Source organism: Cricetulus griseus (assembly GCF_003668045.3).
Source record: "Cricetulus griseus strain 17A/GY chromosome 1 unlocalized genomic scaffold, alternate assembly CriGri-PICRH-1.0 chr1_0, whole genome shotgun sequence".
Taxonomy (NCBI): domain Eukaryota; kingdom Metazoa; phylum Chordata; class Mammalia; order Rodentia; family Cricetidae; genus Cricetulus; species Cricetulus griseus.
In genome coordinates this window covers 152,003,652-152,126,853 of record NW_023276806.1, presented here as the reverse complement: position 1 = coordinate 152,126,853, position 123,202 = coordinate 152,003,652, and the positions used below count along the sequence as shown (strand labels likewise).

General features: G+C 42.8%; 1 protein-coding gene across 5 annotated transcripts; it reads right to left on the bottom strand.

Annotated features, from left to right (window-relative positions):
- Positions 1–5,700: 5,700 nt before the first annotated feature.
- On the bottom strand, positions 5,701–111,743 carry LOC113830657 (solute carrier family 41 member 2). Of its 5 annotated transcripts, none has more exons than XM_027392522.2 (11): positions 111,609–111,743; positions 85,369–86,083; positions 83,433–83,540; positions 76,969–77,040; positions 74,214–74,358; positions 72,306–72,452; positions 56,739–56,886; positions 54,736–54,815; positions 28,667–28,798; positions 27,081–27,229; positions 5,701–8,972 (listed from the first exon to the last, which is right to left on the bottom strand). In XM_027392522.2, the coding sequence occupies exons 2-11, from the start codon at positions 85,918–85,920 to the stop codon at positions 8,787–8,789; spliced, it is 1,719 nt and encodes a 572-aa protein (XP_027248323.1). In that variant the 5' UTR covers positions 85,921–86,083; positions 111,609–111,743; the 3' UTR covers positions 5,701–8,786. The 5 variants fall into 5 exon arrangements, with proteins under 5 accessions (XP_027248323.1, XP_027248324.1, XP_027248326.1 ...); XM_027392523.2 differs by lacking the exon at positions 111,609–111,743 and adding an exon at positions 109,619–109,776; XM_027392525.2 differs by lacking the exon at positions 111,609–111,743 and adding an exon at positions 109,092–109,273.
- Positions 111,744–123,202: the final 11,459 nt, after the last annotated feature.

Sequence of the window (123,202 nt, the reverse complement as noted above, 5' to 3'; positions counted from 1 at the left end):
AGATCACACCCAATGACACTTCCTCCAGCAAGTTTCTACCTCCTAAAGGTTCCACCCCCCCACCACAGCACCACCATCTGGGGACCAAGTGTTGAAGTGCATGAGCCTGTGGGGGACGTTCCTCATCCACCCCACCAAGAATGCCTCACTCCAGTTTCTGTGAAAAGTCTCTGGGCTGAAAGCTAGGTGGCACGCCACTTCTGGGACATACACTTCCTATATATAGTGTCTGTGACATCTTAAAACACCTACCTATAATCCTATAATAAGCCTGCCTTCTGAACCTCACCTTTCTGCAGCCAGTGAATTTCATTCTTTGAATTCACAAGAACCCAGAGACTACTAGCTCAGAGTGGCTTTGGTGGCCACTGATTTTCTGAGACCCCAGACCTCTCAAGCTATAGCCCACCCGAGGTCTTGTTAGTCTCAAGGATATCCACCTTCCTGAATCAATTGTTTGTTGGTGTCTTAGGGTTCCTATTGCTATGAAAAGGCACCATGACCATGGCAACTCTTATAAAGGAAAAGCATTTAATTATGGGGACTTACATTTCCAGAAGTTTAAGCCATAATCATTGTGGTGCAACATGGTGGCGTGCAGGCAGATATGATACTGGAGAAGGAGCTGAGAGTTCTGCATCTTGACTTTCAGGTAAGAGGAAGTGGTCTGAGACACTGGGTGTGGTTTGAGCACATATGAGACCTCAAAGCCCACCCCCACAGTGACACACTTCCTTCAGCAAGGCCACACCCACTCCAACAAAGCTATACCTCCTATAGTGCTACTCTTTTTGGGAGCCATTTTCTTTCAAACCAGCACAATTGGGAAGTAGCTGGATGATTTTAATAATATGCAGGGGGCTTTGAGGGTGATTTAACTTCAACAGTGGCATTCATAACAATCTTTTGGAAATGCTAGAAAACACCTCAGAGAAACAGGCTATCTTCATCCAAAAGGGCTGAGGCCAAAGATACATAAGGCTTGGGATGGCTACCCATGGGGAAGCCATCCTCATTATGCACTGTAGATAAAATATGCTGGCTGCCAAGATAGACTTCTACTGAGAAATCATAAAAGGTAAACTGAAGTCACTGGTCTATAGCCCACCTGCTCTGTCTGCATGGGCATGCTAAGCAAATACTGTGACAGGAAACAGTAGGAGGGGCTGGAGAGATGGCTGGGGGGGTTGGGGGAGGCTAATGGCACTAGCCATTCTTGCTGAGGACCCAGCTCAATCCCCAACACCCACATCAGGAAGTTCACACCTACCTATAAAGTGAGGTCCAGATGATCTAATGCCCTCTTCTGCCATCTGTGGGTAGCCACACACATGTGAACATATGCACAGATACACATAAACAAAAATACATCTTTAAAAAAGGAAAATGGAGATTGCCCTTTCAGATACACAAAGAGAAGAAATATGGACACCCCAGGGCAGCAGTGGGGTCCCCACTCCTGTGATCGGCACCCACATTTTAACAGAGCCTCCCAACTGCAAAGCAAACAACAGATCACCTTCTCTTGAGCCACACGTGTGTCTTGGGCATACTTAGGAAAACTGCTCGCCTGTGGCAAACAGTACATGGCTGTATCTGTGTTGAAGGTCAGTGTTATGGACAATAGAGGAAGGATGTGACACAATTGCAGTCCTACGCAGAACCCCACTGGGTGAGCCACTGCCCAGATCACACTCAGTCTTCCTGAAAGCCTTTGCAATCTGGTTCTTTCCACCTTAAATTCTAGGCCACTGGGGGTTTTAAGGTTTGACTCCTTCAAAGACAGACTAATGCTCAAAGTCGTATATGAGATGGCTTGTTTCCTGAACACCTTCAGTGTCTGGCATCCCCTACTCTATTGATTCTGTCATTGTCTGAAATGATGGACTATTCATTTTGAGGTGTGTGTGTGTGTGTGTGTGTGTGTGTGTGTGTGTGTGTGTGCATTCTCGAGCATGTTTTTTCAAGTTCCATTCTGCATGAGTTCGTCTCTGATGACCTGCACCTCCTAGAACGATGCCTAGCACAACACAGATGCTTCTTAAACAGCTGTTGACTTGAGTCAATAGGAGAGATGGCTTTGAATATTTGTCAAATTAGAGTAAATTTAAAGACTTGGGTGGGAGCTTCATTCAGAGATGGAAAAACACAAATCCAGAATGGGAGCTGCATTCATTTGGCCATGTTGTTATATGCAGGAAAGCAAGGGACGAGAAAGTGCAAGGAAAAAAAGAAGATGGCACAACAAGAGAGGTGTAGCCCAGAAGCCAGGGAACTGAGGAAAATGAAAGGCTGAAGGCTGTGGGATGCTAACAGAGAGGTGGAGGCAGGAGGTCCTGCCCTGCAGATGACTGCCAGGAAAAGAGGAGAGCAGAAGGGTTGGTGAGGGTGAACAGAGGCTGTGCTATCTAAGGAGGCCTATGAACATCATAGAGCAAAGAGATACATTCAGTTTGTCATATCCAGTGAGGTCCCACACACAGACTCCATCAGTAGATGGAGGGGACAACCCCCCCCCCACACACACACACAGTACACACACAATTCTAGAAAGTTCCCAAATACAAAACTTGACTTCCAAGTGCTGTGCAGAACCCACAATGACCAAGTGGATCAATGTACCAAGTCCAATGAGTATCCTAAAGATGATTAAAAATACACAGGAGGTTGGGCTGGGCCGCCCACACTTGGACTCCCAGCTACTCTGGAGGCAGAAGCAGGATTGTCAAGGCCAAGGATGGAAACCCTGTCTCAAAGTCAACACACCGTGATATCAACCACATGGGAAGATGTTCAGAGGTCATATGCAAACACTGCCATTTGGATGAGGACTTGGGATAGAGAAATGCATGCATGCTTGAGTGACTACATACATGTACACACACTGTATACACACACACACACACACACACACACACACACACACACACACACACACGTCCTAATCGCTAAACAAAACAAAGTATTTTCATCCCTAATGTTTGAATATAATAATTAAATACTAATTTGAATTGAAGGACCTATTGGCCAGAAGAAAAAAAAAAAAACTATTAAGTAAGGTGTTGGGTCCTCTGGAGCTTTAACAACAGGTGGTTGTGAGCCACCATAGGGATTCTGGGAACTGAACCCAGTCTTCTGCTAAGGCAGCCAGTGTTCTGCACCACTGAGCCTCTCTCCAGTTCCAGTTCAGCTTATTTTCCAGTGGAAAATGTTCAAGTTGAATATCAATAATGTGTATGCTCAGATCATGAGACCAGGGGCCCAATGTTTGAAATAATACTCTGTTGTTTAAAAATTGCCTTTAAAATCAAATGTTCTTTCATTGCTGGATGTGGTGGTACTTTTCTGTAATTGCAGCACTTGGGAAGTAGAGACCAGGTGAGTTGGAGGCCAGCCTGATCTACAAAGAGTTTCAGGAAAGCCTGGTGTGTGGCTCCAGGAAAACACTTAAGTAATACGCGTGCAGAGTTTCAGATCCAAAAGAATCTGAAGAACTACACACAGACAAGTGGTTTTTTTGTTTGTTTGTTTTTGTTTTGTTTTCTTTTGGTGCTGTGTGCCCTCTCTCTCTTAGTTTCCTCTGTGGTGACTTCTTAGGCTGATTTTTTTTTCCCTCTGTTGTTTCACTCAGCCCTACACAATGGGAGACTACTTTCTGTCCACCCCAAGCTCTTCAGCTCCCCAGTAAACCTGCACAGCAGTTTGCAAACACATTTCTCACCCTTTTGCCTCCAGCTGTTTCCCTTTGCTGTTAACAGGCCTCGAAGATATAGGTCACTGTATGTTTGGGAATATTCAGCTAGGTATGTTCGAGGGACCTCTAGGACATGGGGGCTTCTGAGTAAATATTCTTTGCAGGAACCCTGTCCTTCTACACAACCTGAAATTCTTTGAGCTCATGTGGAGTGGTTTATCCCTGAAACTGCAATGAAACTGGCGGGGGGGGCTACATGAGGGAGGAGCAGTGAACCCACCAAACTAGACCACTCTGTGGGCGGAGAAGGAAACATTTATTCAAACTGTCAAGGCTACCTCTCAAGGGTCAGAGGGAAGAGAAACGTGGGAGGCCTGGCAGTTGCCAGGCTTATGTTGGGGCAGGCTGTGGGCGAGTTATCTGGGACAGCCTGTGGGAGTCTTGTGTGAGCTAATAGAGAACTAGACTCCTTTCTGGAGACAGGGTGTGGGCTGCAGGTGGCCGATAAGAAAGCAATGCCTTTCCTGGCAAACAGAAACCCCTTTACAAAGTTTCTGAGGAATGCTGATTTGAAGTAGCAGTCTGTTTACCTGTCAGTTCAGCCTGACCAGAGCCCAGACTGCAACCCAGTGGCACTGCCTTTTGGGGGCTAGAGAGGGCCTCCTTTGAACCTAAGAAGAGGCACTTTTTGCATTGGAGTTTTGTCCACTGAGTGCTGGTGAAGATTCAGTGTCCAGGGACCACATTTTGTGTGTTTTCCTCATTGCCAAGTGTGTCATTTCTGGCTAACCTCCTGTTTTCCAACAAGACAGAAAGGATTCATCATTGTTGCTCTGTATACTGACTCAGCTCTTCAGAACCAGCTTGGTTGAAAACAAGTGGGTTTTTTGTTTTCTTTTTTTTTGCCTTGAGCATGTCCTTAAGACCATTCAAAACATCCAGCACCCATTGCCCTTATAAATCCTGGCTTCTGATGAGTCAGATGATAAAGATAAACAGACTGCACAGAGTAAGTCTGAGGATATGCGTGGCCATGCACTTGGGCTAACTTATGTTGATTTAAACTTATCATTTGGGCTTTGACAGCATACATGTGGAATGACCATCTTCTAGCCATGTCTCCTGAACATCTGGGCTGAGTCCTGCATTCCTAACTTGTGATTGCTGGCCCAGTGGACTGTGTCTCCACCTTTCACACTGTCACTGGTGTTGGTTGAATGGTGAAGACACCAGAACAGAATGGAAAGTGTGGTCACATGTACTCCGTGAAATCCATTCCTAGCCTGGCTCAGCTTTCTTAGGGCTAACCTCAGGGGTTGGAGAGCAGGCTCAGCAGTCACGTGTGTTTCCAGGTTTTCCAAGATGACCTGAGTTCAATTCCCAGCCCTAGTATCAGGTGGTTCACAATTAGCTTACTCCAGGGATCCAGTGCCCTTTTTGTTCTCTATGGACTCTGGCACACACATCAAAAAAAAAAAAAAAAAAAACTGATCAGAGAAAATATACCCATACCACCCAGGCAGAGGGGGGGGAGGGAGGGAGAGAAAGAGAGAGATACAGACAGACAGACAGCATGAGGTCTGTTCAGTCAGAGCCAGGCCCTGTCTAGGAGGGACTGATGGATCCAGGGCTCTGTGTGGGATGACAATGGATGTAAGGCAGGAACAGTGGCCTGGAGGTGTGGCTGTCACCAAAGTGCATTCCATAAACACAGGGAGGGAAGGGGCAGACCACCTGGACCCTTCTGGGGGATTTCTAGACATGTTCCACATTCTGTAGCTGACAGAGTAATTAAAAAAGAAACCATGATACCGGGCGGTGGTGGCACATGCCTTTAATCCCAGCACTTGGGAGGCAAAGGCAGGTGGATCTCTGTGAGTTCAAGACCAGCCTGGTCTACAAGAGCTAGTTACAGGACAGCCTCCAAAGCCACAGGGAAACCCTGTCTCAAAAAAAAAAAAAAAAAGAAAGAAAAGAAAAGAAAAGAAACCACGACAGCACAAGGAAACGCTTCTCACATATTATTTATTTTGACTTGGGTTTACACAATTCCAAGGTGCCAGAGCCCACTGTCAGTGGGTAAACTATACCTTCAACATAGGGACAGAAGGTCCGCCCCAGCACTGGGAGACTTTTAAAAGACTCATTTGGCTACATCCTGGACAGTTTATGGTGTGAGGTTTTCTGATGTCTCCACAAGATATGCCACCATGTGTTTCTTATTTTAGTAGCTTCTAAGAAACTTTGGAAATTTCAAAAGAAGGTGGATGGTCGAGAATAAAAAAATATGATTTATTTAGCTGTGTGTATAATGTGCCTGGTAAATTAGAGGGAAAAGTGTGTTTGGAAAGTAGGGGTTTGAGTGGTATAAAAATACTGTTCGTTTACCTAAGACCGATAGTAAAATTTATGGGTAAATAAAACTTACATACTTACAAGAAGACTTTCAAAGATCTGCAGTTGTTCTTAAAGAGATGCATATCCCTTTACAATGCACTTAGGCCAAGGCTACTTTTGCCCATTACATTTGTCTGAATATTTTGCTGTTCTGACAAAGGCTGAGCATCAATTGCTAATACCTTCCTGTGGCACAGTGGGTCTAGGAGGACCGTCAGTGCCTAGAGGCTGTAGGAAATGAGGTGTCACCAGGCAGTGGTGGCACATGCCTTTAATCCCAGCACTGGGGACAGTAGGGGCAGGGGCAGCAGAGGCAGGAGGATCTCTGTGAGTTTAAGGACAGTCTGGGATACAAAATGAATTTCAGGACAGCCATTGCTACAAAGAGAAACCCTGTCTCGGGAAACAAAAACAACATCAACAAGAAAAGAAATGAGGCATTGTTATTTAGTCTAAAGTCTTCATTATAAAATGGAAAATATTTTATAAGGTAAAATAGTCATTATTTCATTTACAGTCTCTCTGACCTAAGGAAGAGGAACAGCTCAGAGTTGGTTGTGCTGACCACCAAGATACCTTAGGTGGAGGTGTCGCCGATAGCAATCTGGAAGTCTAGTAACACTGGACTGGACTTCCTCTCAGGTAACTAACTAGGTGGGTATTCTTTGTGCGGTGGGGGGGGGGGCACAGATGTATGTAACAAATTACACTGGTCTAGAACAGTCTGGCCACTTTGCAGCCATGCAATCTTAAAAATGTCACTCCTCTCATCCCCATGTTCCCAGCTATAAAATACAGCAGGAGTCTCCACGGCAAAACAATGCTGTCAGTGTGCGTTGCAATGTGTAGCACAGCAGCCTGACACTAACACTGGCCAGCGCTAACACTGGGCTTACTCTGCATTTTTCTGTGAGTTAAAGAAAATGAAACCCAGTGGCTAAGGCAGGTAGATCTCAAGTTTAAGCCTAGCCTGGGATATAAAGCAAAACTGTCTCAAAACAAAAGAACATACAGCCCAAATGCAAAACCCAAATTCACAAATACTTTATAATAAAATGAAAGGTATTATTAATTTTTTAAAACATAAAATAATCTTTGCGACTAAATATTCACCAACGTAAACTTTATGCTTATTTTGTCAGAATGGTCGCTCTGTGACATTGTATCTCTTTAAAGGAGAGATCCCACAATTAGTTCACACTATGCCTTCAAAGCTTGATTATAAGGCAGGAGAACTGAATGAAGGTTAAAAATAAGCAAAAATATATAACTCTAAACCACAGCCTCCGTAAAGACTTTAATAAGAATACTTCCTCAGTACATTTACAAACCATCTGCTAATTACACAACACAAACACGCTGACAATCAATGCCATGTGCATTTTATTCCCTCAGCAGGTTAAATTATTAAATATTTAATTGTCTTCAAAGATTGCACTCAAGTTTTCCTAAGGGCTAAGTAATCTAAAAAGTGCTTCCTAGTGAACAGGCAGGTGCTAGTCTGTGCGTAGGATACTGGCAGAGTTTCAGAAAAATATTTGAGAAATACAGCTAAGCATACTGGATGGTCCCTGTAGATGAAGCCCATGATGAGATGCTAACTGAGGTAAGCCACAACTTCTCCTTTGGAGGGAAACTGACAGGTAGGCTGCCATACAGAGCAACAGGGTCACCTGCTCTTCCCAAATCCCAGGCGTTATATTAAATGGTGCTTATTTTAGACGAAGAAAACACTATGTCTGTGACTATCTGTCTCTCTGTGTCTTTTTCTCTGGTCTCTGTCTCTCTTCACACACACACATACTCCCATGTGCACACACATATTTACACATGAACACACACACACACACACACACACACACACACACACAACATTTTGTGCTCACAAATGCAGCTCACAACTGATCTTCTGCTTTGATGATGACTATTCTCTAAATCAGATCTACATTTTTCAACACAAATGAGCAAAATGGTCCAGTGCTTTTAGATTCAGGAGGAAGGAACCAAAGAAGGGGGTACGAGCTGAAGGTCTGCTGGGACAACATGGTAAACCCTTCTCTGAAGATGAAAAAAACTACTTAAAGGGTTACCTGTTGAGAACTGAAATTAAACGGACACTGGCACAGAGAAGTTTTAGACAAGAGTAAGTCAGTGAGCGTGTCATCATGCTCAGCAGAGTGAACCAAGTCAGTCTAGGAATAAGTGGTTGGCAACCTTAGCGCCCATGGAAGAGGGCATAATTAATACCCAGGGAAGCCTGGCTGGTACCTTTCATGTCACAGCATTCTTTGTAGTGTGACACAATGGCAAGACAAAGAAGGCTAAAGCTCCCTTGCCTCTAACCTTGCATTATAACCTAATAATAAAGCATATTTCTGCTAGGTCTGTGGTTTCAAAATTATCATTGTAAACATCCTAGATTCTTTCCTAATTAATTTTAGAGTGTATCTAAAATTTAGAGCTTGTATCTATGTCTGTGTCAAATTATTTATTCTACAAAAAGCAGCACATATACCATTCATTGTGATTTCAACACATATTCCTTAAAAATATATTAAGGCCATTTATGGAGTCAGGGTGAACCGCAGACTACCCTGGCACAAGCCACAAGCCAGATAAAGAGCTTTGGGGAAGGGCAGCAGTGGCTGCCTTGTGTTCTCCTCCTGGGTGACCCCACAACAGCTTCTAGGATCCATTAGTCCCCAACATCTCCATCACGGTCTCCAATAAGCCAGAGGAAATGGAAACTTAAGGCCAGGAGAGCTGTCCCAAGCAAGTCACCCAGCGCCGTCAGGTAGGGGATGGAGAAACTGTCTGGGTCCTTCCCTTTCCTCCAGAAGCGGTGGACCATCCAGTCAGCAATCCACAGCAAGGTGAACACCTGCAAGAGAATACCAGAGGTGACCACTGTCGCCTGCATCTCCCCACCCTACCATGGCCACAAGTCTGAAGTGCTTCTTTCTGGAAGAAGAACATAAGTCCAGGTCAAGAACCATGCTTGAGAAGAGGCAGCTAGTTAACAGGAATGTAATCTTTCCATGACAAAAGCAGCATGGGTTCCTGAGATGCTGACAGCACCCCACCTTTCACATGCAGCATCTCATCTTCATCCAGCTGTGGCTTGTGGTGCTCTTCTCTGGAAAACACATATAGTACCAATCTCTACCTTGGCTTATAAATGGCCAAGTGCTATCATTCTAGCTCTGACCCCTTTACCAGGAAGGAGGGGGCTTGTCCAAATCAGAGAGACAGGTACTAAAGACAAGATCCTAGGGGTGAAAGCCAGAAGCCCTGGACTTCTGCCAGAGACCAGCTATGAACCCTGCTGCCCCCTGCATGAGGCTGATGTTTCCTATTACTTCCCTGGCCAAGCTTGCCTGGCAGTCACATAAAGCTAGGTCAGACACTCTGTTTGGGATGTGTAGGAAGCAGAGAATATTAGAATCTTGAGCTTATGTGCTGTAAGATTTGGAATTTGGCTTGTAATTTCAACACTTGAGAGACAAGGAAGGACTGCTATGAGTTCATAGGTCATGGAGTGAGTTCAAGGCCTGGTCTATGGCCCCAAAGAAATGAGGGAAAGACCCCCCTTTTCTGCCCACTGACACCAGCACCAACAGCCACACAGCAGGACCCATGGACAAGCTCCTTTGTGTTCCAAAGCCTTCAAAGCCAGGGCCTTAAACCACCTGTGCTCATCTGACCTAGCCGACCCTGTGTCTCCAGAACCATGACATCCATGTCCTACAGAAACCTGGGAGTCCTGGGGAAGATCTCCTTTGTAGAAATCCTGTGGCTACTGATGTCAAGCTTTGGTCTTCCCTGCACTTGCCCTGAAGATCCAAAGACAGTCCTCTCCACATTCCACTGTCACCAAGACTGAAGCAGCAGCTGCCGTCAAAGTGTCATTGCAGCCAGAAGATGCCTCTGGACATTCACCTCCACTACAAGATCACACAACTTTCTTAAGGCTGCAAAGGTACTCACTGTCATGCTGGCATCAATTAGAGGGAGAAACGCACCAAGACCATGCTGTTGGGGTCTTTGTGACCGATCTTGAACACCCAAGCTAACTGGCATCCTCTGTCCTATCTAAACACAAACACCCTTTCCTACAAAAGGTCCTTTGCAAGATCAGAAGAGAGACGCATACACCAGCTGCACAGACACCAACCACGGTATAAGGAATTCAAAGGAAACAAGAAACCTGCAAAAGAGAACACAGTTCTCTAGAAATGATCTCAGATGGAAGGAAACCTCTGAGGTGCTAAGAAGAACTCAAAATAGCATTCCTAACAAAACCCAGTTCAAGAGGCTAGAGATCACAATATAAAGAAATGAGAAAACAACTCAGAATGAAAATTCAGAAAAGACAGAAAAACAAAAAACAAAACAAAAAACCCAGCTGGAACCTCTTAGAACTGAAAACCTCAATCAATGAGATGAAAAACAAAAGAGAAGACTTCCACAACAAACCAATGCAAGTGGGACTTTTAGAACTAACTAGTTAGAAAGACAGAGCGAGTGAGTGAGCACATTTAAGGCATATGGGAGACTGTTGGCAAACAAATACTTGCATCGTGGTAATTCTAGAAAGTAAAGGGAAAAAGTATTAAATCCCACTTTGCAGGCTGGTGAAATAGCTCAGTGGGGACAGTGGCACTGCAAGCCTGACCACTGAGTTCAATCCTGGGAACCCAGGCAAAGGATGGAGGAGAACCAATGCTACAAAGCTGTCCTCTGACTTCACACACACTGTAGCATGTGCACACCCTCTCCCATCAAACAGACACACACACAGTGATGATAGTAATAATAACCCACTTCATGGAGTAATAGCTGAAAATGCCCCCCAGTTTTTCAAGGGATGCAGGTATACGGACTCAGGATGCTCAAAAGTCTCTAATTAGAGTCAACCAAAATAGACTATCACCAAGGGCTTTGTAGTAAAAATATCAACGATACAATGCAAAGATAAAAATCTTCAAAATAGGAAGAACTGTCAATCACATTATAAGCGAAGGTCCACAGACTGAGAGCAGATGCTTGCAGCAGAGGTCTTAGAGGAAAGCTGACAGGCCAAATGAGATGTGCGAGAATGGAGGCTGAGACAGTACAGCCAAAATAATAAAGAAAAATATGCCCTGCCAAGTGAAAATGCTATACCCAGCACAAGCATCCTTCCAAATCTGAAGAAATGAAGTCAGAGAAGCAGAATCTGAGGAACCTCAGCACTCCTAGATTAGCCATGCAAGAAATACTTAAGAATCTGTCATGAAATGCACATTACAAAATTTGCTAGAAGAGAAACTTAACCTCATCATAATAGAAAACTACTAAGTCATAAAGAAAAAGTCATGTAAAGTGAGCAGCGCACAATTAGTGAAACAATAAAATGGGTTCATAATTATTAACAATAGCCTTTCATTTAATGCATTAAGTTCAATGAAAATAAACAGATTGGCTAAATATTAAAAAAGAAAGCAAGACCCCCTTATATGTTGCTTACAAGAAAACTCACAGGAGGTTAGAAACCACAAAAGACACACAAATGGGAACCAATATGGGACAGGAGTAGCTATCCCCACCAGACACAGCAGACCTTAAAGGAATAGCCAATGAGACAAAGAATGTCATCAGGAAAGGAAGAATTGATTCAACACAAAGACATAGAAACTGCAAATATACACACACCCTCCACGTGACCCCCCCCAAATGCATAAAGCAAATACTAGATATAAGGGCGAGACTTGATACCAGTAACAATGGGGACTCTAACACCCCACTTTCTTCAATGAACAGACAGGATAGAAAACCAACAAAGAAACACTGGGGTTGGATAAGACAGCAAATGCTGAGCCACATGCATGGACTGTGTCGCTCAACAGCAGCACACAGCATGTTCTGCTCATCAGCGTATATGTCTCCCAAGACACATCATACGGTAGACCAAAAATCAAGTTCCAATGAATTTTAAAAGTTGAAATGATGTTGTATATTTTCTCAGACAACAATGGAATACAATCACAAATCAACAAGTGAGGTCAAAGCAAGCGCGCGCACACACACACACACACACACACACACACACACACACACACACAAAGTGAGCAACATCTTCTAGATGACACTGGATGACTGAAGAAATTAAAAGTGAAAATTTAAAGAAATCCAGGAAACAATGGAAAGACTTCTGTTAATTAATCAACATCACATAAAAATTTCTTAGGAGAAAAAAGGTCACAAATGGAGGTTTATGAAGCCCTGGTCTAAAACAAGCATTGGCAATGACAGCTCCTAAGCCAAATTCAACCTGTCACCTACTTCTGTAAATAAGGTTTTACTGAAACACAACTCCACTCATTCCTTTACTTATCTCCTGCTTAGTCTACTTTTAAATCCTTACATTTTATTATTCCTGGGATTCACTTGGAAAAACTGTGGCAGAGAGGTTGAAACAGCTATGCAGTTGTCACAGAGAAGAAGCAACCCACAGAGCTTCAGGAATTCAGTGTCTGGCAATTTACAGAAAAGGATGTGGACCTATCCAGAAGAACATGACATAGCCTAGCGTTCGGGAGGCTGAGGCAAGAGAACCATGAGTGCAAGGCTATATAGAAAGACCCTGTATCAAATGCTACCTCTCTCAAAAAAAGGAAAGAAAACCCAGCAGTGGTGGTGCACACCTTTAATCCCAGCACTCGGGAGGCAGAGGCAGGTAGATCTCCATGAGTTCGAGGCCAGCCTGGTCTATGAGAAAGTTCTAGGACAGGCTCCAAAGCTAGACAGAGAAACCCTGTCTCAAAAAACCAAAAGAAATGAATAAAAAGAAAAACTTTATAAGGAAATATAAGAGTATCATCCTGATCTTGATTTGGCAGTGAACTCATAAATAAAACATATATTAAATGAATAACTTACTAAGTTGCAATGAATACTTCTGTAGTTCAATATATGAAAATCTTGCCCCAGGCTTGTAAAATCCCTGCCCCTCATTTAACTAACAAAGAATTAGTGTTAGGAATATTTTGAGAGATCATTGAGAATTTCTGCAGTTCATAAGAAAAATAATCCAATGAGGGAGAAAAGAAATGCAAGAGTCAATATATAAGATGTCTGGCCACACTAATGACAAGGGACACAAATCATTTTGGTTTTTCCCATGAGATGAGCAGGAAATGGAATACAGGGTTTTAATTTGTGTATTCCATTTCATGCTCATCCCATGGAAAAAAATCAAATGTAAACCACAATACAAGCAAACATTGTCGTTTAAATGGCCTGTAATGGGACCATGTGGCATTCAAAGAGGTCCACCACACACGAACTGATTTAATTCTCAGACCATTTCTATAACACAGTGTGGGGTGTTATCCTTCTTTGGCATGGGAGAGAACTAAAGCAGACAGAGTATAAGAAAACTGCCCAAGATCACTAGCTCAAAGGTTACTGCTGGGAAACCAGGGGCCACTGCCCACATTCATGTTTTACACTCACTGCCAGCTGAGTGTAAAACATCTGTCACATGGAAGAAAACGAATCTTTATTAAACATAATATGTCCATGGAACATGTCCACTGCACAGGAGAAATCAAGATGAAAACCACTGCCAAGGTGATCAGGGAGGCCCCTGAGGAGGACCTGCATAGGCAGGAGGGTCTCTGTGAGTTCAAGGCCAACCTGGTCTAAAGACCGAGTGCCATGTCAGCCAAGGCTGTTACACAGAGAAACCCTCTCAAAATATAAAGCAAAAAATTGAGGGTGATAAGGACTGTTTTGTGTTTATCTAAAGGTGTGTTTTTTTCCTGGTAAGATACAAACACCCAGCTTACAGGTTGAGTAAGACTCAGACTCATACAGTGATAAAGCCCAAGTTCTTTGGCAGTGCTGCCTTTCTTCCCAGGGCTCAACCTGGCTCACTCTCCTGGACAACAATCTGGATGCACTGATATGCAGATTCCACACAGAAACAATGGTTTGTTTTTTCTCATTTCCTGAACCACCAGAGTAGAAGGACAAACTCTTCACTGCTAAAGAACAGGCTTTTAGGATCTCAGGTCCCCAGGTGTTCCCAAAGGATCAAGAGCAAAAAGCTTAGGATATGTATGGAAGGCCAGAAAAATTCCTACAGAAGAGTTTGAGAGGTGAGCAAGAATCCTCACCACACCACTCGTGTTCTAAATGCCAAGAGTAGAACGTGACGAGAATGGCCACATGAAGTCTCAGGCCACACAAGTGAAAATCAGATAGAATCTAAAGTGAATGAGAAAGAACAGGGCTCGACAGCACTGCCTCAAGAGCATTATTAGGTTGAATGTAAATAGCAACAGAAAATTCTGAACAGTATTAACACTTTAATATAGCTTCCAAATGTTAAAAGTAACGGTATTAGTCGGGTGGTGGTGGCGCACGCCTTTAATCCCAGCACTCGGGAGGCAGAAGCAGGTGGATCTCTTTGAGTTCAAGACCAGCCAGGTCTACAAGAGCTAGTTCCAGGTCAGCCTCCAAAGCCACAGAGAAACCCTGTCTCGAAAAAACCAAAAAAAAAAAAAAAAAAAAAAAAAAAAGTAACGGTATTCATACAGGCCAGGCACAGCAAGGACAATGACAAGTTATGGTTCTGAAGAGCACTAGAGAGGAATGCAATGGGATAGAGCAAGTGGTGTGTGGGTGGCACTTAAGTGTGTATTTTTATTTATCGTATTGAAATACTTGCTTCCCATAACTTAAGGGTTGCTAAAGCTGAGTAATAAATGTGTGGTTATCTATTTCTTACAAGCCCCTGCAGCCGAGATAGTGGGAACCCACTGGCAGGGCTGCAAAAGCCCTTACTAAAAGGCATCTGGGACAAGAAGTCTGCAGTCTGCAGAACCCTGGAAGTAGCAAGCACTAAGGTGAAGGCAGACAAGTATGTTAAAGAGGCCCCGCGATGGATAACTGCTGCTGTCCACAAATGAAAATCCCAAGTCTCCCTTGCCCTAGCCTCTAAAATGAGCCATTGTCACCTACCCCATGGGGCTGGCTGTGGCACGGAATAAGATGCTATGTGGGGCTACACCACTGCCTAGTTCCACAAACACTTGCACTGTCAGTACCAACAGCTCAAAACCCACAGCTCTTATTTAACAGGGAAACCACACAAATGAGCAATCACTGGTTACTAACACCAGTGAGTGCTGTGATTATTTCACCCCTGAGCCTCTCTAAAATGGACATACTTGCCTTTATAGTGTGTCCCGGTATAAACTACAAAGGAAGGAGCCTGCTGTCATACATGTGACACACAACAGACTCTCTCCATGTCCTTTGAGTTTTCTCTTCCACATTCTTACGTCATTGACTCTATACAATAGGCCACAGAATCAACTTCTTACATGATTTCTTTTTAAAGATGTTATAATGACTTAATGTTCAAATAGGGTTGAATGTTTAAAACTTAACTTGTAAGGTTATCAAAATACATTAGTGTTTTCTTTGATCTCTGGGTATAAATTATGAAAATCATGGTATCGGAGTCTTCTTATTGCAACATGGTTTGCCTGAAAGTAAAATCATTGATTAAGGAACAAATGCTTTCCACATCAGATTCCAAACCAAGGGTACACTGTGTTTAACACTGCCTTCTCTCGATGAAATATGCATAACTTCTCTGGGTAAATATGCCTTCTGAAAAGGCAACTTTGTAGCCCTGGTTAATTATGCAAGTTAGAAGCGTACTGTCTGGAATTTAAATAAATACGTAAGCACAAGAATATATATTTGCTTTGGACACTATTGACTTTCTAGGGCAGCCCCTCCTTTGAGCTCAGATCAACATTAGAATGCATTAGCATTTCTTTAAGGCTGTGACTGCCAACAGCAGCCTTGTGCATTGTGTGAAGAAAGATGATTGGAATATGACACAGATACACCTCAGAAATAGAAATGAGGACAGTTCTTCCTAACAGAGCTTTGCAAAGGTTGAATTCATGCCCCTGTGAAACAGCCTCTTCTAGTTCAGCCTCCACGCTGGAAACCACTGCTGAAATCTAGTATTTAATGTCTAGGAGTAATCCAGGATTAACATTCAGCAGGAATTAAGTCTATTGATATTCAGGTAAAATGTCATTCTCATCTGAGTTGTTTTGTGAAGTTTGGAGGTCCTTTGCTGAGGATTATGGTGGGAATTATCACAGAGACAGTTTCTCCAAGTGACTTGTCTGGTCAGACAGCAATAGAGAATGAGGTCCAACCGAGACTGTGAAACTCCAGAGGCTACACTGTTCCCCCCTTCCATCCCGGCTCTGCTTAACAGAGAATGATGGCAGCTAGGAAAAGAAAGGTTTCTTCCTATAGAAGACCACACAACCAGACCCGAGACTGAACAGACACCCCCTCCCAAATAAGAGACATGAGGCCTGACTTTTTAGCAGCATTGCAAACAACTCAATCATTAAGAACAATTCCAAATGATGAGCAGACTTTAGAAAGCAATGTCTTTTTAAATGCATCACTGAGCTGACAAAAAAACTCAGAGGTCTCACAGGGAGAGGGACACAGGCATGCTGAGGTTGCAGGCCCCTCAGGAGAAAGTCCCTCAACAGCCTTGAGCAGGCTGCTTCACTGGGCACAAACCACAGCCAGCCATAGGTGATCTCTCCAGCGGCACCAAGGAGTCCGAAGCTTTTATTTTTGTTTTTTATGAAGGAAAGGGTTTATTAGGCTTACACTTCCATATCATTGTTCATCATTGAAGGAAGTCAGGACAGGAACTCAAAGGTCAGGAAGCTGGAGGCAGGAGCTGATACAGAGGCCAAAGATGAATGTAGGATGAATTGTAGGGGTGCTGCTTATAGGCTTGCTCCTCACAGCTTGCTCAGTCTGCTTTTCATTTACTTACCTCTGTATATCTATGTATCTATTCATTTATTTTTGGCAGTAGCAAGGAGCACAGTGAACAGAAGGTAAAAACAAAGTCTTCCTGGGTGGGGCATATAAATAGAAGATTTGAGGACTAAACCACTGTGTAAAAAGTAAACCTGTCCTCAAGAAGAGGAGGGAAATTTGACTACATGGAGAGAAAAAAAAATTACCCCTAAGAAAAATCCCTAACCACAAATGGTCTTTCAAGGAACTGCATCCAGCAACATATGACCCACATGGCCTGATTATCCTCAAACTGAATATTTTAAAAGGTTCTCAGGTTGACAGTGCTTTAAGGCCATCAAAAAAAGCAAATAAAAATCCTTTCTGAAGGTTGGAGAGATGACTCAGTGGGTGAAGCACGTTCCAAGCAGTGATGAGTACCTGAGTTCAGTCCCCAGAACCCACACAAGGCAAGCTACAGTCCCATTGCTCCTACAGTGACAGGAGACAGAGACAAACTGTGGCAAACAAGGTGGAAGGTGAGGACCTTCTGACCCACACATGCATCATGGCACACATGTGTGTGTGTCTGTATTCACATACATGAAGCAATGACCCTTTCATACTGAGTTCACTCTTGATGACCTATATGGTGGAAGGAGAAGACTCTTGCAAGCAAGTACTCTCTGATACACACACAGACAGACAGACACACACACCCCATACAGATACATAAAGAAGTGTAATTATAAAATTTTAAAGGGAATATGTAAATCAAACTGCAAAAGATCCAAGCTACACTAGATAGATGGTGATTTCTGGTACTCTGCAGCCATTCTTGGCCCTGCTACAGTCCTTCTTAGTTTCCAAGCGACAAGGCTATAAACATGCCCCTTGGGCTCCCAAGCATCAGCAGACAGTCAAACTGTGCCATGCTGCACTCATACAAGGTTTTGAAAGTGTGAGAGGAGGAAGCTTTTGCTTCTCCTGTGGAAGTTCAGTGCAATGGAGACTAGGGCAGGCCTGAGTTCTGAAGAGCTGGCCAGACTCCACATTCTTCCTCCATTCACCAAGTGCAAGACCTGGAAACAGCTGATATGACAATGTAGTTTAGGACACAATTTGAAAGCCAGAGGCAGCGCCCTTCCCTTCACATTGACCTTCCCTCTTCCCACCTGCTAAGATGGAATAATGATTTCCAACATGGTGATTCCCATCCACCTCCATCCCCCTCCTCCTCCATCCCCCTCCTCCTCCATCCCCCTCCTCTTCCTCCATCCCCCTCCTCCTCCTCCATCCCCCTCCTCTTCCTCCATCCCCCTCCTCCTCCATCCCCCTCCTCCTCTCCATCCCCTCCTCTTCCTCCATCCCCCTCCTCCTCCTCCATCCCCCTCCTCTTCCTCCATCCCCCTCCTCCTCCTCCATCCCCCTCCTCCTCCTCCTCCTCCATCCCCCTCCTCCTCCATCCCCCTCCTCCTCCATCCCCACCCTCCTCCATCCCCACCCTCCTCCATTCCCATGCACATACTTCTCAGAAAAGTCACACAGGCATATTCCTGTGAAGAGTGTGAGAGCAAAGGACAAAAGCCCACAAGCAACCCAGGTGCTCACACATTTAACATTTTAAATACACGTGGCCTTTATTCAAAGACTACACAGACATCTTCTTAAGTTAAATAACCTAGGAAATGCTATTTCCCTCTTGACTGTTGGTTTAGTTTCAACTAGGGAGGGCAGGATGTCCTGAGTATAATTGTTTTCAAGCCAGGTATCAGTACATGCCTATGATCCCCCAATCCCCACACTCTCGAGGTAGAAGCAGGAAGACCAGGAGTTCAAGGTCATAATCAGCTACACAAGTCAACCTTGGCCACATGAAACCATATCTCAAAATAACAACAAAATCCTCAACATTAATTTCGTTTTTTTTTTTTTTTGTTTTGCTTTGTTTTTCAACGCAGGGTTTCTCTGTGTAGCCCTGGCTGTCCTGGAACTCACTCTGTAGACCAGGCTGGCCTCAAATTCACAGAGATCCTCCTGCCTCTGCTTCCTGAGTGCTGGGATTAAAGGTGTGTGCCACCACCACCTAGTGTCAAAACTTTTAATAAAATATATATATATATTATTTTTTTCTTTGTGTTATGTTTATTCTGAAAAATATGACTGTTAGACAATTCAAAATACTTCTAAATATGCATGTATTCTGGAGAAAGGTAATGCCATTTTCTTTCATATGACTACAATTCCCTGTGTGCATTTAAAACTTGACTTGGCAGACTGAGGGCACAGCTCAATGGGACAGCATGTCTTACTGCACTTGGGGCCTAGAGTGCAAATCCCTGGCACCAAGAGAAAACAAAACTAAGCCAAACCTTATTTTGAAAAGTAACCCATAATATTAAAAAAGTTCTTGAGGAGTCCATGACACAAAAGTACATAAAGATTTCTGCTCAAAAACCAACCCACAATAACAAACCTCAGATTCAACAGTCATGAGCTTAAGGCTCAGTGAAAGAACAGTGAGTCAGGGCTGGAGATGGCCCAGCAGTCAAGAGCACTGGCTGCTCTTCCAGAGAACCTGGGTTCAAGTCCCAGCCTCCACACGGCAGTTTGCAACAGCTGTAACGCCAGTCCATGGATATCTCATGTCCTCTTCTAGCCCTTGAGGGCATCACACACATGGTGCACATGCAAGAAGGCAAAAAATACTTGGTGTGGGATAATCTTTTTGTGCACTGTGAAGATGTGCTGCTCTTATTGGTTTAATAAAGAGCTAAACGGCCAATAGCTAGGGGGGAAGAGGTTAGGCGGGACTTGCAGAAAGGAGGAGAACACTGGGACGAAGAAGGGTGGAGTCGCCAGGATATGGGGGAAGAAGGAAGATGAACATGCTGTGCTACAGAAAGGTAATGAGCCATGTGGAAGCATGCAGATTAGAAATATGGATTAATTTATGTTGTAAGAACTAGTTAGTAATGACTGAGCATTTATAATTAATAGTAAGTCTCTGTGTGGTTAGTTGGGAGCTGGCTGGAAAGACAAAATTCCACCTATAAATACTCATACACATAAAATTAAAAATTAAATAGAGTAAATGTATTATGTAATAGTCACACAAGGACTTCATACAACATGTAACAGTAAAACAGCTACACATGTGAGAGACTCTCAGAGACAATGCTGAGCTACAGAAAAATTAAAAGTCACACTCAGTGCGACTCAGTTCAGAAGATGCCGAAGTGAGAGATCCAAGTATACACAGCACAGCCATGAGGAGAAGCATGCTCAAGAGCTCTGCAATACAGTATCAAAAATATAGAAACAGGGATCACAGCGGATAGCGAAAGATACAGGCGCAGCCACACATGGTGGTTTATGCTGTAATCCTTGTGCTCTGGAAGCTGAGGCAGGACTGCAAAATTAAACCCAGCCTGGACTACACAGGCAGACACTATCTCAAAAACAGTACAACAGAGATAACAGAATTAGGAATTTCTATGATGGAAGGGAAAAGCTGAAAACTTTTTCTTAGTAGTATGGGGAGGACATAAAGGAAGAAGTGGAAATAACTAAGAAGTCTGAACCTGAGAAAACAGATCCTCGAGCTTAGCAGAAGGACCTCAAGCATTTGGAGACAGAACGAGGAGAGAAGCAGAAGCTGGTTTACTGGACAAAGGGAAGAGACACTAATTTATCTAATTAGCATTCTGGAAATGCAAGTTAGGCATTGGGGCAGCTCTGAGAAGTTGGCAGGTATGAAACCCTGACATCACCAGCTTGGATCTTGAGGAAGCTTTCTTCCTCTCTCCTCTCCTCTCTTTCTCTCTCTCTCTCTCTCTCTCTCTCTCTCTCTCTCTCTCTCTCTCTCTCTCTCTCTCTCTCACACACACACACACACACACACACACACACACACACACACACACACACACACACACACACGTCACTGGGGTATGCAGATCTACCTGCTGCTGGTGGAGGCTCACACACATCACAGGGGTGTGCAGGTCTACCTGCTGCTGGTGGAGAGAATTGGCCCATTTTCAGCCACTGTAAAGAGTAGCTAAGGACTGCTTTAAGTTCCTCTTTCCAGCTGGGCAGTGGTGGCACACCCCTTTACTCCCAGAACTCCAGTCAGCAGCAGGCGGATCTCTGTAAGTTTGAGGCCAGCCAGGTCTACAGGGAGAGTTCCAGAATAGCCAGAATTACACAGAGAAACTGTCTTGAAAAACCAAAAAAACTGGTTCATCAACAAACTCCACTGAACATGTTCTGGAAACTACCAACCAATGGCAGTCCTAGTTTCTAAAGTAGCCACCTGGGAATTAATTTTTTCCAAGAATCACACAGTAAGAGACAACTAGACACTCTCATCACCAAACTTCCATGAACAATATCCAGCCACTTGGGCTCTTGAATGTCCACTGGTTTCTGATGCTACGATTTTCCAGCACTGAATGTAAGCCAGACAGATCTCTCTCTCAGCTTGGATACCCTACAGTTTCCCTATAGTAGAAAATAAACTGTCTTTTTAGCTCCAATTCCAGGTGACTGTTTCATCGTCCTTTGACACCTGTTTGCTTTATGTTTGCCTCTCCACGTACGCCAGAGGGCCCTGAACTCTGACCTCCTCTGCCTTAGCTTTTCAAGTGCAGATTACAGGCCAGCACCACTATGCCCAGTTGCTCTCCTGCTTTATAACACTGCACTTTGGCACAGCTGAGATCTTTTTGTGTGACTTCCCTCAAAGTTAAATGTGACATTCCAGCTGCACCCAGAGTACAGACGATAGGGCCCTAGGCAGAGCACCTGGGGAAAGCAGGCCCAGCATCTCTCTGATTCTGCTTCACTTTGACGGGGCCTGACAAGACTGAGGAGGGGCCCTTTCCCCAGTGCCTCCCTAATGAGGGATCCAGAGTGCTGCTCCTCTGTGAGCATCCACCAAAGCACTACTGAGAAACATGCCCTGAGGAAAACACCTGGATGTTAAGGTCCTTCACCTTAGCTACCAGAACCGCAGCCTGGTGCCACTCAAGTACCACAGTGTTCCAGAAACACAATGTGACACTCCTAAAAGGAGATCTCAACAATTCACTGGCTTTCTATTATTTCTAAAGCAGACCTTGTTACAACTAGAAAAGTTAGGACTACAGGTCCCTACTGTCACGACATTCTCTTTTTCTTCACATGACCTTTCAATCCGAGCTGTCTTGATTGACAGAAGCCAACCAAGAGACAGAGGAGAACAGCCACACACCTGTCACACCAGAGCCAGCAGGTGCAGGCAAGAGCAAGAGGGTCAGGAGTTCAAGACCAACCTCAGCTACAAACCAAGCTCAAGGAGAGCCTGGTCTACGTAAGACTCTATCTCAAAAAAACAAAAAACAAAAAAACACCAAAGAGATTCTCTTCAAATGAAATCTGACAGATTTCAATCCCAAGGAACAAGCAGCTATGGTGAATGTGGGGGAGAGTAAAACCGAGTGGACTGACACAACCCCCTAGCTGCTTGGCTCTTTCCTTTAAGTGCCAGCTAGAGTACAAGCTATGGCCCCATTATTTAATTAGAGGCCCAACTATTACAGTTACCAAGCAAGAAGGATGAAGTATGCACATTTTGTGCATTAAGACGGCAAGACTCCCCAGAATTAACAACTTCCAGAGACTAAGCTAATTACCTCGCTTTGTGGGTGGCTGCCTCGAGGTTCTAGAGTGGTGGTGCCGTCACCACATGGCTTCATGCTCCACGATTTAGAGGAGTCACTCCACGCATGCAGTGGAGTTGCAGAATGGTGTGAGGGACTTGGTGCTAGTCCCAGGGGCCCTGACCTCTACTGCTACTCAATGTGACTTGTCACTCCAATACTCTGTAGCTTCCGATGGTGAAATAAAGGAGACCTGAGAACTAAGATACTGCCACTGTTCCTAAGAAGTGTGAGGAGGCCACTGTCCATGTTACCACACCTCACCACAGCTCTTACTCTGACCCACTAGTGTTGTGGGCATGCTCACATTAAATCATACATTTCAGCAATCACAAACTTTTATTGCTTATAAAAAAATCAAGTAATTAGCCAACATCCTGATATTAAGTCCTATTATGAAAGAGATTCATCTGGTCGTGTAAGGTAGGTACAGGATTTGTAGAGAATAATATTTTTATTTAGAATATGAATCTGTTGGGAAATAAAAGATAGCATAATTTGTGTGTAACTATAAAATCCAAATCTAGGATGTAGTAATAACAAAATTCAAAGCAATTTGTCTTTTAAATTTTGTTAATGGGAAGCATATACATGTTGCTAAGACAAATATTATATTTGCTGATAATAACTCATTTCTTACCAGCTACAACATTTCTTTAAACAACATCCAAGTATTTTCTAAGAATGAAAGTCAGACACAGACACACCACACACATATACCACATATACACACATCATACACACATCACATACACACACCACACACACTCACACACACCACACATACACCCACACCACATATACACACCCAATACCACATACATACAAAAAAATTACTTCTATTTTCTTCAGCTTACAGAGAAGGATGCAGGGCTCCATAGTGAACAGTGGTGGACACAATAGACGCATCCTTGAGCCCAGAAGAGAGCCATGCACAGGCGCCTACTCTAGAAAGGGCTGGTCAGACCAGATCTATGCACTTCCCCATGACTGAGGACAGCGGCAAACATGACAGTGCCTGGAGCATCAGACCACAAGTCTGATGCTTGGATTCACTGTTCTAGGGGCTTAAGAGCCACCCTGTCATCAAATCAAATGAAGATTTAGTGAAGGAATAAAAAAATAAAAAGTAACAGTGGCTTAATAAAATTGGAAGACTAGAGCATTACAGACAGAGACTTCTGTAAGGATCTGGCTGTTTGAGAACCTATCCCAGGCTCCCTAGTGGGTGTTTAGTGCCTTTCCACCCAGGCTTACTCTACCCTAAGACCTCACTTCACCCCTCCACCTCGGAGTCTGTATTCCACTTTCCTTTTCTGGCACAGTTCTGTCCTTTCTCACTCTATTAATTCAACAATCTAGAATCCTACATAATGCAGCTCTCTCAAAGAAAGTATCTGAGCATACTTATTAAATAGGGCACTAATATGTTTATTATTGAGCAATAGTGAAGATAATAAGATACACTTTAAGCGCACCCAGAAGACATAAGTTTTTTCCCCTACTTTATTTTTTTTAATTAGAAACAAGATTGTTTTACATGTCAATCCCAGTTCCTACTCCCTCCCCTCCTCCCTTACCACCCACCCACCAACTAAAACCCTACCTATCACATATCCTTTCTGCTCCCCAGGGAGGGTGAGGGCGTCCATAGAGGGTCACCAGAGTCTATCATATCCTTTGGGATAGGGCCTATGCCCACCCCTGTGTGTCTTGGTTCAGAGGTGTCCCTGTATGTGGATTGGGCTCCCAAAGTCCACACCTATGATAGGGATAAGTACTGAACTACTACAGGAGATCCTATAGATTTCTGAGGTCTTCTCACTGAAACCCACGTTTCTGGGTTCTGGATCAGTCCCATGCTGGTATCCCAGTTATCAAAGACATAAGTTTCAATTTTTAGTTCTATACACACTGGATTGTCCGGCACTTTGAAAATTACTGCTTCATAGCAAAGAACCAATCTCCCATAACACTGAGACTTCAGGGCGTGGCGTGTGAAAGCAGTATAGTGCTCAGCACACAGCAGACACTCCATCTGCTTCCTCTGCCTGGAACGCTCTCTATCCACCTTCCCTAGCCTCAGTCCTCCAAGTCAAGTCCCCCGAAGGCCAAATTCAAACTCCACCCTAGGCTTTATTTTCATCTGCTTCTGGAGTCTATGGATCCCTGCTGGAGGAGGCACCAAGGCTATGGTTAAAACCAGAAGCCAGAGGTGAGAAGGTGGGACAGCTAGAAACACCAAGACTGGGTCTATGGAGAGATGCCCAAGTCAAAAAAGAAAGAATTATTAATGCCAAGCAAAATAATACACCAAGAAATACAGCCAGAGCAAACCATCTGCCTTACAATAAAAACATTCAAATAGTCTTTCCTAGTCAGTCATCTGTCATGGTGGATGGATGAAAGGCCCAAGCTAACATGGAGTTAGCTCGTTAAACAACTTCAATAAAGCCTCTTGCTGTTTGCATCAAAAAAAAAAACATTCAAATAGGCTTAGTTGTACACTGATAATTCATATTTTAAAAGTTGTGGTATAAGTTATATGGGAAATATGAAACATTATAATGGCTCCAAAGCCCTCACTTTTTTCTTTTTTTCATGTTACTTTAAAACTTACAAATAATGAGAAAAAAAAGCTAAAATATTTCAAAGTGATGGTCTCTGACAGATCCAGGAAAGTAAAATATTTTAGTACTACTTAATTTTTAAAATGTATACATTTATTATAGTGGCATACCTTTAAATGTTTTCATTGGCATATATTAATTAAACATAATAATGAGTTACATTATGGTATTTTCTTACACAGACATCCCATCCATTACCCTCTCTCTTGCCCTGCTCTACTTCTCCTTCCTTTCCCCAGCCAGGACCACTTCTGCTTTCATCTTGCCTGTGTGTGTGTGTGTGTGTGTGTGTGTGTGTGTGTGTGTGTGTGTATACATGAGAGTGTATGTGAGTGCAAATGTGTGTGTGTGTGTTTATGTGTGTTGGTGTAGCTGTGAGAACTAGTGAGTTTCATTAGAATTGTTTACAAGAGCACAGGAAAGGGTTTGTTCATATAAAAGAAAATTTCTTTTTGTTGTTGTTTTTGTTTGTTTTGAGATGAGGTTTCTCTGTGGAGCTTTGTAGACCAGGCTGGCCTCAAACTCACAAAGATCTGCCTGCTTCTGCCTTCCAAGTGCTGGAATCAAAGGCATATACCACCACCACCCAGCCCAGCCCCCCAAAAAAATTCTAAAATTTTAAAATAAAAAGCCTTCTAGACAACACAGAATGAGGAGTTGAAATCTAAAAAGGAAACAGATGACAAAACAGAACTTTAAAAAAAAAAAAGTTTGATGCAAGTTTAGTAACCATAAAGATTCCATGAAGTGCTAAACATGGAGATCACTACTGTAGCCTAGTACTCACGGGCAAAGACCATCGGATCACTATTTGAGGCCAGTCTGGATTACATATCAAAGGAAAAAAGAAAATTCATTACAAAATAACATTTAAAGAAGTTTCTCCCAGAATTGAAGAATATGAACTTTTGAACTGATGGAGTCAAATAGAAGAGACAGCAGGGTATATCGGCACATATATACCCTGCTGCTACCAGCATGCAACAAGAGAAAGGACAGTAAGTAAAAATCAGCTCATACAGCAAGAGTCACATCGTGAGGGAAAGATAGCTCAGGGGGTGAAGCGCTTGCCCGCAAGTGTGAAGACCTGGGTTTGCACCTGCAGAACCCACATAAAGCCAGCTGCAGACATGCACATCTGGAACCCAGCACCCCCACAGCAGACAGGAGGCACAGACTGGGGAGCCTCTAGAAGCTCACAGACAGTTCGCTGTGGCACACAGACGCTTTTTCAAACAGGGTAGAAGGCAAGTACCGACACCCATGGCTGTTCTCGGACTGCCACACACACTCGTAACACACATGTACCTGCACTGATTCACATAAACACGTATGAACGCAAACAGATAAAAAACAAGTTCACACAACAGATTCAGGAATCGATGGTACCTATTCTCACTGGCAATATGAACAGCTATAAGGCAGTAAAGCACACCTTCAAAATTCCAAGAGAAAAGTATCAGTCTCTATTAATATAAAAGGTAGGGTAAGACACTAGGCAGAGCCCAGAAATGTGCTTCCTTTCCCCACTTCAAGAATCTATTGGAAGATGTGTCAAAGAGAGCAAGATAATCTACAAAGAATGCTGGGAAACCCAGGCAATCCAAAGGTTCTTAGTACCATAAGTGGTACTTACTGGTAGTACCAGTGGGCTTACTGGTTTTAGATCAAGTCAATGCAAAGGCCTCAGCTGACTTCTGAAATGGTGACTATGCTGTGTACTGGAGAAGTTCTGAAGTGGTCACTATGCTGTGTACTGGAGAAGTCCAGCACTCTGCGCAGAAGAGATTTTAGGTTTGTCCCTCTCACCTGTAGCACAGCAGCAAGCAGATACACAACAACGAAGACAACAGTCAGAGAGGTGTGGCCGCTCTTCATCAGGTGAATTGTGTAGAGGAAGATCAGGTGGCCCGGAACCACTAGGAGCAAGAGAACCTGGGCAGACTTATTGTTCACTCCTGTGGCAGGAAACACAAATGACATTAAAAATCACATTTGCAGGTTACAGCTGGGGATGTGGCTCGGCAGAAGGTCAGCTCTGGGGAAGGTTGCTTGTCTAGCACTCACAAGGTTCAACCCCCAGCACTGGTGGGAAAATAGAGTGAACCTATAAAGTGGGCATGGTAATCCATGTCACTGAGTCAGAGAACAACCCTGGATGTCTGTAACCCCAGCACTGCGGAAGCTGAGGTAGCAGCACCTTGAGTTCAAGCCCCCGAACACCCCCAGACAGACAATGAGACTGTATCTCAGAAAAATAAAATGGCAAATTGAAGGTAACTTTCTCATTACTATAGCTCACAGAGTCTCATCTACTTAACTGCTAAGAATAAAGTTCGGTTATTTACAATTCACTTAATTCTTGGGAATTCCCCTAGTAGGTGTAATTGTAAAATCAAGTAAAAAATGGCTGTATAAAAACTGTCTTGAGCTGGGCAGGGGTGGCACTCACCTTTACTCCCAGCACTTGGGAGGCAGAAGCAGGCAAATCTGTGAGCTCAAGGCCAGCCTGGTCTACAGAGTAAGTTCCAGGACAGCCAGGACTACACAGAGAAACCCTGTCTCAGGGAAACAAAACAAAACAAACCTTGTTTTGAAGAACATTAGTGTCATAAAAACAGGAAGGAAATGGAATGTCAAATTTGAGTCTTCTTTTATTGTTCCATCACTGATATTACAAGGAGGGACTTGAGATGCTCAGTGGTTAAGAGCACTGATTGCTCTTCCAGAGGACCAGGGTTCACAACCTTCTACACCTCCAGTTCCATGGGACCTGATGTCCTCCTGCAGCCTCCGAGAGCACTGGGCATACAAGTGGTGCACAGACACACAGGCCAACACCCATGCATATGAAATAACATAATAATAACTGCAGATTTTCGTAGCCACATATCCGTTCATTTAAGTTATATATTGTTCTCCGTCACTGGGTTGTCTCCTAATGTCCTGTTTCAGAGCAAATATCCACATTTTAAAGAGTCAAAAAGCAGTAGTACTGGAAGAAATGTCCACTGTCCCTAAGTCACTGGTGCTTTATGGTTCCTCTTTCTTTTCTTTTCACTTTTTTTGTTTTTTGAGACAGGGTTTCTCTATGTAGCCCTGGCTGTCCTGGAACTAGCTCCACAGACCAGCCTGGCCTCAAACTCAGAGATCTGCCTGTCTTTGCCTCCCAAGTGCTGGAGAAAAAGCTTAGCTGTTAAAGGCTAGACTGACAACCAACAGAGACACGAATACAAAGTGCAAATGCCACAAGGACACACACAGACTTAGGGACACAGAGGCCTTTGTTCCCTGAGATTAGCTCAGCACAACATTCACAAAATATTGATTCAACAAATTTTGTCTGCCCAGATCTCAGCAGAGAGCAGTTCTTGGCAAAACCCACACACACTTACCTGAACCAAAGAATGTCCTAAACGGGTAGGAACAACCTTTGGGTTCATCCGGCAGTTCTCCAGGGATGCTATGCAAATGGAGGTAGGTAGAGATCCTGCTAGCCTGAATGGCCACCAAATTGCCACCGATACCTGAGACATTGGGAAAACAACCAGGTTACCTTTCACTTAAACAATGTCATCAATCCCACCACAGCAAGTCCCTTCCCATCACATTTTCAGTCAATGAGACAAACTTTTCCTGAAATGATGGTTTCTTTAAATGTTCAAAGACATAACCCAAAAATCATTATTATAAAAAAAAAACACCTTCATTATTTTCAAATCTGATTAGCTGTCTGATGTGAAAGTAGACTTGAATGGGTAATTTTTAAAAATCATTCTTGCAATCACTTCACAAAACTAGGTAACATGATATTCATGTTTGTCACCTTAATGAGAGAAAAATAAGCTAGATTTATTCAAATTGACAGGCGTGATACTTTCTCAGCACATTAAAGAAAATGAATTAGGAGCTGAATAAAATTACTCAGCAAAGTCCCGTTTTCAACCTACAAACAGCTTCTCTGTGACTGAGAGGCAGTAGAGTTAATGCTGAGGTAGGAATGAATTCCAAGGTGACAAGGACACTGGAATTCTCTGTCCACTTGAAGTCAGTGAGGGAGAGACAAGAGCCACAAGAGCAAATGAGAAGCAAGCAAATGCAAATTCCCAGATCTTACAGCCCGCATGTGGGCCAGCACAGTCATTAGCAGGGACTCCATATTCGCTGGCTGGTGACCTTCCCAAAGTGTCCAAAAGGCGCTTCTGAGACAGAACAAGGAGGGTCTGAGAACAAATAGCCAAGCTCAGGGGACCATCTTAAGCAATCCTCTCATATAAAGACAGGCCACCTGTGAAGGGGAGGAAGGGCTCTTTGCCTGGTCCCAGGCAGAGCACTGTTGCCACAGGAGGAAGAAATGAGCAACAGCTGGCAGCTGCTGGAAGCTCTTCCGCTTAAGACCAGCCTGGAGGTTTGATTGCCAACAGAGGAGGAGGAGAGAGAAAAACAGTGAGTCAGCCTCGCCTCTCAGGGCCAGGTGTAGGGACTGTGGAGATGAGGTATGGTAAGGGAACTCTAGCCTGCAACAGCAGGAGGGAAAGATCAGCATGCTGCCACAAAGGAAAAGCAAGAACTTCACGCCATCCACACGCAGCCACACCAAGAACAGGGTAGCAGGAGCCCACTGATGAAGAAAAGCGAATCAAGAATACCGAAGGAACCACAGTACAAGGACTGTCCTAACCTCACACAACAAGCAAAGAGCTGCTCATTTTTAAGCACAAGTAGTATTTACCTCAGTTCCCAGTGGTCTTTTATATTCAATGCCAAGCATTTAATAAAACTATAGGGTGTTGAAGTAATAATTGTTATTGGTCTCTATTATTTGCGGTTTGAGACAGGCTCTCTTGTAGTACAGGCTGGCCCTGAGCTTGCTGCGACCTTGAACTCCTGGTCTACCTCCCAAATGCTGGCATTACAGGCATCAGCTACTATGCCCAGATCCAGGTACTGAAATTATTTGACAAGGATTCTAAAATAACTATGGTTGACACAGTAAAGAATACATCAAGGAAAGTGTATAACACACAGTAAAAGAAGAAACACAGAGGAGTTACAATATGAAAAAATATATGTCAGATACACATGATGCTAAAGAAAAAGGAAGGAGCAGTATCAGTGTCTAGGGAAGCAAAACAGCTGAGAAAAGTACTGAAAATACTTTGCCACTCAACACCACCAGACACACTTTCCAAAGTACCCACAGCCAGCTGCTCACAGACACTACAGACTACAGGACAAGTCTCTGAGTTTGAAATGACTGAAACATCTCCGGGCACAGGAAATAGACATCTGCGATTCCCCTGCCCAAATATTTCAAAAGTAAACGGTACAATTCTAAATAAACTACAGGTCAAAGAAGAGACCACAAGAGAATGGGAAAGCAATCAATTTAATAAAAATAGAACATAGAATAGGCAGTGGTGGCCCATACCTTTAATCCCAGCACTCATGAGGCAGAGACAGGTGGTTCTCTGTGAGTTCGAGGCCAGCCTGGTCTACAGAGTGAGTTCCATGACAGACTCTAAAGCTATAGAGAAACCCTGTCTGGAAAAGAAAAAATAGGACACACTGAACTACACGAGAGGCATACAGAGCAATCCTTTGAAACTGGGGCACTGCTTCTACTTATATAGAAGAAATGTCTTATATCAGTAATGTCGAGTTCACATCTTTAAAACTTTAAAAGTTGTACTAAAACAGAGAGGAAAAAAGAAAGAGGACTCAGAAGAGCACAGCTGAGTAAGAGAGAAAACACAACAAAGAAGTAGACCAGAAGCTTCATCTCTGAATGAATGAACAAAAGAGGAGACCCATATTTCAACACCCAGATCGAAAGAGAGCAAGTGCAGTGGCTCATGCCTGTAATCCCAGTGCAGAGACAGAGGAGCTTGGGAAACACTGTAAGTTCTATGCCAGCCTTACTCAGCTACAGGGTAAGACTCTGCCTCAGAATAAACAATAAGCTGCAGAGGCGGCTCTTAAGAGTGCATACTGTTCTTGCAGTGGGGGAGTGGGCGGGCGGGGTGGGGTGGGGGCATACAGGTGGTCTAAAACCTCCAATAACACCAGCTCCAGGGGATCAGTGTCTACACTGCACTCCTGTGAATAACTGCCCCCCAGATATACATAGCTATACATTAGAAAATAAAGCAGCCCAATATATAAACACAGGACAATGAACAGAATTCACCACCATTCTAGTGAACGAAAAAGATACTGCAGGAATATCATTAATAACTTCCATTCTAAACTATTAGCAAATCAAATCCAGCAAAATACTCAATCTGTGAAACATCACAACCAAATTGGGCTTATCCAAGGAATGAAAAACTAATTTAACATCTGGAAGGAAATTAATATAGTTCATTAACAAGTAGATGGAGGGGGAATGTAACATGATTATAAGAATACATGGGGAAAAAACAATACAACTCAATAGTCATGAGTAAAAGCTATAACCCAATACACATACAAGCTTGGTGTGTACTACAGGGTGGAGCATGAAAATGACTTCTTAGCCATGTGAGCTGTTGAGGTGTAAGACAACAATGAAATCTGGTCCTGACTCTCATACAAAACACAAAACACAATTCCAGGTGAATTAAAACTGCTAAGCTGCAGAAGGCTGGTGAGGCGGTGAGTGCTGAGAATCAGCTGGATGGGCCCTGGGTTCAGAAGCCTTCCACCTCCCAGCAACAGCTGGGCACCACTGATTCTGAGCCTCACCAGAACTGGCCTCTTGACAGGCTTCTTAATTGCATGGGCCATTTTCTCTAGTGCTGTGGGATAATCAATCATTTTGTACACTGTGAAGATGTGTCTCTGCTAAGGCACCTTCTGATTGGTTTAATAAAGAGCTGAGTGGCCAATAGCTAGGCAGGAGCGGATAGGCAGGACTTCTGACTTCCAGGGAGAGAGAGGAAATCTGGGAGGAATCTGAGGCAAGGAGCAAGTCAGACATGTGGTACTGAGGAGAGGTAACAAGCCACATGGCACAATGTAGATTAATATATAAACAGGTTAGTTTAAGTTATAAAGCTAGTTGGGAACAAGCCTAAGCTAAGACCAAGCTTTCCTACTTAATAAGAAGTCTCCTTGTCATTATTTGAGAGCTGGTGATCCAAAGAAAGTCTGACTACACCCCTCTTTCTCACTCACTCTTCATCCACTCTCTTTCACACTCTCTCCTTCTCTTCCTCCCTGCCCCTTTCTCCTCATCCCTTCCCACTCCCACTCTTTGGAGAATACTGACTAATACATGTGGAAATTGTTTAACAACTGTAAAACACAAAGGGCAAGTTTATAAAATTTAAAACTTTATCTCACCAGAAAACACTTTAGGCAAAGAGGAAGAACAAGCCAACGAGTGGAGAAAACCTGCAACATCAGTAACTTTCAACAGAAAAAAAGGACAAGGGACTTAGCAGATAGCTAAGCAGATAGCTAACCAAAGAGGTTAAGCCAGGGGCTGGAGAGAGAGCACAGAGGGTAAGAGAGCTCGCCTCACAAACTTAAGGACCTGAGCTCTAATCCCAACATCCGTGTAAGCACTGGGCATATGCCAGTCACCATATGCTGTGGGAACTTGGTGACAGGAGGTTCATTGGGGCTTGCTGGCCACCTGCAGAGCTCCAGGTTCAGTAAGAGACACCATCTCAACGGGAAAAGGTGGACAGTGATAGAGCAGAATGCCTGACATTCTCCTGTGGTCTTTGCACACACATGTGGACATCATCACCACACACATCACACATGAACATATACACATACTTTCACACATATGCACAAAGTTAGCTGAAACTTCTGGTAAACAGGAGAGACCCAAGCTCATTGGGCTTCAAAGAAATACAAAACAGAAGCAAAGTAAGCACTTTACACCCAGCCAGACAGGCAGAAAAATGAATTTCTGGCACATAAACAGATGCTAACAACACAGAGCTCAACATTCTGACACAAAGCTATCAGGTATGTAAAATTGGGTTGGAGGTGTAGCTCAGTGGTAGAGAACTCAGTAAGAGCAGAGGACCTCAGATCCCCAACACACCCACAAAAGTCTTAATTTGTTAGAGTCCCTAAGCAAAATCTCTGGAACTATGTAATAAAGGGATGTGCATGTCCTGCCCTACAACTGAGCCATTTCACTTTTCCAGACTTAAAAAAAAAAAAGGCTGGCATATGTGTACCAACTGGAAGGATGATCTCAGAAAGAAACATGAAATAAAAAGAACTGGAAAGCCTCTCTTTTTAAAAGTGCTTTTTATGAATGCGCATCTTTTGGGTATATGCCTAAGAGTAGAATTGCTGGATCTTGTGGTAGACTTGATTCCCATTTTCCTGAGGAACCACCATACTGATTTCCAAAGTGGCTGTATAAGCTGGCACTCCCACCAGCAGTGAAAGAGTGTTCCCCTTTGTCCACATCCTCTCCAGTATAAGCTATCATTGGACTTTTGATTTTAGCCATTCTGACAGGAGTAAGGTGACATTTCAGAGTTGTTTTGATTTGCATTTCCCTGATGGCTAAGGATGTTGAGCACTTTCTTATGTGTCTTTCAGCCATTTTAGATTCCTCCATTGAGAGTTCTATATTTAGTTCTGTACCCTACTTTTTAATTGGATTAGTTGGTATTTTGGTGACTAGCTTCTTGAGTTCTTTGTATATTTTGGAGGGTTGATGTGGAGTTGGTGAAGATCTTTTCCCATTCTGTGGGCTGCCATTTTGTTTTGTTGACTGTGTCCTTTGCTTAACAAAAGCTTCTTAGTTTCAGGAGGTCCCATTTATTAATTGTTGATCTCAGTGTCTATGCTACTGGTGTTATGTTCAGGAAGTGAACTCCAATACCAATTCGTTCAGGGTGGCTGGATTTATTTGAGGTCTTTGATCCATTTGGACTTAAGTTTTGTGCATGGCAATAGATAAGGATCTATCTGCAGTCTTCTACATGTCAGCATCCAGTTATGCCAGCACCATTTGTTGAAGATGCTTTCTTTTTTCCATTATATAACTTTAGCTTCTTTGTCAAAAATCAGATGTTCTTAGGTGTTTCGGTTAATGTCAGGGTTTTCAGTTCAATCCATTGGTGTACTTGTCTATTTTTGTGCCAATACCAAGCTGTTTTCATTACTATAGCTCTATAATAGAGATGAAGTTAGGGATGGTGATGCCTCCAGAAGTTCCTTTATTGCACAGGGTTTTTTTTGGCTATCCTGGGATTTTTGTTTCTCCATATAAAGTTGAGAATTGTTCTCTCAAGGTCTGTGAAGAATTGTGCTGGGATTTTAATGGGGATTGCTTTTGGCAAGATTGCCATTTTTACTATGTTGATCCCACTATCCAAGAGCATGGGAGATCTTTCCATTTACTGGTATCTTCTTTAATTTCTTTCTTTAAAGACTCAAAGTTCTTGCTATACAGGTCTTTCACTTGTTTGGTCAGAATTACCCCAAGGTATTTTATGTTGTTTGTGGCATTATGAAGGGTGATGTTTCTCTGATTTTGTTCTCAGCCCATTTATCATCTGTATGTAGTAGGTTGTTGTGATTTCTTTTCTTTTTTTTTTTTTTTTTTTTTTTTTTTTTTTTTTTTTTTGTGAGACAGGGTTTCCCTGTGGCTTTTGGAGGTTGTCCTGGATCTAGCTCTTGTAGACCAGGCTGGTCTTGAACTCACAGAGATCCGCCTGCCTCTGCCCCCCGAGTGCTGGGATTAAAGACGTGCGCCACCAACACCCGGCTATCTGTATGTAGTAGGGCTAATGATTTTTTTTAGTTAATCTTGTATCCTGCCACTTTGCTGAAGGTGTTTATCACCTGTAGGAGTTCCCTGGTAGAGTTTTTCCGGGTCACTTATGTAAACTATCATATCATCTGCAAATAGTGAAAATTTGACTTCTTCTTTCCCTATTTGTATCCCCTTGATCTCCTTTTGTTGTCTAATTGCTCTAGCTAGAACTTCAAGTACAATATTGAAGAGGTATGGAGAGAGTGGGCAGCCTTGTCTTGTTCCTGATTTTAGAGGAATTGCCTTGAGTTTCTGTCCATTTAGTTTGATGCTGGCTGTTGGTTTACTGTATATTGCTTTTATTATGTTTAGGTATGTTCCTGTTATTCCTGATCTCTCCAAGACCTTTATCATGAAGGGCTGTTGGATTATATCAAAGGTTTTTTCAACATCTAGTCAGATGATCATGTGATTTTTCTTTCTCAGTTTATTTATATGGTGGATTACATTGATGGATTTTTGTGTGTTGAGCCATCCCTGCATCCCTGGCATGAAGCCTGCTTGATCATGGTGGGTGATTTTTCTAATGTGTTCTTAGATTCGATTTGCCAATATTTTGTTGAGTATTTTTTCATCAATGTTCATGAGGGATATTGTCTGTAGTTTTCTTTCTTAGTTGTGTCTTTGTGTGGTACCCTTCTGCTTCTATTGTGTGAAACACTTTCAGGAGAATTGGTATTAGCTGTTCTTTGAATTTCTGGTAGAATTCTGAATTGAAGCCAGCTGGCCCTGGGCTTTTTTTTTTTTTTTTTTTTTTTGGTTGGAAGACTTTTGATGACTGCTTCTATTTCATTAGGGGTTGTAGGTCTATTTAAATTGCTTATCTGTTCTTCATTTCATTTTGGTAAGTGATAGCTATCCAGCAAATTGTCCATTTCCTTTAGATGTTCGAATTTTGAGGAGTACAGGTTTTCAAAGTATGAACTGATGATTCTCTGGATTTCCTTAGTGTCTGTTGTTATGTCCCCCTTTTCATTTCTGATTCTGTTAATTTGCATGTTTGTTCTCTGCCATTTGGTAAGTTTAGATAAAAGTTTGTCTATCTTGTTGATTTTCTCAAAGAACCAACTCTTTGTTACATTGATTCTTTGTATTGTTTTCCTAGTTTGTTCAATCATGTTCATAGCAGCATTATTTGTAATAGCCAGAATCTGGAAGCAACCTAGATGTCCCTCAACTGAAGAATGGATACAGAAAATGTGATACATTTACACAATGGAGCACTACTCATTGGGAAAAAAACAATGGAATCTTGAAATCTGCAGGAAAATGGATGGAACTAGAAGAAACCATCCTGAGTGAGGAAACCCAGTCACAAAAAGACAAAAATGGTATGCACTCACTCATATATGGATTTTAGACATAAAGCAAAGGAAGTTACCACCCTACAATCTACACCATCAGAGAAGCTAGGAAACAAAGAGGACCCTAAGAGAGACATACATGGTCCCCTGGAGAAGGGGAAAGGGACAAGGTCTCCTGAACTAATTGGGAACATGGGGGGAGGGGATAAGGAGCTAGGAGAAAGAGAAGGGGAGAAGAGGAGAAGAGGAGGGAGGGAGAAGGACATGAGGGAGCAGGAAGATCTAGTCAGGGAAGAACAGAGAAGAGTAAGAAAAGAGATACCATAATAGAGGGGGCCATTATAGGTTTAAAGAGAATTCTGGCACTGGGGAAATGTCCAGAGAGCTACAAGTTTGACCCCAACTAACAATCTAAGCAATAGTCAAGAAGCTGCCTTAAATGCCCTTCTCCGAAAATGAGATTGATGACTACCTTATATGGCATCCAAGAGCCTTTATCCAGTAGCTGATGGAAGCAGAAGCAGACACCCACAGCTAAAACACTGAGCTGAACTCTGGAATACAGTTGCAGAGAGGGAGGAGTGATGAGCAAAGGGGTGAAGACCAGGCTGGAAAAACCCACAGAAACAGCTGACCTGAACAAGGGGTTGCTCATGGCCCCCAGACTGATAGCTGGGAAGCCAGCATAGGACTGTTCCAGACCCCCTGAGCAAAGATGTCAGTTTGGAGGTCTGGTTAATTTATAGGGCCTCTGGTAGTGGATCAGTATTTATCCCTACTGCACGAATGGACTTTGCTAGCCCAATCCACATACAGGGATACTCTCTCAGCCTAGACACACTGGGGAGGGCCTAGGCCCTGCTCCAAATGGTATGACAGACTCTGAAGATTCCCTCATGGAAGGCTTCACCCTCCCTGGGGAGCAGAAAAGGGTTGGGATAGGGAAGGGGGGGCCAGGGGAGGAGAGGAGGGAGAAGGAACTGGGATTGACATGTAAAAGAAGCTTGTTTCTTTTTTTAAAGAGTGCTTTTCAAAGATTTAGTATTTTATGTGTATGTGTATAAGCCTGAGCGTGTGCATATGCACCACGTGCAGGCAAATGTCATGTACCACAAGCATGCAGCTGTTCCCTGCAACTGGAGTACAAGCAGTTGTGAGCGGCCATGTGGGTGCTGGGAGCTGAACTTGAACTCAGTTCCTCTGAAAGAACAGCAAATGCTCTTAACATCTGAGCCATCTCTCTAGGCTTGGAAATCTTTTTTAATGCAGAAGAATGCTTTTGCTTTAAACACTAGAGCTGAGTGTGTTGAGACACTCTTGAGACTAGGGTGGGAAGATTACCAGAGTCAAAACCAACCTGGTCAGTGTGCGCTGGGCCCATTTCAACCAATAAATAGGAGCATAGACCATAGAGGTTGTTCACACTAGTGGATTACCATGTGATGTTAGGATACGCACTGTAATGTTTAACTGTATTTATCTTCTTAAATATTTATCATATTGTCATCAAATACTAAAATCATAAACATTAAAAGCGACTTTTCCTAGCTTTGTGAAATACAAGTTACTTGTAATCCTCTCTACACAACAGCACAGCAGGGCTTCCAAATCTAGCAGGGATTTAGTGTATCCCCCATCCCCTCCTGGGCTCCCCTGGCTTCTGGTGACCACTATTCTACAGTCACATTCTAGGACTGTATCATGTGGTCTTTGGTGGCCCTTACCGATCATACTACTTCATGTTCACACCAACAGAATACATGGGTCTTCCCACAGCCTCACCACTGGTTTTCTTTTGTCTCTCTGACATACTGGAGTGACATTCTGGGTCCCTGTGGTTTTAATTTGTATATCTTTAATGGTGTTGCTGGCCATGTGCACATCTTTTAAGTACTGTATTTCATTCTGGTGCTAGAACTGGAATGATAATATGAATTCATCGGGGCTCCACCTGAATAGGAGTGAACACTGATTAATGATAGGGTTACACTCTGTTGAACTCATTGTTAGATATCTTCTTACATAACTAACTACACAGACTAAGGCTGATGTACAAACTAATATTGTCATCATATAGGAGGGTCAATTATTGGCCAAAGTGTCATTCTGCAATGTGTGACTATTAAGGAGTTTTTTGGATGCAAAGAGTAAAAACCATTCCAATAGGATGTCTGAACTGGGCGCTAAGAGCCAGCAGCTTTGGTGAGGTCCTCTGCTGTGGACTGTCACTATGGCGGCCTGAATGAGAAGGGCCTCCCACAGGATCAATGTTTGAATGATGGTAGCAGACTCACCCTCTGAGACTGTAAGCAAGTCCCCAGGCAAATGCTTTCTTTTTGAGTTGCCTTGGTCATGTTGCTTTGTCATAATGGCAGAAGTAACTAGGACATGCACCTGGTGTGGTAGTGTACACCTGGAATTATAGCACTCGGGAGGCTAAGGCAAAAGCATTTTGAGCTTGGCTATATAGCAAGGTCCTATGTCAGACTAAAACAATAAACATGATAATTTAAAATGTAGCTCAGAGAAGTGGAGACATGACCCAGTGGGTTAGGGCTTGCACTGTCCTTCTAAGGATCTGAGTTCAATTCCCAGCATGATATCAGGCTCCAGGGGTTCTGATACCTCCAGCTTCCAAGTGCACGTACACTCACATGCAAATACTGCCCCATACACATACAATTAAAAATAAAATAAATTTGAAAAACAAAGAAAATGTCATTTAGGACTGGTGAGATGGCTCAGCTCACACATACCACCCACATACACACACACCACACACATACACACACCATACATACATACTACATACACACACACCACACACACATACCATACACACACCACCAAAGATACCACACACATACACACCACACACAAAACACATACACACACCATACACACACACACACCATATACACACAAAACACATGCTCACACCATATACACACACACTACAAACATACACATACCACACACACAACAAACCCACCACACATACATACACACACACCACATACACACAAAACACATGCACACAAACTACATATACACACCACACACACACATCACACACAACCACATACACAACACACACAACACATACAAACATCACACATACCACACACACACCACACATACCACACAACATACCATAAACACCACATACATACACCACACACTACACTACAAACACCAAATACCACATACATATCACGCACCACACACACACCACACACACACATATACCCCACAGAAAGCACATACACCACACACACCACAACAACAATACTAAATATAAAAACAAATTAATTCAGTTTATCATAAAATATAAAAAATGTACTTTACCATGTTCTGGGCACTCTTCAAAGGAAACAAATTTCTTTAACTTTTTGCATAAAGGCCACATGGCCAGACAGAGTCACTGAAAACACATGAATGCAGAGCCTTGTTTCCTGCAGATTTCCACCCCAGCTCCAGCACAAGGGCCTGAACACTGCCCCAACACTGTCAAGATTTCAGTGACTGTAATCCTTCTGCCACTTCCTTTTTCTAATGTGAAAATAAGGACAATCCTTTCAAAGATATTGAAATAATTAAATAATATACATATGAAGACATTCCACACAATTATGAACACAATGATATATGTTAATTACTACATCAATAATAAGCAATTTATATAAATAGCGTGTTTCTGACTCCCAGTGTTTCCTATTGTAGGTCCTTCCTTTAGCATGATGTAGAATCCATCAGTCAGAAGCCAACAAGGGACTGTACTGCTTTTCAATTCATTTGGTGTCTTATTTTAAGTTTTAGACACTGTGCTGGGTAGTTTTACGTCACCATAAGATCAGGCTGTAAGAAAGCTTGTAGGGCATTTTCTCAATTAGTGATCAATGGGAACCCCAGCCCACTGTGGGTTCTATAAGAAAACAAGCTGAACAAGCCATGGGAAGCAAGCCAGTAAGCAGCACCCCTCCACGGCCTCTGCAACAACTCCTGACTCCAAGTTCCTGCCCTATCTGAGTTCCTGTCCTGACTTCTTTCAGTGATGAAAGTGTAAGCTGGAATAAACCCTTTCCTCCCCAAGTTGCCTTGGTCATGGTGTTATCACAACAACAACAACAAAACCCCTAAGACAGACACAAACTTACTGTGTACTTCTGGCTGACCTGGAACTATTTCAAGTGGCCTCAAACTCAGAGATCCACCTGCCTCTGCCTTCTGAGTGCTGGAACTAACAGCATGCACCACCATGCCCAATCTGGTATCCATACCAACTTAAAATGACTTCTGTTTGCTTGTTGAGTTTCTCCTGTGCTTGCGTGCGTGCGTGCGTGCGTGCGTGCGTGCGTGCGTGCGTGCGTGCGTGCGTGTCTGTGTGTATACACTGTGTGCCACAATGCACATGTGGAGAACAAGAAAGAACCTGTTTGAGAAAGGGTCTCTTTCTTGTCACTGTTTTGTAACTGAGTACCCTAGGCTTGCAAGCTTCCAGGAATTCTCTTGTCTCTGCTATAGGAGAGCCAAGAACACAGGTACATACTATAGGGACACTCTGTGGTGGTGCCCTGCTTGTATATGGGTTCGGGGATAAGTCAAATTCAGGTCTTCAGTGTGGCACCCACTGAGCTATAACCCAGCCTCTGCATAATGACTATTCTAATTGACACTAATAACAACTATGGCTTTAATTCTGGAGTTTTCTAGTCAGAGCTCATTTTTGCAGTCTACAATGAGAGCAGAACACCCCACAACTAACATGAATGTACATGCACTAACACACAAACACAAAGCCAGTAATTCCTTCTCCTGAGTGAATTAATGCATCCCAGGAGCTGAAAGAGGGAGAGCTTTTGCCTACAGAATGGAATCACTGTCACAGAGATTCTGGGGAAGCACAAAGGAAGAAGCTGATTAAAATAGGGCCTTGTGATCACCAACGGACTTTGGCTCACAGCTTCTCAAAATGCAGCAGAATCCTACAGTAAGAATGGACTTGACACTAAGCGAAAGACCACAGATAATCCCAACAGCAACTACTTGTGCAGAATGCATACACCGCAGTGTGTTTTCCTCCTCCTCACTGGGGGACTCTCGGGGTAATGTTCCATCTGGTGTTTTATTAGACAGGGATGCTTCGGTGCAGATATAGACATCATGCGCTATGAGGCTTGAGCCACTCTACCATAGCTGAGAGTTTCCTGAGACTGTGTTATTAATAATCACTTGTAGCTCTCTCTGAGAGCCACAGATGACTTGGTAGAACTCTCTAGAAGCACCATTTATCACTCCCGTGCTACAATATGAGTGCTAAGTTATCTCAAAGCCTTCCACAGTGACTTTAGAAACACACTAATGCCACTTCTCTAGATGAAGAGAAAACAATGTTACAAGTGAAGAGACTAGTAAGTAGCAGCCCTTCACAGTCTTGTCAGGGTCGCTGGTTATATCCTTTAATTACTGCAAAATTATTACCTTGGAATAGCTTTCTCTGATGTCAAAGAATGCCTTCTTGATACTGTTTGCCACACTGTTGCTTTTAAGAATTTGTTATTAACACAGCTTTTGAATTATTTAAATTCTACAGACACTAATTGCATTATTAAGGGGAGCAGAAAGCATCTAAAGATAGTCTCCTATAAATTAAAATCATCAGTAGAAACAGTCTGTCAGTATACTAAAGAGTTAGTGAGACTCCTCAGTATCTGCAGGAGCTAATTTTAGGCATATCATGCTAGAAAAAGCTCATTAATAGTAAAAATACCTGATGCTAAGAAGGGATTATCAGCAGGTTCACCTCAGGAGTCCCTTAAAACTCTGTTCCCAGTAAAGGTTTCACGTTCACATCACAGATTGCTTCAGATTCTATCCAGAATTTTTTTTTTTAACACATCTTCAATGGAACCCAATACAAAAGTTCATTTCCTTAAAAGGCAAATTATGCTTCTAATTTGCCTGGCAAGTGACCCAGCACCTTCCATATGAACTATGTGTTTCAGCCCTCCACACACCCCTGCAAGATCACCCTCCAACCAGGACTCCCCATCAGTGCTCATTTGCAGTTTCAAGAGATGCACAGGAAAGACATGCCTCTTTTTCATATATTCCAAGTGCAGGCAAAACCCCTTCCATCTGGATAAGGGCAGGTACATTTAACTCTCATGCCCTGTCCACCTTCATTTACTATTTTCCTATGAGTACACTGTGCATAAGTTGACTAATAACTGACCAAGTCACTCTCTTTATTTTCCACCCTAGCTCATGCATTTTCTAACGAGGGCAGAAGTAGTTTCAAGCATAGAGAAGAAATACTATATTCCTTCAATGTATAATATATATATATATATGTATGTATGTATGTATATATATTCTCTATATATGTGTAATATAACCACATGATAGATATAAAAAAGATATGTGTAATGTTTATTTATATAGCCATCTTTAGGGGAAATCATTTTAAATGGCTCATTCAGAAAGTGGTAATAATAATAATAATAATAATATATATATATTTTTTTTTTTTAAAAAAACACTGCCCTGGATTAGAACTTCCACCCAGCATGTATAAATGAGTTACAGGTAATTGAGATGACCCTCTAAATCCTTAGAATGGCCACAAGTGGCTCCTCAACCTAGAGTATCATCCTATCATCCGAACATTATGGCTTTCTTCTTTATGCACCATGACACGAAAAGGCTGAGAAACATTGTCCTGGGTGGAATCTTTCTACTTGACTTGGGACAAGTGAGGCTGTCTGTAGGGAGACACCCTAGCCCCGCCCAATAGTCCTGGGACAGGTACCAGGTGGACCCAGGACTTGCCCATAAGGGCGTGGTGAAGGAAAGCCGGGGTGACGTAAGGGAGCTTCTTAAGGGGCTGCACGTGGGGACCCGGGTCCCTTTTTGTTCTGGCCGCGCTTGCTGGGTTCTATAACCTAGCTCTGGCCTGTGTTTTGCCCTGGTGTCTTCTTGAATAAAGAGACTTTAATCGTAATAGCTGTCCCTCTCCTTAATCTCCCTCCCACCCCTTATCCCTGCCTCCACCAGATTCTTACCAGACTCCCTTGTTCTAGTAAGGTATGACCGGTCTGTCTTTCCCTCCTCATTATTTCCATCCCTCATGCAGTCCCAATCTGCCCTCCATCATTTCTTTGCCCACTTGCTAACAACTGCTCATCTCAGATAAAGGGCCTCTTTTAGACTTCCATCCTCATCCTCTATCCACCATCAACAATATAATAATAATAATAATAATAATAATAATAATAATAATACAGGTGCTGCTTCCAAGGTTTTAAATACTCTAATATTTAATAAATAAAAACACACTTACAGAGAAGCAGAATTTGAGTCCATTCTGGTCTACAAATCATGTTCCAGACAGCCACAGAGAAATACTGTCTCACTCCTGCCCTGAAAAACCCCCACTCATCAGCAAATGTGGACTCTAAAGACTCACACAATAAACACGCCTGTGCTCCTTACTCTCCCCTGCAGCATCCCTGCCTTCTCCCCCTGCAGACCTTCCTTCCCTGTCACTGCCTCCCACACTTCCACATTTTTTCTGTTTTTCTTAAGCTGTGGATTCCTAAACAGCACATGGCTTAGTTTTTGATGCTTATGGACTTTCTTGGAAGGAGACACCACCGTATGTTACATTCCCAGGATTCACCTGTGCTCCCATCACCCTCACTATTAATAATACTCCACTAAAACACACCACCTCCATTGACTTAGCCTGCTACCAACCGAGCTGTATTCCTACATGACTTCTTCATCCCCAAATAAATGGCTGCTCCCTTTCTACTAAGGATGGATACCTAGTTCTACTCTTTCTTCTTTTTTAATCTCTCTCTCTCTCTCTCTCTCTCTCTCTCTCTCTCTCTCTCTCTCTCTCTCTCTCTCTCTGTGTGTGTGTGTGTGTGTGTGTGTGTGTGTGGTATGGTGAAGGTCAGGGGACAGCTTGCAGGAGCTTGGTGGAAAGTGCCATTCCTCACCAAGCCAGGCCCTCAACTACTTCTTCTGCCCGCAAATTCACTTTGAATCTTTAACTCTCATTTAACATCTGAAGACGCAGTTCCTAAATATTTCCATATAAAGAATTTGGGGAGTAGAACATGCAGAAGAGCTGAGAAGTTAATATTAAGCCAATTTCTCTAGTTATAAGCAGGAGAACTTATTAAGGAGAAAAAGACGTGTTGCTATCATTGCCAGAACTATTATATAAATGGAAGGAACTATTTTTCTACTTTTGCCTCCTCAAATGTACCTTAACAGTTCCCTCTAACATCAATGAATTTGTTTTATGATCTAAGCTGTGTTATTTAACATGATGATTTCCTCTGATTCAGTGACATGTAGTCTGCAGCAAAATGAATTTTTTTCCTTAACTCATACATTTATTCATTCAACAATTGCCAAACCTCAACACCATGGCATTATTCAGAATCACAGAAAACAGGAACTATTATGCAGCATGAACACATGTTTCAGTGCAATTGCTAAAAGCATAGCAGGGAAGCACAAAAAGAGAGCAAACATCTCTAAGCACACAGCTTGCAGTGCTGCTGCGGTGGTGTCTGGATGGATGGTCAGCGTGCTGCAGACACACAGAGGACAATGAGAGCAAGTGCAAAGGCATGGTGGGAAAGGTGGTGGAAAAGGTGGCGGACCTGGCTGAGAAAGCACAAGCAACTCAACAAGGGGAGACTTCAGTGTGGGCAGGGAGGTGGGGTGACCCTGGGGGGCAGAATTTAGGGTAGACTGGACCCAGTGTGGTAGGATAAATAACTGATGCTTTATTCTCCAGGAAACAGAAAAGGAACTCTGTTCTTTGAGCAATGGGCACAATCTGGTTTGTTAGGTAAATAACTGTTGTTGTTGTTGTTGTTGTTATTATTATTATTATTATTATTTTGTTTGTGCGACAGATACATGCCATGGCATGCCCATAAAAGTCAGAGGACAACTTGCAAGAGCCAGTTCTCTCCTTCCATGTGAACCCTGGGAGATTGAACTCAATCTTGGTGGTGAGTGCCTTAACTCCACTTTTTGATAACCAATGAACAGCAGTATAAACTGAGTGAGTGAAGGACCAGAGAAGTAATTTATGGAGATCTATTCAGGAAAAATAATGTCCAAATGTAGGGATTAAAAAAGGCTGATCATGCTTCTCCAACAGCCTTCCATGCTCACTCCATTCCTTTGTCACACCTGCCAACACTGAGGCACCTTTCCCCTGGAAACCCACTGACTGGCCTTGCCAGCCAGGGGATCACACAGGTGATCCATGTTACTTCCCATCCTCCAACTCCACAGTGCCAGCTCGGGAGCAGACTACCTGCTGCAGCCTCTCTTCTTTGCCTGGGCCCCAGCAGATCTTCTACAGCCTTCCTGCCTCACCCCATCCCTTTGTCTCAGCCACCAACAACTGAAGCACTCTCTCCCTGGAAAGCAGCTGGCCATGCCAGCCTGGGAACCAGGTAGGCGATCTTCACCTCTCCTTTCCATCCTCCAATTCCAATTCCTCCCTCTCATGCACAGCCCTGTTGCAGAACTCCTGCAAAGGCCTGACTTTCCTCTCTTCCTCCATCCTATGGCAGACCCAGCTCTGTGGACCCTCTCAGATCTGTGCCCTTCTAGCCATCACCATACCTTCCTGTCAGCTCCCCAATACCTAGAAACAAGTTCTACCTGGGTTCCCCAGTAGCCACACCTGGCAAGGATTCAGAAGCATGCCGACCAGGCAATCCACAACCTAAGATCCAAAAAGGGTAACAGACGCCAAGGAACAGAAAACCCACCATAAAAAGACAAGACCAGGTATCAGCACCAAGAATTACAATCAAGCACAAGACAAGGGCTTTAAAATAGCCATTATGGATATGCTCAAGGACCTTATAGAGGACATGAATAAATACAGTGAAGTCAATGAAAATGCAAACAAAAAGAGAACTGAAAATAGTTCAAGATATGGAAGCAGAAACAGAATCTCTAAGGAAAGCCAAAACTGAGGTAAAACTGGAATTAAAAAAATTCTGGAAGTCAAATAGGAACCTCAGAGGCAAAGCCTCACCAACAGAATGCAAGACCCATAGCAGAGAATCTCAGGCTTTGAAGACAAAATAGAAGACGAATATCTGTTACGGAAAATGTTAAATATTTAGAAATCCAGGCATAAAATATCCAGGAAATCTGGGACACTATTACAAGACCAAATTTAAGAATAATATGAAGGAACAGAAGAAGAAACCCAGGCACAGAAAATATTTTCAACAAAAATAATAGAAGGAATTTCCCATAACTTAAAGAAGAAATTTCCCTAACTATCAAAAGTACAAAAAGCATATAGAACACCAATATAGACTGGAGCAGAAAAGAAAGTCCCCATAACACATAATAAACACTAAACAGACAAAACAAAAGAAGAATATTCAAAGCTACAAGAGAAAAGGGCCAAGTAACATATTAAGGCAGACCTATTAGAATAAAGCCTGACTTTTCTATGGAGATGCTAAAGCCAGAAGTGCCTGGATATATGTTCTGCAAATTTTATGAAACCACAGACACCAGTCCAGGCTAATGTACCCAGGAAGACTGTCAATTACCATAGGTGGAAAAAGCAATACATTCCCCAATAAAACCAAATTTAAGTAATATCTATCTATAAATCAAGCTCTACATAAAGCACTAGAGGGAAAACTAGAGGGATAAGGATATTAATCATACCCAAGAAAACAGCAGGAATAAATAATCTCAGACCAGCAAATCAAAAGGGAGGCCATACAAGATAACAATATGATATTATTCATATCAATGAACAACAAACACTGCTCATTGGTGATTCTCAACATCAATGGTCTTGATTTCCTAACAAAAAGACATAAACTAAGCCAGGCGATGGTGGCACACACCTTTAATCCCAGCACTCAGGAGGCTGAGAAATTAGGGAAATAACACCCTTCATAATAGTCTCAAAAATATATAATACTGTGGAATAAGTCTAACCAAACAAGAGGAAGACCTGAATGATAACAACTTTAAGACATTTAAGAAAGAAATTGAAGAAGATATCAGAAGATGGGAAGACCTCCCAAGCTCATGGATCAGTAGGATTAACAGAGTAAAAACAGCCATTTTTTGAAAAGCAACCTACAGATTCAACACAATCCCAAAATTCCAACACAATTCTTCACAGAACTTGAAAGGACAATTCTCAGCTACATTATGTAAACACAAACACACACGCACACACGCACACGCACACACACACACACACACACACACACACACACACACACACACACACACACACCAAAAACAAAACAAAACAAAAACAGGATACCTAAACAATAAGAACTGCTGGAGGTATCACCAACATCTCCTACCTCAAATTCTACTATGGAGCTATAGTCATAAAAACAGTATTGTACTGGTATAAGACAGATCAATGGCTCCAAACTGAAGACCCAGACATAAATTTACACATCTATAGACACCTCATTTTTTTAATAAAGAAGCCAGAAATAAACACTGGGGGAAAAAAAGTATCTTCAACAAATGGTACTGATCAAACTGGATGGCTATATGGAGAACGATACAAATAAATCAATACTTACCATCTTGCACAAAACTCAACTTTAGATGGCTCAACATAAGTCCAAATACACTGAATCTTACATTTTTGGTTGTGAGCCTAGCCTCTAATGGCTGAGCTATCCCGCCAGCCCTACATTGAATCTCATGAAAAAGAAAGTGGGAATTAGACTTGAATTCATTGGCACAGGAAAATACTTTCTGAACAGAACACCAATAGCACAGGCACTAAGAACAACAATTAAAAATCGGGACCTCAAGAAACTGAAAAGCTTCTGTGTGATAAAAGGCACAGTCATTTGGATAAAGTGGCAGGCTACAAAATGGGGAAGAGATTTTTACTGGCTACACATTCAGTAGAGGGCTAATATCTAAAATATATAAAGTACTAAAAAAAACTAGACATAAAAAAAACCAAACACATTTTAAAAATGGAGTGCAGATCTAAACAAAAGTATCCTCAAATGGCTGAGAGGCACGTAAAGGACTATTCACTATCATTAATCATCAGGGAAACACAATCAAAACTACTCTGAGATTTCATCTTATCCCAGTCAGAATGGCCAAGATCAATAAAACAAATGACAGCTCATGCTGGCGAGGATGTGGAGTAAAGGGGATTCTCACCCATTGCTGGTGGGACTACAAACTTGTCCAGTCACTGTGGAAATCAGTGTGGCAGTTCCTCAGGAACCTGGGGATAAGTCTACCTCAAGATCCAGCCATACCACTCCTGGCCATATAACCAAATGACTATACATCCTACCACAGAAGCACTTGCTCATTGCTGCTGTATTCACGATAGACAGAAATCAGAAACAGCCTACATGTCTGTCAATAGATGAATGGATAAAGAAAATGTGGCACATTTATACAATGAAATATTACTCAGCTTTTTAAAAACTGAAATCATGAAATTCACAGGTAAATGGATAGAGCTAGAAAAATTATCTCAAGTGAGGTAACCCAGACCCAAAAAGACAAGTATGTTATATATGCATTTATATGTGGATGTTAGCTGTTCAGTTTCAATAAGCAGGCTATTAGAATCCACATAAACACAGAAGTTAGGTTTAGAGTAAGGAGCTAGCAGGGAGGGTTGAACCACCCTAGAAAGGGGACATAGAAAAGATAAATTATGGATGGGGGACTGGAATGAGAGGATCAAAGGGGAAGAAGGGAGTACGGGGAAATACAGGGAAGGACAGCTGAAGCCAAGGGCCATTAGAGGGATCATATGGAAACCTAATATAGTAGAAGCCTCCTAAAATATATACATACATGAAAGCATTCTAAATGGAATCATCAAATAACAGGGAGATGGAGCCCTAACTGGACATCTCTCATCATCAAATGAAGCCTCCAGTTCAGGGAATAGGTTATATCTAATCTAGTTGTTGGCCAAAAGGAACCCATGGGAACTCTGAAACAACCCAGGCTATTGTCAAGGCTATTGGTTGCTCTCTACAAACTGACAGTGAGGCCCTATTGCTGAAGACAACACCATACAACTCATTGAACAAAAGTCAATGCTGGTGCCTACCTAGGGCCCTCACTCCTACTGACTGGTCTTCATAGCCCTGGAAGGTACTCTGCATACCAGAGTAAAAGGTGAACACCAACCCAGCTACAAAACCTCAGTCTACAATGGGACCTGCCTACAAGATGAGCTGAACCAATAGCAGCACAAAGCTTGTGGGAGTAACTAACCGGTATCTGACTAGACTTAAGCTGTCCTAGGTGGAATATTGGTAGATAATCATACCACTTAATAGATGCATGAAGTACACAAGGAGGGCTTAAGAGTTCCTTAGGATCTTTGGGTCTTCCATGTGAAAATAGCAACTTACAGTATGATTCTGAGACAGGCATGGTGGATTACATCTGTAATCCCAGAAGAATGACAAATTTAAAGCCAGCCTGAGCTACAAATTAAGACTATCAGAAAAAAAGGTACAGATCTGGAAATGAACATATAAGTCATGACTGAAGTGCTAACATCCTGTGACTAGAGAGGGGACCCCAGACTCGTCTGCTCTCAGAGTCAAAGCAGGGGGGTTCCCATCCCAGAGCTTCCAAGTCAATCTCAAGAATCTGTGTTTCTAACAGTCCCTGGCAGCACTGACAGCCAGGGGACTATAGCTGGAAAAGTCTCTGAACCAGACAATATTATTAATAAAAAATGAAGATAGAGAATTGAGGATGACCATAGATACAGTTTTGAAGAATATATACACTTACATAGCAGGTAGAAAGCAGGAGACACAAATTTTTTCAGAGGATGAAATGAGGATTGGGAAAGAGCACATCAAACATTGAAAACAAGCAATGGACAAAGAAATTAGATCATCGGGGGAAACGTGATTAGTATCCAATACTTAGCACATTTGTAGGAAGAAAACAGAAGAGAGGACGGCACAGGCGATAGGAGAAACACTGAAGTAATTGATAGAGATGGAGCAAGGTTCACATGGCTGATGAAATGGTATCCAGGCTGACAGTAGATAAAAAAAAAAAAAATCAGGTTTTTCTCTGATACAGGTGAAAGAACTTCAAACAGGCATCATTAAAGATGAAAACAGAAAAGAGAATGGAAAGAGGAATACACTGGGTGGGACTGTGCCTAAAACCTGTGTGTTCTCTTCAGGTTTGCCCTGAAAGAAACTCTGACAGGAACTTCTTCAAACACATGGAGAACACATGACAGTCAGATGGAAGTAGGCATGTGTACAAAGGAAAGAACTAGAAATGCCAGTCCGTGTAAGAAAATACAGAAAATACCATTTTATTATGCTTAATATTTTTAAAAATAACTATTTAAAGCATAAATAATAATGTACTATAGGGTTTAGAACAAAGAAAAGTATGGCAGAAGCCAAGAGGGTTTACTGATACAAGTCTCTGATCCTATACACAAAATGGTATATTATTATTTAAAAATAGGTTGTGGGGTGCCCCAAAACAATACAGGTTACTGCTAGTTTTCTTGATTAACTATTAGCCCTTGATACTAAGACCTTCTTGCTGAAGACACCATTATGCACTGGGGACAGAACTTGGAGAAATCAAGTTGGTACTAACCCCAGAAGCTTTCTCCCTGCAGGCTAGTTTCATAATACTGGAAGGTGTTATGTGGGCTGCTTGACTGGGAGAAGTCAGCAACAGTCTTACCCAGCTGTGAATTTTGTGAAATGTAATAAAGACTGGCATAAGCAAGATATGCCCACAGGTGCAACAGTGGCGCAGATGCTATGAGGGTAACCAATCACCTTCTGATTGGATTTAAGGCCCTGGTACTATAAACCTTGGCAAGAATCCATGTGTAGGGAGCTTACAGGCCCCAAGGGTGAACCTATCACTTTATCATGCTAAAAGGACATAGTATTGCACTGCCCTCTCATTACATTTGTATCTCTCTACTCATAGATTATTAGGACCTCCAGACATGGGCAGTAGTTAATGCAGAAACTCACAACTAGTCAAAGTACAGAGTATAAATGTCAGTGGAATACTCAGCCACGAGTGGGACATCCATATCACACCCTTTCCCCAAGGCTTAGGAACCACTTTGGAAGAGTGGCCAGGAAGAGTCCAAGAATCAAAGGTCCAGGGGGATCACACCAAAACAAAGTCTTCTGAACCTGGCAGACTGCTACACTCATGAACTCACAGTAGCTGTGGTTGTCTGAGTAAGATCTACACAACATTCTTGCATAGAGTGGGAGGGGGTTCATGAGCCTCTACCCCTAACTGAGGAGTTATGGACAGTAACATTTTCTGGAATAGGTAAAATCAGTTTACTTTAAGGGTGTTGTGGTTTTTTGAAAGAAAATGGCCCCCAAAGGGAGTAGCTCTTGTAGGAGGTGTGTCTTTATTAGAGTAAGTATGGTCTTGTTGGAGGAAGTGTGTTCCTTGGGAGGCAGGATTTGAGGTCTCATATACTCAAGCCATGCCCAGTGAGACAGACCACTTCCTGTTGCCTACAAGTCAAGATGTAGGAATCTCAGCTCTGTCTCTAGCACCATGTCTGCCTGCATAACACCATGTTGCACCAAGATGATTATGGACTAAATCTCTGAAAATATAAGCCACATCAATTAAATGTTTTTCCTTAATAAGAGTTGCCATGGTCATGGTGTCTCTTCACAGCAATAGAAACCCTAACAAACACAGTGTTGTTCCTGGTAAACTGACAATGTTCCAGTGGATGCCCTGTACCCTAACACAAACTAGAAGTAATATGTTGTTAAAGGGGGAAAAAAAAAAACCAAAGAGGACATGAAGGTTGGAGGCTAGGAATGTGGAAGGGATCTGAGAATAGTTAGGGAGAAGAGAGGGAATTGTTTTAAATGCAATTTAATTCTAAAAACTGTATCTATTTGAGAATATGGAATCTTCAGTAACATTGCTTCTACAGGGTGGAATTTAACATAAGGTTTGCCTATGGACATACCGAAAGGGATTTAACAGCATGAAGTCACAGAACAGACCCCCAAGGAGAGCCTGTCATGGCAGTCTAAATCAGTTCCCTGTATACGGTGAAGCAACCCAAAGAGTCGCAAAAGTATTGCCAATAAAGGGATTTTCATCTAAGTTCCCTGTAATGTTATTCAGTACAGGTCACTCAAATAACACTGTAAGCTGAAGACTGAGAGAGCAGAAACAGTGGAAAGAAAGACATAACTATTCTGGTAGTGAGGGTTAGAATCTCAGTCAGGACAGTGCATGAATCTAGAAAGCATGGTAATAGTTGGGCGCCTCGGATAGGATCCCTGAGTCCGACAGAATCAAGGGTTTTGAAAGACACTGTCATTAAGATTTGATGTGGCGCACAGGAGAAACCCACCCAGAAGTTCATCTTCTAATTGAAAGGATACAAACAAAGCTTATGGAAGAACAACTTGAAACCCAAACAGAAATAAAAGCCTCGAAGGTTAACAGGAGACCAAACAGAAAATACACCTGCAGGTTCTGTTTGCAGCTGTGACAATTAAAAAGAAGTTCCCATTTGTCCTGTGGTAAGCCCTAGCAAGGGATAAATAAGTCCTGATGTCCTGTGTTTCCACTTGTAATTAAGAGTAAGCTCCTGTTTCTTAGGACTGGTGTAAACTGCTTGCAAGTCCGTCCACTTGATACACCATCCTTGCCTTGGTTCCTTCCCACCTCACTGTATCCTAACGTGTAACGGCCAACCTTCCCACCCCTGTAAACAAACACCTCATCTCTCCTGTAAGCAGGACTTCTAGAGGCCAGCAGGAGCTGCTCTCTCAAATCTTGACTTAGGAAGGCAGTCAGCTGGCCAGGTCTGGGTGCATTAGTTGGGCAATGGTGGACATGGTCTTTTTTCCTTGTGAACATCAGTTTTAACACTAGCATCTTAGTGACAATTACACTGAGCAGGCAATAACTCAGGAAAGTACTTCATTATTCAGACAGATGGTCTCAGTGTAACAACCTCAGACTGCAGTGGAGAGACATGCCATTGTATATACAAATCAACAATGTTCACCTCAAAGAGGAGAACCAGGAAGAGTCAGATGGTTCCCTGATTTTAAGGGTGGCTGACAGAAGGGGAATGGTGGTACCAGACTGCTGGGAGACAGGTTAGTAAGGGAAATGTCTTTGACATTATAAAGGTAGACAAAAATTACAATGTTCAGTAGAAATTTTAGATCTAAAATTAGACTTCTGCAGAACATGTCATTGTATATATTTTTATGTAAATAAAGTTAACTCTCTCTCTCTCTCTCTCTCTCTCTCTCTCTGTGTGTGTGTGTGTGTGTGTGTGTGTGTGTGTGTGTGTGTGTGTGTGTGTTTTACAGGCTTTTTCTGTAACAGTCCTGGCTGTCCTGGAACTCACTCTGTAGACCAGGCTGGCCTTGAACTCAGAGATCTGCCTGCCTTTGCCTCCTGAGTACCACAATGCCTAGCCATAGAAAGTTAATTCTTAAAAAAAGAAAGGAAAAATAATATATTCTAAATGTATGATATGCCAAAAGAATTACTTTTTAGTTATGTCAATCTAAGCTATACTAAAGTCCAATGATCACCAGTAGAGATGGATTAAATTGTTTTGTTAAGTGTAATTCAATGGGTTTCCTCACACATTTGGAAGACTGCTACTCATTATGGAGACCAGCTTGTCCTCAATTACATCTAAATTCTATGTGTCAGCCTCTTGAATATGCAGTCTTTCAGTCCTATAGTCTACTATACAACAGACAGAATTCCTTTAATATTCACAGAGATTTAGTACCATATTTAAATATATAGTGAAATTTTTGTAGACAAAAATCTCATCATATACACACATATTTAGAATTGTTTACTAATAAAGCTTGAAAAGAAAAAAGTGTAATTCAAACAAAATCATATTATTTTAACATACTTTAATGTATGTATTATACAATATAAGGATTATAATTTTCATTTTATAGGCAAGAAAATTATGAGGCAGGGTTTTCAGGTGTCAGAGGAATAGCAGAATAGAGAATGGAGTGAATTTAGGTAATAGTCAAATCTGGCTAATTCTGTTTCTTCTAAGATAACCAACAAAAGCAAATATAAGAACAGCAGGTGCACCAGAAAGGGAAAGGACAACTCAGAGGCAAAATACTGTATTTTGTCACGTCAGTTTTATAAGTCATGTGTGCCTGTCAACCAACATGTAACAAAAATGACTGAGAAACAGCTCTTTTCCAAAAAGTGTTCTATGTGCTGAGACCAGGGTGGGTACCTGAGAGTGATGTCATCACGAAGCAGTACCTTCAAGTCTTACCATTGATAACTGGCGTGTAAACGACAATCCCAACCAAGTTTGGGTCAGATACAGTTGTATCCAGAATAAGGCCCCCAATGCTGAAAGAAAGAAAACCACATATTAGGATAGAAGAGAATCTCAAGTTCTTCTGACATTCAGACATCCCCACCTTGTATACTACAATGTTTACACAACTTAAAAATCATGCAAAAAGAAGAGCATTCAAAGTAGAAATAAATGTTAACAGTAATAAGCTGGAAATAAAATTGTCATGGGGCAGGAGAGGCGTTCAGTGGGTGAGGATCTGGCTATGATGGGGGCAGGAGAGGCGTCCAGATGTAGGAAGGGGATCCTGTGGTCTCTGCAGTGGGAGGCAGACACAGAAGGATCTCAGGGCCCACTAGCCATGCTGACAAGCCAATCAGTGATCTCCAGGTTCAGTGAGTGCCTGTCTCCAAAACTAAGATAAGAAACAAACAGGGTACAATAGAAGAAGATACTCTGAACATGGTGTTGACCTCTGGCCTCCACAGGTGCATACCTGGGCACATACCAGCATACATGCAGACTACACACACTAAGTAATAAATACCATAACCATCAGGTAAAATGTGTGTACATTAGTTTTTGTCTATTTTTTTTGTCCTCTCCCTTTGGGGAACAAGGTCTTGCTATATAGCCCAAGATGGTCCCGAACTTACAGCAATCCTCCTGCCTCAGCCTACCAAGTGCTGGGATTATAGGTATGTGTCATAATATACTTAAGGTAACTGCACGAAACCATCAAGAAGGATCTATAATGCATTGTTAACTATTTTAAGGCCTTAAAACAGTGAGACTAATGGTCCCTTCATTTTCATTTTGTTTTGTTTGAGACAGGGTCTCACTATATAGCCTAGGCTGGCCTGGAGTTTGCTGATAGACCATACTAGCCTCAACCTCCTAGAAATCCACTTGCAAAGCAGTGTCTTTTCATCTTTAAAGCAAGCAGGCATTAAAGGGGTGGTTTCTACTGTGCTAAAACTAGATGGATCACAAGTGTATTACCACAGAGAACTGTAGCAACAGAAAGAGCTGGGCTTGAGAAGTCTGGGAAGTAAGATGGCTATTTTAATACAACACAGTGGCAAGCGATACACTCAGTATCTCCATGGAACCTGGAGAGTTGTTTAGGCCTTTATTAACTGTTTGCCTTCAGTCTGTGGTTTATTTACTATCAGACACTGCCAGTCCCAACACCCATAGAAACCTGTTGCCTAAATCTCCCAGGAAATGCAATCTACTTTTGCAAAATGATCCACATGCTGTCATAGGATGGACAGACCAAACAGCAGACCAAAAGCTCTGGCGGCATCTGACAGTCTTCCGTAGCCCATTCCCAGATCTTCTTTGCCCTAAGAGTTGCTTTCCACTGTAGCCTCTGTTGCTAAGTAGCATGCAAAAATGCTATTTCTCACTTTTAGTTTTAGACCTGTATTTAGTGAGTGCTATGTAAATGCATCTCAGAGCTTCCACAAATGCCTTCTCTCTATATCTGCCAATCTATGCTGAGCCCTTCTCGATACATCTAACCCATGAAGTTACCATCAATCAATCCCACGGCTGTTTTTCTAATTCTTAGAGAGATCTTTCCTTATGATAACTATCCTCCTACACTCTGGAGAGCTGGTCTCAGGAACAGAGGCACAGCTGCCATCCTCCACCTCCTCTTAAGGGCTTTCCATGCTAATTTTGATCTTTGTATTATAAATCCAAAGAATGCACAAGACTCTTAGTTTACCATGTTTTATAGGACATGCCTACTCTCTCCTAGATTCCCTTTTTCATCAAATGTGGACTGAGCGAACATCTTTCCATTGCAACAGAAAGGTAACAGTGTTATTCTGGGTTGCTAATATTCCATTTTGCAGCCCTGTTAGGATTCATCTAACTGATGCCCCACCACTAGTCAAGAAACTTGTTTAGTACATACATACCCACACAGAACATGCTCGCTCTCCCTCCCCCACCCCAACACTCACCTGCTGATGACCATGGCTGTTATGACGGGCTCCCAGCCTGAGTGGAGCACTGTCCTGGTAGCAGGATGTTTGGCAGCTATTATAATCCAAATAGGTGTCAAAGCCAAGAAAAAGGCACAAACTAATGGAGAAATGTAATAATATGTCTCTAGAATAAAGAAAAAGAGACATTTTAACCCTTCTTCTTTCCAACAGAAAATCTAAACTATCAAAAGAAACATTTTTACCAGATTTATTATCAAGTATTGTTGAGTGTGTTACATTTTCTATATACCCAAAATTTAGAACTACAAATAAAATTCAATGCCAAGTATGGTGGTCCATTCCCCTCACCCAGCAATCAGGAGGCTGGAGCTTGGAAACCACAAGTTTAAGGGCAGCCTGTGCTACACAGATGTTCTTTTTAAATATCAGTTAGTGGGGGCTGTAGAGATGGCTCAGAAGTTAAGAGCACTAGCTGGTCTTCCAGAGGTGCTGAGTTCAATTCCTAGCAACCACATAATGGCTCACAACCATCTGTAGTGACATCTGGTGCCCTCTTCTGGCCTGCAGGCATACATAATAAATAAGTAAATCTCTTTTAAAAATGCATCAATTAATGTAACTGAAGAAAAATATTAATTTCCCAAACATTTATTTTGAGACAACAATGCAGCCCACACAAGAAAAGCAAGGACACCATGATGGACATCAAGCAGCAGTGGAGTCACCACCCTGACAGTTGCCTAGACCTTGCTCTCTGTGGCATATGTCTGGGTCACAGTTGTTTGTCCCACCTCTGTTTCCCAGCTCATTACTGAGGGCAGGCTTGGCTGCACAGCATTTCAGACATGCTTCATGCCATTTCTAAACAAAGTTTAACATGAGTTCTCAGAAATGGCTCAAAAGTAGGGGTGTGTGTGTGTGGGTGTGAACTATCTTCTAACACCACACAAAAGACGCTGCAAGATCAGAGACAAAAGGAGAAATGAACCCTCAAGTTGCCTCCACTTTCTTACTAAGCCTCAGAGAGTGAGGCTGGGTGACATGAATTCACAGGACAGAGCAGTAGAGGAAACTAGCTGAGGAAGGGCTTGGGAAGCAACTGGCAAGCAAGTGCGCAGAGTGAACTACATTCGCGCATGAGCACACAAGGCGAACTGCTTTCTCATGGACAGCCAACTGAGGAAAGCCTAACAGCCCTCCCGGGCCTGCAGACACAAAATCAGGAAAAAATCCAACAGCAGAGGAGCGGCCCCTTGAACACAGAGCAGAAATCCGAGAAAGACCCATCTGAGTAGAGGACACAGGCCTTGGGACAAGGTCTGCTCCACACTTCCCCAACGGAACTTCCAAGCAGGCCTCACACTGCTTAGGCTAAACCGCAGTTAACCACCCACAAATAAAGTCCAACACTGTGTACGGAAACAGAACAACGGGACCCAGAACAGCCGTGTGCTCACGGTGCCAGCAGCCAACCACACAAATATTTGATAGCATGACAATCTCTGAGATAATCTTACTTTAGGTCACTTTTCTCACATTTTTTTTTCAAGTACCTAAAGTGGTTTTTACAAGCCTAGTCAATTAATATATAAATAAGGTTACTTGCTTGGTGTGGTGGTGCACACACAATCACAAGTTCAAGGCCAGACTAGGCACAAAAGGACAACACAAAAGAAAGCATACAGTAGGATGGCAAGAAGGCTCAGAGTCCAGACACCTGAATTTGATCCTGAACTAACTGGCGATGAGAGAATGCACTCCTGAAAATTATCCAATGACTTCCACATAAGCAATGTGGCACACACACACACACACACACACACACACACACACACACACACACACACACACACACACAATTTTTTTAAAAAAAGGAAAATAAAAGGGCTGGAGAAATGGCTCAGTGGTTAAGAGCACTGATCTTCCAGAGAATGGAGGTTTAATTTCCAGCAACCACATGGTGGCTCACAACCATCTGAAACTCCAGTTATAGAGGATCAGATTCCCTCTTCTAGCCTCCATGGGCACGTCACACATGGCATCCTCAGCTCTCCCAGTCAACTCTAGGTCAAATTTTGCCTCCAGTTTTAATGACTTGTCATCAGGGTTCTCAGGTGTATGATAAAATTAAAGTCATATTCTGATGCTAATGTTCTCATTAGGCAATCAATTCAGTTGCTGTGTTTATGGTTTATGCGCCTTGCATCCGGAGGAAAGACTTCCTCTCCTCAGAGTCCCATCCAGCGAGGGCCTCTCATCTCCATGCTGTGACCTCCATACTCCTCCCTTAGACACATCAACACTTCCAATCCCTGAAAGTTTTTCCATACATACAGGCAAAACACACAACATAATAAAAATTTTTAGATCTAAAAGATGACAATTTTTAAAATAAATATATAACATATACAATTTTAGTTACCTCTCTAACAATTACAAGAGTAAGCTAATGAAACCATAAGGTCAATGTTACTAGTATGTAAATGTGCAGACCTTCTTTAGCATGAACTTAAATTAACTCTATGAGCCTGAGTCACAAATTCTTTTTTTGTTGATTTTTGTTTTTGTTTTTGTTTTTCGAGACAGGGTTTCTCTGTATTGTTTTGGAGCCTGTCCTGGAACTTGCTCTGTAGACTAGGATGGCCTCGAACTCACAGAGATCCTCCTGCCTCTGCCTAAGGCTTGAGCCACCAATGCCCGGCTTGAGTCACAAATTCTTTACACTTCATGTTTCCTTATGGTTGGAAATTACCTATATTTTATTTAAAGCATTATATTATCCTAAAGACTTTTAGTTGTTTTGTTTTTCAAGACAGAGTTTCTCTGTATAGCCCCAGCTCTCCTAGGCTTTGTAGACCAGGCTGGCCTCAAACTCAGAGATCTGTCAGCCTCTGCCTCCCAAATGCTGGGATTAAAGGTATGCACCTCACCAGGCATATCCTAAGATTTATAAATATCTCTTTAACTAACCAAACTTTTATTATGAACATTTAAGCCAGGATATTTCTGATTCTTCTTTGTAACAAAAACACTTATCTTCTTTAACAAGGATTTTGCTACTTAAAGAGAGTTGATCTCATAGTCCTTGCAACCACACAACCTTAAATTTAACAAGAATGTTTTGTTTGTTTGGTTGAGACAGGGTCTCATGGACTTCAGGCTGTCCTCAATTTACTATGTAGCCAAGGATGGCCTTGAACTCCTAATGCTCTTGCCTACACCACCTAAATGCTGAGGCTGCAGGAACAAGCTATGACACTCATCAGATATCCTGCATTTCAGATATTTACATTATGATTTATGACCGTAGCAAAAGTACAGTTGTGAAGTAGCAACAAAAATAATCTTATTGTTGGAAGTCACCACAGCATGAGGAACTGTATTAGATGGTAGAAGCATTAGGAAGGTTGACAACCACTGCTTAAAGCTTAAGATAAAGATCCCATTATGACTGAAGATGTTTCAACTAGATAAATCTAAAATGTTTCACTTTTCCCCTTTAGGAGAAATAAGCAACATTTGTATTTATGGGAATAAGTAATTATTATAGATACTAAAACTGTCTACGCAAATATTATTTTCATTGGCATAAATTAAAAGTAATTATGCACCAGACATGGTGGCACATACCATTAATTCCAGCACTCAGAAGGCTGAGGCGGACAGATCTCTGAGTTCCAGCCAGTCAGTCTGGCGCACATACTGAGTTCTAGGCCAGCCAGAGCTACATAGTGAGACCCTGTCTCGAGATAAATAAACAAACAAATGAACAACAAAGGTAACAAAATTTAGTTTTACTTTTTTTCCATGACTAATGCTGGGCTTGTCATCAGTCTCTCCACTGCTTCTTAATTTTACATTTATTTACTCAGTATGTGCTTGTGCACATGCACGCTTCTATAACATGATAACACATGGGTGAAGATCAGAGGACAACTCACAGGAGTCAGTCCTCTCCTTCCACCAAGGGATCAAATCCAGGTCATCAATCAGGCCTGGCAGCAAGGAGTCCCACCTTCTAAACCACCTCACAGGGCCTCTCCATTACTTCCTTAAAGATGAAAAAGTGTGTGTTTATTGAAGGGATTCTCAGTGGTTCTTGTAAACCACAGATGACAGTAAATGACATTCTAAATGGAAATGTTCCTACCTCATAGAACACCTAAAGCTGCCAACAATCTCCACAGCACCAAGGAGAGGCTAAAGGCATTGAAATCACTGGACACAGAAGGAAGGAATTCTCCTGCCAGGTCAGTTTGCCTCAGCATCATGCTTAGGTCCAGATGGAAGCTCCACTACAGGCTTTAAACAGCATTTTTCCTTTACCTAAATGTCTAGAAGGTCTTCTGAAGTTAAGAAGAGGACTCGCCACCCCCACCCTTCATTTCAAAGCGGAGGAAAAAAAATATAAAAATAATGAGTACCCATGAGGATCCACAAAAAATTAAACCAAGTTACCACATAACCCAAAACCTCTGTCTAGATGTCTCCCAGGAGAACTGGAGGCATACATATTCACATAGGAACTCCTAAGTCAATGTTCACTGCAGCACTACCTGCAAAAGTGGAAATGATCTGAGCATTTATCAAGTGGCTAATGGAGAAAATGCAGTGTATCCATCCAAGAGAGTATTAGCCACTAACTCATTCTGGGGTATTCTTCAGCACTAAAGATTCAGTCACAGCTCCTGTGGAAATACAGGTAAACTCTGAAAACACCATGCTGGCTGGAAGAGTCAGGCATGAGATGAAATGTTTAGAAGAAGCAAATCCAACAGACAGAGAGCAGATCAGCGGTTACCAGGAGCCAGGAAGAGGATCATGAGGAATGTGCTCATGTCTACTAGGCTTCTGTGGAGATGGAGGGTCTAACTCCACTGTGTTGTTCACATAGGAAAGAGGGATGCATGGTGCATGGTACCTGATTCTTAAGGGATTTAATACAAAATAAAGGAGGGAAAACGAAAAAGGAGAAACAGCACAGCCATTAGGATGCACTGCTAATGCTGGGTGAGGTTGAGGGTCTGGAAGTGGACTTTCTGGGACATTTTTATGATTGCAGCTCTTCTGAAAGTATAAAGTCAGTTTCTTAAACATTAAAAAAGTGGGAAAATTGTCATGGAACCAATGTTTCCAAATGACTTACTATAACTGTGATCTATTTCAATCGGGTGTTTAATTGGTGTCATAAAATTAAAGAATCACTTTTAGAAAACCATTAATGACACAATTTGTGAAAGAAAATGGTCATTTAAAAGCCTAACACAAACTTCTGCATCATATTAAAATGTAAAATAATGCCGTTTTTCTAAATGAAGCATGTTTAGTAGATCCTGGTTAGAGTAATATTTTGTATGAAAACCTTAATACATCACAAGTATTGTGGTAAGTGTATATTGACCCACAAAGACACCTGGAAACTGAGTGCTACCAGATATGACAAAATCAAAGATTTTGACACGAGAAGGCCATGTGGATGATTTGGGCGAGTCCTAAATTTAATCACTGGCATCCATGTGAGAGGGAGACAGGACAAGACCCAACTCCAGAGCAGGAGCAATGTGAACAGAAACAGGCACTGAAAACAATGAGCACAAGCAGCCTCCAGACGGTTCCCCCAGCTTCTAAAAGCAGCCATCACTGCTAACACATTGGCACCTGTCTCCCATAATCTGGGGTATCTAACCTCTAGAACTAAGAAAATAAAACAGCATTGTTTCAAGCCACCATGTTTTTGCTAATTCAGCAAATTGTTACCCAACTGAAAACTAAAACACAAGAAACTTTGGGATTTTCACACTCAGCATGAGTTCACTTAGCCAGTACTTAATCTAGTGCTGAAATAGACTACAGAAAAGTAACGATTCACAAAGCCAAAGTTGTACACATTGCTCTGATTCTGCTGAACTGTCAACACGACTACACTTCTGTGGTCCTGGCTCCCACCTGGTGGAAAGTTGGCAGCATTTTCCAGCAACTTCTGCATCACTTCATGGATGGCATTTGTCCTCATCTAAATTCCCAACTGTAGAGTGACAAATTTTATATACCAACTGTGTGACCAACATAGTAACACACACTACACACTTTTCTCCAAGAGTCCACTAGTAACTGTCATACTTTCTTGGAGAACTGACTTCTAAAAATCACTCAAAGATGTCACAGTGCTTTAAATAGATCACTCTAACATAGTGATAGACAAGATAAATTTGGACTCTTCATGCCTACACATCAAGTTAGTGAGACTCTAGAACATGCCATAAACAGCTAGGGAGCGCCCTGCTACTCTCAAGGGATCTGACGCACCCACAGAGCTTTGGCAGGCCACCTTTCCAAGGTAATGTGGAAGAATGACAATGAATCCAATTTTGCTTCTGAGATCCTGCCTAAAAAGAAAAAAGCTGATCAACTGTTTCAAGTTAAGAAATGTTCACTCCCTTTTGATATGAAGACTTGTTTTCTGCCTTAATCAACCCCCCCCCTTTTAAATGAACTTCTGTAGTAACCAGTTTTGTGGGAATGTCCAAAAGATAAGGAACCTGTTATGTCAACTCCAGCCTTGGAAATAAGTCTACACATGGCCCAATAATAAAATTTGGCATTGAAAGTCCTTACCGCCAGGCGGTGGCAGTGCACACCTTTAATCCCAGCACTTGGGAGGCAGAGGCAGGCAGACCTCTGTGAGTTCGAGGTCAGCCAGGAACCTTACACAGAAACACCCTGTCTTGTAAAACCAAAAAATGAAAATAAAATTAATAGGATATTCCCTAACCCTCAGTTTACTTCTATAGCTGGAGAATATATGACAGGTGGCCAAGGTGTCTGTTTACAAACTACAACAGCTGTAGCAATGCTGGTAGGTAAGGTTACAGAAACTGCTGGTAATTGTATCCCAGAATTCAACATAAGCCCATCTTATACAGAAGCAAGCAAGAAATGGGCCACCCAAAAAAAGGACATAGGTGACTAAAAATGACTAGAGGACTCAAAGAGAACACAAATTCTGCTGTCCCCAGCAGATTGGTAAAAAACTGTTAAAGGACCTTGTGACTCATCTCACCTAGGGAGAAAAACACTAGTGTTCCATTCTCCTGTGCTGCTAGGTAAATAAGGCTATAAAGTCCACAGCCCTGAAATGGTGGCAGCCTGTCTGCTCTGCATCTGTCATAACCTAAGAGGCAGGACCATGCCACCAGCCTGACTTAACCCACTACAAAGAAGAAATGCATGCACAGTGAAAATTGACAATTAGATCTTTGATTTTTGGTTTGTTGTTTTGAAGACAGTCACACGATGTAGTCTTGGCTAGCCTAGAATTCACTATGTAGACCAGGCTGGCCTTGAACTCACAGAGACCCACCTGCCTCTGATTCCTTAGTGCTGGTATTAAAGGTGTGCTATATCAGTAACCATAAAGGGAAGTCCTATGTATAGATCTATCAACAGCTGTAATCGTGTTTTATGCTTTGGTTTGTATCACTGCTTTTCTTTTCCTTGCTGTTAGTTTAATGCACAATGGAACACTACAATGGCACACTAGTTTCCATTTAACCTATTCCACCACTTGATTACCTTTGTGGGTGGCTCTCTCATATTCTGCCATGCTATCTGTATATAATTTGTTACATTCTTTTTTACAACTCAGAGGGTTTTACTCTTAAGCCCAGAAATTGAGGCAATGCAATATTAGCAAAATAATTTACATTCTAAGAGTTTTTGGCTGGATCTCACAGCCAGAGTTAATAATATAGCTTATTATTAACTTAAGGTCACTTAATACTTAAGACTGCTGTCCTACTATGTATTCAACCTGTTTAACCTGCCTTTAAGAGAATGATGCAACAATCAACTTTACTTCCCTGGATTTCCCATGTAATCAACCCAAACTATGCATAACTGTAATCTTAACTTATGTACTCTTCTATACCCCTGACTAAAAAATCATGCATGTGTGTTATGATAATTACTTGATGGAAACAAGCAGTCTTATAGAATGAATATCCTTCATAAATGTTGATTCTGATACATGGAAATTGTTTGGTGAACAATGACGTTTATAATACTGTTATCCGGGTCAGCTGGAGCCGGAGATTTCCTCCCTATAAAACTCCATTAAAGATTTCTGAAAAGTATCCCTCATTCCTCCTCCACTGAACAACTTTCTGTTTGTTTCTCTCAAAGGAAAACAAAGCCCCTTTTTTAGGGACTGTGCTAGTTACTTTTATGTCAACTTGACACACAAACTAGAGTTATCTTAAAGGAGGGTAAGCCTATAAGTCATGATTGATGGGGAAGGGTTCGGCCCACTATGGATGGTTCATCCCTGGGCTGGTGGTCCCGGGTTCTATAGGAAAGCAGGCTGAGCAAGTCAGGTAGAGCAAGCCAGTAAACAGCACCCTCCATGGCCTCTGCATCAGCTCCTGTCTCCAGGTTCCTGCCCTGTTTGAGTTCCTGTCCTGATTTCCTTCAATGAAAACAGAAATGCCCCCACCCCCACCTGCCTCATCTTGCTTTTTAGTCATGGTGTTTCATTACAACAACAGAAATCCTAAGCCTGGGAAACACACTCAGAAAGACACAGGGACAGACATACTCAGAAACCAGACACAGCTACATAAGACAGATTCACAAGGCAGACTTCAAGCACAGACTCAGACTCATACAATAGAGGAGAGAAGGCACAGGGAGAGTGAAATAAAGTTTAAATCTTGCCTTACTCGTAAATGACATCAAGGGGAAGTGCTTTGATGTCTTTCGTTAATGAGACACTGATGCATTATTGGTGCCTTGGAGTTTACTATTAATGTGTTCAAACTGATTACAAGAACCTAAAGGAGTCATCCTACAAAAAATTAAATAAGCCATATTATCCTTCATATGCTTTCAGTAGCCCGAGACAGACAGAATCTCAGCTGTATTAAAGAAGAGCACATGGCCAAGTAAGACGCCACCAAGCCTACTGACCTGGGTCTTATCCATAGAACTCACACGATAGAAGGAGAGAACCAAAGCCCACAACTTGTCCTCTGACCTCTGCATGCCACAGCACACAACCCACTTCTCCACACAATAAACAAAGAAACAAACAGAAGGGTAGAGTACTGTAACACATTTGAGACGGGGGGCACATGTCCTCAGTCCTCCTAGCCAACTCTCTATCAAATTTTGCCTTAGGTTTAATAATGTGTCATCATGATTCTCATATGCATAACTTTTAAAATTATTTTTGGTTTTTCAAGACAGGGTTTCTCTGTGTAGCTCTGGCTGTCCTAGAACTCCCTTTGTAGACCAGGCTGGCCTCAGACTCACAGATCTCCACCTGCCTCTGCCTCCAGTGCTGGGATTAAAGACATGTGCCAGCACAGCCCGGCACATAATTTTTTAAAGTTGTATTCTGGTGCTAATTTTTATATTAGGCAATCAATTCAGTTGCTGTGTTTATTGTTTATGTGCCTTAGCATCCTGAGGAAAGACATCCTCTCCTCAGAGTCCCATCCAGTTAGGACCTCTCATCTCCAGGCTGGGACCTTCTCACACATCCCTTAGACCAGATACATCAACACTTCCAATCCCTGGATGGCAAGACCTCCACCCTAGTTTAGAAGTGCAGAAGTTACAAAAATAGATTTTGGCCTCAGTAATCCTAAAGATTAGGGGGCCGGGCGTTGGTGGCGCACACCTTTAATCCCAGCACTCAGGAGGCAGAGGCAGGCAGATCTCTGTGAGTTCGAGGCCAGCCTGGTATCCAGAGTGAGTGCCAGGATAGGCTCCAAAGCTACACAAAGAAACCCTGTCTCGGAAAAACAAAACAAAACAAAATAAAACCCCCCAAAAACAAAACAAAAACAAAGATTAAGGAGACAAGATCCCAGTGGGAGAAATTGAGGCAGGAAGGAAAGCAAAGAAAATAATGGGGTGGGGGGGGGAAGGAACCTCTTATTCCTGAGTCTGGTTAACATTTCTCCATCTCAGAGTCATGAATCCAGCACAATAAAAAACTCTGCTGAAGACTGACTATATAGACACAATATTCCTCTACAGGGGTGTTTCCAATATGATGTTAAAATAGCAATGACCTACACTTAAGACCAAACTGTATGACCTGTGACTTAACCCCACTCCTTTCCCAGATAAACTCTGAGAATCTCACAAACACGCTCATGAAATTCCTTCAGTTAGAACCTACCTGTTTTTCTTCCACCCGCATGGCCAGTGGCTCTACCTACTCAGCCCGTATTCCCATCCCATCATCCTCAGGAAGGTGCCTCATCTTATGGTCTCACTTACTAAAAGAAAATGGAGTTCCTTAGAAACCTTTAGACGCTAGAAGCCTTTAGACTCTAGACCTACCTAAGGCCACTGTTAAGGACACTTGGGTGCAATCTCTTGAGAAATCCATGCCTACATCTTAGGTGGGTGTTGCCCTTTCCCTACATGCTTTCTCTCCCCAAAGCCAAAGCTCAAACCTAACTCGAAAATCTTTTCCTGAGAAGATCCAACTCTGCTTTGAAAAGAAATATGAAAACAAGAACAAAGAAACAGCCAACAACCCTTGTGTTGAGATGTTCCAACTGCTGGCTCAGTGATGGAATCTGACAGCTCTTAAAGATACCTGCATATGGAATGATTGTCCTATGAATGGGCACAGCCTTTGCATTTCCCCTGCAAACCAACAAAAGCACATCACAGTCACATAAGCCAGAGCTCACATTACCACAGTTCATCTCTTTCCATCTGATCTTTCTTGCCATGTCTACTTTCCATTTTTACTTTTCCGAAGTGTTACTAATTCCCAGAACTCTGTACTGAGCCAAGACTAATCCTGAGTCCTCATGCAAAGGAAGCTTTTGTTATAGTCAGTCATATTCTTGGGCAGTCGCCATGCCTAAGTCATTAGAGGGCCATTTAAGTTTTAAGCATATTAACTAAATCATTTTCAAAAGGGATAATGTACTTTGTAAAGCAGTATTTATTCAACATCTATTATGTATACAGCACCAAGGGTATTATAAAAATTAAATTAAAAAACACAGTATTGTCAAGAAGTTTGTATTTCAAACAGAAAGATAAGGCCGCAGGCCTCTAATTACTGCCTAGTCCACTGACTTCCTGCTGTGAACTAAATAGGTTTTTAAAAAGGGGGAGAGGGAGTACTGTATTTAGATAAAAAGCTATAATCATTGACCAAACATAAAGTCATGAAAGCCACCTCAATGAAGTGCTACAATTCAGACAAGCACAGGTAGACATGTGTGTATGTATGTATGTATGTATAATGGACGGGTAGATGTATTTATTGACAGTGTCTCATAATGAAACAAGGTTGGCCTACAGCTTGCCATGTAACCCAGGCTGGATCTGAACTTACGATCCTCTTGGCTCAGCTTTCTCAATGTCCGGATTATAGGCACACACCACGATCTCTAGCTCAGAAAGTCTTTATTGACATAAATGCACCTGGGTTTTGCATTCCTGATTCACATTCTGAAACCTTTTCATTAGTTTTTAAACCCCTCTTGGTGGAATCTTCATTTTTTTAAACATACACAGGACCATGTCATCTAAAGATAGGGATAATTAACTTCCTTTTTCAAACGGGATGCCTTTTATCCCCTTTTCATGTCTAATTGCCGTTAGGACTTCTAGTATGGTGCTGAACAGAAGTGAGAGTGGGCGCTCCTGCTCTGCATCATCTCAGAGGCCATGTTTTCACTGATGTACTTTTAACAGTTCACTCGTGCTTTTCTGAGGCTGCATCAGCTCTGTCCAGCAGAGCCACTGCCGATGGTTTCCTTGAGGTAGCTCTCTGGCGTTGCTATCAGGCTGAGATGCTGGCCTCATAAAACAAGCATGAACGTTCTGTGAGAATGCTTCTTGGGAGCATTTGTTTCCCGGGTTTTTCATTTTTCAGCATTTGTTTGTGTGTCTATTTGGGTTGCTGAGATGAGGTCTACTCAAGCCCAGGCTAGCTTCACACTCATGCAAACCTCTTTTCTTTTTAATTACTACTCCAGTCTACTTGTAACTTGTCTCATCAGGTCTTCTATTTCTTCCTGACTCAATCTCAGTAGGTATATGTTTATAGAAATGTATCCATTCGTCAGAGGCTAAGGTTTCGGCATGTAATTCTTCATAATAGCACTGGGGTACCAACTACAATGTCTGTGTTTTCCTTTCTGGTCTTATTTAGTTTATAGTCTTTTCTCCTCATAGTCTAAGGTAAATAAAATATTGTCTTTTTGTTTCATTTTAAGGAAAACCAACCATCTTGTTGTTTATTTCACAGCTTTCCTACTTGGTTTAATTACACTCATGCCCTTATTCACTCATTCTGTAGACCCTTTTTGCAGTTTCCTGCTGTGAAGTATTAGACAACTCACGTCTTCTCTAATACAGGTGCTTATAGCTATGAACGTCCTCCTTAGAACTGCCTGTGCTGCATCCCATAGGTTTTGGAACACTGTTTCCACCCTCATCATGAGTAGAATGTCTAGCTTCCATTTTGAGTTCTTTGAGCCACCTTCGTGTTTGAGGTATACTGTTGAATTTGTATATATTATACATTTTCCACTTTTCCCTCTGCCACTGCTTTCTAGTTTCACTCCATCATGGTGACAAAAGATATAACATGATTCCTAAATTTGTTAAGATTTATTAATGGCTTAATATGGTATCTGTTCTAGAAAATGTTCTAAGCACAAGAGAAGGCTGTTCACGAAACGTTTTGTAGATTGTCAGGCTCCTGTGAAACTGTCAACTTCAAGTCCAGCATCTCTTCACTGCATTTCCATCCAGCTAACCTACCCTTGTCGAAAGTGTGGTACTGAAATCCCCACTGTGTTTGTATTTTCCTCTACTTCTCTTCCAACTCATTAATAACCTTCATAGATTTAGGAGCGCTGACATTGGGCACATATATATTTACAACTCCTATGCCCTCTTCATGAACTGAGCCCATGGAACTTTTCCTGTGTCCAATTCTTTGAGCATATAGTATGTAGCCTCTATAGCCAAAGCTTACAACTGCCAAAAAGATCCTCCTTTCTTCCCTGAACACTGCTGAGTATTTCCAGTGTAGTTCAGAAGTAGTTTCCAAGGACCAGGCTTCTCAGCAAGATGAATGGGATCTGAGAATTTAAATGTGCCTACTTGCAATCTTTGTATTCAGAATAGAAATGCCAGGCACCTAACTGCTGATCTTCTGAGGCCCCCTAGTGCTCGAGAGGCAGACACTTTGGCAATCCAAACAAAATGACATTTCAGAACACCTGTAAGCTGTTAAATTAACTGCAGAATTAACCAGTAGCCCATTTAAAAAGAAAGTCCCTTGGGGGCATCAATTACACAAATGAAATGAAAAGGGTCTGTAACACTGCAAAGCCAACTTTCAGAAGACAAATAAAGGCCTAGAATATTCTAAACAATACTTAATAATAGTGTTTTCTAAGATTATGATAACTGGATTTTCTCTTACTCCTCACTCCAGTTAAAGTATCAGTGTATCACAGTACAAGGTCTCAGGTCAATTCTCAGCTCCACAAAATAAACAAAAAACAAAGTTGGAGGTGCTGGTTCACACCTGTAATTCCAATACTATGGAAGTTGAGGAAGGATGAGTTGGAGGGCTAGCCTCAGATACACAGTGAGACCCCACCAAGACCCAACCTTAATGTGGTACCACACATAACACTCAAATATTGAAAGCTTTAGATGACAACACACTGTGATCATGTCAGGTTACAGCTGCCATGTGGGTGCTGAGATTACAAGCAGGTACCATCATGCCCAGTTAATCTGTGGCATTTCTATCCTCTTAATAGTTCTGGGAACAACCCCTTCATCCCTCTGTGTGTGTGTGTGTGTGTGTGTGTGTGTGTGTGTGTGAGAGAGAGAGAGAGAGAGAGAGAGAGAGAGAGAGAGAGAGACAGAGAGAGAGACAGAGAGAGAGACAGAGAGACAGAGACAGAGACAGAGAGACAGAGAGAGATAGAGAGAGACAGAGAGCAGAGAGACAGACAGAGTGAGAGAAGGAGGGAGGGAGGGAGGGAGGGAAGGCAGTTAGGAGGGTATCCCTTTTCTCTTATCTCCTCTTCAGAGCAAGAGAAACTCCTCCAACTTCAAAGGTTAATCAAAGGGGCACTGAAAACTTGCTCAGGCTCTTACTGGCTTCCTACTGATGAGTCTTGAGACAGGGTCTCATATGCTGGCCCCAAACTCTCAATGTGCCTCCCTGAGCTACCCAAGCGCTGATACTATGAGTGTGCATCCCCATGCCTGGATAGACATCCTCCCTTCTCCAGTACAATGAACAGCCTGGATGGGCCCCAGAGTAAGGACAAGTTGCTCAGCTGTCTGCCTGTGGGCTGTGTGATGAGTTTAACAGACTAAGAGAGTAGTATACCCATCAAATCAAGGTTAAGGCAGTGTCATACACTGAATGAAGCTTCCCATGCTACTGCCAAAGTCATACACAGTTTACTGCATTTGACCGATTAAAGCCTTTCTTTGATTCAAAAATACATCTGAAGTTCCTCTTCAAACTTTAAGTATACCTTAGATGTATTCAAAATTATACTATAAAGCTGTATAGAACCCATGGCAATTTGTGAATGAATATTTGCTTTGGGATAGGCTTGTAAATAGTTTTATTATTGAAAGTGTTTTTTAAACTGCACATTTGATACATGTATATGTACATACATACAAACTTGACATGAAAATGAAAGCACAACTAACATTCTGCCTTTAACTCATGCTCACGAATCAGAGTCACTACAACTGACTGTGGTCCCAGAACACACATTCCAGTTGAAACAATTCACTGGATTCTACACATTTCCCATCATTACTCATCAAGAATATGTATATAAGGTGACTCTAACTTCACCTAGTATTCAGGCTAATTTTCAGGATGTGTTTTTTTGTTGTTGTTTTTAATTGTCTGAGGCTACTTATTAGTATGGGGTTTTGGTGTAGGAAAAATAACTCATTGGTGAATTTAAAAAAACACAAAAAATCATGTTCAAAACATGTAACAAAACAGTGTAAGTTGCTTCCTAACGGGCTATCCAACAAGAAGAAAGCACAGAAACCATGGAGTATGATAGGCTTGTGTTAAGCTCCAATGGCTGGGGAATATATGTAACTTCTGTGACCCTCAGTCTTCTTGTCTGAAATTTCAAATGATCCTAGGTGTTGTATAGCACATACCTGTAACCAAATACTTGGGAGGTGGAATTAGGGGACAGAAATATGAAGATCAGGAGTTGAAGGCGAGCACTGTCCACATAGCAGGTTTGAGGATAGCCTGGGGCTACATGAACAAGGCTGCCTCAAGAAAGAAAGGTGGGATGGGGCAAAAAAGAAAAATAATAATTTACAGAGGAAAAACATTTCCTCAGAGTTCTGAACTCAGTAAAAGAAAAAAACATAAGAGAACTACAACACATAGTAAATGTATGAGCTACAGTGTTCTAGTCAATTTTACTACTGCTTCTAACAGACGAAGGTTACCAAGGATTTTACAACATTGACAGTCTTTAAAGACTGAATAATGACAAGTTTAGTTGTAAGTCAACTTACCAAGACAGGAGTACAAACCCTGACTTATCCATGCTAATATGGCAAGGGTTATCAGATCACCAAAACTAGCCGCAATGGGTGTGGCCACGTTGTCGGGGTTTATGCCTGTCTTCTTTGAGCCAACAATAACACCAACCATTATTATTCCTAGGAGAAAGAATGCTCATTACTCAGAAAAATCCATTCCCCAAACACTGAAATACACAACAGGGAGACAGCACACCAGTTCCATATAGAATGCTCAAATAAACTGATTAAGCAAACAAAATATTTTACTGTAACCCTGTAGGCAAAATGCCCTTCAGCTAACTGAAAGAGGTCACAGAAGATATCACTGGCTCAATGTTGCATTTACTGTAAAATTACGGTAAAACTAAAATTTTGAATTTAATGATGCTATGCTTTAAATGTATTACATATATATCAAACCACAGATTTTCATTTTAACCCTTGAAGAAAAAGGGTAAAAAGAGGCACCCTATTCATATGCATAGCAACAACAAACACACTCATATATGATAACTAAAAATGCTCCATCTATTGTGTACAGTGAAATGTTAGGAAGCAGAACGTAATTAAATTTTGAAAACCAGAGTTCAGAACAGGACATGGTTATAAAAATTACTCTTGGGAGATGATATGTTCAGGGGTTAAAAGCATCTGTTCTTCCAGGGGACCTGGGTTCAATTCTCAACACCCACCTGACACTGCAGGACACAGACACACATGCAAGCAAAATAGACACTCAAATAAAATAAAATTAAATACCAAAATAGCAAGATTGTGTCTACAAATGATACTCTTTGAAGGCTGGATGGCTCAGTTGTAAGCACACACTGGCAGCTCTTGTATCTACATGGTCACTTACAACCATATGTAACTCCAGTTTCTGGGGATACACCTTCTTCTAGCCTCCAAGAACACCACACATGCACATGTTGAACATACACACATAGGCAAAATGTTCATACACATAAAATAAAAATAACTAAATCATGAAAAGAATAAATAAAGAGGGGTGTGGCCGGTGCACACCTTTAATCCCAGTACTCAGGAGGCAGAGGTAGGCAAATCGCTGAGTTTGATGCCATGTTAATTAAGTATAGGCACAATGTTATATTTATACTGTCACAGAAACTTGAAGTTTGGGGGGCTTGTTTGTTTTTTATGTGTATACTTGTATGCCTGTGTGATAAAGAGTATACTCGTGAGTTCGGCTGCCCTCAGAGGCCCCTGGTGTTGGGTTTAGCCTTCACCCTGGGCTATAGTCACAGGCATTTGTGAGCTGCTTCATGTGGGTTCTGGGAACTGAACTCAGGTCCTCTGGGAGTACAAGAATGAGTGCTTTTGAAACTGAGAATTCTTGGAATGCTTGTTTGGGACAGGCCAGAAAGTCCCCTATGAGATTTCCAGGAAGGCCTTTCTTAACTCATTTAACTTGGGAAAATAGTGAGTGTCTTGGCTAGTGTACTGCTCTTACTGAAGACTGAGCCAAAGCATCTATGGCCAAGGGGAACAACCTTAAAAACCCCACTTTCCACTGTGTTTATAAATAATGAAATAAACCAGGTAGTGGTGACACACGCTTTAATCCCAACACTCAGGAGACAAAGGCAGGATCTCTGTGAGTTCAAGGCCAGTCTGGTCTACAGAGCTATTTCCAAGACAGTCAGAGCTACACAAAGAAACCCTGTCTTAAAACAAACAAACAAACAAACAATAAATAAATAAATAAATAAATAGTAAAATAAAAATACATCTGAACTAAGATTATTTAAAAGTTTATGTGGACATTTTCTGCCATTTTCATCATGAATAAATATCATTTTAAAAGTCACCAACCTGGGAAATGGATCCTTTTATTAAAAAGTCAAAAACTGCTAAGAGGACATTTACAGAATCACTTACCCTGCAGAAGAGATGCAATGAAGGCAGTCGCCACACTGCTAGAGCACAGAAGTACAGAGTGGCTGAGGTAATATTTCCCTTCTGGAATCCAGCCCAAGATGATCGCAGCCACGGCTGCTAAAAAGCCAACCACTGTGGCCTGAACCTGAAAACAGTTTTTGTAAAATTCAGATTAGTAATTTTTAAAACATTAGATTTTTATTAGTTAATCATAACATACAAGATAGTCAAAACAAGGGTGTATGGCAACTGAACTGCCTTCATTCTAAAGAGACTACTGGATTTTAGTTTTGATACCACTTAGACTGTGGGGTCTCAAATTACCCTGATCTACATCAACAGGTACAGTAGAATCAGGGGCCACATCATTTCTGTTTGTTTGTTGTTGAGACAAGAGCCTTACTGTGTAGGCCTGGCTGTCCTGGAACTACTCTGTAGACCCGACTGACCTCAAACTCAGAGATCTGCTGGCCTCTGCCCCTAATGCTGAGAGATGAATTCCCTGGAACTGAAGTTACAGATAGTGTGAGACACCTGATGTGGGTGCTGGGAACTGCACTCCAGTCCCCTGGAAGAACAGCACATGCTCTTAATTGATGAGCCATCTCTCCTGACCCTCCAGGTCTGTTCTTAACAAGCATGCCTCACTCATCTCCTTCACAGCGTTGCTGGTGGAACTCCAGGGAGAAAATAACCTTTCCCCTAATCCAACCCACAGCTGCCATCTTCTCTTCTGCCTTTGGTCTGTGGCAACCACTCCCACCAACACTGCCTCACTGGTGGGCACCTGTTCTGACATGATATGTCTGCCCAAGTTCCCTGTTTACCACATATCCTCGTGGGAGGAAGCCGAAGAGTCATTACATTTTGGCAACTAGGATCAGCAAAGTCCTGGCCATCTCTGGCAACCACCCAAACCAACAGTTGTAGGAAAGAGGATAGCAAGGGAGGGTGGAGCTTATGGGAAGAAAGAGTGCCACAGGCTGAGGTGGGGATTGATAACAGTGATCTATATAAATCATTCATGTCATAGCCACAGCTTCAGAGTGTTCAGTGCTTAAATCAATATATTTTTGATTTCTTGATTTGTTATACTGCTCTACTGATTGATAAATGTTTGTAAGGTCTTGGTTTTGATCTGTTGTTGTTACTGGGGACAAACTTCCTGCATGTTTGATATACCGATAAACACTGATAGACACCCTGTTAGTCAACGTTTTTTACCATCCTGACTAAATTCCTACGCTGTCAAGCTGAACAGTTCTTAGACTTTTCTAACAAAATAAACAGGATTGAAAAGACAAAACTGAAGCCCAGGTGATTATGTAAGTTAATAAAGGCTCTACAACTGGTTTATGTTACAAGCAGATTTACAGTAAGGTTGGGGCTCAGATTTTTTTAGTTCTTAATCCTACAAACTTAGAAGCAACTGCATAGATATGAACAGGCATTTATTTCAGGACTCTTTGGTCCTTGAAATGCAATGCATGAAGCTATATTCCCACAACCATGTTCTCAATCTTAAGGCCTAGCTAAGCTAAAATTAGTACATATTCTTGATGATCACAGTAGCTAAAGAGTTAGTCATGACAACTGAAATCATTTACCTAAGAATTAGGAGAGAATAGATGAAGGGGCAGAGGAGACACCTTCAAATAGAAAGAGCCAGAGATGATATGTAAGTCCTGGTCCATCGTAAATGTTACTGGTAATTGAAAGGTTTATTAATATTAACAATGACAACGTTAACTAAGGAAAATCAACATAAACAAGTGAGTGACCACATTATCCAGATAAGAGCTCATTTAACTAAGCAACTAATGTGCTTAGAAGTATTAAAGGCAGTCTTGGTATTGTGTTCCTGTGAACCTGGGAGTCTGAGATCAGGCTGAGAAACAGTGATTTCACCTAAAAAATAAAAGCTAAAACTAATACAAACAAAACACAAAAAACAGGGCATGATGGCATGCCTCCGAAGTTGAGGCAAGAAAACTCTTGAGTTTAAGGCCAGCCTGAGCAACACCGGAAGTCTGTCCCAAAATAATAAAGATGGGGCTAGAGATGGGGTCAGCTGGAGTGGACACACAGCTCTGGTTCAATCCTGATCACCACATAAAACAGGACTGGTGATGCACCTCTGTAATCCCAGCACTCAGGAGGCACGACAATCAGAAGTCCAAGGTCATCCTCACCTACATGAAAAGTTTAAGGCCAGCCGGGGATACATGACATCCCTTCCTTACCCTCGAAAATAAACAAACACATAAATGCAGAGAAACAGTGAGAATATCTCAAAAGCCCTTGCCAGGCCCAGTCTCTCTCTCTGCCTGCTGCCTGAGGATCAGGATGTAAGCTCTCAGCACTGCTAAAACACCATACCTGTCTGCCTCCAGGCATGATAATCACGGACTAACCCTCTAAAACTGTAAGTAAGCCCCCAATTAAATTCTTCCTTTTATAAGAGTTGCCTTGATTATGTTGTCTTCTTCATAGCAACTATGACAGTACTTAAACAATGAATTCTTAAATTTTGTATAAGTATTAATACAAAAGCTGGCTCTATTACAGTATGGTGTACTTGCACACTGTTTTACATCTGGAAGAAGTGGATCAGTTTTAAAAATAAAATAACTTTCAAAGGTCATGGCATCAACTGATGCCATCACCTTTTCAGGGTATGAAGTTATTGCTTTGGGCCTCATGAAACAAATGGTAGATTTCACACCCCAGATCTATAAATAAATGTGTCACTTACCTGCTTTAAAGCCAAGTTGCCAATGATTAGATTCCACTTTTCAATGGGTGAGTCCATCTTCCCAACATTTACCTGTCAAGGAGGATATTAGCATCACTCTGTTATCTGCTCTATTTAAACAAAACCCAAATGTTAAAGCACAAACACTCCTTTAGTAAATCTGCTGTGTTCGCCTAGAAGTGGTGGCTCATGCCTTTGACTCCAGCTCTTGGGAGGCAGAGAAAGGCAGGTGGAACTCTGTGAGTTTGAGGCCAGCCCGGTCTATAGAGTGAGTTCCAGTACAGTCAGGGTTACACAGAGAAATCCTGTCTCGAAAAACAAAAAACAAAACAAATGTGCTGTGTGCAGCCTGTGTTCAGAGCAATTCTAAACTCACCACCAGCCTGCTATTTGACATCGGGTTGGCAGAGATGGGGAAAATGTTTTAGGCAACAAGTTATAGCCATCCATCTACTGTCAGATGTTATAACTACATCATCAATTATTATCCTCACATGCCAAATTTGATATAATGAGACCCAACAGAAAAAAATGCTATAAATTTGAGCTGTTGGTACATCATTTCATAGCATAAAACTAATATAATTCAAAGAGTTATTGGCCAAAGGGAAAGAAAGAAATTGTTCATGTATACATAATCTATCTGTATTTGAGCCATGAGTACAATTATTAGCAATAAGAACTCATTCAGTTCACAGATTTTGATTATATACCTCCAGTCATCAAAATACATATACATTTTCTGGTAAGTGGAAGAATATTTTACTAAATAAAGACAATATTCACATATTCTACTGTTCTGTGATCCAGATAAGTTTCTCAACCACTCAGGATTTTAAAAATACACCCCCCCACACACACACACATACAAATTTTCCAAGTTTTTGCATTGTAGTAATTTGGAAATCAATGGACAATCATTAGCAATACACACACACACATTTATAAATATATTACACTGAGTTAGGTTTTAATTATCCATCATCTAGTCTGGAAGATTTCAAATGTTATAAAAACATCTGGAGCCAGTGAGATAGCTCAGTAGTGAAGGTGTTCACTGTCCAAGCCTAGCAACTGAAGCCTGATTCCTGGAAGCCACATGGTATGGGGTAGGGGGTGGGGTGAGGGACATGACTCCTGCAAGTTGTCCTGACCCCCCCACCACACACACACACAGTATGTGCATGCTTACATTCACACACACATACACTAAATAAATTTTTTAAAGCTTTTTTTGGGGGGGGGTTTCAAGACAAAGTTTCATGTGTAGCTTTGGAGCCTGTCCTAGAACTCTCTCTCTCTCTCTGTAGACCAGGCTGGCCTCAAACTCACAGAGATCCTCCTGCCTCTGTCTCCCAAGTACAGGGACTAAAGGCATGCACCACCACCTAACTTTCAAGCTTTTTAAAATTCTACACAAGAGTGAATAAAGGAGATACAGCACACACAAGGCCTTGGGCTCAATATCCTGCACCACAGAAACACCTAAAATCATTATTTACAGAAGTTTTACCTATGGACAGACTAGCATTGTCTCAGTAGCAGCAAACCAGCAGGTGAAGTGTCACATCAAGATGCCATCTATGCCAGGCAGTAGTGGCACACGCCTTTAATCCCAGCACTCGGGAGGCAGAAGCAGGCGGATCTCTGTGAGTTTGGGACCAGCCTGGTCTACAAGAGCTAGTTCCAGGACAGCCTCCAAAGCCACAGAGAAACCCTGTCTCGAAAACCAAAAAAAAAAAAAAGATGCCATCTATTCAATTTAGAAACCATTTTTTTTTATTCTCCCTGTGGACTTTGGCCTCAAAGTATCCAGCTAATAATGCAAATATTGAGGTTTCTCAGTGTGTTAGAATAATTATTCATGTAGTCTTTATAGATCTATTTACTAAACCTGACAATAGTTATCGATTCAGTCATGTTTATAGCTCTAACAATCTGCAGCTCTACTCAAAAGAGCAATGTTTAAAGAGTGAATCCACCTCAGAGTTAGAGCTGAAGAGGAAGGCAAAGATTGGTGTGCATTTTCAGTAACTCATTAAAAATGATGCTGATGCCGGGCATTGGTGGCGCACACCTTTAATACCAGCACTTGGGAGGCAGAGACAGGTGGATCTCTGTGAATTCAAGGCCAGCCTGGTCTACAGAGTGAGTTCCAGGACAGTGAGTTCCAAAAGCTATACAGAGAAACCCTGTCTGGAAAAACAAAACAAAACAAAAAGATGCTGATGGCTATAGTTAGAAACCTAAGACAACTAGCTCCATAAAAAAGCATTAGACATAAAGCCTCCAGTTGCTAATAAGTGAAGGAACCAGCTTCCCTTTTGGCAGCCATAACAGCCAAACACGTGCTTGCCATAAACCTGCCTTGGTCACTTAGAGGTCAGATGCCTGTCTTGTGACAAGGAACCTTAGTCACTAGAAAGTCAGATGCCTGTCTCGTGACAAGGAGCCAATCGGAAGTTAGCTGGTGGCGCTATGCTTTATGGGTGTGCTTTACGGACAAGCACACAGCAATGACGGAGAGAGCATAGCAACCACCCTGGGAGGGCCTATGGGCCATAACAACCAGTTGACCAATCAACACAGGGCAAGCCCTCCAAGCCTGGAAGCACACCAATCGTGAGCCTGTGCGTAAGCCTGTGCGTACCCCTAGACACTCCCCTTACGCTGCCCTATAAGATCTTTTGGGAGACCCTAGGAGCCGTCTTTTCTAGCTGTCCGCCATGGCAGGTGGGTGAAAGACCCGAGCTAACATGGGGTTAGCTCGTTAAATTACAATAAAGCCTCGTGCAGTTTGCAGCAAGCTCTCGAATCCGCCTGGTGATTGGGGTGACCACGAATGTGGCCTGGGACCCCGGATACTTGAGTTTTCGGGGGTCTAACATAAGCAGCAGAGGCACCCATGTATTAGGGTCTATAAGAGATCAAGGGTGGCACAGGGAGAGAATGAGATTACTGGCTAAGGAAATCGGTGGCAGATTAACTTGATACCATCACTATCCAACTCTTCCCAGGTGGGAGCTACATTCCACAGAATTCCTGTCCACACAACATCCATGGCAGAAACTATCTAAAACTGGGAAAACACAAGAGAGGGGGAGGTCATGACTTTTGGAAGGCAGTCAGAAACAGTGAGCATCCAGACATCCCCTTGCCAAGTTCACACAGCTCTCTCCCCACCCCAGTGCTGAGGCTGTTTCTCTGGTCATCGCACCAGCAACCTTTACATTACCACAAGTACACAGACTACGCATGGCTGATGAGGTCATGGATCTTAAAGAGGAACCTATTTCCAGCACTTTCCTAAACCAGTATAATTCCTAACTGCACTCTAAATAGTTACCCTTAAGCCACACACAAGTATAGAGCTCAGCCCTCATCCAAGAAGATTCTTCTGCAGCAGAGACCATTACAGAAAACCACACAACTGTTCAAAATGCAGAGAACAACTGGCCATAGGATACCTAACCCCAGTGAATATATCTACAGCACACTGACATGAAAAGGCCCATCAAAGAAGGGGTGAAAAGATTCTAAGAACCAGAGAACAAGGGGTCTGCTGTGTAATGGTGTCCTTTATCTAGACAGGGAAGCTACACCCATGAAATCTCAACAACATGGCTGCCTGAACAAGACCTGAACAATCCTAACACCAGCTGCCATCCCAATGTAGATGGGGGAAGTCTCATGGGGCTGGCCCCTAGATGAAGAGCTATAGGCAAGTACTGCTGAGAGAGGAAAAACTAGTCTTTCCCAGGGATGAGTCTCCTAATTGCTTATTCAGTGTCAAGCAGTCAGTCCTAGAAACACGTGCATCAGGCAGCACTAAAAGGGCTCATGAGCTGTGTTTCCGTTTGTGTGTATGCACATATAACAACAAGGATTAAAGAAGACGAGGACATGGGAGTGCTGGCTGCTCTTCCAATTCCCAGCACCCACATGGCAGCTCAAGACTTTCTGTAACTCCAGTTCCAGGGGTTCCAACACCCTCACGCAGACATACATGCAGGCAAAACACCAATGTACATTAAAAAAGAAGAGACCATGAATTTGTGAGGGAGTATGGATGTGGGCAGACATGACATAAGGAAGAAAAAGGAAGGGGGAAATAATGTAATTACATTTTAATTAAATGTTGTTAAACCCTCAAATTATGAAAAAGAGCAAAGAGAAATAAATGAAAACAAGTAGAAGAAATAGCAACAAAAGATGTGAGGGAGCAGCAACACAGAATGGAGAGAGTGGAGAAAGAGTCTAGAAAAGGTGAGATTCAGGCTGTTCCTAAGAAGTCACTAACATGGAGTTACTTTACCAGCCGACAAACTAAGGATGCGCAAACTCAGCCTCATACACGTGAGCTCGGCTTCTCTTGGTAATGACTATGACTCAGCGCACTGCCACCAGCTCGCACTTTTCCACTGACTAACCTGTTGTTCTGCCATCTTCAGGTAAAGGAATTTAGAATGACTACTCTACAGTCTTTTGCCATTCTTTGGCAATTAGTTCTAGATCCCAACAATTTCACCACATCCTCTCCTGCCACCATAATCCAAATCAACACCATCTTTAGCCTAACTTACAGTGATAGACTGGTCACTTTGCTTTAGCCCTTTGGCCACCTATGCCTTACAGAATGACCTATTTCAAAATAGAATGGCATAGCTTATTTTTTATGAATCTAAACAAATGCTGGACAAGGATCAAGAACAACAAATGCTTTTAGAACAATGTTCTTTGAGAAAATTGAACCAAAACTTCACTATTCCTGGCAAAATGATCAAGTTGCTTAAAAACCTGTATGTTTAACTGTATTTATCACAACAAAGTCCATGCAACAAGTGAGGCAAAAGCCACCTTTTAGTTCCCTTCCAGTAGCATTCTTCCACAAGGAGGAGCAGGCAAGCAAGCAAGTTTTACAGAAGCTTACATGGCAGTCAGCAGGCTGTTAAGGACAATGACCCATTGTTTCAGGTATTTTTTCCAGGTGATTCTGTTTCGGGTACCAAGTGAAGTCATGCTTGGCAAATATGCAGTATAAGCTATGCTTTAAGTAAATCACTACATAAATCAATAAATCAGTATCTAATAATTGGTCTGTTCTACCTCATTTTTACTTTGGATTTATGCCTGCACTGTCATTCACTTGCATTATTTGCCATGACAGGTATGGTGGTGCGTCCCAGCACTTGGGACAGAGGCAGGAAGATCTCTGATTTTAAGGTCAGTTTGGACTACATAATGAGTTCCAGGCCAGCCATGGCTACAGAGAGACACCTTAGCTTAAAAACGGAAGGAATGAAGGAAGGAAGGAAGGAAGGAAGGAAGGAAGGAAGGAAGGAAGGAAGGAAGGAAGAAAGAAAGGAAGGAAGGATATTCAGCATTACTTTTTTTTTTTTTTTTTTTTTGGTTTTTCGAGACAGGGTTTCTCTGTATTGCTTTGGAGCCTATCCTGGCACTCTGGAGATGAGGCTGGCCTTGAACTCACAGAGATCTGCCCGCCTCTGCCTCCCGAGTGCCGGGATTAAAGGCGTGTGCCACCAACACCCGGCTCAGCATTACTTATTTATTTGTGAGTGTATGCATACCACATGATTGGTACCTATAGGCCAGAAGAAGGCATCAGATCTCCTGGAGCTGTAGTTATGGATAGTTATGACCTGCCACGTAGCAGAAACCAAAATAAGTGTTCTTTTTTTTTTTTTTTTTTCTGGAGTCAAAACACTTTATTCAGATACTTGGGGAAAGGCTGGAGAGATTCATGCTGTCTGCTATTCCCCAATGGACAGATCTTGGAGGTCTACTCGTAGTTAATGTAGGTAAGGGCTCTTAATCTTTGAGTCATTTCTCCAACTCATTTATAATGACACCATTAGAAAGTGTTTATATATCCAATAACAGATGATAAATCGAACTGTGGGATTATATAATATAAAAGGATATAGCCATGTGTGTGTTGGCACATGCCTTTAATTCCAGGACTTAGGAGGCAGAGGCAGGAGGACCTCTGTGAGTTCAGCCTGATCTACATAGCAAATTTGAGACCCTATCTGAAAAAGAAAAAGCATATAGCCAATAAATTTATGATATGGATTAACTGACATAAAAAGATCAGCAGTATATATTTTAATTGGTCAGATTATGGAAGCAAATACATAGGATTCCAGCTCTACTTTCAACTCTACCAATCACAGACCTATATATTCTCAGAATTTGCCTACTCCATGCATTGCACCCTAACAGCTGCTAACATGGCCTGGCATCAAAGGAGGCAAACATATTGCTGCTTCAGGTGATATGGGAAAGCAGGTTTATATTCTCAGATGAGAGAACGCCAGGAACTTTCATGGCACCATGTAAGTCAAAAGTATTCAGCATAACTCGGAGGTCTGCAACCTACAAATCACACAGGCTCTTCTAAGTAGAGAGGACTGATGCACATAAAAGGAAGTAGGAAAACTTACTGCAGTGGATAATCGAGAAGCCAGTGTCATTTCCAAGTTCCCTTTGAGACCAAGAAGTGCAGGGACTAAAATGAAAACTTCTGTCACGTTCTTGAACACCTCCCAATGCTATGAAACAAAAGAAAACAACCACTCATTAGAACAAGGGCGTTTCTAAAGACCCCAGGGTTTTACTTCCAAATTTGCTTCTCCATTTTGTTGTTGTCACTGCTATAGAGACAGAGTCTCACCACGTGGCCCTGGTTGGACTGAAACTCAGTATGTAGACCAGCCTGGCCTCAAACTCAGAGACCCGCCTGCTTCTGGTTCCTGGGAACAGAGATTAAGGTACGTATCACCTCACCTGATTTTGCTTCCAAGTTTTAAAGACAGCACAGGTTATCTAATCAGTGAACTTGTACCCTCCTGAGGTCACTATCTGAATGACTTTAGAAGAGTCAGCTGTAGTTGGCTCAACATCTGTTACCACTGTATCCCATTCTACAGCTAACACTAATAAGCTAACTAACCCTGGGGCTCCTAAGATTGACTGTGTCATACTTTTTTGTTCTTTTTCAGCATTGCTCAAGATGGAGGAGTCCACAGCCTATCACATCCTAGGAAAGCACTCTACCACTGAGCCACATTGCTATGTGGCTTGAGTTTTTAAGTTGGCTCAGGCTGGTTATTAACTCACTATTATAGCCCAGGTCAGCCTTAAACTTGTGATCCACATAGTGAAGGGGCCAGCTCCCCATTTCAGCAGCCATAACAGCTGAACACATGCTTGCCTTGGTCACTTAGAGGTCAGATGCCTGCCTTGTGGCAAGGAACCAATCAGAAGTTAGCTGGTGGTGCTATGCTTTATGGCTCTGGGTGTGCTTTACTGACAAGCGCACAGCAATGACATGCAGAGCATAGCAACTGCCCTGGGAGGACCTATGGGCCATAACAACCAGTTGGCCAATCAACACAGGGCAAGCACTCCAAGCCTGGAGGCACACCAATCCTGAGCCTGTGCATACCCCTAGACACTCCCCTTACGCTGCCCTATAAGATCTCTATGCAACCGCTTCGAACTGTCTTTTGTAGCCATCCACAATGGTGGATGGGTGAAAGACCAGAGCTAACATGGGGTTAGCTAGTTAAACAATAATAAAGCCTCATGCAGTTTGCATCAAGCTTTCGACTCAGCCTAGTGATTGAGGTGGCCTTGGTCCTGGGCTAAGATACTGGAAGCCTGAGCTTTCCGGGGGGGGGGGGGTCTTACAATACCCTATTGACAGACAGGGGCAATGAAGGAGGAAAGGAAAAGAGAAGGAAGGAGAACGGAGAGGAGGGGAGAGGATGGGAGGGGAGTGGAGGGGAAGAGGAGAAGGAGAGGGGAAGAAAGAGGGGAGGGGAGAGAAGGGGAAGGGTTGGAGCGAGTAAAGCATAAGGACCTAGATTCAATCCTCAGAACCTATGTTGACAAAAAAGAAAGCTAGTCGGGAGGGATAGCACACACCTCTATTCCCAACACTTGGGAGGCAGAATCAAAAGCAGCTGGATCTCCGTGGGTTCAAGGCCAGCCTGGTCTACATAGTGAGTTCCAGGATGGCCAGGGAGATGTGGAAATTCTTGTTTCAAATTAATTAATGAATGAATTAAAAATCCAGAAAGTCAAGCACAGTGGCACACTCATAATCCCAATGCTGAGGAGACAGAGACAGGCTGGACCCCTAGAGTGTCACCAGCTGCCAACTGAGTCAGTAACTTCCAGGTAGAAGTGAGAGACCCTGCCTCACAAAACAAGTGGAAAGCAACTAAGGAAGACATCCAAGGTTGGCCTCTAGTGCACTGGAGCCCATGTGCAAAAGCGCACGCACGCACGCACGCACGCACGCACGCACGCACGCACGCACGCACGCACGCACGCACGCACGCACGCACACAGAAACTAAAGATGAAAACTCACCTGTACTATGTCCAAAACCATGCCGGCAGAGACTGTTCCAAACCCAGCCAGCAAGAATGGCACGAGTATCTGCAGAGCCATGATGCCACTAGACTCCTTGGGTAGCTTCTGGTTTGTTTCCACAATAACATCATCACCCTCACTGGACAGATCTTCGTCCTGTAACATGGCTGTGGTTTCTGAAGCCTCCCTCCCATCACAGTAGTTATAGCTGGCATAGTCGTCATATTTGGGGCTGCAGCTGGCTGGAGCATGCCCACTGCTGCTGTGGAAAGCCTGCTCTGAGAACTCGTGGTAGTCCAGATGTGGCTCTGACCTCTTGCTGAAGGTCTGGGCTGCAACTGACAGTCCATCCTGCCAAATGCCATTTGCTTTTTTATGCCTGTCTTCCTGGTTCTTCTGGTAAATGACTGGCACCATACTTAAAAGTAAGTTCAAAAACTTGTCAGACTGAATTGTGTTTAAATTTAAAGTCCAATCTACAAAACCTCCTCCACTATCTGGACTGCCACTTGTCTTGCAAGTGACAGATCTTCCTTTACTGTGAGTCATATTGTCATCACAAAAAGCACTGTATCCTTCAGACTCAAGCTTCGTGGAGCATAGCAGAAGCAAAGTCACACCAGTATTTGCCGAAGTTAAGCCATTGACTTTACTGGACAGGAAACGTTTCCTCTGGTAAAAAACATTTACCAGTTCCAGAGAGGGATTCAATCTGCAAAGGAAAAAATAAAATTTGAAACTTAGAGGCCAGGCGTTGGTGGCTCATGCCTCTAATCCTAGCACTAGGGAGGCAGAGACAGGCTGATCTCTCTGAGTTCAGGACCCGCCTGGCCTACCAAGTGAGTTTCAGGACAGGCTCCAAAACAATACAGAGAAATCCTGTCCTGAAAAACAAACAAACAAACAAAAACTTAGATTAACCACACTTATACTAATTTTCATATAAGTGCAGGAGCCATACTCTATTCCAAGAGTTGGACACAGATCTGTTTTGTGACACACAACTGCATTTTTAATAAAAATACAGTGCAGAAGCCAGGTGTGGTAGTGCACACCTTTAATACTACTAGTAGTATTCAGGAGGGAGAGGCAAGCAGATCTCTAAGCTTGAAGCCAGTGAGTTCCAAGCCAGTCAGGAGTACACATCGAGATCCTGCCTCAAAAAGGACAAAACAAACAAAATGTGTAAACATTTTATAATCTATCTTGGGTAAAAGTGTTTCTATTTTTGTACGTTTCATGTAACTGAAGCCCATATGAGGTCTTCGACTGCCTCTGAAGTTCTACAGGGGATACATTTAAGATACAAAGTGATGGCATCTGCTGCACATGGTGGCATACTCCTGTGGTAGCACTTAGGAGGCCAAGTAGAGGACTGCCAAAAGATAGAGACTGGCCTAGGCTACAGAATGAGACCCTCTTTCTAACAAAACCAAAAGGAGGAGGAGGAAAAGAAGCTCCTATCACTATGGAGAGGACTCAAAATTAAATTGTGCTTGTTTCTGAGTTTCAGCACCAAAATAAATAAGTAGTCTCGGCCACTTATACATGTCAATATAAAAAACACAATAAAGTATATACCATGATACTGTATTAACTAATAAGCCATATTCCTTTACTTATAGGTTATTACACATTTTTCATTAAAATATGAAGAGACAAAGATGACATTTACTGTAAAAACACTTTATAGGTATCCTGAATACAGTACAGGGCATTTAGTCCACATATAAAACTAGGTTAGAGTCATCTATCATTCTCATATACAAAACAATCATTAAATTGACTTAAGAATATATTCCTTAGCTGGGTGGTGGCGGCGCACAACTTTAATCCCAGAGCTTGGGAGGCAGAGGCAGGTGGATCTCTGTGAGTTCAAGGCCAGTCTGGTCTACAAAGTGAATTCCAGGACAACCAGGGCCGTTACACAGAGAAGCCCTGTCTTGAAAAGCCTATGTATGTATGTATGTATGTATGTATGTATGTATGTATGTATGTATACACACACACATATATATATGTGTATATATATATATACACACACACACACACACACACATATATATATATATATATATATATATATATATATATATTCCTTAGATTATTTAGGACATAACTAAAAATAACGATAAATACTCAGTCCTCCATTTTGTAAGCCAACCAAAACAAAGCTGGTAATGCCTTTCCGTGTTCCTCAAGTCTTCTAGGGTCTAATGTCCCCAAGTAGGTCTCTGACTGTTAGCTAGTGACTAGAGTCTCAAAAGATACACACAGATAGCTAGTGTAGCTAGTCACCAACTGGCACTGAGCTGCAAGGCCATATATGCCCCCCCTGGCAGCACCTAACTGCACAGTAACTTCATGATGCCTCAGATGTTTCTCAGGAACATGCAGGCTGTCTTACACTTCCTGGAGAATCAAGGCCAAGAGCCTGGCACTGATATGATACAGACACATGGCCCCCTGCCCTATACAGCACTACTCACCTACCAAGCTAGACTATACTGTTGACTTCATGACACTTTCATTCCTCACGGTGTCCTGAGCACAAAGAAAGACAAGAGGAGAACCAGATAAGGGTCTGGAAGACAAGCAGGTACTGGGGCTGGCTTATCTATCTTATTGTCCCCTCTTCTTCATTTAGTACTGGGGGAAACCTGATAACTACTGATAAGGAACATTCTTACAGGGTTGGCTCAAAGATTCCAGACCTCCCAATTCAGAATATCTATGCATGTATGTATGGCTCCTGTGTTCTTAACTTCCGCAGGGGATTATGGCACTGACTTCTATGGAGTGGCACCAGGAATCTAGTGACTGGATTAAGTACTACAGCTGGATCTCCATATACCAGGGTTGTTTTTTACAGCTGCAAATTCAGCCAGTCACAGATAGAAAACATCTGGGAGGGTGTATCTAGGGGCTGGTGTAGCTCACTGGCACACTTCTTGCCTAAACATGCACTATGACCTAGGTTTAAGGCCCAGCACCACAGAAACTGGACTTGGTGATAGATGATGCAATCGCAGCACTAAAGAGATACAAGCAGGAAAATCAAAAGTTCAAACTCATTCTACAGAGTTCAAGGCCATCCTGGAATACATAAGATCCTGTCTCAAAGAGGGAAACGTATCTGTACTGAATAGGTACTACTGGTTGTTCTTGTCATCGGTCCCTAACAATACAGTATATATACAATTCATATGCTCTGGTTGGTTGAATGAAAATGGCCCCTATAGGCTCACAGATTTGGATGCTTAGTCTCCAGTTGATGAGCTGTCAGGTATTAGGATTGGCGTTGTTGGAGGAGGTGTGTTACTGGGGGTTGGGATTTGAGGCTTCAAAAGTCCATGCCAGGCCAGTGTGTCTGTCTTTGCCTGCTGCCTGCAGATCAGCTACACCAGTACCATGTCATGCCTGCCTGTGTGCTTCCATGCTTCCTGCCCTGATAATAATGGACTAATCCTCTTAAACTGTGAGCAAGCCCGACATCAATTCTTCTTTTATGAGAGCTACCCTGGTCATGGTGTCTCTTCACAGCAACAGAACAGCAACTAAGACATGTACCATTTATATTATTTCAAGTCCTATAGGCAATTTGAGTGCTTTTTATTTTCTGTGGCACTGAGGACTGAACACAAGGATTTATACAGGCTGTGTAATCATTCAACCTGAGATATCACCCCAGCTGTTTTTACTTTTTTATTTTGAGGCAGCGTCTCTCTAAGTTTCCCAGGCAGACCTTGAACTTGTAATCCTCCTGCCTCATTCTCCAGAGTAGTTGGGATCATGGGCCTGCACAACCAAGCCCAGATACAGAGAGAAAAGCTGGGTGTGGTGGCACACACCTTTAATCCCAGCACTCTGGAGGCAGAGACCAGCAGGTCACCTTGACTTTGAGGCCAAGCTGGTCTACATAGTTAAGTTCCTGGACTAGGTATTGAAACCTGACTAGGCAGGGCTAGGTATTGAAACCTTGTATAGTGTGTGTGTGGGGAGGGGTGGACTAAATCAGAAGCTGCACTTTTCCTAATATCCCTGATTTACACACACAATCAAGTATGAGAAGCATTTTCTAATACATTCAATAATCTGATCTACCCTTGAGACCAAATGTGAGTGTGAACTAGTATGTAAACAGTGTGAACACACACACTACTAGTCATCAAGACAAAATGAGACAGAGAGAGAGAGAGAGAATGGAATGGAAGGGAGGGAGGGATCCATGAGAGGATCCATGCAAGAGAATGGTTTGAGGGATAGTATAAAAGCACAGGACCCTTCCTGGAGTACTGCTTATATAACTTAAGCTTCAAGGTCTTAGCAAGCATTTGCTACTGTTCCCTGAATCATGCATTCATCTTACATAAGTGCTTAAGGATAGAGAGGCCTGGCTCAATGGTTAACAGCACTTGGTGCTCTTGCAGAAAACTCAGGTTCAATTCCCAGCTCCAATATGGCTGCTCACTCCAGTCTCAGGGGATCAAACTCCCTCTTCTGATCCTCATGTATCAGGCACACACACGGTATACATACATACACATAGACAAAATGCTCATACTCATAAAATAGTAACTCTAATTTTTTAAAGAATGCTCCAGTATGGGTGGTGCTGTAGCAGATCTTACCATTAATCCCAGACATTGCTCCTCTCCTATGAGAGGATGATGACCTCTACCTGTTGCCATGGTTTCCTGGACACTAATGAGGATGACACATCTTCATCTTCACTGGCATTGATCTCTATCTGTTGCCATGGTTTCCTGGATACTAATAAGGATGACACATCTTCATCTCTGCTGGCATCAGCAGCCACACACACCAGGAGGAATAATCCAGCTGATCTGACCCCAAATGGCTACCTTCTTTCCTTGAGGAGTCTCTCTGACATACTGAGCAACTAAAGGTTCCGATCAACCGTCAAGAGCTTCAAAATAACAGTTTCCAAAGATCTGAGTCTCAAAAATCAGAACAATTTCTTCTGAAATTTTACCAAGTTAAAAGCTCTTACTGGGGCCAGTCAGATGAGGGTGATTTGCAGCCTGGCCATGCAAACTCTGAAGACTCCGAGTTCAATCCCTGAAACCCACATAAATGTTGACTGGGAGAATCAACTCCTAAAAACTGCCCTCTGACCTACACACATAATAATAATAATAGTAACAGCAAGAATTATTATTATTATTATTATTATTATTATTATAAATAAAAGGTTTTAAAGTTAAAAATACAACACATTTAGGTTCATGGAAAACTTCATTCCATGTTCCCTGAAAGGCTTGCTCCAGCTAACCACTGGTGAAGGAGTTGTTCCAGGGTGACACACTTAATAGAAATAAACACCAGGCACTCTGCATGAAAGAAATTTGAATCATGAGAATTTTAGCATTAATGTTAAAATTGTTTCTTTGTAAAAGACAAAAGAAGTGTATCTGGGCTACCAGTCCTGGCCTCAACTTTGTGCATTCTTTGCTCTGCCTGCCACCCTGCAGGAGTGCATCCTGTTCCTTCCATTCTCTCTTTATCAAGTTTGCTCTCAGAAGGCTCATGCCAAACTAAACTTGCCTGATGGCATACAAATTACTTCCTTGTTTTACTTTAAAAACCTTAATGCCTTTAATAATATCCACTAAGCACTTAATTGTGTAGGACAAGGATTGGCTCTATTTAACTCAATTTATGCAGCACACAAACAGCAGAATAATGCCATGGCTGCTCAATTTCCTTTAAAGACCTAAACCAAAATAAAGTCCTCACACCTCCCCCCATCCAGTTCCTCCCTCATTTCTTCTTCTCCTTCTCTGCCCCTTACTCTATCGTCTCCTTTCCTCTCATGAAAGTTTCACTGTGTAGCCCAGGGTAGCCAGGAAGTCACTATGTATACCAGGCTATCCTAGTACTCACGGAGATCTGCCTGGGATTCATGCTGGATTAAAGGTGCACATCACCAAGTCCAGCCCATTCTCATTTTTAACCCTTTGATTTCATCACTCTTATCCACTGGACTCCCTACAATGTTTTTCCAGGTTATCTAGACCAACCAAATTCTGCTCTAGGAGTGTGTGTGTGTGTGTGTGTGTGTGTGTGTGTGTGTGTGTGTGTGTGTGTGTGTTCTCCTGAATTGAACACAGGTCCTTGCCCATTCGAGGTAAGCAATCTCTCAACTGAGCTATATTCCCTGACTCCTGCAATCCAATCTGCTTTACAATTTCTGCACTTCTATACTTTCTACCATACTGTCCCTAACACCCAGAACTTTTGTCTCATTCAAAGACCCTAGTAAAAGTATGCCACTTCAAGAAAATCTCCCAGATTAATAAACAGAGAGGAGAGAAGGGCAAACATTAAAATGACCAACACAGTTAGCATCCCCCTTCCCGGGAAAGGCTAACAAAACCCTGACAAAAGCAGCTCAAGAGAGGGAGGGAGGAAGGGTTTCTCTGGCTCATAGTCAGGAAGATTTGGTGGTGTGGAGGGATCATGAGGTACATGATCACACTGTATCCACAGTCAGGAAGCAGACAGAGAGTGCTAGTGTTCAACCTGATTTCCTTTTTCACTCAATTTGACCCGATCCATGAAACTCTGCCTCCATGTGCTGGGTTTATCTTCCCTCTTCAGTTAAACATTTCTGGAAATATCTTCATAGTCATACCCAGAGATGTGTTTCCATGGTGATTACAAGTCAAGCTGACAGTAAAAAATAGCCATTACATCATCACACTTACTGTTTATAATTTTTATTTCAGTTTTTGTTGTTGTTGTTTTTTTTAGCCAGTATCTCACTATGAAGTCCTGGCTGGCCTGGGACTCTTCACATAGACCAGGCTGGCCTCAAACCTGCAGCAATCTTCCTGTCTTCACCTCCCAAACTGGAATTACAGGTGCATACTACCACATACAGCTCCAGTTATATTTACTTTTTTTGTTGTTGTTTCATTTGTTTCTAGGCAGGGCTTCTCTGTATAACAGCTCTAGCTGTCCTGGTTCTCAATCTGTAGATCAGGTTGGTCTCAAACTCACAGAGATAGATCCAGCTGCCTCTGCCTCCTGAGTGCTGAGATTAAAGGCCTGTGCCACCATGCCCAGCTACAACTTTTTAAAAATAACTTGTAAGAGTTAAAGTATTCATTTAGTCTCCCACTGCCAAGTCTTATGTGACAGAAGGCACCTTGTACTTCTTGTGTAATTGATTCTTGGCTCCCAAAGGTTAAAATCCAGCTTTTTGGTGGTCCACACCTTGAACCCAAGGCACTAGGGAAGTGAGACACGAACACTCAAGTTCAAGACTAGGCTGAGCAATTTAGCAAGAGGTTTAAAAAAATGGGACTGGGGGTGTAGCTCAGTGATAGAGCGCTTGTCTACCATGTACAAGGTCTTTGGTTTGATCCCCAGAACTGTAAAAACCAAACAGCATGGCAATGTAAAGGAGCTCTCCGCCATCCCAATTATGTTCTGTTACCTCAGACAGACTATGGCATCCAGTTAGAAATGTACAAAGATGGGGGCAGATATGTGACTTCCTCTTGCTATTGCATCTCAAGAAAAAAAATCTAGGGGCTGGAGAGATGGCTCAGTGGTTAAGAGTACTGCCTTTGCTTCCAAAGGTCCTGAGTTCAATTCGCAGCAACCACATGGTGGCTCACAACCATCAGTAATGAAATCTGGTGCCCTCTTCTGGCCTGCAGACATACATGCAGGCAGAACACTTTACATAATAAATAAGTAAATCTTTAAAAAAACAAAAACTAAAATTGGAAAGAAAAAAAAAGAAATCTATTCCCAGGCAAAAGTGTAAAGAATGAGGAGCTGGGTCAGCAACTATCCTACGAATATAGGTGAAAACAGGCAAGGCACAGTGATTTATATACTTTACTTATCATTATTTCATTAAGCAGATTTACAAGTACTCAGAAATGTAAGAATTAATATTCCCCCAAACACTGTCCTGTCTGATGTCTGATTATAAGTTTACATCTAAAGTGCAATAAAAACGTGTTCTTCTCCAGAGGACCTAAGTTTGGTTCCCAATACCCACATCGGGCAGCTCAAACTGCCTGAGAAATCAGCTCCAGGGAAATCCAGGCCCCACAGACAGCTGCACTCACACACGAAGTGCACATGTGCCCCCCGACACACACATATACACAGAATAATTTTTTTTCTCCTTTGGGGTTAAAGTACACTGAGGTGGCATCTAAGAAAACTCTTCACTTTGTTAGCTTCAACCAGAACCTTTCCATCTATACTGAACTCAAGAACTCACAAGCTTGACTTAGGAGTGATATCAACTTTCTTGACAACTTGGGGGAAATTCAAAAAGTATGAAAGGGTATCTGGCCACCATACAACACTCTGGTGTTCTGGATACTACACAGACAGAAGCCTGAGAAGATCTAGGCATGAATCAGCCACTACTCAACAGCCAGCCAATGCCAGCAGACTATTGTAAAACGTCATCAAATCTGGCAGCCCTAAAGCTCTGCATAGCTGGAAGGCAGGCTAAACATTTGTAAAACTGTGTTGAAGCCTAAAGAAATAGTGGGGGCAACAAATCCTTTATGTGCTAAATCTTTACTACATCTCATAGAAATTTTCAAATTCAGGAGACTCAGAGAAGTTAATTTGGTTCTTTAGTATATTCTCTCTCTCTCTCTCTCTCTCTCTCTCTCTCTCTCTCTCTCTCTCTCTCTCTCTCTCTCTCTCACACACACACGCACACACACACACACACACACACAGAGAGAGAGAGAGAGAGAGAGAGAGAGAGAGAGAGAGAGAGACTTTTAAAAAAGAAAAGATGGCTCAGCCATTAAAGGCTAGGCTCACAACCAAAAACATAAAAAATAAATAAATATATTTAGAACTTGGAACACAGATACACCAAAAACATGTTGAAAGTTGAGGATGTAACCTGTGGTAAGTCACTCTGCTGGATAGAGGTATCAAGGCCATCATGAGTAAAATAGAAAAAAAAAAAAAAACCCTTCAAGGGTGGGAGGGGGCAATGATGGATAAGCCTTAATCCCAGTACAAGGTGGAGAGAGGATTAAAAATTCAAGCCTAGCCTGAACTGCCTAATAAAACCCTACCTCAAAAAAAAAATAAAATAATATCAACAGATCAACTAACACAACTGTTAAACCACCTTATATTTACTAAGAACACGTTGACAGAATAAACACAGACGTATCCACAAAATGAGAAGGACTGCATAAACGTGGTACTCTACCAAGTACCCTCTGCTAGATTATATAGATTATATCCAGCCCCTGTCACAACAACCAGCTGAAATGTGAAAATCATCTCAACATAATTAGTGGATGGGATGACAAAGTCTTTAATCCTAGCACTAGGGAGGGAGAGGCAGATCTCTGTAAGTTCAAGGCCAGCATGATCTACACAGGTTCCAGGAGTTCCAGGACAGCTGGACTACACAGAGAGACCCTGTCTCAAAACGAAGAGGGCTGGAGAGAAGTCTCAACAGTTAAGAACACTGGCTGCTCTTCCAGAGGACCCAACACCTATATGGCAGCTCACAACTGTCTGTAACTGTAGCTGCAGCAGGGAATCAGACACCATCACACAGACATACATGCAGGTAAAACACTAACTCGCACACACACAAAAATAAATCATTTTAAAGGGCAAAAGAAAGAGAAAGGAAGGAAGGAAGGAGGGAGGGAGAGAAAGACTAACTGAAGCAAGGCTTGTCATAGAAGACAAGCTGAATCACAGAAATGTAGAAAAACTGCTTGCAAAACCATCAAGGACATACTTCCTCCATTGTGCTATGATGGGGGATATCCTTCTGTATATATGTTTCTCTTATTGGTTAATGAATAAAACACTGGCTAATAGCCAATAGAGGCAGGAAGATAGGCCGGACTAGGAGACTAGGAGAATTCTGGGAAAGGTAGGCAGGAAAGCCTGCCAGACACGGACACCATGTAGCTGACCAAAGAAGTAACAGGTCCAGGCATTCTCCTGTAAGCCAAGACCACCATGTGGAATTACATTGATTTATAGAAATGGGTTAATAATTAAGACAGAGCTAGCCAATAAGAAGCCCCAGTCATCAGCCAGAAGTTTAACGATTAATATATGTCTTTGTGTTTTTATTTGGGGCTGAGAAGGATGGCAGGACCTGGCAGGACAAGAAACTCAGCAACCTTGCTATCTTAAATATTTCTTACATATATTCTGTAAAACTGCCAAAGAAAAATACTCTCTTGCAACTGACATGTAAAATTCATTAATTACTTGCAGTTTCAGAGAATATTACACCACTTAGCACCTCAAACAAATGCACAGTAAACTTTATTTAGAAACTATACACAACATATTGCTGCAGAAGCCTGGGTGTGGGTGTGTGTTGGTTTGCATTTTCTTCTGTTTTTAGATTTATTTATTTATTTACTCTCTCTCCCTTCCTTTTCTTCCTTTCTTTTTAAATGTATATGTGTGTGTATGCTTTGGATATGTGGAAGACACAGAGACCAGAAGAGGACTTCAAGACCCCCTGGAGTTGAATTACAAGTAGCTGTGAGCCATCCACTGTGGGTTCTGAGAACCAAACTGTGGTTGGTCTTCAGGGAGGGAGCACTCATTCTTAATGACTGAGTCCTCTGCAGCCTGCTGTGTTGTTTTTTGAGGTGGGGGGCTCACTATCCCACCCTGGCTGGCCTTAAACTCAGAGATCTGTCTTGCAAGTGTTGGGATTAAAGGAATGCAACATTAAACCTGCTGGGGCCATTTTTTGAGACAAGATCTCCAGCAGCCCAGGTTGTCTTTACATCTCCAAGGATGCCTTTGAACCTCTGGAGCTCCTCCCTCTACCCCCTGGGTGTTAGAAGAAAGATGTGCCACCACATCTTGCTGGAAGCTTGATTGTTTTGCTTTCCTATAATGAAAGTCAGAATATCTGTTCTTCACTTCAGTAGAAAGGAAACGTTCAGCCACATCTGAAGCTCAAATCTCACAACTCACTCATCTAATAAGTTCCTATTTCTATTTTTCTACTACTGATTCTACACTTCTGCATTTCTTCTTTATTTATACTTTATTTTTGTTGTTGTCGTTTATGTTTCTTGAGAGATGGTCTCACTATATGTACAGCCCTGGCTGTACTCACAGAGATCCACCTGCCTCTTCCTCCCATGGCCAACTATACTACTTTTTTAAAACTAACATTTAATCAGGTGTGATGGCTGACACCTGCAATCCAGGCACTTAAACAGGACTACCAAAGTTTGAGGCTAGGCTGGGTCACAGAGAGAGTATGTCTCAAATATAAGTAAAAATAATGTATTGTATACATATGTATGAAACTGTCCAAAAAATCTTTAAAGTAAAATCAATGGTTCTGTTCTTATATGGTGATTCTATAAGCTGACTCACCATTTATATATGAAGAGATGGCATATGTAAAAATAACATGAATCACATTTCTCCAGCTCTTAGAGCCCTGACTGACACTAAGAGACAGCATTTCACCAGTGTTCCAGTAAGAGTCAACTGTTACTGGGAGCCCACTTTATACTGTCTTTTTCACACACCACCTCCCACCCCCATTTAGTGTTCAAACCCAATTCTGAAACCAACTTAAAACCTGTACTTGACCCATTGTATAATTAAACTGAAAGTAAAATAAAAGCTTCCAGAATGGCCAGGTACAGAAAAGATGCCAACAGGTCAAAGTTCAGAATGGAAAAAATAAAGAGAAAGAGATCGAGAAAGAACAAAGCCAACATAACGAAGTCTAAACGAGAAAAAAAACTATCTCTTTATGAAAAATATTACTTGCCTTATGCAAAGTTTCCATTTTAATTCTCTATTTTAAGATTTAAAATGTCCCATAGGAAATTATATGTACATGTATGAAAGTGTCATGATGAATTCCAGTATTCTGTAGGCTAGCTGAAAAAATGAATACAATAATGTGAGGCCACTCCCATAGTCGAAACATCTACTCAGCATTTCTAGTCTTCCGAGAGTCCATTCTCATTTTCTGTCCTGAACAAGCAGGACTCCCATGGGAATCTCTCTCTCTCTCTCTCTCTCTCTCTCTCTCTCTCTCTCTCTCTCTCTCACACACACACACACACACACACACACACACACACACACACAGTTCTACCTCACCTCCTTAGGTGGTCAAATGAGTGACACAAGACAGCTCCCACGCTGAGGTAGGTCTAACTCAGACAATTGACATCACCTTCCCAAGCCGGCCACCACCACAGTGGCACCTTCCAGGGGGATGAGCTCAGACCTCACACCCAGCAGCTATGCTTCCCCTTAGTTGTTCAGGTGCTCAAACTCACTAGAAACATCTACATGCTGATTAGGCCAATTATAGGGACACGATTACTCAATTATCTTGGCATCAAATTGAAATAATGACCTAGCATTTCCTATCTTTACTCTGGCAATCAAATCTCTCCTCTACGTTTGGTTAAAGCTGAGTATTTCTTAGTTGACTATCAGCTGAAAACTGATAAAAAAAAAAAAAACAAGCCAAATAAAACAAAAACAAGGCACCCTTGGAGAAAGAGTTCCCAGTACAACTTAAAGTTGAAGATAAGACCATTCCCTTGCACTAGGCCTGCACAGGACAGGCTCTCAACAGTCAGTGGAGGACTTGGGGGAGAGGCTCACGGATCCTCCTCCTTAGTGGTGAACAACACTGCTGACTGACAGCCTCTGGGAGGAGGAGCCACCATCTTCAGTTGTGTAACCACTCACTGTCAACAACCCCCCACCCCCCGCCACCTCTGCTCCAGTGGGTATTTCCAATCCCAAGGCCACACAGACCCACCGGGACAAACCCTGAGAGACAGACAAAACAAAAAGACACACATGCAGGAAAGAGATTAGTGAGAAAGAGGCCAGGTGGACAGGGAAAGGAGTGGGATGAGAAAGAGTGAGAGTAATCATTATGCATTATAAACATGTATGAAACTGTTAAAGAACATATTAAAAACCTATTCCCTAAGTCTACAGCATAGCATTCTTCACTGTTCTTTCTTTTTGTCACACAGATTATCTACAATGTAAATAGTTACAGAAAAAGAAGACTATGTATTGTGGGGTGAACTCTGCAGAGACAATCATCCTTGGCACACTGTCCTCTGGTCCAGAGTTGGTAGAAATGAGAGCAGACCTAGGGGACTAAAGGGCAGTCTTTACCAGAACATCTTCCAAACTGGATGGGAGGGACAGCTCTGACAAGCAGAGTCCGCTGAGCCAAGCATGGTCACACGCCTAGGAACCCAGCACCCAGAAGCTTAAACCAGAAGGATCACAGGTTTGTGGATACCCCAGGCTGCGTAGGGGTTCCACTCACCTTGTGATACACGATCAGATGCGTCTCAAAAACAAAACGGGAGCCAGGCAGTGGTAACGTGAACTTCTTCAATTCCAGCACTCAGGAGGCAGAGGCGGGTGGATCTCTGTGAGTTCGAGGCCACCCTGGCCTATAGAGCAAGTTCCAGAACAGGCTACAAAGCTACACAGAGAAACCCTGTCTCGAAAAACAAACAGCAACAAAAGTGGGGATGTAATATTTGCCTAGCATGTCCTGGATTCAAACCCTGCCTAACAAACAAAAAATAAAAACCTGGGGGGAAAAGCACATACTGAACAGTGTTAGCCATTAAGGAACCATAACAGTCTTTTAGACTGTTTGCCTGTTTGGTGGATGTGGACCCAGGAGCACCTGCATGCTAAACACATGATCTACCACTAAGTTACACTGGGTGGAAGCATGGCGCTCTGAAAGGAAATATTGCTAATGTAGGAAGGTTACAGAACAGAGATCTCTAACTTATTTTTTAAAATAATTAATAATTTCTTCAAATTACTATAAAATGCTTTTACAAAAGGGTCTTGCTCTGTAGTTCAGAATGTCTTGGAATATGCCTAGGTCAGTCTCAAAATCCTCTTGCTATATATTCATAATTTACACTTTGAAAATTGAGTCACACAGGGTCTAAGTAACACTCCCATAGTTATAAAGTTAGTAAGATAAGGACACTGGACTTTCTGACTAGCCAGCTGGTTACATGGAAGCCACTGAGGTGTTCCAGATGATCCTGGAGCCAGCATTTAGAAGGCCAAGGGTACAAAGAGTCCCGTCCTGATTCATGGGTGAACTCACTTGGTATTATCTTCTATTAAGTAATAAGTAAACGAATGTTTTCTGACCATTCAGATATGCTTGCCACAGCTGGCTTGTTCATATGTGTCATGTGAAGCACACTAAAGTGCCTGTTCCCTGCTCCCATTCCATTTACTCCTCACCAGTCTATGAGCTTTTGAAACAAATTTCCATATATTCCCCAGGACTTGACAAAATGTGCCCACCAAACAGACTAAAAGCTTTAAAGGACAAGTAAGACTCAAAGAAATTGGGGTGTGGGGAGAGGACCAACAGGAGAAGGGGATACAATGGTAGGCAGGCAGAAAACCACATGTGGAGAATAGAGACATCTAAGTCACACACTCACATGATCAAACATCAAGTGGTCATCAAGAGGAGGCCTGGAATTCCTAGCCTGGAGGAAAGCACAGAGACACCCGAGTGCTCCACGCATTTACCCACAGGGGAAGAGGAAGGGAGCACGTTAAACCCTTCAAAGGGCCCACACATTTTAATGAATCATTTCCCTAGAGCCAACTCTCTTGACTAAATTACACTGCAATGAAAATGAGCAAGTTTGTGCATAATACTTTCCAACGTCTGGAATTACTTTAGGATAATTACATGGGGCCAGTGCGATGACTCAGTGGATAAAGGCGCTTGCCACTGGGCCTGAAGAACTGAGTTTGATCGCCAAGACCCACATTGTAAAAGGTGAAAATCGACTCCCGCAAGTTGTCCTCAGTCCTACACACACACACACACACACACACACACACACACACACACACACACAGACGTGTACACACATCCCCACACACACAAACACACACAAACACACACACATCCCTGCACACATGTGTGAACACACATGCAGATGAGTACATTTTAAAAATCTATACATGTTAACGATATCAATTTAGTTCAATGAATATTTTAAGGCCATTTGTATATTAACAAAGTTTGACTCTGACAGCCCAGTCTAAAATCTATCTCTATAACCTTACAAGACTAGCCAAGTTTCAATACCTCGAAAATCTACAGATAATGAGTTTGAACTGGAATCCCTCGCTGCTAGAGGAACTTCCCAAACTTCTTTCCAATTATCAGAACCATACACCAAAGGAGTCTTCCCTTGGCAGCTCGGTTTCTCGATTTAACTCTGTGATGTCGCAGTACTGTGACAGCAGAAACATTCTCTGGAAACACACTGACATCATTCAGTTCTTCCCCATCAACTCTTCGGGGCAAGCAGATGTCTTACTTTCACTGCTTCTAAAAGTGAAACCTCTTCGGTTGACTCTGGTAATTGATGCACTTTGACCCATCTTACTCTGTGTCCCCAGCACCTGTACAAAGCTGCCTTTGTTAGTATTCAGAATGCCTGCTCCTGTGGGAAACCTGCACCGTTCTTCTACACTGACTTCTAAGTAAAAGTCAAGACTTAACTGCTTTTATTGTTGTTTGCTGTTGCTGCTGTCGTCTTGAGACAGGGTTTGGGGCATACCAGGCTGGCCTGGAACCACTGTGCAGCTGACAGAGAGCTCATCATACCCCTTGCCTTCCCCATCCTCTCTACTACTATTCTGCTGAAAGAGAAAACTTTGGGTTGATTATTTTCTAAATAAGTGAATTTAAGTACTAACCCTATAATTTCAACTGAGAAAAAAATTGTAATAAAACCATTTTGTTCAAGACAGTATAGCTAGAGACAGCAAAGTCATTCCTGCTGCTGGGAAATATTGCTCTTTGGTCTCTCGTTGTTTGTTTGAGACAGCATCTTAGTATGAGTCCAGGCTAGCCTGGACCTTCCTGTGAAGACAAGGCCACCCTGGAGTTTGGAGCAATTCTACTTCTGCTGCCTTCTGTGCCTGAATGACAGGTCTGTGACATCACATTTTGGTCTCATTGTTTTTCTGTTTGACATTTATTTGTGTGTATGTGTTTATATGTGTCTGTGAACGTGTTGTGTATCACATCATGAGTGTGGAGTTGGATGTGTGTGGAGGTCAGGGAACTATCAGGGGTTGGTTCCCTCTAGCCACTATAGGGGTTCTGGGGATCAAACTCAGGTTGTCAAGCAAGAGCCTTCACCAGCCAAAATACCCCCTGCTCCCTTTGTTTTGTTTTTGAGATAGGTGTCACTCTGTAGCCCAGGCTGCCCTAAAACTCATGACAAGCCTCCTGCCTCAATCTCTCCAAGTGCTGGAATTACAGAAATGAGCCACCATAGCCCAGTGGTGGTGCACACCTTTAGTCCCAGCACCCGGGAGGCAGAGGCAGAGGCAGAGGCAGAGGCAGAGGCAGAGGCAGAGGCAGAGGCAGATGGATCTCTGAGTTTGAGACCAGCCAGGACAGCCTCCAAAGCCACAGAGAAACCCTGACTCAGAAAACCAAAAAAAAAAAAAAAAAAAAAAAAAAGAAAGAAAAAAGAAAAGAAAGGAATGAGCCACTATACTAGGCTCAAATATTAGGGTAATAAATGTCTAACATGAAATTCAATGAACATGTGCTGAGTCCCTACTATGTACTAGGCACTGACTGTTTGCAAACTTGTTTAGTCCCTACTATGCAAAAGGCACCAACTGGTTACAAATGTGTTTAGTCCTTTCTGTGCACCAGACACTGCCTGGTTACAAACACATGTTTAGCCCCTACTATGCACCAGGTATTATACTAGGTACCAGATAACAATGTGAAAAGTCAGAAGTGAGATCTGTTCTCAGACCTTTCCTTCTTGGAGCAAGAAGGGACGGCTAACAATGAGATTTATGAAATGGGAGGTTCTGGAGACAAGAACAATGGGAAGATTGTTCAGATGGAACCAGATTCTGGAATACCTGTATCACTAGCCAAAGGACCTAAAGAGATCTTCAGAAGACAGTAACCTCAATCAGATCCTGATTAGACTCAGTGGCATCTTATTTCCTCTAAGATAAACCCAAACTCCTTAAGAAGGCTAACTAAATCCCCACAACAACCCTTTAACCCTTAGGGTCTAGCAGTATCCATGTATAACATATTCTTGTTTTCTGCTTTGCTTACTTGCTGAGACAGAGTCTCAGTGTAGCCCTGGCTGGCCTAGAACTTGCTATATAGAGAGCTTGCTGGCCTCAAACTCACAGAAGTCTGTCTGCCTTCATCTTCCTCCTTTCCATCCAACTCCCATCACATAAGCTCAGGAAAGCCAGGGCTTTCCTTCCTGGAGGTTTTCAGGCACTTCGATTTCATCTGAGTAAGTAAATTGGACTGGGGTGGGGGTAGGGTTGGGGAAATAGCTCACTGAGCAAGAAGACTGATTTCTTAAACAAGCATGAGGAACTGAGTTCGAATCCCAGCATCCATGTCAAAAAGCCAGATACGGCCACACCTGCACCTGTAACCACAGTCCTGTGGAGCATGGTGACAATACAATTGTTGGGGCTTGCTATATGTTGGCAGGCGCCTAGGTTCAATGAGAGACCCTCTCTCAAAGGATATAAGGCAAAAAGTAACAGCGCAAGACACCTGCTGTACAACCACACAAGCATGTGCTCATACCACGTGCACATATACACCAAAAGAAAAAAAAAATTTAAAAAGGAAGAAGAAACCAAGTGTGGATTTAAGCTTAGTTCTCCAGTCTGGTTTTACCAGAAATGAATCTTAGAATTTTTTTCTTTTGAGGCAGGGTTTCTCTGTAACAGCCCTGGCTGTCCTAGAACTCACTTTGTAAACCAGGCTGGCCTCAAACTCACAGAGATCAGCCTGTCTCTACCTCCCGAGTGTTGGGTTTAAAGGCGTGTGCCACCACCTCCCGGCAGAATCTTAGAATAGTTTATCAGTATTTTAAGTCTCATCTGACTCCTTGAGTCCAATCTCTCTGTTGCTCTCTCTAGATGTGATGATGAACTCAGCCTCCAGAGCAGCTGAGCTACGGGCATCACCACTATAGCCTGCTTGATCTCAGCTTTTGCTGATGCTGAAAAGCTGCTGCTCCTCCAAGCTGGGTAAACATACTGTAACTGCATTATACCCTCAGGCCTGATCTCAATTTTACTAGGCTCTGGAGAGAAAGGGGTAATCAGCATATTGAAAAACGCCAACATGATGATAGTGACCCTAGACTTACTGCTGGGTCTTAGGAGAGGTCATCGTGGAGAATCAAGGTGAGGCAGGGAAAGCACTGGGCCCAGCACAGCAGCACACACCTTTAGTCTGGGCATTAGGAAGGCAGAGAGGCAAGTGGATTCCTGAGTTTGAGGTCAGCATGGTTTACATAGTAAGTTCCAGGCCAGCAAGGGTTACAGTGAGAAGCTGTCTCAAAAAGAAGTCCCCCTTTGTGGCACCTTCTAGGCAGTTAGCCATGTCTAGATGAAGACGTCTACCTCCTTCCAAGGCACAGACTATTAGAAACCCACTGACAGGCCTGGAGATATGGCTCAGTGATTAAAAGCATTGGATGCTTTTCCAAAGGTTCTGAGTTCAATTCCCAGCAGCCACAACCATCCATAATGAGATCTGGTACCCTCTGGCCTACAGGCATTCATGCAGGCAGAATACTGTATATATAAAAATAAATAAATCTTAAAAAAAATAAAGAAACCCACTGAGGTGTACAAAGAAATGCAAACTGTATATTTTATGAGAGAAGTATAAGGCCACTGTGTGTAGGTGAAGTAACTGCTGATGGTAGGGTTATGTGGTTCAAATCAGTGGCAGGAATGACAAACAAGGTTTTCCCATGGAGCATAGTGTCTTGACCCATGGCAGAGAACACCTGCTGTTCAGTGAGGGACATTCTTGTTGTAAGCCAAAGAGAACTGGCAAGACAAAGCACAAGTGTCCTTGAGGATGCACTGTGGATGCCAGTCTGAGTGTTCTCAACCTGGTTGCTGCAAGAAGAGGAAAAGAATACTCCTGGACCTGGCCGTGGTGGTTGGGGCTCAAAAGAGCCAACAAGATCCTAAAGCTTTTCAGTCTCTGAAAATGACATCTGCCAACATGTTGTCATAAAGCCCTTAAACAAAGAAGGGGACAGCCCAGGACCACAGGACCCAAGATTCAGGGTCCTGCTACTTTCAGAATCCTGCAACACAAATGCTGACATACTGCTTAGAAGAAACAACACACTAGGAAAACCAAGAAGGAGGCTACAAAATATGCTAAACTCATGACAGTCAAGAGGATAAAGGAATCCAGGCAGTGGTGGCACACCGCCTTTAATCCCAGCACTTAGGAGGCAGAGGCAGGTGGATGTCTGTGAGTTTGAGGCCAGCATGGTCTACAGGGTGAGTTCTAGGACAGCTAGGGCTACAAAGAGAGACCCTGTATTGAAAAAAAAAAAACAGAGAGGGTGACTGAGAGAGAGAGAGAATATGAATGAAGGAAGGCAAAGAAAAATGCCAGGAACAGATTGCCAAGAGACACAGGCTGTCCTCACTGGGAGCTTCTACTTCTAACTCTGAGTCCAGTCAGAAATAAGTCTTTAAGAACATGCATTTAAAAAGCAGCAAATAACGAGAACTGAATGAAGGAGAGAAGGCTTTCCCACTTTTCCTGCTCAGACTGCTTTTGAAGCAAAATCTCTGTGCTTACTACAGTCTCACTTCAGTTACACCCCCCCCCCTGCTTTTCTCTGCGTCTCCTGAACCACGTTTTTTGAAATATAGCCAGTTCTGTCCAAATCTCTAGAACATTCTTTTTGTAATTTTAATCTTCTTTTGTTCATTTTTTGCTTTGTTTTGAGACAGGGTCTCTCTACACAGCTCTGGCTATCCTTGAACTCACCAGGCTGGCCTCAAATTCAGAGCTATCCCCCTGTCTCTGCCCCCCCCCCCGAGACTGTCTGAAACAGTCTCCAATACTTCTTTGTCATGTCCCTTCCTGACTCAAAGTTACCATTTCCTTAGTATCTGGTCATGAAAACAGGAACATGAATAAATCCACCCACATCAAAATTAAAACAGATGGGGATACAGACATGGCTCAGTGGTTAGTGGTTCTTTCCAAGGACCCACACGGCAGCTCACAACCACTAGGGTATCCACTGTTACAGGCACCAAGAAAGCATGTGATGCAAACATACTTGAAGGCAAAAACGCTCATAAACATAAAAATAAATTTAAAAATCAAAATAAGGTTAGACAGTTCCAGCCATTCCCGTATGTATGTGTGTGTGTATGTGTTATATATATACATAGAGAGATTATACTTGTATATAGAGATTATTTATGTTCATTTCTATGTATTTTAAAGTTAAATAAATGTAACTACAGTAATTTCACAGAGATGAGGGGATCCCTAGAAGTCCACTACATAAATCTGTCAAGTTGATTCAGACCATCATTTCCCAGGGATTGAGGTATGAAAGGTGGTACACACCTTTAATCCCAGCACTAAGAAGACAAAGGCAGGTAATCTCTGGGAGTTCAAGGCCAGCCTGGTGAGTTCTAGGAGCCCAGGTCTACCTAGCGAGTTCCAGGATAGCCAGAGCTACATAAGAGAGACCCTGTCTTGAAAACAAAAAACAAACAAAAAAGCAACCAAGGGTCAGTTCCCCCAAACCTGTCAGTTTTCATTGTCACCTACTTCTAGACATTGGGGGGGGGTGATTTTCTTTGTACTAAGGTTTCACTAGGTAGCCCTGGCTGATCTGAAACTCAAAAGAGCTCCAATGCCAAAATTACAGGCTTGTTCCACCATGCCCAGTTTGCAGAGAACCTTTCTCAACAAGTGGGTATTAAAACTGTAGGGAGCAGAGGGGGAAGCACCTATTGGGCTTGTGGGGAACAATCAGGAAGAAATCCATGTTTATACTTTCAGTGTTATGTTCATTAGTAAACCAAAACAAAAACACACTCAGGTTACATACTGAGGCTGTCAGCTGATTTCTCTAAAGGCTATGAGGTATAAGAACAGTTAAAGATTATTTGCTTTTTAAATTATAGGTTGGGCTGGGAGGTGAGGGCACAGGCCTTTAATCCCAGCACTCAGGTGATAGAGACAGGCAGATCTCTGTGAGTTTGAGGCCAGGACAGCCAGGACTGTTACACAGAGAAACCCTGTCTCGAAAAACCAAAATAATAATGATGATGATGATATAATAAGTTATCGGTTGAAGAGTAGGCTGTCCCTCACATCCTTTTCACCCCTTGTTTTCCATTATCTCCTTGGAAATCTTTCACCACCTTTGCTAGAGAGTCCTGAAATCAGATAGAACATGTCTCAACAGTAACAGATTCCTTGCATGACCAAACTATTCAGTTTCCTGAGTCTTCCATGCATCTTACAAATTTCATCTTTAGCAAAGAACCTTGAGGAGCCAGTTTAATTAGAACTCCCTCCCTAGGTATGTCTTCTCCTTCACCACAGTGTCCCAGAGCCCAGGCTTAACTGCACGAGGAATCATCATATTAAAATGTCTTACCAAGAATCCTGCTCGATGGGGATGCTTCCTCTTACTACGCTTCTGTCCATGGCCCTGCCCCTGCCCTTCACCTATAAATTCTTGTTTAGCCATACCCCTTTCAGGGTTAAACCCAATTTGTCTCCCCAGGGTCAACCCATTGTCACGCATGGCCCTTAAATTGCTACAATGGTCTTGAATACAGTTGTTCTTCACCACACAGCAAGTTCCATTAAATAAGTTTTTCTTTAGCAGCAATTAGATCAATGGGGAAAAAAAAGGAACTTGAGATGTTCTAAAACAGAGAAACATCATCTCTTCTAGTAATTTTTGAAAGAAAGATCTGATGCTGGATTTGTACACACTCAACAATCAGCCATTCGGAAAGCCTAGTTGCATTCATTCAGTTCCAGGTGGCTTTTAGTCAGCACAATGCTTTTTCACTGGGCATGCCAGTGGACACCTGTTATCCTGGAACTTGGGAAGCAGAGGTAGGAGGATTACTACAAGGCCAGCGTGGTCTACAGTGAGTTACAGGCCAGCCAGGGTTACAAAGTGAGAGAGACTTTATCTCAAAAAACAAACAAATTACCTAGCAATCACGTGTATCATAACTGCAATAGAAACTATACAAACTGAAGGCGGGGAAACCTTTCATGTTATAGAGAAGCACATGAAAATTTGGCTGAGCATCCAGCATAAATTACTTGCAATTAATGATAAGTGAAACTTTTCAAACTAACAAAGAGTTAGGAAAGCAGTGACTAAAATCTCATCAGGATCCCAGTACATACCGCCTGTGGTTTTTCTCAAGAAAGCCAAAATAAAAAATAAAAATAAAAACAGACAATAAAATGCCCAAGAATGACCAGGTTAAGGGCATTCTGAAAGATTTAAATACCACTTGGTCAATTTTTACCCAAGTTTGACCAGTACTAGTCTAAAATCTAGATTTTTTTCCTATATATGAATACAACAACTCAACTACAACCACAACCATAACAAAACAACAAAAAGCAAAAACAGGAGCAAAGGGTCTCATTAGACATTTCTGCAAAACAGAGACACACTTGGCCAATAAGCATAGGAAAGACTGTTTTTATCCCTGGTCTGAAACACAAATTAAAACCACAAAGAGATATCAAGTCACACCCACTAGGGTGACTAAAAAAAAACAGAAAAAAATGTTGGTGATTTAAGGACATTGCAACCCTCATACACTGTTATGAGAGTATAAAACGTACCAACTTTGATTAAAGCCTTAAAGTTTCTTTACAAAGTTAAGCACTGAGCATATCCATGCCTAAGCATGCGTTCAGGAGCATCAAAAGTGCACATCCTCAAATGTTCTAGCCGCATTAATAATAGACAATGACTAAAAAGTGAAAAACAATGCAATTTCATTAATTAGTGAATGGATGTGGTAGTGACCATATCCAAATAGTCATTCAGCTATAGGAAAGCACAGAACAGACACCCACTAGCTACAACATGAATGAGCTTTAAAAACATTTGGCTAAGTGAAGGATGCCAGACAAAAAGACACACACACACACACACACACACACACACACACACACACACACTAGCGGGGTGTGGCAAAAGCCTGTGATCTCACCCCTTGAGAAGTTGAGGCAAGAGGACCATGAATTCAGATTAGCCTAAACTATACAGCGAGACGGCTTCCCTAAGGGAAGAGCCAAAAGCTTGTCTTTAAACGGAGGAGGTGGAGAACCACAAATACTGTATGATTTCATTGGTGTCCACAGAGGGCAAATGCATAGGAATAGAAAGATTAGTGGTAGTCAGTGGGTTGGCACGGTGAAGGAATGGGTAGCAACTAACAGGTACGGGGTTTCTTGTGGAGATTACAAAAATGATCTGGATAGTGGTGACAGTTGCAAAACCAGATGAATATACGAAAAGCCACATTTTGGAGGGATAAGTAGCATGTACGCCACCTGATGTATCGATCAAACGTCCATTTACAAAAAGAGGACATGGGTATAATATGCCTCAGACTGTAATATTAAGTAACACCTACAAACACGCCAGCTCTCGCCGCAAATGGACACTGAGCCTTCTTAAATTGAGGCATATTGTACACTCATATAGCCAAGAGCGGGGTGCCAAGCAGGCTCCAGGGGTGAGCGCAGCCCGCCTCCCAGCATCTGCATCTGAGCTCACCTTCTGACATCCCTCGGCGCGCGCCCCTGGTCGCCATGGCCTCAGGAGGGGCGCGGAGCCCGAGGGCAGCGGCTGGCAGGGCTGGGCACCGGCGGGCCGCCTCGGGTCCCGCCGGCCTCGGCTCCAGCGCCCGCAGCACCGCCGCCCTCCGACACTTAGCCGCTCCGGAGCCGCCGCTCCCTCCGCGGCGGCCCCAGCCGAGCCCCAGCGCAGCGACGCCCCCGGAGTCGTTCCGCCCGGCCCAGCCCCGCGGGCCCGCCGCGCCTCCTCGCCGCCGCTGACAGCCGCCCGACGCCCGCGGCCACTCGCGCGCCCCGCCCCGCCCCGCGCACGCGCGCAGCCGGCCGAGCCCGCCGAACGCCGCTGATGTGGCCGCCCGGAGGCTACCCGGATCCACGGCCGCGCCCCGGCAGCCGCCCTCCCGCCAGCCCGCCCGCTCGCTCGCTCCGGCTCCCGCTGGTAGCGTTAGCTCAGGCTGCCCCGCGCATCCTCCGCGCCACATCCCAGCCCGCGCATCCTCGGCTCACCGCTCCGTGGGCCCGGGGCCTCTGCAGAGTCCGGCTTGCGTTTCCTACGGATCAGAACGCGACCGAGATTCAATCGAGGACGTGGGAGTCGTTGCGCGCTTCTCGGAGGCCAAAGGACGGGGAGGAGACGTGCGGGCAGCGTCACGCCCTCCTAGCGCCTGGCAGGGTCAGAGCCAAGTGCTTGGGCGCTGCCCAGCCAAGCCTTTCGGTTTGCCCACGCTCGAGTTTGGTAGTCGAGGTAGACTTGAGCCAGACTTTGCCAAGGAAAACCGTGAACTGCTTCGATGACTGTGTGTTAGGTACCTATTTCATGAGATCCAGCTAGTGGAACTCCACCCCACCCTACCAAGGTGTGAGCCCAGCCCTGACTCCAGGGGAAAGCTGCTGTTTGATCCTGAGGCTACACTACTGCCTCAAACAAAAGCTTTCACCGGACTGGGACAGGGGTATGGTGGCACCCGCCTTTAATCCCAGAGGCAGGTGGCTTTCAGTGAGTTTGAGACCAGCCTTCTCTATTTAGCAGGTTCCAGGAAAGCCAAGGTTACATAGTGAGACCTTGTCAAAAGAAAACAAAAGCAGCTGGGCGGCGGTGGTGCACACCACCTTTATTTCCAGCTCTCGGGAAGCAGAAGCAGGCAGATCTCTGTGAGTTCGAGGCCAGCCTGAGCCCCCAAGACAGGTTCCAAGGCTATAGAGAAATGCTGTCTAGAAAAAAAAAAGTCTTTTTTACAGTCCAGACTGGCCTTAAACTATTTGGGGGCGGGGTTGTTATTTGTTTGTTTCTTTGTTTTTCTTGAGACAGTCTTGATGTGTAGTATGTAGCTCTGGCTGCCTTGGAACGTGATATGTAGAACAAGCTGCCCTTGAACCCACAGTGATCTGCCTGCCTCAGCCTCTCAATGCTGAGATTAAAGGCAGAAACCACCATTCTCCAACCTGGCGTCAAACTCTTAACCCTCCTGTTCTGGAATTACAAGTTGTACCGTTGTGCCCAACTCTATCTCACCTTCTAAAGGATTTTAAAGTGGTGGTGGTGGGCTAAGGCTGGAAAGATGATTAGCAGTTAAAAACTGTACTGCTCTTACAGAGGACACAAGTTCAATTCCCAGCATCCACCTTCACAACCCTCCACCAACACACAACCTGAAACTCCAGTTCCACTAGACCCAAAGCCCTCTTCTGGCTTCCAAGGGCATCTGTCACATGAGCACATATACACACATATATACAATAATTTAAAATAAAGTTTTGAATCTTTGGAGGATTGCAAAACACCTTTAGGAATAACAGCATTGCTATAAAGAATATCTGCACTGAGTAAAAGTTATAGGAAGCCATTATTTTGGTTTAGGGTTCTGTGCTAAACCCCAAAATGGAGTCACTTTTACCACTAACTGAAACTGTTTGTTCCACTTTCCCAAAAACAGCTGTTTGAATTGGCATAGTTATGAAGCAGCCTCTGCCTTAATCCTGCCACACACACAAAGGCAACCTGATGATTCTTGCATCTTCTATTGTTTCCCCATCTCTATCTTACAAGGGAAGAGACTTTCAAATGACCAGTCTGGTCCTGGGCTTCTGGTTCCCACTTTCTTCAGCCCCTTTGTGTCTTGGAAAGAAACCTCTATCCCACTAGGATGCTCATGCTATTTTGTGGAATGAAGTATGGCCCAATTTTACAATCAGAAGACAAAGCCATTTAAAGCCCTTGAACTAAAGTCAGTGATGCCATGGCATTTCCAGATGTCTTTGTTTTATTGCTGTGAAGAGATACCATGACCACGAAAACTTTTTTTTTTTTTTTTAAGACAGAGTTTCCCTGTGTAATAGCCCTGACTGTCCTGGAACTCTCTCTGTAGACCAGGCTGGTCTCAACATCACAGAGATCCACCTGTCTCTGCTTCCTCAGAGCTGGAATTAAAGGCGTGTGCCACCGACCCCTGGCGAGGGCACCTCTTTGAAAGGAAAACACGAAAATGAGGCTGCTTACTGTTCAGAGGTTTAGGCCACTAACGCCGCGGTGAGAAATAGGTGTGTGGGCAGATTCGGTGCTGAAGAAAGAGCTGAGATTTCCACATCCTTCCACATCCGGATCGCATTGGGCGTGGCTTGAGCATCTGAAACCTCAAAGCCTGGCCCACTGACACACTTCCTCCAGCAAGGCCACATCCACTCCAACAAGGCCACACCTCCTATGGTGTGGACATTTTTTTTTTTTCAAACCACCACAACTACATCTTACTAGAAGGTAATTAGCTGCTCCAAAAAGTGCCAGAAAGTTAACAGATAAGTGTGTCTTCCTGGCTCATAGAGTCTCTTAAAGTTTCCACTCAAAAAACACCTGTAGGGAGCGGGACAGTGGTGGTGTCCTCCTTTAATCCCAGCACTAGGAGGCAGAGGTAGGCAGATCTCTGAGTTCAAGGCCAGCCTGGTCTAAAGAGTGAGTTCCAAGATAGGCTCCAAAGCTACAGAGAAACCCTGTATTGAAAAACCAACAACAATAAATGTCCTGAGCTTCAACTTGGAACTCAAATGTAAATTCAGTTTTCATCCTGAAAATAACTCATTGAACTCTGGTGAAGAACAGCACCCCACCTGCCCCACCACCACCACCACCACCACCAACATAGGTCCTGGTACAGACAGGCAGCCGGAATCACATTCACATTTCATCTTTTGCCTCACTGCTGGCAACCTTGTATGTGAAGCAAGCAGCTTAGAGCTGATGTTCAGCAGTGATGATGGCTAGGGTGATGGACAAGGGACAAAGGGGCCTGTCTCCTGTGGGGCAAGTGAACTCTCCCTTGAAGAAAGGGCATTTAATCTGAGCCCAGTGGAAGAAAAGTTGGACAGACAACAAAGATCCAAATGTGAGTTACTGTGACCTAGGAAACACCAATCCATTACCTTAAATGACATGGTTCACCCCGAAAAATGTTACTGTAATCAGTAATAAATTTCTGTAGTCAGCAAGGAACAGAAATCCATAAATCGATAAATGTGGAGCATCAGAGTGGTGGGCTCCAGTGCAGCAAGCAATCCCTTTCAGATGTTATATCAGAGCATTCTCAGTTGTGGAGTTTCCAGGAGGCCAGAAGTCAGCTAAGCTCTGTGGTAGATCCTGAGAAGTTTGTATGCACACACAGACACATCTATGTACACACACATAGTGACATACAGATCTCATTTGGAGGACTTTTCCTGTTCTGTTTCGTGTTAACATAATCTCGACTTTCATTCATCTTCCTACAAATGTAATGATTTTAAGTTTTGTTTTTGTTTTTGTTAAGATTTATGTACATGTCTGTGTGAGAGAGTCAGATCCCCTGGAACTGGAGTTACAGACAGCTGTGACCTGTCATGTGGATGCTGGGAGTTGAACCCAGGTCCTCTGGAAACTGCTGAGCTATCTCTCTGGTCCCTGATTTAAGTTTTCTTATAGTTATGTATTATGTGTGTGCAAGCACATGTGCATGTGTGTCACTTGTGGGGGGTGGGGTTCGAGACAAGGTTTCTCTGTAGCTTTGGAGTCTGTCCTGAAACTTGCTTTGTAGACCAGGCTGGCCTACAGAGATCTGCCTGCCTGTGCATCCTGAGTGCTGGGATTAAAGGCAGGCACCACCACTGCTCAGCTGTGTGTGTGTCACTTTACAGCCCGTTTTCTGAGACTGGGTCTCTGAACAAACTTGAAGCTTGCTGTTTCACCTAGTCTGGTGTGCTTATTAGTTGTTGGGTGTTATGTCAGCTTGACAAAAGTTAGGATCATCTGATAAGAGGAAACCTCAGTTAAGAAAATATCTCTATATGGTCCCCTGGAGAATGGGAAAGGGACAGATCTCCTGAGCAAATTGGGAGCATGGGGGGAGTGGAGAGAGAGTTGGAAGAAAGAGAAGGGGAGGAGAGGATGGGGGGAGGAAGACATGAGGGAGCAGAAAGATTGAGTTGGGGGAAGAATAGAGGAGAGCAAGAAAAGAGATACCTTAGTAGAGGGAGCCATTATAGGTTTAAAGAGAAATCTGGCACTAGGGAAATGTTCAGAGATCTAAAAGGATGACCCCAACTAAGATTCTAAGCAATAGTGAAGAGGCTATCCTAAATGCCCTTCTCCTAAAATGAGATGATGACTACCTTATATGCCATCCTAGAGCCTTCATCTTGTAGCTGATGGAAGCAGAAGCAGAGCCCCATAGCCAAGCACTGAACCGAATTCCTGGAATCCAGTTGTAGAGAGGGAGTAGTGATGAGCAAAGGGGTTAAGACCAGGCTGGGGAAATCCACAGAAACAGCTGACCTGAACAAGGGGTTGCTCATGGACCCCAGACTGATAGTTAGGAAACCAGCATAGGACAGAACCACGCCCCCTGAACATGAGTGTCAGGAGACCTGTGCAGTCTATGGGGCCTCTGGTAGTGGAACAGTATTTATCCCTAGTGTACGAATGGACATTGAAAGCTTATTTCCCATAGAAGGATGCTCTCTTAGTCCAGAAACACAGGGGAGGGCCTAGGCCCTGCCCCAAAAGATGTGACAGACTTTGATGATACCCCTTGGAAAGGCCTCACCCTTTCTATGGAAAACAAGAGGGATAGGATGGAGGTTAGGGAGAGGGAACTGGGATTGATATATAAAATAAGATTGTTTCTAATTTAAATATTTTTTTAAAAAACAAAAATGTCAGGCCGGGTGGTGGTGGTGCATGCCTTTAATCCCAGCACTAGGGAGTTAGAGGCAGGCAGATCTCTATGAGTTCGAGACTAGCCTGGTCTACAAGAGCTAGTTCCAGGACAGCCTCCAAAGCCACAGAGAAATCCTGTCTTAAAAAAAAACAAAAAAGAAAAAAAAAAGAAAAAGAAAATGTCTCCATCAGATTTACCTCTAGACAAAGCTGTGGGGCATTTTTTTATTATTATTAATGATAGATGGTGGAGGGTCCTGTGGGTGGTGCCACCCCTAAGCAGGTGGTCCTGGGTTGTAGAAGAAAACAAGTTGAGCCAGCTATGGACAGCAATCAAGTAAGCAGAATTCTTCTATGGCCTTTCCTAAAGATCCAGTCCCCAGGTCCCAACCCTGCTTGAATTCCTACCCTGGATTTCCTCAATGGCGGACTGTGATTGAGATGTGTAAACCTAATAAATACTTTCCTCCACAAAGTGCTTTTGTCTACTTTTTCCTCACAGCAATAGAAAGTAAAGTAGTGCACCCAGCTACTCAGGGAGTGTTGATATCTGTGGGCCCTCCCTGCTGCCCAAGTGTTGGGATGTTAGGAACAGGCAAAAGCACCTTGTCCCAAGCGCTATCATTTTGACTCCAGACTCCATTTCACCTGTAGGGTGAAACAAAGTTCAGGTTCCCAAGCCCTAGGGGAACTGGGAACTTTCCAGTAGCTGATCCACTTCCTCCTTAAACCACAGAAATAGTCGTTATGCAGCTTTGGTTCTCTAGAAACGTGGCTATTCCCATCGATTGGACTGCAAAGCTTGCATTGGATTGACAGTAATGGAACTTTTTTGGGGGGGGGGTTGATACAGGGTTTCTCTGTGTAGCTTTGGAGCCTATCCTGGCACTCGCTCTGGAGACCAGGCTGGCCTCGAACTCACAGAGATCCGCCTGCCTCTGCCTCTCGAGTGCTGGGATTAAATGTGTGTGCCACCAACGCCCAGCTGACAGTGATGGAACTCTTAAGGATAGTCCCCCAATCTTTGAATTCTGATTTGTGAAAAAAATTTAAATGTAATTGGCAACAAATCTTTATGATTTTTATGCTTGAATAGTTGCTCCAACTGGCATTCAGAGCCTCAGTCAGCCCCCGAGTCTGTTCTGTGGCCCTGATCAATCAGCTCACCCTACCCCCTTCTTTTGTGCTGCCCTGCATTAAATATTGCTTTTTGGTAACCTCTTGTGTTTGCTTGGGTTGATTCAGAGCCTCGGACCACAACAGGGACATGCTGGCATGGCTGACTGGCTTTTATGTGGGTACTGAGGATTTGAACATGGGTCTTTTTGATCTCACAGCAAGCACACTTTCCTACTAAGCCCCTTGTTTTGTCTTTTTTGAGATAGGATTTCTGCAAGTGTCAACATATTAGACTGGCCTTAAGTTTGTGGTATTCCTCCTGCTTCAACCTTCCAGATACTGGGATCACAGATGAGTCCCACCATGGCTGACCTGGGAAAAGTTTAGTAATTAGAGTGTTAGGTGAGATACAGAGTTAAGATCATTGGCTATTAAAAGGCTCAAGACACCTCCAAATAAGTTTGTCTTTTGACTTACAATGTTGCTTCTCTTTAGAATCACAATGTTCTAGCCAACCAAGGCCAAGCCCTTTGCTGGAATGTTACTATGAAGATAGCTTCTTCAGAGAACCTTTGTTCACTAGGAAGTCAGAAGGGGACAATTAGAGTTGCTTTGGGTATGCTGAGTTTGATGTCACTGAAGTAAAAAAGTTGAGTATGTGTTTGGATGATGAGCCTGGGACTGAAAGTCTTCATGACACTAGGGAGTGATCTGCTGAGCTCAACTCCCGGAACAGAGATGCAGACTAAGATGGAGTAAAAGTAAACTTTAAGAGGACAGGTACTGAGGCTTGCCGGTGAAGGCATGACTTCTAAACTTTAGAGAAGGCCTGATCGGAAATGAAGGAAGCACCAAGACTCACCGTATCAGATGCTTGAAAGGAACCATGTCCTTCCCCATCTGAAGATGATGTTATAATTAGGAGGGAGCTGAGGAGTAAATGCTTGCTCAAAGGCAGATTCTTGAGCTTCCCCTGAGATGTCTGTGACCAGCTGATACCCACCGAGTCTAGAACTGCCGTGTGCAGCTGGGGAAATTGACCAATGATTCCCTCACAAGTGTCAGGACCTGAGCCAGGATACCCAGAACCCAAGTAAAAATCTGGGTGTGGAGCTGGAGAGGTGGCTCAGGGGTTAAGAGCACTGGGTCCTCCTGGAGAAGCCCTGGTTTGATTCTCAGAATCCAAATGGCAGCTCACAACTGTTACTTCAGTTCCAGGGCATATGGTGTCCTGTTCCAGCCTCCTTGAGCACTGTGTACATAACGGTACATATACAGACATGCTGGCAAAACATACAGACACATTCAATCTCATCAAGTAAATTGTTTTTCTTTCCTTTTAAAAATAAAGCTGGATGTCTCCAGCATGCACTTCTAATTCCAATAATGGTGAGATGGGAGGTAGAAATAGGTAGATCATGGAAAGCTCAATAGGCAGGTGGTTTAGCTAATTTGGCCAAGTTCCAAGCCAATGTGAGATTCTGACTCGTACAAAAAGTGGAAGGTTCCCGAGAAATGTCACCTGAGGCTGTACTCTGACCTCTACAACACATGTGCACACATACAAAGAACCAGTGTGAACTACTTAAGAGTGATTCCCATAAACCATAGAAAATACCCCCAAAGCAAAAGCATTAGGGAACACTATCATTCAAATGTCACCACGGCCCATGCAGCAAAGGACCCAAACTTTCTGCCCTTGTTATCACTACTATTCCTAGGACTTTAGAATATTTACATGGGCATACATGGAGTCCATTTGACCATGAGAGATGGATTCAAGTTGACTCCCTGCAGCTTATGTGAGAGTTACATTTTAAGTTTTAATTACTATGCCTTAGAGATCCACCGAAAAAAAATGCCAAGGACAAACAGTTCCTGAAATGTTGGAGGCTATTGTTTATGGGAGATAACCGGCTACTGGTTTTCACTCCCCTAGACAAGTTTGTTTGACCCTTCTGCACCAGATGGGTTTGATCACACATGGCTGGGTAGTACATGGCCAGGAAATTTGTCAGGATATATGCTTGCCCCTGATTGGACCCAAAGAGAAATGCAATGAACTATGGGTTTTCTTCCTTCTTAAGTTCTAGCCATACTTGATTCTGGGCCATTTCCCAGGGACCTGGGTATGGACCTAGCCAGAGCTTATCCACCTGGCCAGAATTTAATTAAAGCTTGCTTCAAATTTGGCTTTAAATTGTGATAGTGGGCTTATTCTCCATTAGTGGAATTAGCAGAAGATGAAAGTTTTAGATATGTTAGTGTTACCACTGTTTGTAATCTGTACTGAGATCCACTTTGTAGAAAAGGCTATATAGACTCATGCATATGAGTCATAGGAGAAGATTGGGGACCCCCAAATGATCCTGGATTAAAAGCATTAGAACTCTTTCCAGAGGGCTGGACATGTAGCTTGGACAGATGTTTTTAGCACAGTGAGAAGCACTTTTAAGTCTATATTTAAAAGACAACCAAAGGAAATTCAAAATCTTGGGCTTGTTTGTTACTGTGATAATAGTAGCAGTGCTTTACCAAGGCTAGAGTGATAGCGTATCACAGCTCCACTGATTAATGTTAAAACTCTAAAACTTTGAAAGCTTAATATAACAATGGCATAAAGAGGAAAATAAATCTGAAATCTTTTTTATTTTTTACATTTCTTAAATCACTTTTATTTGTTTTCCCTCCCTACCCCCCACCCAGACATGGTATCTCTGTGTAGCTCTGGCTGTCCTGGAACTCACTTTGTAGACCAGGCTGGCCTTGAACTCAGAGATTCACCTGCCACTGCCTCTGGAGTGCTGGGATTAAAGGCATGTGTTACCATGGCAGGTTAAACCATTTTTGTATAACTTGCATAAACTTTAAGGTTTTTCCCCCATCCAACCATTTATCACGAGACACAGGTGGTTGGTTACTGACAACAGCCATTGCAAAGCAAGTTCCTTTGAATAAAGGGATAAAAAGTTACTTTGAAACCTGTTTTGTGAGTTTATTTCTTTTCAAGAGTCAGTTATAGAGGTAAACTGTTTGTCTTTCTCAGCTGGAGACCTAGCAGTAGTGTTAGGAGAGTCAGTCCTGAAGAGAAGGTCGCTGTAACCTTGAGGAAGGAGCTGGTTGCTTGCTGCAGTTAAACTAACAAAGCTACACTTAGTCAATATCATCAGAGATCCAAGAAGAATACATCATAGTAGGATGTATAATCCAAATGGCCTGTGTATCAATTAAATGACAGAGACTTCCCCATTACCTGGATGGGTGCTCTAGGCTCCTGTGGTCTTGATGGCTGGGCAGTGGTGTTGGGTCTTCAGCTGTCATTTGGACAGCATTTATTTAATCTTCAGCCACCACACAGCAGCAGGCCTTCCACTGTCAGGCCCAGGTCTGAGAGATTTTCCTGTAGAGGAGGAACTTGGGGGACTGATCTTTGACCAGGCAGAGTAGGGCAATCACCCTAAAAGTGTCCGCAGTTTGGCAGTAGGAGAGGCATGGGGCAGTTCTTCCCAGTAGTTAGTGTTACCACAATTCAGGTGGAGTCATTGTGTCTTATATATCTTCTTTGGAGACCATAGGGTTTCTGATAGGAAGGGGTATTTTGCTACAATTGGAAGCTTTTCATTAAACACTTTAAATGCCATATTCAGCATTTGTGAAGAGTTTGAAGACCATTATCTATTAAGTATGCCCGAGTTTAGGCTTAACCTTGAAAACACATACAGGACACTAAATATGATACTTTTATAGTGTACCATATTATAGAATAGCATAGTTTCTTATATGACTTAGTTTATCCAAATAGCTAAGGCTTAACTAAGTGAACAAAGAAGCTAGACAAACATTACTGTGAAATCGAGCAGACCCTAGGAATTTATAAATCTTATTTATCAAATATACCTTGCTTATCAAACATATGCTGTTACTTATATAAATATTGTAGAGGCCTGATGTTGAATAGTTAGCAAAGATATAAGTACTTAGATAAAAATCTCTAAGTCAACTTTTGTTATAGCTTTAAAATTTTATCATCATACAAAAACTATACTTATCAGAAATATTTTACAGAACTGTTGTTTCCTTAGTCTAAAAGGAGATACAATGATAAGCAGAGGGTTCAATAAGACAAAGAAGCTTTATAATTTCTGCTTTACATCATCTTTGTGTTTTTGGCAGGGGAGGGGGCCCTCTTTTGGAGACAGGGTTTCTCTGTGGCTTTGGAGTCTGTCCTGGAATTCGATCTGTAGACCAGGCTGGCCTTGAACTCACAGAGATCTGCCTGCCTCTGCCTCCCATGTGCTGGGATTAAAGGAATGCACCCCCACCACCCAGCACTTTATGTCATTTTAAGATGGTGATGACACATGTACTTTTTGTAGAGTTCACAAGGGCCTTGTACTCACAAAGAAGCACTAAGAGAACCAGGGATGTCAATGTCAATGGAGGAGATAAACCAAACACCTGCACTCCAGCCAGAAATCTGAGAGTGGAGGTTGTTAAGGACCTGGTGATATTTTGCTGTCTGAAGGGACACCCTAAATCCCCAGAATGATTATACCAGACTCTTCTTCCCTAGGCCATTGCCCATCCTTAGGGGAGATAACACATGCATGTACTTTAGGGCCTGCTGGCGTCTATGCTATCATCAGAGACCACAATAGATTCCAGGTGTTTTAACTATGGAACCCACTGAAAGGTTCAGGCTTTAATGCTGATCGGCTCTACCTCTTTAAGAGACAGACCTCCCCCCCCCCGCCCCACTCCCTGACAATAGTTAGGGCACGCAAAGGGATGTGCCATCACCACATCACCCACCACGCATTTACAGCCTGTGTGAGGACTCTGGGCATGCGTGGAACCTCAGTGTGCATGCGCAGTCTTCCCTTTAAAAGTTCCAACTTCCCTACTTCATTCTCTCTCTGCTTCTTTTTCACTCTCTATTTGCTTCTGCTTCTCCTCTCTCTCTCTCTCTCTCTCTCTCTCTCTCTCTCTCTCTCTCTGGCGACCGGCCATGGCGGTCAGCCATTAACTCTGTTTCTCTTCTCTCTTAGTCTCTCTACTCTGATGGGCCTATAATAAACTGCTTAATATGTCTAATGTCTCTTAGTCTTATGTCTCATCCACCTCTTTTCTTCTTTTTTTTCAAAAATGTAACACCCACCCTACATGTATTTTGTAAAAGAGTTTCTATGTAGTCACATCTTAAACTCTATTGTACACCTGGAATTGGAATTTGGGGAATTTTGTTGCTTGAAGACCCTTTTCCAAATATTGTGTTTAAATATGCCTACAACAAACTGCCTGGTGTGAAGCGTTCCAAAATCTGATCCAGGTTGATGAAGTCAATCTGCACAGGGTTTTCATTCTTATCTCTTTTGAAGGTACCATCCCCCCATTTCAGCAGCCATGACAGTAACACGTGCTTGCTATGACCTTGCCTTAGTCACTAGAGGTTAGGTGCCTGCCTCGTGACAAGGAACCAATCAGAAGTTAGCTGGTGGCGCTATGCTTTAAGACTCTGGGTGTACTTTACCGACAAGTGCACAGCAATGACTCGCAGAGCATAGCAACCACCCTGGGCGGGCCTATGGGCCATAACAACCAATTGGCCAATCAACATAGGGCAAGCCCTCCAAGCCTGGAGGCACACCAACCCTGAGCCTGTGCATACCCCTAGACACTCCCCTTACGCTGCCCTACAAGATCGCTTGGCAGCTGGTTCGAGGGGTCTTTTCTAGCCATCTGCCATGGTGGGTGGGTGAAAGACCCGAGCTAACATGGGCTTAGCTCGTTAAAAAACAAGAAAGCCTCATGCAGTTTGCATAAAGCTCTCGAATCTGTCTGGTGATTGGGGTGACCTCAGTCGTGGCTTGGGACCCCAGATACCTGAGTTTTTCCGGGGGTCTAACACTTTGAGCAGTTCACTTCCCTGTCTGATACCTCCAGGGATCCCTTTTCTCTTTAACCTTAGTAAAGATGGCTGACAGTCACATGGTTGTTTCCATATTGATGAGATCATCATCCAAGATACAGGAGAACCACATGGTTGCTCTTGAAAAAATAACCAAATTTGTTAAGATTTTATAGATTTTAAACCATACCCAATGAACTTACAAATCCTGAGATAGTTTATAGCAGAGGTTTTTTTGATGCCAGGCAGTGGTGGTGCTTGCCTTTAATTCCAGCATTTGGGAGGCAGAGGCAGGTGGAGTTTAGCTAGCATAGATTTGGGGATCTTTGTTTATGCAGTGGCAATTGTTATGACTTAAGAGAATTCAGAAATCAAGTTCTCCAATTGTTGGCAATTGATCTGTACTGAGGCCAAGCTGTAGTAATACAGCCGGAGTCCATGGAGGAAGAGAGAAAGTGAAGGGGATTTGTCCCGCGCCCGCTCTGTATTCCTCGCCAGCAAGAAATACACGCAGGACACTCGGATCCTTCTGCAGACAAGCTTTAATGCATTAGACTGAACAGAGACTGAGCAGAGACTGAGCAGAGACATTGAACCAAGAAAACCATTCCTATATAAAGGCTGACCAGCCGCCTGGGACGTATTACCCTATGAATGGCTTCAGCTCCTCAGGCTAAAATGAGCCACGGGATAGGCAGAGATCAAAGGAATGGAGATTACCCAGCGCCTGTGAAGTAATTCACACCTTGGTGTCTTCAGGCAGCATTATAATGCAGGAACCGGCTTCCTACATATCACCCTTTTTTTATTAATTAATGAAAAGGCTTTATATTATTACAAGCAAATAGGTCACCCATATGTTGAGGGATAGAGGCAGGGGTTGACCTTCCCAAAATCAAACATTAAGACTGTGTACGAGAGTCACCATCAGGCTGTCAGCTTGACCCGAAGTACTCCCGACCTGTCCTCTGCCGTTTTTCTGGGAAAGGGGGACTGGGGCAGGTAACCCTTATGCAGGTCAACGTACCTCCCAGAGAAGCCTGTATAATAGGCAACTCTGTGCGATGCCTATGCTCAGCATCCCTCTTTGGGGCTGCACAAACCAGACACTCTACCCTGTGCAATGAGCCTAGGCTCCGGGTGTGTAAGAGCTGTCTGGCCGGCGGCCTATTGCTAGTAGCCAAAATATAAGCGCTTGGGTGATCTCTTGGTTTGAGCCCTGGAGCTTACATGCCAGCCAAAGAAGTAACAGCAATTCGCAGGCGGCTGCATCAAACAATTATATCCACCCCTTTTCTCACAGACCAGCCAAAAATAACAGCAATCTGCAAACGGCTGCATCGAACAATCACCCCCACCCCTTAATCAGTTGCCATCTCTCCGCCAAGGACAGGAGTTAATCTGGATAACAATAGCGGCTCTCAACTCCCGGGGGTAGAGGGTGGAGTTCCGACTTTTGAAGGTCTGGAGAGGCTCTTTAGGTTGAGTCTTTCTGGGATCCACAGAGGATTTTCTTTATCCTGTGAGAATGAGTCTTTTTGGGATCCACAGGGGATTTTCTTCATCCTGTGAGAAAACACAATATCGCTCCCCTGGATCTTATGAGAATAGGATCCGGGCCTTTCTAAAAATCAGTTAAGATATCTTTCCATTTTACCATTTCCTTTTGGCCTTTTAGTTTTTGAGGTGAGACGCTTGGCCTCGGTATGGCCCCCAGCGTTAATGTAAATGAGGCTTTAAAGCCCCAGGCATTCCAGGCCTTTAAGAAGTGTTGAATAGCAGGCATGGCCTTTTCCCCTATCAAAGACTGGGAAAGCCATCTGCAATTTTCTCCGCTCCTCTGATGGTAAGAAGGAGTCGGTTCCAAATAGTGGGTGTGCTG

What these genes read in the sequence shown, in the direction of transcription:
- LOC113830657 (XM_027392522.2), bottom strand. Translation starts at nt 85,920, where the DNA reads ATGACTCACAGTAAAGGAAGATCTGTCACTTGCAAGACAAGTGGCAGT. An exon ending in TGGTTTTGGACATAGTACAG is followed by an intron (nt 83,541 to 85,368) that starts GTGAGTTTTCAT and finishes TTTGTTTCATAG; the next exon opens with CATTGGGAGGTGTTCAAGAA. An exon ending in ACAGCCATGGTCATCAGCAG is followed by an intron (nt 54,816 to 56,738) that starts GTGAGTGTTGGG and finishes TCTTTCTTTCAG; the next exon opens with CATTGGGGGCCTTATTCTGG.